The 144,179-nt window shown below is 42.8% G+C and overlaps 1 protein-coding gene and 2 pseudogenes across 9 annotated transcripts; all 3 read right to left on the bottom strand.

The window, feature by feature from the left end:
• LOC129658969 (zinc finger CCHC domain-containing protein 9-like) overlaps positions 1-1,714 on the bottom strand; it is a 3,230-nt pseudogene extending 1,516 nt beyond the window's left edge.
• A 3,454-nt stretch (positions 1,715-5,168) lies between these two features.
• LOC129622410 (60S ribosomal protein L21-like) lies at positions 5,169-49,472 on the bottom strand (annotated as a pseudogene).
• A 16,197-nt stretch (positions 49,473-65,669) lies between these two features.
• MAPK9 (mitogen-activated protein kinase 9) lies at positions 65,670-135,419 on the bottom strand. Of its 9 annotated transcripts, none has more exons than XM_055539085.1 (12): positions 135,180-135,417; positions 120,225-120,395; positions 107,263-107,392; positions 102,528-102,586; positions 99,476-99,614; positions 81,070-81,235; positions 79,552-79,623; positions 75,939-76,121; positions 74,404-74,528; positions 72,758-72,821; positions 71,460-71,531; positions 65,670-70,087 (listed from the first exon to the last, which is right to left on the bottom strand). In XM_055539085.1, exons 2-12 carry the CDS (start codon positions 120,344-120,346, stop codon positions 70,071-70,073), a joined length of 1,149 nt encoding a protein of 382 aa, XP_055395060.1. In that variant the 5' UTR covers positions 120,347-120,395; positions 135,180-135,417; the 3' UTR covers positions 65,670-70,070. The 9 variants fall into 9 exon arrangements, with proteins under 9 accessions (XP_055395060.1, XP_055395042.1, XP_055395049.1 ...); XM_055539067.1 differs by lacking the exon at positions 79,552-79,623 and adding an exon at positions 79,962-80,033 and having other exon boundaries at positions 65,688-70,082; positions 135,180-135,416; XM_055539063.1 differs by having other exon boundaries at positions 66,884-70,082; positions 135,180-135,414.
• Positions 135,420-144,179: the final 8,760 nt, after the last annotated feature.

The raw sequence follows: 144,179 nt of genomic DNA, 5'->3' as shown, positions 1-144,179 counted from the left end.
CTCTCTCCTGGGGCTCCCTTTTTTGGTCTTCAAGCCAGGAAGCTAGGGCTTTGCTTACCCAACTTTCCCAGATCTGCTATGCACTTCCCATGACTATGCCTGAATCTAGGGCTAAACCATGGGAGGACAAAAGAGAAAGAAAAGTGCCATGCTCATCCTGCCTTCAGTTGGGCAATAATGCATCTGTTCAGAGAGAAAGGCTCCCCTACCTCAGAGTTTTAGGTTCTTGCAGGGTCCATGAAACGCTGTTGTGGAATTGCTTGTGAGCTGGAGTATAAAAGAGCACAGGGAAGATGTTTTTAAATGTAGTTTCCTGCTCTCTCTAGGAGACCGCTCACTTGCTCCTTGAGCCAGAATCAGCAGATGTCTCCCGAAGTTCTCTGTGTCGCTGTTGATGTCCCTTTTAGTTTTCAGGCTGCCCTGAGTTTAGACAGGGAACACAAGTGGAGGAAAAATGGTAAGCTCACTGGCAATTAGGTGGTACTTCAAATTATGATTTTCTTCTCCAATCTGCCTGTTATTACTTAGTTTTCAAAGTAGCTACTCCCTGCATCCTGTTTGATTTTAAGCTGCAGTCAGTGGGAGAGACAGAATGGAGTATACTTCCATGATCCTACAACCTAAATGTTGGTGTTTATATTTTTGTAGTTTTATTCTTTTTAAAAATCAATAATGTTTGTTTTCATTACATTAACATTCCATGTTTTCATTACATGGAAACTTTCAAGTTGTGGGAAGTGATAATAGTGATTCTTATAGAAATGTAAAATTTCATTACAGAATATTTTCATTTTAATAAACGAGTTTTTATTAGAAAAATTGTAAGCAAGACTACTCCAGTAATGCCTGCCTGCTGTGCCCCACATATGTATCCACACTCTAACCACTGAGTCAAGTTTTCAATGTTTCTTCCATTTTAGAAGACCCTTCTGTTCGTTTTGAAGATCCAGCTGCAGTGTTGTCTCTTAGAAGAAGTTTTCAGAAATGCAGTAGACAGGGGGCTAGGTCCAATGCATTTGGAGGTGGCCACAAGAGGAGCTGAGTAAAGAAAGGGTCCTCTGAGCAGCTGGGGTTATAGAGACAGACTTGGGAAGGGCTGGTAGGCTGGGACAGGAGAAGCTGTTGGCAGGTGGGTATGTGGGCCCTGAGCCTGAGTTTCCCCCTAAACACAGTGCAGATGATAAGCCCACATAAGCATGGAGAGGTTGTGAGTGACCGTGCCCAGCGCAGCACTGGAACTTGATCAGAACCATCTCTGATTACACCCCATGGAATGGCTGGACCTCCTCTAAAGTCCTCATGGACTGTGAAGTCCCACCAACTGGGCTCCAAGCCCACCTTTCCAACCTCACCCCAAATCCTTTCCTTGCATACACTACACTTATTCCCTCAGGGCTCTGTGCTTCCCTCACTGGGAACACCCTTCCCCCAGGTCTTCACCTGGCTGCTTCCCTCTTATCCCCCATCAAAGCCTTCTCTGACCACAGGTTCACATGGTATTCACTGCCCAGTCATTCTCCACACTGGTTCTGTGCTTAGTCATTCACTCGTGTCCGACTCTTTGAGATCCCATGGACTGTAGCCCACCAGGCTCCTCTGTCTTTTGTATTTTTCAGGGAAGCATACTGGAGTTGGTTGCCATTTCCTCCTCATTTCATATTCCTGTGGCATGAAGTTGTATCTTATTTACTTGCTTGGCCCCTGTTCTCCCCATGTGACCATGAGTTCTTGAGGGTATGGCTTTGCCAGCCCTACTCAAGGCTGTACCACCAACATCTGGAACAGGGCTCACCTAGCACTTGCTGAAGGGCTAAAAAAAGGAATGAATGAATGAACAAACAACAGCCACGTGGAGGTGACTGGAGCAACAGCAGACAGAGGAGGGCAGAGAAAGTGCTCAGGGGTGCCTGGCCAGTGGCCAAGGCTACCAGTGGTGACCGTACTGCCCCGTGGGGCTGGCCTGCCAGGCGACAGCTGCCAGGGAGTAGAGTGGCTCGTTCTGTGAGGGGAAACAAGGGTCTTATTTACCACAGACAATGAATTTCAAGACTGTGTGAAAAACACATTTGTCACTGAGATGTGTGAATTGAGGACACAGGAATGAAAGCGCTAGCTGTTCTTCAGCTGAGTCTTCCCCCAACCCCCGCCAGCCAGCTGAGAGGCACAGCCCTGCCTGTCCTGGGCCCCGCCTGGGATCTGTGGGAGCAAGCGTCTGGGGAGGCTCCCCACCCTCCTGTGATCAACCAGAGCCAGCCGTCCCCAGGTTTTTCTCCCGCTGAGCCTCCTGATGGCTCTCCTGGCCCCAGGCCTCAGCTGAGCCACTGTCTGTGCTTCAGCCAAGGGCTGCACTGGCAGCCGCTCAGGTCCCTCTCTTGTTCCCCTCCTCATCAGGCCTGAGTCCCGAGTGTGGTGGGAGCTGTGGAAGCGGCCCTGAGGTGGCCCCCTGCTCTCGGCCCCTCCTCACCGCAGGTTGTGAGGTGTGTCTCTCTCTAGTGAGTGGGTGGGGTTGGGGCGACCCTTTTGTGGGCCCTGCCCAGTTAGAGCCTGGAGGGCAGGGGCTCTTGTAAGCACTATAGAGCCATTCCAAATCGGGGCCCTTGAGTCCCAGAGAATTGGTACTTAGTTGCTCAGCTGTGTCCAACTCTCTGTGACCCCAAGGACCGTAGCCCACCAGGCTCCTCTGTCCATGGGATTCTCCAGGCAAGAATACTAGAGTGGGTTGCCAGGCCCTTCTCCAGGGCATCTTCCCAACCCAGGGATGAAACCCAGGTCTCCCACATTGCAGGCAGATTTTTTTTACCATCTGAGCTATCAGCCCCAGAGAGTTGGAGACAGACCAAGTCGGAAGCCACGGCCCTGGTTCCAGGTTCAGGGGCCACATGGTGAGACCCAGGCCATGGCTCCCCATTCCAGGCATCCTGGGGCCCCCCTCCAGCCCAGGAGCGGGATCCCCACCGCCAGAACCTCCTTATGGAGGGAGGACCCCATTGGCAACAGAGGAGGAAACCACTCTCAGTTTAAGTTTGTGGCTTCCTCATCTTCCGGCCTGAGTCTCGAATGTGATGACAGAGCCTGGGACTTTCAGCTTCCACAGCTGAGCCCTGAAGGCAGGCCTCAGGTGAACCTGGAAGGTGTGAGCATTTATGGGGTCCCAGGCCTGGTGCCTGCTCACCTGGAGGCGGCAGGGCAGGAGGAGCCTCACGTGCAGACACTGTAGACTGGACGGAAGGGGACATCAACAAGGACCACGGTCCCCACCTCCTGTGGCCTTGGAACCCCACATAACCCTGGCGATGACAACACCCCAGAAAACCCTGAGCCAGCCTTCTGGGCTGACAGATTTGCTTTCATCAAAGCTGACAACATTGGGACTGCCTAGGCCAGTGCGCATGGCAACCACTGCCCTGCCTCCCTGCTGAGGGTCAGCCCCCACTGCCTGCATACCCTCAGGGATGCTGCCCATCTGTCTTTGAGGCAAAAATAGCTAATCGCATCTCCATGTTCTGCATGAGTCACCCACACCTCTTCACAAACGCCTCTCAGGCATTTTCAAAGACAGCAAACAGTTGGCAAAAATAAAAGCTTTATTTTTTACCCCTGTGGCTTCTGGGATTTGTTTCAGTATCTGGGGAGGCAAGCCTGGGAGGCTTGGTGATGAGCTCCGTGGGCTACACGGAGCAGGGAGGGGGTCTTCCTCACTGCCTGGTAGTGGAACAGCCTCCTCACCTGTATGAGCCTCAGTTCCCACATCTATAAAGTGGGCTCATAGTAGCCCCCCTTGGTGGATCTACTGGGGTCAGAAGTAGAGTCACTGCTCTGTTGGCATGGTGCTGCCCACTCTGTGATGAGAGGCACTCAGGCTCCTGGCCAGGAGGTTGCTTCTGTGCCTCCTTCAGGCAGGAAGGAGGCTGCCTAGCCTTCCACTGCCACTTGGGTTATCCGGCCTTTCTCTGAGCTCAGGCCTCTCTGAGCTAGCCAAGTGCACCTTAAGCTGTCTTGATCAGGGCCTAGGAATCACGAGGTGGTTGAGGAAGTGGGGGCATGGAGGTGTAGGGATCCCCAGCAGTTAGAACAGTCTGGGGTGTGCAAAACTCACAGGCACTGCTGCCCACTGACTCCCCTCAGACCCTCCCGTCAAGCTCAGCCAGGGACTTCCTGCTCCAGCCTGAAAGAACTGGGTCCACATTCTCCCTTCTCTAGAATCCCTACCAGGCTCCCCCCACCTCCCGGGAGCTGGAGCCCACCTGGATCTCCTCCCCACTTGTGTGGCCTCTTGCCCTATGGCCCTCCCACCTGCCCATCAACATTCTGTTTCCGCCTCTCTGGACCCTCCCTGCCTCCAGGCCTCTGTACTGCTGTACTCTCTTCCTGGATGGCAGAGGCCCAAGTTCAACCTGCTGTCCTCTCCTCCAGGGAGCCTGGCTCAATCCCCTCGGCCCTGCTAATGGCCACAGCTCCCTTTCTGGGATCCCATGCCATTCACACAGTCCTCTGGACAATTTGTCCCTGGGCAAGGCCTGTGGTCCCTGTGTGGCTCTCTCACCTACTCATTCATGGCCAGGGAGGGCGCAGTTCACTTCTGTCCCTCATACTGATCCAGGTGGGCAGTTGCCAAGTGCATCCACAATGGTCACTCCAGGTAAATCAAGAGGTTGACAAGCAGGGGTCCAGGTGTCCCGCCCCTGTAAATGGTGGATCTGCTGACCTTATTTACACAAGGGTTTTCATGAGAATCAGCATTTCTGCCTTTACTTAAGAGCTCAGAAGAGCCAGCCACATCAAGCCTCCATTCCTTCCTGGCACTTGTCCCTCTACCCAGGGAGGCCACCAGCTTGCTGTCCCCATCATCTGGCTGGCCTGATTAAGCCCTCTGTGGTCACTGGGGTTTGGGTGCCTCAGGGGACCCAGTGTTCTGAGAGACCAGAGACCAGACCCTCGCACTGAATGCACCTCCCTGGGGGTCACACAGACATCGCTCCCTAGGACATTTGCTCCTAGCTAGAGACGTCTGTCAGGGGTCTGGAAAGATAGATAGATAGATATAGTAGTTTATTAGCTTGAACAGTAAGCTATCTTACATCTTTTAGGAAGAAAAAACACTAAATTTAAAAACGCATCACCCACTGAATTTGGACACAATTACAATGTGTTAAGCATTTCCTTGGGGGAAGGGACACAACACCTCTACTCAGTTAAGAGAAACATTCATACTGTCTAGGTCTTTATTTTCACACCCACATGCCATGGATTCGTAGGAATCAGCCCCAGGAGTTCAGGCTCCTTCCCATTCGTCCTCAAGCAGTGTGCTTCTTTGGGTGGAGCAGGCCGGTGCTTCAGCTGAACCCAAGGCCCTTTTTCTTTGACTTCCTTCTTTTTCTGATCATTTTCCTTCACACATTTCAGGAAGCTATCTTGGCTGTTAGAGTCCTTAATATGCTCAATATGCACATTAATTCTCTTGGCAAGAATCTTGCCCTTAACTTGTTTGCTTACAATGATGCCAACAGCATGCTGGGTAACACTGCAGACTCGTCCACTTTTGCCATGGCAACATTTGTGGGGCATTCCTTCTTGAACAGTACCGATTGCCTTGATAGCCACAATATCAGCCTTCTGGTAGATGCACATGTATGTGCCCAAAGGAACAACCCCACGTTTTCTAAAAGGTCCAGAGGTCATTCAGCAGGTGTCCCTCCTCTTCCTCTTTGCGTTGCTCATTTTGGCAAATTACTGGAAGATGGTGGTTCCAGCCGAAAGGCAGGAAAGATCTTAATGGACAGAGAAATCATTTCATTTCCCCCTGAATTTGGAGATCTGAAGGAAGTAATTAAAGCCCATGGGATGGTCGCAGAGCACTGGGCACGTGAAAGCACTGCAGCCCGTCCCCCCACAGATGGAGGAGCACTGCAGCAGGAGGCCCAGGCGACAAGCAGGGCCTCAGCTGCAAACAGCGCCGGGAAGCAGGACGCTGCTTTCAATACCCCTCGTTCCTGCTATAGGAGGAAGTTCTCACAGCTGAACTTTAACAAATTCGTTGTTGTCTTTTCTGGGAAGATGAGGGAAGATGAAGTCATCCGTGTTATAATAAAACAAAGAAACATACTGTTTTTCTCTGGCTTCTCTCAGGAGTCGTGAGTAGACAGAGAAAAGGCTCTTGTCAGAGAAGCTGGGAGGATGTGTGAGTGTATCTGAGGCCCAAACCGGCGGCTCCACTGGGCATTCTGGGTCAGTCCTGGCCTGTGCCGCAGCCTCTGGACTTGTGGGGCCCTCATCCACGGCCAGCACCATGTAGCATGTGCACAAATGCGACTGTGAATCTTGTTCCCTCTAGGATTGCTGAAAAGCAGTTTGATTGTCACCTGCAGGGGGACATACGAAGGGGTCTTATGGTTGTCACAGAAGGGGAAACTGAGGCTCAGAGAGACGGCCTGACCTGTGTTAGGTCACCTAGTTTGACTGGGTGGGGGACAAGATAGCCCCCACCCCTTCCATGGATTCAAACTAATATTGGGCTTTTATTGACTTCTGAAATGGTCTGGGGTAGCCCATAGCCATGACGGATTCTGACTTGAGAGATTCTCCATGCAGAGACCCAGGCAGCTTGTGTAGGGAAAGGCCCAGGCCGGATGGGGGGGCTACTGAGATCACAGGCAGTAGAGGCTGGCCCAGTGCACATGGCCAGCGCTGGGCGTCCATGCAGAGCAGGGCCTCCCCAGCCACTGTCCTAAAAGACAGTCAGGGAGGCAGTGGTGTTAGAACTTGAGCCCTGTGTGAAGACACCACTTGGGTATGGCCACCTTTGCAAAAGCCAGTGAGACTCTGCCTCTAAAGCTGAAACCTCTCACACTGGGGGTTCAGTTCAGTTCAGTTCAGTTGCTCAGTTGTGTCCAACTCTTTGAGACCCCATGGACCACAGCACACCAGGCTTCCCTGTCCATCACCAATTCCCAGAGCTTGCTCAAACTCATGTCCATTGAGTTAGTGATGCCATCCAACCATCTCATCCTCTGTCATCCCCTTCTCCTCCTGCCTTCAATCTTTCCCAGCATCAGGGTCTTTTCAAATGAGTCAGTTCTTTGCATCATGTGGCCAAAGTATTGGAGCTTCAGCTTCAGCATCAGTCCTTACAATGAATATTCAGGACTGATTCCCTTTAGGATGGACTGGTTGGATCTCCTTGCAGTCCAAGGACTCTCAAGAGTCTTCTTCAACACCACACCCTGAGGGTAGGGTCATCCTGATCAGATGTGAGCACTGAACATCTGTCCCTGCCCTCAGCATCTGGGGAAGGCTGGTTGCCAATTGGAGCTGCATTCCTGGAAAATGCAGATGCCGAGGTCTCACGCCAGCTTGTGGACAGCCCAGGTGGTTCTGATGCCCAAGCAGCCAAATCCTCCACCTAGAGGAGTCCCAGAGGTGGGGACCCTCCAACTGTCACCCATCCAAGAGCCCTTGGGCAAGGCCCACCCACCTCAGAGCTTCCTAATAAAGTGGATACAGTGCACCACCTCACTTGTGGACAGGAAGACACTGGTGTGAATCAGCTGCCTCGTGCCAAACAAACTCACAGCCCAGATACGGTTACCTCCTCCCTCAAACCTCTGTGTCCAACCATGCTGCTGCTCGTATCCTCCCTGTTTCATCTGAGGTGACCCTGGTTGAGTGACTTGTGCACTGCAGTGTGGGGAGCTGGGGGAACCAGGCCAGGACATAGTGTGTGACCCAGAACCCAGCTCATGCCACCTCCTCCACTCTGGGCCCTGGGTCACATGTATCAGTGCAAGGAATCGCCAAGGAGGAGTGTGAAGAAGTGAGGGCAGCCACCAGGAGGAGAAGTCTTCACAGGGCTGGGGACACCTATATGCCAGGTACCAGAAGGGTGACAAGGGTGAGGCTCCCCTGTGCACACCTGTCCTCGGCACACCTGCTCTGTGCAGCCCCCTGCATCCCTCCAAGAACCAGGCTCAGGACCTTTAGGACATTAAACCCTTCACTCCAGTGTTTTTTAAATGACACATTCCAGGATCATTTTCATATTTCCAGGCCTGACGACTCTCTGCACAGCTATTCACTTAGTCATGTTCTTCATATCAATTCACATTTTAAAATTAGTATCATTCTTACTGATAGTGTCTATGAACTCATGGGTCTAATGTGCTAGCCATGTGCTTTTTAAAATGTGTTCAAATAAACATGCTGACACGTGTCAGTGACTGAAGAGTGAATAATGTTACGGCAGTCAGTGCTCAGCGTTGCTGGAGTGACTCAAGAGTGAATATATGTATTGCAGTTAGTCCTCGGCATTGCTGGCCCCTGAAGACAATGGCTGGCGCTGAGGTGGATTATAGGTCCTCCAGTCTCGGAGTCTCTTAGGTGAACCAAGCTGCTTCCTTGACATGCCCAAGACCTCAGCTGGCTACAACCTCCAGCAGCAGGTGGCCCCTGAGGCAGAGGCCACACAGGCCATGCCCTCGCCTAGGTACACGTTCCACGTGGGCTCCAGTCCACGGGGGGCTGTCCAGCCATGCTGAGTGCTACTTTCGTCTTGGCCCAGGTGGCTGGCTATCAGTCGTGTCATCTGGACAACAAAGTCCAGGCTTTGTGCAGGCTGCCAGGCCAGGCACCCCATGTCACACCTCCAAGACTCGCCAGGATAAGGCTGGGAGGAATCACTGCTTGTGCAGATGGGCCCTGCTGCTCAGGGGACAGGCACTTCTGGGACTAACACTTCAGAAAGACTCCGCCACAAAGACACTCCGAAAACATCAGTGCTTTGGCAATGGTAGCTGTCCAGGCCAGGCCCACCTGAGCACCCTCCTGGCCCTCTCTGGCCCTGGAGGTGGGGGCTATACAGAACGGGGGCTTCCAGGGATGACAACTTTGACAGCATGTGGGTGACTGAGATGTGGGGGTGAGACTCTCAGCGAGAGAAAGGAGTGGTTGGCAGAGGGGCAGGGAGGGGGATGCTAGCCTAAAGGCCACAGAACAATGGGAGTTTCCTTAGAGAAACAGTTTCTCTAAGGAAGCAGCCTGTTAACTGGCTCCATTTCTAGCCTCCTCTCAGTCCCAGCAGCCCCAGCAAGGGCCCTCAGGTGAGGATCTGTAAAGTCCCTCTGGCCAGGCCACAGTGGTTCCAGGACTAAGTTAGGCTAGGGCATGGAAAGTGAGACAAAGCACCTAGATTACTTCTTGTCCACACCAAGACCTGGCTCTGCTGCAGCGGCCCAAGGTCACGGGCCTCTGTGGCTTCTGCCTACTCAGCATCTATTCCTCCTTATAGCAACAGAGACCTTCTGTCCTTTCTTTCTTGCCTGTGGTATCAAGGGCATGTGGCCCCAGTGGCTACTTGGGGTAGGAACTAGCTTTCCCTACAGTGCTTTGGGATGGGTGTGTGATTTGGGCACAGCCACTCAGGGCATGCCACCCCCAGACTTAGGAATAGATCCATGAGTAGGCACTTCACTGGGGTGGGCCACCAGACAATTCTTGGGACAGGAATTTGAATTGCTGGAGCAGAGACTCTGCCTTCTGCTTGGGAAAAGGAAGGACAGGAGGTAAATGTAAGGTTGCCAAGGGCCTTCTTGTAAAAGAAGCCCAAGTGGAGAAAGTAGAGCGAACCAGCAGAGAGCCAGAGACCATGTCCCAGATCTAGCCATGTCTGATGTCCACCCCTAGACTTTTCTTTTTGGTTTTAAAAATATTTATTTATTTTTAATTGAAGGATAATTGCTTTACAATATTGTGTTGGTTTCTGCCAAGCATCAACATGAATTAGCCATAGGTACACCCCTAGACTCTTTATTTACAGATGCAAAGACATCCTCCTTTTGTGCTTCACCTGCGTCTGCTTGAGCTGAGATTCTTCACATGCAATGGAAAGAATCCTAAGAACCGAGGCTCTGGAGACAGACATGGTTTTGGAGTACACCATCAGCAGCAGGGGGTGAGCTACACCCCATCGGCTATGGGCTGTGGGAACACATAGGCTGGCCAGGGCAGACATGCATTTGGTCCTTAGCTGTGAGTCCCTGGGGAGGTCTCTTTCCCTCTCACATTCTCTTCTACAAAATGGATCTGAGGAGCCCAGCTCACAGGCTGATGTGCCAAGTCGACATCTGCTCTGAAACTCAATGGAAGGAAGGATCAGACATGAGACATCCTGGGAGTTGGGGAAGGGCTGTGTAGGGAGGCAGCAGGTGTCAAGGCCCAGAGAAGGGGACAAGCCAAGAAGAGCAAGGCCACTGTGGCGAGAGCAAGGTGAGGAGCACCCTCACTGTGGGGCATGAGATGAGCAAGAAATAGGTTTGGTCAAGTGTTGTGGGATGGCCCTGGTAGGTCTCTGCTGGGTGAAGAATGGAGAGAGGGAGAGTCATGACTGTAGGATGAGCTGGAATCAGGGGGTGGAGAGAGTGGCTGCATCCTGGGCAGATGGGGAAGGTGATGCCCACAGGCCATGCTGATGTGTGGACGGCAAGGGTATGGCTACTCAGGCTGGCATTTGGCCATCCGGGGGACTTGACTGACATGAGGGAAACCGCAGGAAGATGTGAGAGTGGGGGAAGTCCAGAGTACAGCAGTGGAGGAGACAAGGCTGATTATTGGGCCAGCCATATGGACGGAGGAGGAGAGCACGAGGGCACGGCAACCCTCTGTGTGACGCACCAAGGTTTGGAGGACAAGCTCCAGAGCAACAGATGGGTGGCATGAAGGCAGAAGCTGGCATGGATGTACACGTTTGACCAAAACAACTGCTCTGAGACCCTGTCCAGGGAGAGGGCAACCATTGACAGCACCTGCCAAGAACAAGGACATTCACCACATTGCGAAGCGTGCAGAGCCCATGGCCACAGGCACTGGCTAAGCAAAGGGTCGTCCCTCTCTTCAACAGAACGCCATGCAGTGGTAGGAGGAGCACAGGAGATGGTGAGCACATCTGTAGCTGAGGAGTGAGAAAAGCCAGTTATAATTCAGGCTATGCTTAGAATGAGTGAAGCTTTGCACAAGAAAAATATACCTCCACACACCCAGAGGGAAAAAAAGAAAGTGAAAGTCATTCAGTCGTGTCCAACTCTTTGCGACCCCATGGACTACACAGTCCATGGAATTCTCCAGGCCAGAATACTGGAGTAGGTAGCAGTTCCCTTCTCCAGGGGATCTTCCCAACCTAGGGATCAAACTCGGATCTCCTGTATCGCAGGTGGATTCTTTATCAACTCAGCCATCAGGGAAGCCCAGAGAAAAAGCCCACCACATTCAATGACCAGAGGGATCATCTTGTCCTTAATAGGCTAAGGAGTGGCTTTGGTTTTTCCTTTACTGCTTTCTGCATTTCTGATACTTTCTGCTTCAATGGCTTGTATTACTTTTACAAAGAAGCATCAAAGGGTTTTTTCATTTTGGGAAAAAAGAAAGGAAAGACAAACAGACAGCAGACAGGTGATGGAGGAGGAGCATGACACCAGCTGTGCCAGGAGGAGGCAGCTTACTGGAACCTACAGCTTTGCGGAAGGCGGCCAATTCCTCTCTCTCCAGGCCCTCATTGATCTGAGGACATCATAACACACAGAATGCGGCGCACATTTGAGTTGAATGACAAGCAGGGGTGACTGATTCCAAGTCATTTGTCAAAGCAGAAACCAATGTATGGGATGGCCCAGCCACTGTCTTCAGACACCCAACAACTGCTCCGTCAACTCTTTTCTGAAACCAGTGCTCCCACCACTGCTCTTTGAGAAGAGTTCCAAGACTCAGAATAGTTGGAATGCAAACTGCCATTTGGGGGTTCAGAGTGGCATGTGTACAACATTGTAGTTTGTGGAGTCCTTTCATCACCTCTGTGTCCGAGGTCCCGGTCTACACCCTGAGGGAGCTGAGCCCCCACCACACGTTGGCCACTAACAAGCAGCCCAGGACCCAGCTCCTGCCCAGGGGACCAGCAAGTCCACTCCTGCGAGCAGGGCCCCTGGGGCCCTCAACTTCTCTTCCAGTCTTAGTTACTGTTACTAGTCTGTGTTTTAAGTTTTTAATGAAGTATAGCATGTATCCTAAAATGCACACACATTTGAAGTGTGCAGCTAGGTGAGTCCTCCCAAAGTGAAGATACCTGTGCAATCGGCACCCAGGTGGAGAAAGAGCTTGTTTCCAGCTCCCCAAAGTCTGGCTTGGGCTCCTTTCCACTCATTAACCCTTAATTTCAACTGGAAAGAAGAATGAAGAGGGATCATGAGGTAGAAAACCATCACTGTTAAGACAAAGCCTGATATGTGCTGTGCCCAGAGGGATACTACTAAATGCAGAGAGAGGAGATGAGGAGGGTTCCCACGTGCCCTACCTGTGCAGCCATGATGGGCTGCATACCCAGCTTGGGGCTACTCTGCCCCTCATCACTGGTGGTCAAGAGGCCACGGTCTAGGGATGTGTCAAGCCTGTTCAGCCTCAATCCCACCCCAGACCTACATAAAATAAGCAAGAACATGAACTACATGGATAAATATAGACAGTTTTTCTTTTTATTTAAATATCTCTAAAATGTAATTGGCTGTGCAAAGCAAATATAATGTATGTGGGGTTTGTAAATATGGGGAAACACAATGTATGACAATAGTATTGTAATGTGTCCCCCAAAAGATATGTTGAATTTCTAGCCCCTAGTATCACTGAATGTAACATTGTCTGAAAATAGGGTCACTGTAGATTTAATTAGTTAAGATGAGGCCATTCTAGAGTAAGGTGGGCCACTAACCTAATATGACTTATGTCCTTAAAAGAAGATGGCCATCTGAAGACACAGACACACTTGAGAGGAAATCATGAGACAATGAAGCTGCAAGCCAAGGAACTGTCAAAGATGTCTGGCAAACCACCAGAAGCTAGGAAGAGGCAAGGAAGGATTTTTCTGTTGGTTGCAGAGAAAGCATGGTCCTGTTAATACCTTGATTTTGGACTCCTACCCTATGAGAGAATAAATTTCTGCTATTTTAAGCCAACCCAGCTTCTGGTACTTTGTTACACAACTCTAAGCAACAAATACAAGCACAAAGGTTGAGAGACAAGGGAAGATCCTGGCATCGCGTACTCACACTATGTGTGAAGTAGTATAGTATTACTTGAAGGTAGACAGTGCTAAGCTAAAGTTGTGGCAGGAAGAATTCTAAAATGGTCCCCCAGATTCCCAGCCTCTGGTGTACATGTCTTGTGTAATCCCCTCTCCTTGAGCATGGGTGAGACCCATGAATATCATCAATGGTACTCCTATGACCAGGTTAAGTTATATGGCAAAGGTGAAGGGAATTTTGCAAATTTAATCAAGTGCCTTAATCAGCTGGGTTCAGTTCAGTTCAGTTCAGTCACTCAGCCATGTCCAAGTCTTTGCGACCCCACAGACTGCAGCATGCCAGGCCTCCCTGTCCATCACCAACTCCTGGAGTTTACTCAGACTCATGTCCATTAAGTCGGTGATACCATCCAACCATCTCATCCTCTGTCATCCCTTTCTCCTCCCACCTTCAATCTTTCCCAGCATCAGAGTCATTTCCAATGAGTCAGCTCTTCGCATCAGGTGGCCAAAGTACTGGAGTTTCAGCTTCAGCATCAGTCCTTCCAATGAACACCCAGGACTGATCTCCTTTAGGATGGACTGGTTGGATCTCCTTGAAGTCCAAGGGACTCTCAAGAGTCTTCTCCAACACCACAGTTCAATAGCATCAGTTCAAAAGCATCAGATGCAAAAGCACCTTCAGTGCTCAGCTTTTTAGTCCAATTCTCACATTCATACATGACTACTGGAAAAACCATAGATTTGACTAGATGGACAAATGTTGGCAAAGTAATGTCTCTGCTTTTTAACATGCTGTCTAGGTTGGTCGTAACTTTTCTTCCAAGGAGTAAGCGTCTTTTAATTTCATGGCTGCAGTCACCATCTGCAATGATTCTGGAGCCCAAGAAAATAAAGTCTGTCATTATTTCCATTGTTTCTCCATCTATTTTCTATGAAGTGATGGGACCAGATGCCATGATCTTTGTTTTCTGAATGTTGAGCTTTAAGCCAACTTTTTCACTCTCCTCTTTCATCAAGAGGCTCTTAGTTCTTCACTTTCTGCCATAAAGGTGGTATCATCTGCATATCTGAAGTTATTGATATTTCCCCCGGCAATCTTAATTCCAGCTTGTGCTTCATCCAGCCTGGCATTTCTCATGATGTACTCTGCATATAAGGTAAATAATCAGGGTGACAATATAAGCCTGGACCTACTCCATTCCCAATTTGGAACCAGTCTGTTGTTCCATGTCCAGTTCTAACTGTTGCTTCTTGACCTGCACACAGATTTATCGGGAGGTAGATAAGGTGGTCTGGCATTCTCATCTCTTGAAGAATTTTCCAGTTTGTTGTGATCCACAGGGTCAAAAGATTTTACATAGTCAATAAAGCAGAATTAGATGCTTTTCTGGAACTCTTGCTTTTTCGATGATCCAGTGGATGTTGGCAATTTGATCCCTTGTTGCTCTGCCTTTTCCAAATCCAGCATGAACATCTGGAAGTTCATGGTTCACATATTGTTGAAGTCTGGCTTGGAGAATTTTGAGCATTACTCTGCTAGCGTGTGAGATGAGTGCAATTGTGTGGTAGTTTGAGCATTCTTTGGCATTGCCTTTCTTTGGGATTGAAATGAAAACTGACCTTTTCCAGTCCCGTGGCTACTGCTGAGTTGTCCAAATTTGCTGGCATATTGAGTGAAGCACTTTCACAGCATCATTCTTCAGGATTTGAAATAGCTCAACTGGAATTCCATCATCTCCACTAGCTTTGTTCGTAGTGATGCTTCCTAAGGCCCACTTGACTTTGCAATCCAGGACATCTGGCTCTAGGTGAGTGATCACACCATCTTGGTTATCTGGGTCATGAATATCTTTTTTTTATAGTTCTTCTATGTACTCTTGCCACCTCTTCCTAATATCTTCTGCTTCTGTTAGGTCCATACAATTTCTGTCCTTTGTTGTGCCCATCTTTGCATGAAATGCTCCCTTGGTATCTCTAATTTCCTTGAAGAGAACTCTAGTCTTTCCCATTCTATTTTCCTCTATTTCTTTGCATTGACCACTTTCTTATCTCTCCTTGCTATTCTTTTGAACTCTGCATTCAAATGGGTATATCTTTCCTTTTCTCCTTTGCCTTTAGCTTCTCTTCTTTTCTCAGCTATTTGTAAGGCCTCCTCGGACAACCATTTTGCCTTGTTGCATTTGTTTTTCTTGGGGATGGTCTTGATCACTGTCTCCTATACAATGTCATGAACCTCTGTCCATAGTTCTTCAGGCATTCTCCCTATCAGATCTAATCCCTTGAATCTATTTTTTACTTCCACTCCATAATCATAAGGGATTTGATTTAGGTCATAGCTGAATGGCTCAGTGGTTTTTCCCTACTTTCTTCAATTTCAGTCAATTTCCCTACTTTCTTCAATTCATTTTTCAAATTCAGTCTGAATTTAGCAATAAAGAGTTCATGATCTGAGCCACAGTCAGCTCCCAGCCTTGTTTTTGCTGACTGTATAGAACTTCTCCATCTTCAGCTGCAAAGAATATAATCAATCTGATTTTGGTATTGACCATCTGGTGATGTTTATGTGTAGAGTCTTCTCTTGTGTTGTTGGAAGAGGGTGTTTGTTATGACCAGTGGGTTCTCTTGGCAAAACTCTGTTAGCCTTTGGCCTGCTTCGTTTTGTACTCCAGGGCCAAATTTGCCTGTTACTCCCGGTATCTCTTGACTTCCTACTTTTGCATTCCAGTCCACTGTAATGAAAAAGACATCTTTTTGGGTGTTAGTTCTAGAAGGTCTTGTAGGTCTTCATAGAACTGTTCAACTTCAGCTTCTTCAGCATTACTGATTGGGGCATAGACTTGAATTACTGTGATACTGGGTTTGCCTTGGAAACGAACAGAGATCATTCTGTCACTTTTGAGATTGCATCCAAGTACTGCATTTTGGACTCTTTTGGTGACTATGATGGCTACTCCATTTCTTCTAAGGAATTCTTGTCCACAGTAGTAGATATAATGGTCATCTGAGTTAAATTCACTCATTCCAGTCCATTTTAGTTCGTTGATTTCCTAAATTGTCAACGTTCACTCTTGCCATCTCCTGCTTGACCACTTCCAATTTGCCTTGATTCATGGACCTAACATTTTATGTTCCCACACAATATTGCTCTTTACAGCACTGGACTTTTCTTCCATCACCAGTCACATCCACAGCTGGTGTTGTTTTTGCTTTGGCTCCATCTCTTCATTCTTTCTGGAGTTATTTCTCCACTGATCTCCTGTAGCATATTGGGGATCTACCAACCTGGGGAGTTCATGTTTCAGTGTCCTATCTTTCTGCCTTTTCATCCTGGGTGAGCATGACCTAATCAGACAAGCTCTTTAAAAAGAAGGTCTAGAGGTCTGAGAGTCCCACCACAACCTCTTCTTGATGTCCTTGAGAAAGTAAGCCACTTTGAGTACTACTGCTGCCAGGAAATGAAATCTGACACCATTTACATGCGCTTGGAAGGGGATCCTAAGCCTCAGATGAAATTCCAACCCCAGGTCTATGAGACTCTGAGGAGAGGACCCGGTTATGCTCTCCCTGGAACATGACTCATGGAAACTCTAAAATAACAAATGTATATTGCTTAATGTTTCCAAAATTGTTTTAATGCTTTAAGTGAAAGTGAAAGTGAAGTCACTCAGTCGTATCCGACTCTTTGTGACCCCATGGACGGTAACCTACCAGGCTCCGTGGTCCATGGGATTTTCCAGGCAAGAAGACTGGAGTGGGCTGCCATTTCCTTCTCCAAGGGATCTTCCCAACCCAGGGATCGAACCCGGGTCTCCTGCATTGCAGACAGATGCTTTACCTTCTGAGCCATGAGGGGTTTATGTTTCCAAAATTGTTTTAATGCTTTAGGCAACAATAAAAAAATTAATACAATGTATATTATTATACCTAAATGAAGGTCTAAAATAACAGGGATATATTAATAGCTAATATGTCAACAAAGCAGATGAAGTGGAATCACTAAAAAATACCCAATTAGCCCAAAATAAGTATAAAAAAGAAGATAAAATGATAAGAAACATATGAAATAAATGAAAATTAAATAGCAAGGTGATCAATTTCAATCTAATAATATTAACAACCACATTAAATATAAATGGTCTAAAGAACCCAATGAAAAGGCAGAGACTTTCAGATTGGATAAGAAAGCTAGAACCAACAAAGAACTCTCTTAAATAGTATACAGACACAAATAGTGGTAAGGTAAAAAGATGAAAAAAAGAAAGTTGGTATGTCTACATTGTTCGCAGAACTGATAAAGAGGGGCATTTCCAATGACAAAGGGGTCAATTTACTAAGAGGACATAATCATCCTACACATGTGCTATCTAAATATCAGAGTTTCAAAATATGTGAAGCAAGATAGAACTGTGAGAACAGGAAAATTTACAATTGTAGTTGAGATTTTAACATCCCTACTCAAGAATAGACAGAATAAGTATATAAAAAGTCAGGAAGAATATTGAACGCTTGAACAACATTACCAAGCAATAAACTGACTGATGTTTATAGAAAACTCTATACAAGAATAGCAGAATACACATTCACTTCAAACGTACATTCAACAAGACAGACTATATTCTAGGCCACAAAACAATTCTTACTAAATTTAAAGGGACTTAAGTTACAGAAAATGTGTTCTTTGACCACAAAGGAATTAGATATAATTAACAAAGGTATCTGGAAAATCCCCAAATATTTGAAAGCTAAATAATACACTTCTAAATAACATATGGATGAAAGAAAAAATAATAAAGGAATTAAAAAATATTCTGATCTTAATATAATGAAAACACAACATATCAGTACATGTGGGATGCAACTAAAGAGGTATTTAGAAGAAATCTTATAGTAGTAAATGCCAATATTAGAGAAAAGTAGATTTTAAATCATATACTCACATTGATGACCTCAGCTTTTATCGTAAGAAACAAGAAGAGCAAATGAAAACCAAAGTTAAGCAGAAAAAAGGAACTGATAATACTCAGAGCAAAAATCAATGAGGTATTTAACAGAAAAACAATAGAGCAAAACAATGAACCAAAAAGCTGGTTCTCTGACAAGATAAAAAAATGAATAAACTTCTATTTCGATTAATCAGGAAAAAAGAGAATACACATATTACCAATATCATAAATGAAGTGACATTAATACAAGTTCTAAAGATATGAAAAGGTTAATAAGGAAATATGGAAAACTTTCTGTCAATCAATTGACAATTTAGATAACACAGAAAATTTTTTCAATATATATAAACTACCAAATCTCATGAAAGACGAAATGGATTAAACAAATAGCCCAATATCAATCAAAGAAATTGAAACTGTTTTTAAAAGCCTTCTCATCAGGAATAAGATAAGGATGTCTACTTTCAACACTGTGATTCAGTATTGTACTGGAAGTTCTAGACAGAGTAATGAGGCACCAAAAAGAAATAAAAGGCATTAATTAAAAGGAAATCTCTATTCAGAGATGACATGACCCCATATATATATATACAAAATCCCAAAGAATGTACAAAAAACTACTAGAGATAATAAATTCAGTAAAGATGCAAAAATACAGGCTCAAGACACAATATACTGCTAACACTCTGAAAAATAACTTAAGAAAACAACATGATTTTTTTTTACTTTTATTCTTTTATTTTTAAAATTAAAATTTATTGGAATATAGTTGATTCACAATGTTTTGTTAGATTCAGATGTAGAGCAAAATGATTCATTATACATATATATATTCATTCCTTTTTAGGTTCTTTTTTCATACAGATTATCAGAGATTATTGAGTTGAGTTCCCTGTGCTATACAGTAGGTAAACAGTAGGTCCTTGTTGGTTATCTATCTTATATATAGTAGTACGTGTATTTTCATCCCAAGCTCCTGATTTAGCTCCCCCCAACAACATTTCCCCTTAAATATCCATAATTTAATTTCATTATCTGTAAGTCCATTTCTGTTTATAATGTGTTCATTTGTATCATTTCTTAAAATTAAATTCCAACTTCTGGTTCAAGATGACAGAGAAGAAGGACATGCATTCTTCTCCAGCAAGAGCATCAAAATTGCAACTAGCTGTTGAACAACCACCAAGAGAAGGCTACTGGAACCCACCAAAAGGAGATACCTCATGTCCAAAGACAAAGAAGCCCCAATGAGATGGTAGGAGGAGCACAAACATGATAAAATCGAATCCCATATCTGTCAGGTGGTGACCCACAAACTAGAGAACAATAACATCAAAGATGATCTCCCACTCTTGTGAAGGTTCTAAGCCCCATGTCAGGCTTCCCAGCCAGGGGATCTGACAAAGGGACTGAGAATCCCCAGGGAATCTGACTGTGAAGGCCAGCAGGCTTTGATTACAGGACTCCCACATGACTGGGAAACAGAGACCCCACTGTTCGAGGGCACAGACAAAATCGTGCGTACTCCAAGATCCAGGGGAAAGGAGCAGTGACCCCACGGGAGACTGAACCAGGCCGACCACTACTGTTGGAGGGTCTCCTATGGAGGTGGGGGTCAGCAGTGGCTCTTCGTGGGGACAAGGGCACTGGCGGCAGCAGTCCTGGAAGATGCCCTTGGTGTGAGTCCTCTTAGAGGTCACCATTAACCCTACCACAGAGCCCACAGACTCCAGGGCTGGGTCACCTCAGGCCAAACAACTAACAGGGAGGAGCACAACCCCACCCACCAGCAGATAACGGGATTAAAGTTTTTCTGGGCATGGCCCTACCCACCAGAGCAAGACCCAGTTTTTCCCACCACCAGTCCCTCCCATCAGGAAGGTTACACAAGCCTCTAAGCCTCCTCCACCAGAGGGCAGACAGAAGAAGCAAGAAGAACCACAGTCCCTCAGTGGTGAGAACAAAACCACATTACAGAAAGTTAACCAGGATGAAAAAGCAGAGGGTTTTGTCCCAGATGAAGGGGCAAGATAAAACCCTACAAAAACAACTAAATGAAGTGGAGATTAGGCAACCTTTCAGAAAAAGAATTCAGAAAAATAACAGTGGAGATGATTCAGGATCTCAGAAAAGGGATGGAGGCAAAGGTTGAGAAGATGCAAAAAATGTTCACCAAACACCAGAAGAACGAAAGAACAAGAGCAATGAAAAATACACTGCTGCTGCTGCCAAGTCGCTTCAGTCGTGTCCGACTCTGTGCGACCCCATGGACTGCAGCCTACCAGGCTTCTCCATCCATGGGATTCTCCAGGCAAGAACACTGGAGTGGGTTGCCATAAAATACACTAGAAGGAATCAATAGCAGAATAACCGAGGCAGAAGAACAGATAAGTGACCTGGAGGACAGAATGGTGGAAATCATTGCTGCAGAACAGAATATAGAAAAAAGAATGGAAAAAAATGCAAATAGCCTAAAAGACCTCTGGTACATTAATGGCACTAACATTTGCATTATAGGCATTCCAGTAGCAGAAGAGAGAGAAAGGAACCAAGAAAATATTTTAAGAGAAAAGAACTGAAAACTTCCCTAACATGGGAAAGGAAATAGTAAACCAATCCAGGATGTGCAGAGAGTCCCAGGCAGGATAAACCTAAGGAGGAACACAGAGAGACACATAGTAATCAAACTGATGAAAATTAAAGACAAGAATAAAATATTAAAAGCAACAAGGGAAAAATGACAAATAACATACAAGGAACACCCATCAGGTTATCAGCTGATTTCTCAACAGAAATTCTGAGCCAGAAGAGATGGCACCATATATTTAAAGTGATGATAGGGAGGAACCTACAACCAAGAAGAATACTCTACCCAGCAAGACTCTCGTTCAGATTGGATGGAGAAATCAAAAGCTTTCCAGAGAAGCAAAAGTTAAAGAGAATTTAGCACCACCAGACCAGTTCACTTCAGTTCAGTCGCTCAGTCGTGTCCAACTCTTTCTGACCCCATGGACTGCAGCACACCAGGCTTCCCTGTCCATCACCAACTCCCAGAGCTTGCTCAAACTCATGTCCACAGAGTAGGTGATGCCATCCAACCATCTCATCCTCTGTGGTCCCCTTTTCCTTCTACCTTCAATCTTTCCAGCATCAGGGTCTTTTCCAATGAGTCAGTTCTTCCCATCAGGTGGCCAAAGTATTAGAGCTTTAGCTTCAGCATCAGTCCTTCCAATGAATATTCAGGACTGAGTTCCTTTAGGATGGACTGCTTTGATCTCCTTGCAGTCCAAGGGACTCTTAAGAGTCTTCCCCAACACCACAGTTCAAAAGCTTCAATTCTTTGGCGCTCAGCTTTCTTTATGGTCCAACTCTCATATCCGTACATGACTACTGGAAAAACCGTAGTTTTGACTAGACGGACCTTTGTTGGCAAAGTAATGTCTCTTCTTTTTAATATGCTGACTAGGTTAGTCATAGCTTTTCTTCCAAGGAACAGGCATATTTTAATCTCACGGCTGCAGTCACCATCTGCAATGATTCTGGAGCCCAAGAAAATAAAGTCTGTCACTGTTTCCACTGTTTCCCCATCTATTTGCCATAAAGTGATGGTACTGGATGCCATGATCTTAGTTTTTTGAATGTTGAGCTTTAAGCCAACTTTTTCACTCTCCTCTTTCACTTTCATCAAGAGGCTCTTTAGTTCCTCTTTGCTTTCTTCCATAAGGGTGGTATCATCTGCATATCTGAGGTTATTGATATTTCTCCCAGCAATGGCTATCTGAGGAAGCCTTACAAATAGCTGTGAAAAGAAGGGAATCAAAAAGCAAAGGAGAAAAGGAAAGATATACCCATTTGAATGAGAGTTCCAAAGAATAGCAAGGAGAGATAAGAAAGCCTTCCTCGGTGATCAATGCAAAGAAATAGAGGAAAACAACAGAATGGGAAAGACTAAGATCTCTTGAAGAAGAGATAACAAGGGAACATTTCATGCAAAGACGGGCACAATAAAGGACAGAAATGGTATGGACCTAACAGAAGCAGAAGATATTAAGAAGAGATGGCAAGAATATACGGAAGAACTGTACAAAAAAGATCTTCATGACCCAGATAATCACGATGGTATGATCACTCACCTAGAGCCAGACATCTTGGAATGTGAAGTCACATGGGCCTTAGGAAGGATCACTACGAAAAAAGCGAAACGAGGTGATGGAATTCCAGTTGAGCTATTTCAAATCCTGAAAGATGACTCTGTGAAAATGCTGCACTCAATATGCCAGCAAATTTGGAAAATTCAGCAGTGGCCACAAGACTGGAAAAGGTCAGTTTTCATTCCAATCCCAAAGAAAAGCAATGCCAAAAAATGCTCAAACTACTGCACAATTGCACTCATCTCACATGATAGAAAAGTAATGCTCAAAATTCTCCAAGCCAGGCTTCAGCAATACGTGAACCATGAACTTCCAGATGTTCAAGCTGGTTTTAGAAAAGGCAGAGGAACCAGATATGAAAGTGCCAACATCCACTGGATCATCGAAAAAGCCAGAGAGTTCCAGAAAAACATCTATTTCTGCTTTATTGACTATGCCAAAGCCTTTGACTCTGTGGATCACAATAAACTGTGGAAAATTCTGAAAGAGATGGGAATACAAGACCACCTGACCTGCCTCTTGAGAAACCTGTATGCAGGTTAGGAAGCAACAGTTAGAACTGGACATGGAACAACAGACTGGTTCCAAATAGGAAAAGGAGTACGTCAAAGCTGTATATCGTCACCCTGCTTATTTACCTTATATGCAGAGTACATCATGAGAAATGCTGGGCTGGATGAAGCACAAGCTGGAATCAAGATTGCCAGGAGAAATATCAATAACCTCAGATATGCAGATGACACCACCCTTATGGCAGAAAGTGAAGAGGAACTAAAAAGCCTCTTGATGAAAGTGAAAGAGGAGAGTGAAAAAGTTGGCTTAAAGCTCAACATTCAGAAAACAAAGATCATGGCATCTGGTCCCATCACTTTATGGCAAATAGATGGGGAAAAAGTGGAAACACTGGCTGCTTTATTTTTCTGGGCTCCAGTATCATTGCAGATGGTGACTGCAGCCATGAAATTAAAAGACGCTTACTCCTTGGAAGGAAAGTTATGACCAACCTAGATAGCATATTCAAAAGCAGAGACATTACTTTGCCAACAAAGGTCCGTCTTGTCAAGGCTATGGTTTTTCCTGTGGTCATGTATGGATGTGAGAGTTGGACTATAAAGAAAGCTGAGGGCCGAAGAATTGATGCTTTTGAACTGTGGTGTTGGAGAAGACTCTTGAGAGTCCCTTGGACTGCAAGGAGATCCAACCAGTCCATCCTAAAGATCAGTCCTGAGTGTTCATTGGAAGGACTGATCCTAAAGCTGAAACTCCAATACTTTGGCCACCTGATGCGAAGATCTGACTCATTTGAAAAGACCCTGATCCTGGGAGGGTTTGGCGGTAGAGGAGAAGGGGATGACAGAGGACAAGATGGCTGGATGGCATCACCGACTCAATGGACATGGTTTTGGGTAAACTCTGGGAGTTGGTGATGGACAGGGAGGCCTGGCGTGCTGTGGTTCATCAGGTCGCGAAGAGTCGGACATGACTGAGCGACGAGCTGAAGTGAACTGAATCTTGATTCCAGCTTGTGCTTCATCCAGCCTGGCAATTTCCATGATATATTACTCTGCATAGAATTTAAATAAGCAGGGTGACAATATACAGTTTTGAAGCACTCTTTTCCCAAAACCACCTTTATACTATATATTAAAGAAACTCCTCTTGGCAGGAAACACAAGAAAAGGAAAAGAACTTCACAAAATAAACCCAAAACAACTAAGAAAATGATAATAGGACCATACATATTGCTAATTATTTTAGATGTAAATGGATTAAGTGCATCAGCCAAAAGACACAAACTGGCTGTGTGGATGAAAACACCATGCATGTATGCACTTCCACCTACCATATCACTGTAGTAACCTCCATGCTGCTGCTGCTGCTAAGTCGCATCAGTCATGTCCGACTCTGTGCGACCCCATAGACGGCAGCCCACCAGGTTCCCCCGTCCCTGGGATTCTCCTGGCAAGAACACTGGAGTGGGTTGCCATTTCTTTCTCCAATGCATGAAAGTGAAAAGTGAAAGTGAAGTTGCTCAGTCGTGTCCGACTCTTAGCGACCCAATGGACTGCAGCCTACCAGGCTCCTCCATCCATGGGATTTTCCAGGCAAGAGTACTGGAGTGGGGTGCCATTGCCTTCTCTGCTTAATCTCCGTAATTGCAATTATTTCATACTGTTAGATTAACCATGTTTCCATTATGGCTTGCAGTTGTAATCATCTTTTTTTTTTGGTCTGGGTATTGGTTGTGAAAACTGATAAACATCTTTTATTATGTGAATATATAACTATTATTTGCTTAATACCATTGTATCGTGATTTATCAACAGAAAACAACAGAATTCTATATCATTAAAACTACCATTTAATAGAAAAACCTGTAATCACTTTTTAAAATCCAGATGCATAACAGAATTATTTTGGAATTTTTTGAAAAATACAATTGCCCAAGTACTATTATTTTTCTCCAAATCTCCAGATGTGTTTCTAATGACCAGTCATGTTAAAAACAACTGGACTATATGAGGATGTCTTACTTTTATCTAGTTTGTTTCTCCTTTTCTACTTCCTTTTTAAAAAAAATTTTAATTGGAGGCTAATTACTTAATAATATTGTGGTGGTTTTTGCCATACATTGACATGAATCAGCCGTGGGTGTACACGTGTTTCCTATCCTGACCCCCTCTCCCACCTCCCTCCCCATCCCATCCCTCAGGGTCATCCCTCTGCACCAGCCCTGAGCACCCTGTCTCTTGCATCGATCCTGGACTGGTGATCTATTTCACATATCATAATATACATGTTTCAATACTATTCACTCAAATCATCCCACCCTTGCCTTCTCCAACAGAGTCCAAAAGTCTGTTCTTTACATCTATGGCTCTTTTGCTGTCTTGCATATAGGGTCATCATCACCATCTTTCTAAATTCCATATATATGCATTAATATACTGTATTGGTGTTTTTCTTTCTGACTTACTTCACTCTTTATAATAGGCTCCAGTTTCATCCACCTCATCTAGAACTGATTCAAATGCATTCTTCTTAATAGATGAGTAATATTCCATTGTGTATATGTACCACAGCTTTCTTATTCATTCATCAGCCAATGGACATCTAGGTTGCTTCAATGTCCTGGTTATTATAAACAGTGCTGCGATGAACATTGGGGTACACATGTCTCTTTCAATTCTGGTTTCCTCAGTGTGTATGCCCAGCAGTGGGATTGCTGGGTCATAAGGCAGTTCTATTTCCAGTTTTTTAAGGAATCTCCACACTGTTCTCCACAGTGGCTGTTACTAGTTTGCATTCCCACCAACAGTGTAAGAGGGTTCCCTTTTCTCCACACCCTCTCTAGAAGTTATTGTTTGTAGACTTTTGGATAGCAGCCATTCTGACTGGCATGAGATGTTACCTCATTGTGGTTTTGATTTGCATTTCTCTGATAATGAGTGATGTTGAGCATCCTTCCCTGTGTTTGTTAGCCATCTGTAAGTCTTCTTTGGAGAAATGTCTGTTTAGTTCTTTGGCCCATTTTTTGATTGGGTCATTTATTTTTCTGGAATTGAGCTGCAGGAGTTGCTTGTATATTTTTGAGATTAATTCTTTGTCAGTTGTTTCATTTGCTATTATTTTCTCCCATTCTGAAGGCTGTCTTTTCACCACGCTTATAGTTTCCTTCATTGTGCAAAAGCCTTTAAGTTTAATTAGGTCCCATTTGTTTTTCTACTTCTTATTCAGTCCTCCCATTTCATTTAGTTTATGTTTTCCTAGTTTCTCCATTTTTTCTTTTTTTTTTTTTTGATGTTCTTTCTCAAGCTTTTATCAAGTGTAGTAGAAAAGCTTTTGTATACATGTTTATATACATAATATGTATAACATATATTTTAGAAAACTTATGAATTTTTGCTTAACTAAAAAAATTATGACATTTTTATTCCACTTGTTTGACTTAGTATGAATAGAATGCTAGATTTCTAATTTTAAAAAATAGATATGCAACAAGCAACAAAGGTTTACTGTATAGCACAGGGCCAATAGTCAATATCTTGTAATAATCTATTGTTCAGTCACTCAGTTGTGTCCAACTCTTTGTGACCCCATGACTGCAGCACACCAGGCTTCCCTGTTTTTCACCTAATGGAAAATAATTTCAAAAATAACATGTGTATATGTATAACTTAATCACACACACATAAAAGAATTCTACTTTTTGAAATTTAGTAATGTTTATCTTCTTGCCAATTTTTCTAAGTATCCTATAGACATCTAATAATAATGTATGAAATAAAAAATTTTAACTAAATTTGTATAGGATATGCATAATATAAATTAAATATAAATCTATTATAATTAAACTATTAATGACATCATTTAAGATGGTTCTATCCTTATTTTTTCTGCACTTGATAAAATATTCTCACTATGATTATCAATTTTTTCCTTTTTGTTATATTTCTTCTGATTTTTGCTTTATGTATCTTTGTTTCTTTGTTGTTAAGGTATCTAATGGATTATGATATCTATCTTCTTTGAAACTGTAACTTTTAATGTGAAAATATTCACCTTTGTTTCATTTAAAATAAATAAATTAAAAAAACAAAAACAAACAAAAAAACCCAACTGGACTGCATAATGATCTTTACTTTTATCTAGTTTGTTTTACTTTCTATTTCATATTCAGTGCTCCTATTTCGCTTAGTTTGTGTTTTCCATTTCTTCGTCTCTCTTTTTTGATGTTCTTTCTCAAGGCTTTATCAAGCACAGTAGAAAAACTTTTCTTTATATAGTATGTATAATCTAATATATATATTTTAGAAAACTTTTGAGTTTTTGCCTAGCTAGAAATTTATGACATTTTGATTCCACTTATTTGACTTAGTATGAACAGAGTGCTATAGTTCTAATTAAAAGAATAGACATGCAACAAGCAACAAAGTTTTACTGTATAACACAGGGAGCTATAGTCAATATCTAGTAAAAACCTGTAGTTGAAAGTAATCTGAAAAAACAAGCAATAAAGGTTTACTGTATAGCACAGGGAACTACAGTCAATATCTTGTAAAAATCTATAGTGGAAAATACTCTGAAAAATAACATATGTGTATATGTATAACTCAATCACCTTGCTGTGTACCTGAAACATTGGAAGTCAACTGTACTTCAACAAAATCTACTATTAAGAAAAACCTAAAATTAGATTCCAAATATGAGTGATATCATATGATATTTGTCTTTTTCTGTCTTACTTCACTTACTGATAACCTCTTGGTCCATGCATACTGCTACAAATGGAATTATTTCATCCTTTTTATGGCTGGGTAATAATTCCATTGTATATATGTACCACATCTTCTTTATCCACTCCTCTGTTGATGGATATTTAGGTTTCTTCCTTATCTGGCTATTGTACAGTGCTGCAGTGAACACTAGGGTGCATGCATTTTTTCAGATTATGGTTTTCTCTGGATATGTGCCCAGGAGTGGGACTGCTATATCATATGGTAGCTTTATTTTTAGCTTTTTAAGGAACCTCCACACTGTTCTCCATAGTGGTTGTACCAATTTGCATTCCCACCAACAGTGCAGCATGGTTCCCTTTTCTCCACACCCCCTCCAGCATTTACTGTTTGTAATTTTTTTTGATGATGGTCATTCTGACCAGTTTACAAGATGATACCTAACTGTAGTTTTGATGTGAATTTCTCTAATAATTAATGATGTTGAGCATCTTTTCATTTGCTCTTTGGCTATCTGTATGACATCATTGGAGAAATGTCTATTTAGATCTTCCGCCCATTTCTGATTGGGTTTTTTGTGTTATGACATGGAGCTGCATGGATTGTTTGTGTATTTTGGAGATTAATCCCTTGTTGGTTGCTTCATTTGAAAATATTTTGTCACATATTTTCATTTTATTTATGGTTTTCTTTGCTGTGTAGGAGCTTTTAAGTTTAATTAGGTTCCATTTGTTTATTTTTATTTTCATTACTTTAGGAATTGGAGCCAAAAAAATCTTGGTGTGATTTATGTCAGAGAGTGCTCTGCCTATGTTTTCCTCTAAGAGCTTTATAGTATCTGGCCTTACGAGGCTTACCAAAATGTCATTTAATCCATCTTGAGCTAATTTTTGTGTATGGTGTTAGAGACTGTTCTAATTTCATTCATTTACATGTAGCTGTCCAGTTTTCCCCACCAGCACATGAAACGGTGCTTAACATCGTTAGTCATTAGGGAAATACAAATCAAAACCACAATGAGATACCACTTCACATCCACAAAGATGGCCATAATCCACAACATGGAAAGTAAGTGTCAGTAAGGATGTGAAGAAACTGGAAACTTGTTCATCGCTACTGGGGTTGTGAAATGGTCAGCTGCTACGGAAAACAGTTTTGTGCTTCCTCAGTAAGTTAACCACAGAACTACTATATGAACCAACAGTTCTACTCCTAGTTATACACCTAGAAGGACTGAAAACAGGTATTCAAACAAATACTTGAATTCATGTACTTGAAAAACAAGTACATGAATGATCAAAAGGTGTTAACAACCTAAAAATCCATAAACAAACTAAAGATGAATGGATAAATAATTGCAGTACATACATACAATGGAATATTATTAATCCATAAAAGCAGTGAAGTACTGATATATGCTACAATATGGATGAGCCTCAGAAAGTTTAGAAACCAGATACAAAAGGTCACATACTGTAGGATTCTTCTTTCATTTATATGAAATATCCAGAATAGGTACACCTACAGAGCTAGACACAGATTAGTGCTGCTAGGGGCTAGTGGATGGCAGAGTTGGGAGCAACTGCTTAAGGGGTTGGGGTTATATTTTGGGGTGATAAAAATGTTTTGTAACTAGACAGAGGTTGTGGTTACCCAACCTTTGTAATTTACCATATTAGCAGACTAGAAAAGAAAAACTATATGATCATCTCAAGGATGCCAAAAAATATTTGATAAAATTCAAAAGCCATTCCTGATTAAAAAAAAAAAAAATAAACAAAACCAAAAAATGCTCAGCCATCTAGGAAGAGAAAGGAAGTTTCCCAACCTGATAGAGGGCATCTATGAGAATCTTACAGCTCATATCATATCAAATGGTGAAAAACTGAATGTGTTTCTTTTAAGATTGGGAAAGGCAAGAATGTCCACTCTTATTAATTCTATTCAACATTGTACTAGAAGTTTCACTAGTGCAATGGGGTAAGATGAAATAAAAGGCAACTATAAAGTTTCTAGAATAAAATATGGGAGAAAAATCTTTGTAACCTTGGGTTAGATAAAAATTTCTTAAATAGCAAAATGTAACTGAAAAGAAAAAATTGATAAAGTGGACCTCATCAAAATTAAAAACTTCTGTTCCTCAAGAGACACTTTGAAAAGAACAAATGACAGTCATGTAGTAAGGGGAAAATTTATAAATCACTTACTGATAAATAACTTGTATCCAGAATATATGAGGAACTCTTAAAAAGTAATAAGAAAACAAACTTGAGTTTTAAATGTGCAAAATATTTGAACAGACATTTTATCAAAGAAGACAAGACACACAGATGGCAAACAGGAATAAGAAAAGATGTCCAAATAATCAGCCATTAGGGAATGAAAACTGAAACTACAATCAGATGGCAATCTACATCTATTAGAACAGATAAATAAAAAAAACCTGACATACCAAATGTAACAAGGATGTCAAGTGAGTTGAACTTCCATTAACTGAGTGGGAATCCTGGGGGCCATCTTACAATGTGGTCTACCACACAAACGAGTTGTGCATTATCAACAGGAATTCTGCTCACCAGTGACAAGGAAACAAACTATTGATACACACAGCAACATGGATATACTTTAAAATACTTATGCAGAGTGAAAGTAGCTAGCTGGGTATTTTGATTGTAGTGATGGTTTTATGCGTGTTTACATGTGTCATGGCTATTATGTCAGTTACGTTGTTGCTATTGTTCAGTCACTAAGTCATGTCCAACTCTTTGCGACCCCATGGTCTGTAGCATGCCAGGCTCCTCTGTCCTCCACTACCTCTCGGAGTTTGCTCAAATTCATGTTCACTGAGTCAGTGATGCTATCTAACCATCTCATCCTCTGCTGCCCTCTTCTTCTTTTGCTTTCAGTCTTTCCCAGTATCTGGATCTTTTCCAATGTGTTGGTTTTTTGCATCAGGTGGCCAAAGCATCAGTCTTTCCAATGAATATTCAGGGCTGATTTCCTTTAGGACTGACTAGTTTGACCTCTTTGCTGTCCAAGAGACTCTCAAGAGTCTTCTCTAGCACCACAGGTCGAAAGAATAAATTCTCTGGCGCTCAGCCTTCTTTATGGACCAACTCTCACATCCATACATCACTACTGGAAAAACCACAGCTTTGACTATATGGACCTTTGTCAGTAAAGTGATATCTCTGCTTTTTTTTTTTAAATAAGCTGTCTATGTTTGTCATAGCTTTCCTTCCAAGAAGCAGGTGCCTTTTAATTTCATGGCTGCAGTCACTGTCCGCAGTGATTTTTGAGCCCAAGAAAATAAAATCTTGTTCCCTTCCTATTTGCCATGAAGTGATGTGGCCAGATGCCATGATCTTAATTTTTTAAAATTTGAGTTTCAAGCCAGTTTTTTCACTCTTCTTTCACCGTCATCAAGAGGCTCTTTAGTTTGTCTTCACTTTCTGCCATTAGAGTGACATCATGTGCATATCTGAGGTTGTTGCTATTTCTGCCAGCAATCTTGACTCCAGCTTGTGAGTCTTCCAATCAGCATTTCGCATGATGAATCCTGCATGCAGGTTAAACAAGCAGAGCAATAGTATACAGCCTTGTCGTACTCCTTCCCCAATTCTAAACCAGTCAGTTGTTCCATGTTCCATTCCAACGATTGTTTCTTGATTCACAAACAGGTTTCTCAGGAGACATGTAAAGGTCAGTTATACAGATGTTTAAAAAAAGAAGCTTATAAAATCTGATATTTGATACAGTTATTGGAAAACATTTATTAATAAGTTTTCAACTTATATAATAAGTTTTCAACTGCAATTTTTATGAAATTCAAATACATATTAGTTACCTGTCATGACACAATATTCAAACTGAGACATGCTGTAAGCACACACGCATGCCTGATTTTAAAGCTCATGTGAAAAAGGAATGTAAAATATGCCATTGGCAATTTTATATTGATTACATATTAGGATGATAATATCTTGGATATGTTTGGCTAAATAAAGTCTATTACTGATCTTAAATTCACCATTTTTAATGTGGCTACAAGAAAATTTCAAATTATTCACAGAGCTCCATGGTATTTCTATTGGACAGTGCTGCTTTAGCTCAAACTGCTCAGTTAGGCAAGTATGGCGGGTAGAAAAAAACAAGTTCATTGACAACAGAAAGAGACAAGCAGCCAATTTCAGAACATGGGACACTTTACAGAACAAATGTCTCTTGTTTCTCTAAAATATCAAAGGAGTAAAGACCAAAAAAATTCCTTAAAAAAACAAAAGACAGGGGAGGGAGATTATTTATAGAATGAAATAGAGAATAATAAAATAAAAGAGAGTTAAGAGTTACAACCCCCTTCACAGATCACTGCCTTGTGGTGGCAAAGGAATTTGTATAACTCGATGAAGCTATGAGCCATGCCATGGAGGGCAACCCAAGATGGACAAGTCATAGTGGAGAGTTCTGACAAAATGTGATCCACTGAAAGAGGGAATGGTAAACCACCCCAGTATACTTGCCATGAGAACCTCCTGAACTGTATAAAACAACAAAAAGATATGACACTGAAAGGTGAACCCCCCAGGTCTGAAGGTGTCCAATATGCTACTGGGCAAGAGCTGAGAACTACTCATAGTCCCAGAAAGAATGAAGCGTCTGGATCAAAGCGTAAATGATGCTCAGTTGTGGATGTGTTTGGTGATGAAAGTAAAATCTAATGCTGCAAAAAAAGCACTGCATAGGGACCTAGAATGTTAGGTCTATGAATCAAGGTAAATTGGACATGGTAAAGGAGGAGATGGTTAAGAATAAACATTGACATCTTAGGAATCAGTGAACCAAAATGGACAGGAATGGGCAAATTTAATTCAGATGACCATTATATCCACTACTGTGGGCAAGAATCCCATAGAAGAAATGGAGTAGCCCTCATAATCAACAAGAGTCCAAAATGCAGTACTTGGGTGCAACGTCAAAAATGACAGAATGATCTCGGTTTGTTTCCAAGGCAAGCCTTTCAACATCACAGTAATCCAAGTCTACACCCCTACCACCGATGCCAAAGAAACTGAAGTTGATCAGTTCTATGAAAAACTAGAAGACCACCTAGAACTCACACCAAAAAGAGATGTTCTATTCATCACTGGGGACTGGAATGCAAAAGTAGGAAGTCAAGAGATACTTGGAATAACAGGCAAGTTTGGCCTTGGAGAACAAAATGAAGCAGGGCAAAGGCTAACTGAATTCTGCCAAGAGAATGCACTGGTCATAGTAAATACCCTTTTTAAACAACACAAGTGATGATTTTACACATGGACATCTCCAAATGGCCAATTACTGAAATCAAATTGATTATATTCTTTGTAGCTGAAGATGGAGAAGCTGTATACATTCAGCAAAAACAAGAATCTGGAATGAATGTGGCTCAGATCATTAGCTTCTCACAGCAAAATTCAGGCTTAAACGAAAGAAAGCAGGGAAAACCACTAGGCCAGCCAGATATGACTTAACTCAAATCCCCTATGAATATGCAGTGGAGGTAACGAATAGATTCAAGGGATTAGAACTTGTAAACAGTGTGCCTGAAGAACTATGGATGGAGGTCCCTAATATTGTACAGGAAGCAGTGAACAAAACTATCCCAAAGAAAAAGAAAAGCAAAAAGGCAAAGTGGTTATCTGAGGAGGCCTTAAAAATAGCTAAAGAAAGAAGAGAACCAACAAGCAAGGGAGAAAGATTTCCAAACAACAGCATGGAGAGACAAGAAGGCTTCTTCAATGAATAGTGTATAAAACTGGAAGAAAAAACAGAAGGGGAAAGACTACAGATCTCTTCAGGAAAACTGGAGATATCAAGAGAATATTTTGCCCAAAGATGGACAAAATAAAGGACAGAAATGGTAGAGACCTAGTAGATGCTGAAGAGATCAAGAAGAGATGGAAAGAATGCGCAGAAGAACTGTACAAAAAAGATCTAAATGAACCAGATAACTACAATGGTGTGGTCAGTTACCTAAAGCCAGACATTCTGAAGAGTGAAGTCAAGTAGGCCTTAGGAAGCGCTGCTGTTAATAAAACTAGTGGATGAGACAGAATTCCAGTAGAACTATTCAAAATCCTAAAGAATGATGCCATCAAGGTGTTGCATTCACTATGTCAGCAAATCTGGAAGACCCAGCAGTGCCCACAGGACTGGAAAAGGTCAATTCTCAAGAAGAATAGTGCTAAAGAATTTGCTAACCATCGAACATGCACTCATCTCCCATACTAGTAAAGTGAAGTGAAGTGAAGTTGCTCAGTCGTGTCCGACTCTTTGCGACCTCATGGACTGTAGCCTATCAGGCTCCGCCGTCCAAGGGATTTTCCAGGCAAGAGTGCCATTTCCTTCTCCAGGGGATCTTCCCGACCCAGGAATGGAACCCGGGTCTCCCGCATTGCAGGCAGACGCTTCACCGTCTGAGCCACCAGGGAAGCCCCCATACTAGTAAGGTCATGCTTAAAATCTTGCATGCTAGGCTTCAGCATTATGTGAACCAAGAACTTCCAGATGTCCAAGCTGGGTTTAGAAAAGGAAGAGGAACCAGAGATCAAATTGCAAACATTTGCTGGATCATGGAGAAAGCTAGGGAATGCAGAAAAACATCTACCTCTGTTTCATCAACTATGTAAAAGCCTTTGTGTGGATCATAATAGGCTGTGGAAAGCTCTTAAAGAGATGGGAATACTACATCATCTTACCTGTTTCCTGAGAAACCTGTATGCAGGTCAAGAAGCAACCGTTAGAACCCTGTATGGAACAACTGACTGGTTCAGGATTGAGAAAGAAGTAGGACTGGTCTATTTGCTATCAACCTGTTAGTTTAATCTATACACCAAGCACATCATGAGAAATGCTGAGCTGGATGAGTTACAAGTGGGAATTAAGACAGGTGGGAGAAACATCAACAACCTCAGATATGAGGATGATACCAGTCTAATGGCAGAAAGTAAAGAGGAACTAAAGAGCCTTTTGATGAGGGTAAAGGAGCAGAGTGAAAGAGCTGGCTTAAAAAGAAAAGATCATGGCATCTGGCCCCATGACTTTGTGGCAAGTAGAAGGGGAAAAGGTGGAAGCAGTGATATATTTCCTTTTCTTGGGCTCTAAAATCACTGCAGATAGTGACTGCAGCCATGAAATCAGATGTCTGCTTCTTGGCAGGAAAGCTATAACAAAACTAGACAGTGTGTTGAAAAGCAGAGACATTACTCTGCTGACAAAGGTCTGTATAGTCAAGGCTATGATCTTCCCAGTGGTCATGTATGGTTGTGAGAGCTGGGCCATAAAGAAGGCGAAGCGTTGAAGAATTGATGCCTTGGAACTGTGGTGCTGGACAAGACTCCTGAGAGTTCCTTGGACAGCAAGATCAAGCCAGTCAATCTTAAGGGAAATTATCCCTGAATACTCTTTGGAAGAACCGATGCTGAAGCTGAAACTCCAGTATTTTGGTTATCTAATGAGAACAGCTGACTCATTAAGTCCCTGATGTTGGGAAAGATTGAGGGCAGAAGGAGAAGAGGGTATCAGATGATGAGACAGCTGGATGGCATCACCGATGCAATGGACATGAACTTGGCAAACTCTGGGAGATGGTGAGGGACACAGAGGCCTGACATGCTGCAGTCCATGGGGTCCCAAACAGTCAGACACAAGTGGATGACTGAACAACAACAAAGAGCTATAAAAATCAACGCAATGTGTGAAACTTGCTAGGATTCTGATTTGAACAAATCAACTATAAAAAATTTTTTGAAGTAATTAGGTATCTGATTATGGGCTGGCTATTAGACAATAATCAGAAATTGTTATTAATTTCATTACGTGTACCAATGGCATGCTGCTTATATATAAAATCCCTATCAGATGCATATCATAGTCATGACAGAGGAACTGATAGGGTGTCTTGCATTTGCTCTAAATACCTAATAGGATGGAAGTACAGATAAAGGAAGATGGGCTGTGAGCTAACAGTGTAGGAGCTGGGGGAGGAATACATGCAATTCATGTTCATCCTATTCTTTACATGTTTTGAGAATTTCCATAAGAAAAACATTTTACTACAGAGCTACAGTAATCAAAACAGTATGTTTGTTACTGGCACAAAAAATATATATAGATCAGTGGAACACGAAAGAAAGCCTAGAGATAAACCCACCCACCTATGGTCCCCTAATCTATGACAAAGGAGGCAAGAACATCAATGGACAAAAGACAGTTTCTTTAATAAGTGGTGCTGGGAGATCTGGATAGTTACATATAAAAGAATAAAATTAGAACAGTTTTCCACATCATACACAAAAATAGACTCAAAATGGATTAAAGACCTAAATGTAAGGCCAGACACTTGTAAAATTCTAAGAGGAAAACATAGGCAGAACATTGTTCGGCATGAACTGCAGCAAGATTTTTTTGGATCCATCTCCTAGAGTAATGAAAATAAAACAAAAATAAACAAATAGGATCTAATTAAAATGAAAATCTTTTGCACAGCGAAGGAAACCATAAACAAAATGAAAAGAATGGGAGAAAATATTTGCAAACGAAGCAACCCACAAGGGATCAATATCCAACACACAGCTCATGCAGCTCAATATCAAAAAGACAAACAACCCAGTCAAAAAACAAGTAGAAGATCTAAATAGTCATTTCTCCAAAGACAACATACAGATGGCCAACAAACACATGAAAAGATGCTCAGAATCATTAGAGAAATGCAAATCAAAACTATAATGAGGTGTCATCTCATTGTAGACTGGTCACAATGACCGCCATCAAGAAAATCTACAAACAATAATTGCTAGAGATGTTGCAGGAAGGGGGACCCCTTCCAGGGCCCGAAACTGGGCTCTTGTCTAACACTCAGAAATGAATTGTCCAAGGAGACATATGTGCTGACAAAGCAAGAGATTTTATTGGGAAAGGGCACCCGGGTGGAGAGCAGTAGGGTAAGGGAACCCAGGAGAACTGCTCTGCGGCGTGGCTCACAGTCTCGGGTTTTATGGTGATGGGATTAGTTTCCGAGTGGTCTTTGGCCAATCATTATAATTCAGAGTCTTTCCTGGTGGCGCACGCATCGCTCAGCCAAGATGGATGCTAGCGAGAGGGATTCTGGGAGGTGGATGGACACGTAGTGTCTCCTTTCGACCTTTCCCGAACTCTTCCGGTTGGTGGTGGCTTATTAGTTCCCTATTCCTTATCAGGATCTCCTGTCATAAAACAACTCAGGCAAATGGTTACTATGGTGCCTGGCCAGGGTGGGCGGTTTCAATCAGTGTGCTTCCCCTAACAGAGAGGGTGAGAGAAAAGGGAATCCTCCTACACTGTTGGTGGGAATGTAAATTGGTGCAGACACTATGGAGAGCAATATGGAGGTTCCTTTAAAAAGATAAAAATAGAGCTACCATATTGCTGGATCACAGAAATCTCACTCCTGGGTATATATCCAGAGAAAACCATACTTTGAAAAGATACATACATGCCAGTGATCACTGGAGAATTATAGTCAGGCCATGGAAGCAACCTAAGTGTCCACCAATGGAGAAATGGATAAAGAACATGTGGTATATAATGGAGTATTACTCAGTCATAAAAAGAATGAAATGATGTCATGTGCAGCAACAGGGATGGTTCTAGAGATTGTCATACTGAGTGAAGTAAGTCAGACAGAGAAAGACAATATCCCTTACATATGGAATCTAAAAAAAAGGTACAAATGAACTTCTCTACAAAACAGAGAGTTACAGATGTAGAAAGCAAACTTATGGTTAGCAGGAGGATAAGGGGAGTAGGGATAAACTAGGAGACTGGAACTGACATATGCACACTACTATACATAAGATTGGAGAAGGCAATGGCACCCCACCCCAGTACTCTTGCCTGGAAAATCTCATGGACAGAGGAGCCTGGTAGGCTGCAATCCATGGGGTCGCTAAGAGTCGGACACGACTGAGTGACTTCACTTTCACTTTCCACTTTCATGCATTGGAGGAGGAAATGGCAACCCACTGCAGTGTTCTTGCCTGGAGAATCCCATGGACAGAGGAGCCTGGTGGGCTGCCGTCTATGGGGTCGCACAGAGTTGGACACGACTGAAGCGACTTAGCAGCAGCATACATAAGACAGATAGCTAATAAGGATCTACTGTATAGCACAGGGAACACTGTGCAACACTCTGTAATGGCCTATATAGAAAAAGAATCTAAAAAAGTAAATATATGTGTGTGTATTTATATACATACGTAACTGGATTTTATATACATATGATTTACGTTGCTGAACACCTGAAACTAACACAGCACTGTGAACCAATTATACTCCAATAAAATTTTTTTAATGAAAGGAAAATCTGTGACTTTCTCCCTGAAAGTCCCAGGAGGCCTGGGTGCCTTGTGACCTTGGGCTGCCCTCCCTGTCTGAGCCAAGGATAAAAATGGCCACAGGTAGAAATGAGGGGCTTCCTCATCATTCAGTGAGGGCAATACCACTGATCACATTTATCATATGCAATGTGCATCTGTCAATGAATCTGCTCATGAAATTCGTTACATACAGTGTGATAATCTAATTTGTTCCTTCTTCTTGCACTCAGTATTTGCAAAATATAAGCACATTTTCTCTAGCAAACATTTCCGAATTGCAACATGAAGACACTTAAAGTCCCTTTCATCATCCAAAGTGCTAATAGAATTTGGCTGCATTTATGCAGAAACATCTGTTTTCAAACCACAGGCCACTGGGGCCTGCAATTCATATTAGGGGAGCAGCTATCACACACACTGTCATTTCAGCATCCTTAACCCTTTCCACAATTCCTCTTGCACATGTTCACACAAACAGTCAAGTGTGCAATATTTTATTCTTAAGGGGTTTGTCAAGACAACTGGTTGTCAGAACTCCTGAGCTGGGGAGACATTTCCGTTAAAAGTGAAGGAACTGGAAACTTCAACCATTTTCATGGAAAAATGTTACAAATGGATTGCACCTCCCGACCAGGGCCCTGGATTGTGGATAACCTTCTCCGAGGATCAGAGCCAGGTACATACCCCAGGCCGCCTGCCCAGGTGGTGTCTAGGTGTGTGAGTTGTAGGGTGACTTGCCCTGGCCCTCAGAGACTGGGGTCCTCCCTGCTGACTCCTCTGACCGGTTCTCCAGTGTTCTCAGTCTGCTCAGATTCACAGGGAAATTGGGCAATGGCTGGTTAGAAGGCCAGGCGCCCTCCTGAGCTGTGCTCCCAGCCTTGTGCAGCATGGCAGTGACAAGGGTGACTCCGTGCCTGTCCTCAAGCTGCTCGCAGCCAAGATGCAGAGAGCCGGCACTGAGCTCCCAGGGTCTCCAGTGCCAGGGGCCTTGACTCTCTCTTTCTTCCCCTCCTGCCCGACCACCCACATTCTGCCTGACTCCTGTCTGACCCTCCAGAGGAGTGGAGGGATAGCCTCTCCTGGGAGCCCCTCTCGGGTTGAGCCTGACTATGGTCCTCACCCATGCATGATCTTGAGGACACTGCTGCCCTGCATCAGGGTCTGCTGCAGACAGGTACCCTGGTGATCACCGGGTCTGATTAACTTAGTGGTCCCCAAAGTGGGAATTGTGTCCTCACAGAGTGAGATGTCCCCAGAGTACAGACCAACATGAAAAGCTTGGGATGAAAATATGAGAATTCCACTTAACATTTTAGCATTCATTTAAAGTGACATTGGTACAGAACTTATAACATATAAGTTAGGAAGCATGATAATAAATTAGATGCTTGGAGGCCCTCCACCAAGTTGGGTGGTAGAATATTATCAACCTTTACCTCACCTGGGCCTTCTTCCCAATCCACCTAACTTTCATCATTTCTACTATTTGGAATTTTTAAAAAAATATCAAGCTCATACAACTTCACAGCAAAAACCAATCATTTTAAAAAAACAAACGATCTGACTTAAAAATTGGCATGTATACCTATGGCTGATTAATGCTGATGTATGGCAGAAACCAACACTACATTGTAAAGCAATTATCTTCCAATCATAAATAAATAAATTTTTTAAAAAGTAAAAAAAATGGGCTGAGTATCTGAATATATATTTTTCTAAAGAAGACATACAGATGGTCAAAAGTTACATGAAAAGATGCAGAACATTGCTAAATATCAGGGAAATGCAAATCAAATTCACAATAAGATATCACCTCACAACTGTTAGAGTGGCTATATATATATATATATGAAGAACAAGAAATAACAAGTGTTGGTGAGGTGGAGAAAATGGAACGCTTGTGCACTACTGGTGGGAATGTGAATCGGTAGAGTCACTTTAAAAAACAGCATGGGGTTTCCTTTTAAAAAAAAAAAAAAAGAAGCTTCCAGTTCAAGATGGCAGAGTAGAAGGACATGTGCTCATTTCCTCCTGCAAGAGAACCAAAATTGCAACTAGCATTGACAGGAGAACGATGGAACCCACCAAAAAAGACATCTCACGTCCAAAGAAAAAGAAGCTGCAACAAGATGGTAGGAGGGGCACGAACATGATAAAATCAAATCCCATATCTGTCAGGTGGTGACCCACAAACTGGAGAACAATAACATCAAAGACGATCTCCCACTCTTGTGAAGGTTCTAAGCCCCATGTCAGGCGTCCCAGCCTGGGGAGCTGACAAAGGGACTGAGAATCCCCAGGGAATCTGACTGTGAAGGCCAGCAGGCTTTGATTACAGGACTCCCACAGGACCGGGAAACAGAGGCTCCGCTGTTGGAGGGCACAAACAAAATCGTGCGTACTCCAAGATCCAGGGGAAAGGAGCAGTGACCCCACGGGAGACTGAACCAGGCCGACCACTGCTGTTGGAGGGTCTCCTATGGAGGTGGGGGTCAGCAGTGGCTCATCGTGGGGACAAGTCCTGGAAGATGCCCTTGGTGTGAGTCCTCTTAGAGGTCACCATTAACCCTACTACAGAGCCCACAGACTCCAGGGCTGGGTCACCTCAGGCCAAACAACTAACAGGGAGGGAGCACAACCCCACCCATCAGTGGATAATGGGATTAAAGTTTTTCTGGGCATGGCCCTACCCACCAGACCAAGACCCAGTCTTTCCCACCACCAGTCCCTCCCATCAGGAAGGTTACACAAGCCACTTAGCCTCCTCCACCAGAGGGCAGACAGAAGAAGCAAGAAGAACCACAATCCCTCAGTGGTGAGAACAAAACCACATTACAGACAGTTAACCAGGATGAAAAAGCAGAGGGTTTTGTCCTAGATGAAGGGGCAAGATAAAACCCTACAAAAACAACTAAATAAAGTGGAGATTAGGCAACCTTCCAGAAAAAGAATTCAGAAAAATGACAGTGAAGATGATCCAGGATCTCAGAAAAAGAATGGAGGCAAAGGTTGAGAAGATGCAAAAAATGTTTACCAAACACCAGAAGAACGAAAGAACAAGCAGAAATGAAAAACAAACAAACAAACAAACAAACCACTAGAAGGAATCAATAGCAGAATAACTGAGGCAGAAGAACAGATAAGTGACCTGGAGGACAGAATGGTGGAAATCATTGCTGCAGAACAGAATATAGAAAAAAGAATGGGGGGGGGGGGTTCGGGGAGGGAAATGAAGACAGCCTAAGAAACCTCTGGGACAAGATTAAGGGCACCAACATTTGCATTATAGGCATCCCTGAAGGAGAAGATGGAGAGAAAGGACCTGAGAAAATATCTGAAGAGAGAAGAGCTGAAAACTTCCCTAACATGGGAAAGGAAATAGTCAACCAAGTCCAGGAAGCGCAGAGAGTCCCAGGCAGGATAAACCCTAGGAGGAACACAGAGAGACACATAGTAATCAAACTGATGAAAATTAAAGACAAGGATAAAATATTAAAAGCAACAAGGGAAAAATGACAAATAACATACAAGGAACACCCATCAAGTTATCAGCTGACTTCTCAACAGAAATTCTATGAGCCAGAAGGGAATGGCACCATATATTTAAAGTGATGATAGGGAGGAACCTACAACCAAGAATACTCTACCCAGCAATACTCTCGTTCAGATTTGATGGAGAAATCAAAAGCTTTCCAGAGAAGCAAAAGTTGAAGAGAATTTAGCACCACCAAACCAGTTCAGTTCAGTTCAGTTGCTCAGTCGTGTCCAACTCTTTCTGACCCCATGGACTGCAGCACACCAGGCTTCCCTGTCCATCACCAACTCCTGGAGCTTGCTCAAACTCATGTCCACAGAGTAGGTGATGCCATCCAACCATTTCATCCTCTGTTGTCCCCTTTTCCTCCTACCTTCAATCTTTCCAGCATCAGGGTCTTTTCCAATGAGTCAGTTCTTTCCATCAGGTGGCCAAAGTATTAGAGCTTTAGCTTCAGCATCAGTCCTTCCAATGAATATTCAGGACTGAGTTCCTTTAGGATGGACTGCTTTGATCTCCTTGCAGTCCAAGAGACTCTCAAGAGTCTTCTCCAACACCACAGTTCAAAAGCACCAGTTCTTTGGCATTCAGTTTTCTTTATGGTCCAACTCTCATATCTGTACATGACTACTGGAAAAACCGTAGTTTTGGCTAGATGGACCTTTGTTGACAAAGTAATGTCTCTTCTTTTTAATATGCTGTCTAGGTTGTCATAGCTTTTCTTCCAAGTAGCAAGCATATTTTAATTTCATGGCTGCAGTCACCATCTGCAATGATCTGGAGCCCAGGGAAATAAAGTCTGTCACTGTTTCCACTGTTTCCCCATCTATTTGCCATGAAGTGATGGGTATGGATGCCATGATCTTAGTTTTTTGAATGTTGAGATTTAAGCCAACTTTTTCACTTTCCTCTTTCACTTTCATCAAGAGTCTCTTTAGTTCCTCTTTGCTTTCTGCCATAAGGGTGGTGTCATCTGCATATCTGAGGTTATTGATTTTTTCCCAGCAATGGCTGTCTGAGGAGGCCTTACAAATAGCTGTGAAAAGAACAGAAGCGAAAAGCAAAGGAGAAAAGGAAAGATATAAGCATCTGAATGCAGAGTTCCAAAGAATAGCAAGAAGAGATAAGAAAGCCTTCCTCAGTGATCAATGCAAAGAAATAGAGGAAAACAACAGAATGGGAAAGACTAGAGATCTCTTCAAGAAAATTAGAGATACCAAGGGAACACTTCATGCAAAGATGGTTATCAGCTGATGTCTCAACAGAAACTTTACAAGCCAGAAAGGAATGTTACCATATATTTAAGGTGATGAAAGAGAAGAACCTACAACCAGGAATACTCTACCCAGCAAGACTCTCATTCAGATTTGATGGAGAAATCAAAAGCTTTCCAGACAAGCAAAAGTTTAAGAGAATTCAGCACCACCAAACCAGCTTTACAATAAAGGCTAAAGGAACTTCTCCAGTCAGGAAACAAAAGAGAAGGAAAAGACCTACACAAAATAAACCTCAAACAATTAAGAAAATGTTAATAGGATTATACATATTGATAACTACCTTAACTGTAAATGGATCAAGCGCACCAACCAAAAGACATAAGACTGGCACTTCCACTTACCACATCACTCTATTCAATCCCTGAAATTCTTTGCAATCATTTCAAATTATTAGGTTAGTCACACTTCCATTACAGTTTGCAATTGTAATTATCTTTTATTTTTTGTCTGGATATTGATTGTGAAAACTGATAAACATCTTTTACTAATGTGATTATGTAATCAAGATTGCCAGGAGAAATATCAATAACCTCAGATATGCAGATGACACCATCCTTATGGCAGAAAGCAAAGAGGAAGAGCCTTTTGATGAAAGTGAAAGAGGAGAGTGAAAAGGCTGGCTTAAAACTTAACATTCAAAAAACTAAGATCATGGCATTTGGTCCCATCACTTCAGAGCAAATAGATGGGGAAACAATGGAAACAGTGACAGACTTTTTTTTTTTGAGCTCCAAAATCACTGCAGATGGTGACTGCAGCCATGAAATTAAAAGACGCTTGCTCCTTGGAAGTAAAGCTAAGACCAACCTAGATAGCATATTAAAAAGCAGAGACATCAATCACTTTGCTGAAAAACGTCTGTATAGTCAAAGCTATGGTTTTTCCAGTAGTCATGTATGGATGTGAAAGTTGGACTATAAAGAAAGCTGAGTGCCGAAGAATTGATGCTTTTGAACTGTGGTGTTGGAGAAGATGCTTGAGAGTGCCTTGGACTGCAAGGAGATCAAACCAGTCAATCTTAAAGGAAATTAGTCCTGAATATTCATTGGAAGGACTGATGCTGAAGCTGAAGCTTCAATACTTTGGCCACCTGATGGGAAGAACTGATTCACTGGAAAAGACCCTGATGCTGGGAAAGACTGAGGCAGGAGAAAGGGATGACAGAGGATGAGCTGGTTGGATGGCATCACCGACTCCATGGACATGAGTTTGAGCAAGCTCCAGGCGTTGGTGATGGACAGGGAAGCCTGGTGTGCCGTAGCTCATGGGGTTGCAAAGAGTCGGACACGACTGAGCAACTGAACTGAACTGACTGAAGTATTATTTGCTTAATATAATTGTATCATGATTAATCAACAGAAAATAACAGAATTCTGTATCATCAAAGCTACCTGTAATCCTTTTTTAAAATCCAGATGCATAATAGAGTTATCTTAGAACTTTTTGAAAAAATACAAATGCCCAGGTACCTCCAAATATGTTTCTAATGAGCAGCCATATTTAAAAACAACAGATTATATGAGGATCTTTTACTGTTATCTAGTTTGTTTCTGCTTTTCTATTTTCTATTCAGTGCTCCCATTTCATTTAGTTTATGTTTTCCAATTTCTCCATGTCTTCTTTTTTGTTGTTGTTCTTTCTCGAGCCTTTATCTAGTAGAAAAGGTTTTTCACACACACACACACACACACACACACACACATTATACATATAGTATGTATAATATATATATTATAGAAAATTTATGAATTTTTGCATAGCTGAAAAATCCATGATATTTTTATTCCACTTTTTGACTTAGTATGTGTAAGATGTGTAGAATGCTACATTTCTAATATATATTTGTGCAAAACTTTGATATAATTCCATGCTTTTTAGCATCTAGTATTAGTGCTAAAAGTCTAGGCAATTTATCTTAGTGATTAAAAACATTTGTGAATGAGGCTTGAAACTTCTAAACCAATTGAGAGAATATAAAGAAATACTAAGTTATAAAGAAAAACAACAACAACAGGAATTAGCAAGAGATACCAAAAGTTCAGATTTTGTTCAAATTTCACAAAGTTTCATGCCACTGTCCATTATTCATTTTCATATTTTATTCAAGACTCCACTTTGTATTTAAATGCATTAAGTAGTTTCAGCTGTGTGAAATAAATTATGGTAAACTCTTTTCTCATTATTATTCTATTACAAATATTGTCTAATTTTTCTTGTTATGGCTTCTTAGAAACACCCATCATTTAATTTCCAAACACATGGGATTTTGTTTAAAGTATCTTTAGTATTAATTTTTCATTTCAATGCTTTATTCTCTGCAAACACCCTCTGTGTTTTTTTAGTCTAACTTATTGAGGCTTGTGATGGCTAACTTGAAGATCTCTCTTGGTAAACGTCACACTGCACTTAAAAATATGTGGGTTATTTTCAAATATCTTCAATATTGATTTCTAACATAATTCCATAGTCATAAGAGAACAGACTCTGCATGATTTCAATATCTTTAGATCATGTAATTTTTGCACCTTGTTTTATGTCCCTGAATATATTTTAGTGTTTCCTAATTTACCATCTATGGGAACTTGAATAGAATTTGTATCATACTGTTGTGTGAGAATTGTATAAATCTTAATTATGTTGAAAAAAGAAATAAACAAAAAGATATAAGCCATGAAAAAAAAGATATGATGGGGAAAAAAGTTTTCCCCATCATAATAGGAACAAACAATAGGATGTTCAAACAATAGGAACAAACAAATAGGAGGTAAAATATTCATGAATAAACTTGACAAGGACCATGAAGAAAACTTCAAAATGCTCCTGAAAGTGGTCTTGAACAAATAAAAAGTAAGGAATCTTGAATACAAATGAAGACATTCCTTGTTTTTGGACAAGATGACTCAACTTCATAAAAACATCTATTATCCTGAAATTATACATAAAGTTAACATGATCCTAACAAAAGATATCAGCAACATATTAGAATAGCTAGGAAAACCCTGAAATAAAAGCAGTGGAAGGAAGATTAGCCCTACCAGATATCAAAACATAATAATGGGAATTGAGTTCAATCTCTTTCCTCTATTGCAACAGTTGTAGATACAGTTTTCCTTGCTGTTCACACAGACACACACAGTGTAACTCCTACACGTGACACCAGCACACAAAGGGATAAAGCTGTGTGACAGACTAGAAACAGGTCCAACAGCATTTGGATATTTAGTATATGACACAAATGCATTTCAGATCACAAGAGAAAAGATGGCCTTTAAAAAAAAATGTTGGGATAGATACTTGGAAAAAGATTATTGGATCTGTAAACTAAGCACAAAACCAAAAGACTATTAGGAAGCAGAGGTGAATTCCATTACAGTTGGGTTGAGAAACGCCCTTCTAACTACGATTCAAAGTCTAGATGAAATAAATGAAAAGAATGACTAAATTAATGGTCTCAAAACAGAAGCTTCTAGTGGTAAAACTCACTATGAATGAGTAAAAAGAAACCTGGGAGAAATAGTCGCAATTTAACAAAGATAAAGCACTAATATCTCTAATATGTATTTTAGACAAAATTTTAAATCCAAAGAAAAGAACACCCTCAAATCCAAAAGGAAATGGACAAAATATATAGACAGGCAATTTACAGAAAGAAGATGATCAAATGACTCATAAACAAATGAAAAGCTAATTTCACTCAAAATAATTGAAATGTAAATTAAAATGTATTGAAACACTATTTACTGGCTCTCAGGTCCATGCAGGTGTGGGGGAAACAGACACTGTCACACCTGCTGGTAGGAGTGTAGAATTTGGGGAGAGGGAAATCAAGAATAGTTAACAAAATAAATACTTATTTACTCTGCCCTCTTGGAATGAATAATATGCCTCCACAAATACAAGCAACCTATGTGCAAGGTTATCTATTATTCCATTATTTTTAATAGCAAAGGCTTGTTAAAAAAAAACCCAAATGTCAATGCACAAGATAGTTGAATAAGTATGGAACAGCCTCAGAATGGAGTACAATGTGGAGTACAAAGGAATGAGGAGCATCTCTATGAACCAGTAAAAAGACATTTCTAACTGAAAAAAGGAAGGCACAAAAAAGATGTATATATACTAACTTTTGTAATAATTTATAAGTGGCTTGCTTAACAAAAGAGACCCAGGAAGAATAAATCTGAAATTATTTCAAATACCATAGTATGGGAACAAGAAGAAAGAGGCAGGAATGGGATTGAGACTTCAAATACAGCTTTTTTTTTCCCCTTAGTTTTGACCTTTGGACCATGTAAAACAAATGTTCAAAAATTAAATTATATCATAAAGGGGAAAAAAATGAATTGTGTGCAAACAGAAACAGATGAAACTAATGGTATATCAAATTGATAACATATTTACATAGTGCTGACTTGACAGCCAAAGAAATCCTGAACGTGACCTGGTAGGTTATGGTTGCTTTGGATGTAGTGATTCTGAAAGTATTTTGGGTGTATTCTAGGGTTAAGCAAATTATTACTGAGAAATGGAATATTGCCTGCCATGTCAGTAAACAAAGGATGTCACGGTCATCAGCAATTGCAGCCAGCATGGATGGTGAGCTGGCGAGCCCTGAGGGAACTCAGGAAAGAACAATACCTGCCCTCTAGCAGCCATCAGACTGCAGCCACTCCCCATGGTGAGCCCGGAGGAAACTCAGGATTTGAAAACACAGGATACTAGCTGAGGAGCATGAAGGAATGATTTCAGTAAGCCCAGACTCTTGCATCTTCCCATACATAGAAAAGTGCTAGGTTCCTTAACATGAGATATCTGGTTTTCTTTAATTTACGGTAATCTTTTGACTTTAGACTACTTGCCCTCTGTTGCAAAACTTCTATATAACCTGGCTCCCCCTCTCGCCTCCTTGGAGCAGTTCTCTCAGGGTTACTTGAGATGCTGCCTCCTGGGCTTAAGTCCTAAAAATTTCCATTGAATAAAATATAACTCAACTTTTATATTGATATTTTGGGGGAACCAGGTTCTTACTGTAGGAGAAAGGAGATGCAACTATTAACTTTCAGTTTTAAAAAAGCAGTTCTTGGTTCAGTCCACTGAGAAGGTCTAGGGTCAATGACGCCATGGTAGCAATGAGCATTTCTATCTAATGCTCAGATACTGGTTTCTAACCCCTACCACAACCCCACTAAAAGACACCAAGGCTTCTTGAGAAATGGCTGACTCTAGGCCTGGGTCAAAGTACAAGTCAGAGCTGGATTAGTTCAAAGACTTATGGGAACATATGAAAGAATGCAGAGATCAACCTGAACACCCAGCATCTCATCTTTACACATTCGGGGCAGGCACTCCTTCCCCTGCCAGGCACAGGGAGGTCTGAGATGGGCACCCGGAAGGATGCAGGAAGAGGGGTAGGGCTTCAGACCAAACTGGTTCTCTTGTCCACAACAGCTAACAACCCCACCACCTGCAAAAGACCCTGCCCTTCTTGAGCCCTTGGCTCTGCCAGGATGGCAGACAAGCTTCTCCTCACCCCCTCCTCAGTCTCCACCCTAATTACTCTGGTTTTATTTTTTTTCCCCTACCACTTATCTCCTGCCATTACCTTGGCTTTTCTTTAGATGACTTTTTCAGCTCCCCTCTCCCACATCTGCTTGTAAGCCCTCCTCAGGGCCAGCAGCAGACAGCACACAGGAGGTTAAGGAATGCAATGCTGTAGGCAAGTGAGGCCACAAACCCTGGCCTCTCCTGGTTACTTGGCACAGTGACTGGAGTACGGCTTTTGGAACCAGTCCTACCATGGTTGAAACTCCAACTTTGCCACTTGATGGTCCTGAGACCTTGAACAAATCCTGTGACTGCTTTAAGCCTCAGTAACTTCAACTAAGACGGAAACACAGCACCTGCCCTGCAAACAAATCTTCCCAGGACACTGCTCTGACTCCTGAGACTCAGCAGAACACCTGCCTCAGAGAGCCAGGAGACAGGGACAAGGGGTGAGCCCCTCCATACCCCAAGCTGGCTTGTCTGTCTTTTTAACATTGCTCCCCACGCTGAGCCTGGGGCAGGGGCAGGAGCCTCCCTGGCCTCTTCCCCTCCAGGCCTCCCAATCCCCTCCTGGACGCAGAGGTGAGCGGACTCCAGGTTTCCTGGCCCCGCCCACCGTCACTAATGAGGAACACACCCAGAACCCGGCGCTGACCCCATTGCCCCTGCAGGCTCTCTCGCATCGATCCTTTCCTCAATCCTATCCCAGCTTTAGAGCTGACAACATCCTCTTCTCCCACACACAAGGCCCTCTGCCATCTTCACAAGCAGTCGGCAGGTCAGCCTTCCTGTTCCCATTTCACAGTCCGGGAAACTGAGGCCTCGTGTTGGGTAGGCTTTGGGCCCAGGCTGGCTTTTCCTGCCACTCGAGCAGCTGAGGAAGCTTGCTCCTCGCGCCAAGGCGAGTGGAGGTGCTCCCGCGGCAGAGTGAGTCACGAGCCCCGGCGGCCGGGGGTGCGCGCTCCGCCGGTCTCCTCCTGGCGCCCTCCCCGCGCACGCACCCGCGCCCCGCAGCCCCTCCGCCTCCCACCGTCCCTGCCGGAGGGGCGCACACTTTGGCGAGCCGGGGCTCCCCGGCCCCGCCAGCCGGCCGGCCACGCGCACTGTCACCCCCGCGCGCCTGTGGTCAGCCCGCGAGTCCGCGCGCGGAGGCCCGGACACCTGCCGGCCCGCGGGCTCGCAGCCGCGCCTCTCAGCGTCGAGACCCGCCGCCGCCGCAGCTCCTCCCCGCGCCCCGCCCGCAGCGCCGCGCCCCGACTCACCGGCTCCCGGCGCGCCCCGTGTCGGAGCTCGGCCCATGGGCAGAGCCCGCCGCTCCCGCTGAGCCGGGGCGCCGCGGACCCTGCCGGCCGCCCGCCGCTCGCCGCGCGCGGCCCGGGGCGCAGCTCGCCTCACTCCGGCGGCCGCCCTAGAGGCGCGGCGCGGCGCCCCCTCGCGGCCGCACGGGGAAGGCTGGGCGCGCAGAGCTCCGGGTGGGGCTGCGGAGGACCCTGCCGCGGGGCTCCCTTTCCCGCTCCCTTCTGAGGCCACCCATCCCCAAGGCGTCCCCGCTCACCCCGCCTCTGCTCTGCTGCGGGCCTCAGGATCAAGGCCATAAGTCCAGCCCTGCATTCAGGACCCTCCGCTGTGGCTCGCCTTCCACCCCCTGGAGGTGGGACCCACTACAAGCATCAGATGGCACGCTCACGTCATGGCTCCTGCTGGACTCTGCAGCTGAACTGGCCCCTCCCCACTACCGACTCTCTCACCTGGAAAACCCCTGGCAGCCTAAAATCCCATGCACCTCTTTTACTGGCCGCTCCTCTGGATTCTCCTCCTGTGATGGCCGCTGATCTGTGGTGTGTCTATGCTCCCTGTCTGGTGGGCACAGGGTGGGCATCAAAGGATGGGAAGACTGCTCATCACCCACCAAGCGTCTTCTATTGGGGAGGTGGTCCTAGGAACTGGCCCACTGGGAGGGTGGCTCACCACTCTGAAGACACTGAGCTGCTAGGAGGATAACCTGTTGCTATTTCACTTTTAAAATGGGGGGAGGGAGCCTGAACGAGATTGGGTGACCTTCCTCAGCTGGCTCCAGCTGGACATTAAAAGTGTCCTGGTTTGTCCCAGTGTAAAAGTCAGGATATCTGTCCTTTGCTTCAGTCAGGACCTACTTAAGGAGATGTGGCAGGTTACCCAACCCAATCAGCTTTAGCAAAAATAATTTATTGGCTTCAGTTCAGTTCAGTTCAGTTCAGTCGCTCAATCGTGTTTGACTCTTTGTGACCCCATGAACTGCAGCGCGCCAGGCCTCCCTGGCCATCACCAACTCCTGGAATTTACCCAAACCCATATCCACTGAGTTGGTGATGCCATCCAACCATCTCATCCTCTGTCGTCCCCTTCTCCTCCTGCCCTCAATCTTTCCCAGCATCAGGGTCTTTTCAAATGAGTCAGCTCTTCACATCAGGTGGCCTAAGTATTAGAATTTCAGCTTCAACATCAGTCCTTCCAATGAACACCCAGGACTGATCTCCTTTAAGATGGACTGGTTGGATCTCCTTGCAGTCCAAGGGACTCTCAAGAGTCTTCTCAAACACCACAGGTCAAAAGCATTGAATCTTCAGTGCTCAGCTTTTTTTATAGTCCAACTGTCACATCCATACGTGACCACTGGAAAAACCATAGCCTTGACTAGATGAACCTTTGTTGGCAAAGTAATGTCTCTGCTTTTGAATATGCTATCTAGGTTGGTCATAACTTTCCTTCCAAGGAGTAAGCGTCTTTTAATTTCATGGCTGCAGTCACCATCTGCAGTGATTTTGGAGCCCAGAAAAATGAAGTCTGACACTGTTTCCACTGTTTCCCCATCTGTTTGCCATGAAGTGATGGGACCGGATGCCATGATTAGTTTTCTGAATGTTGAGCTTTAAGCCAACTTTGTCACTCTCCTCTTTCACTTTGATCAAGAGGCTTTTTAGTTCTTCTTCACTTTCTGCCATAAAGGTGGTGTCATCTGCATATCTGAGGTTATTGATATTTCTCCCGGCAATCTTGATTCCAGCTTGTGCTTCCTCCAGCCCAGCATTTCTCATGATGTACTCTGCATATAAGTTAAATAAGCAGGGTGACAATATACAGCCTTGACGTACTCTTTTTCCTATTTGGAACCAGTCTGTTGTTCCATGTCCAGTTCTAACTGTTGCTTCCTGACCTGCATACAGATTTCTCAAGAGGCAGGTCAGGTGGTCTGGTATTCCCATCTCTTTCAGAATTTTCCACAGTTTATTGTGATCCACACAGTCAAAGGCTTTGGCATAGTCAATAAAGCAGAAATAGATGTTTTTCTGGAACTCTCTTGCTTTTCCCATGATCCAGCGGATGTTGGCAATTTGATCTCTGGTTCCTCTGCCTTTTCTAAAACAAGCTTGAACATCTGGAAGTTCACGGTTCACATATTGCTGAAGCCTGGCTTGGAGAATTTTGAGCATTACTTTACTAGCATATGAGATGAGTGCAATTGTGCAGTAGTTTGAACATTTTTGGCATTGCCTTTCTTTGGGATTGGAATGAAAACTGACCTTTTCCAGTCCTGGGGCCACTGCTGAATTTTCCAAATTTGCTGGCATATTGAGTGCAGCACTTTTACAGCATCATCTTTCAGGATTTGAAATAGTTCAACTGGAATTCCATCACCTCCACTAGCTTTGTTCATAGTGATGCTTTCTAAGGCCCACTTGACTTCACATTCCAGGATGTCTGGCTCTAGGTGAGTGATCACACCATCATGATTATCTTGGTCGTGAAGCTCTTTTTTGTACAGTTCTTCTGTGTATTCTTGCCACCTCTTCTTAATATCTTCTGCTTCTGTTAGGTCCATACCATTTCTGTCCTTTATCGAGCCCATCTTTGCATGAAATGTTCCTTTGGTATCTCTAATTTTCTTGAAGAGATCTCTAGTCTTTCCCATTCTGTTGTTTTCCTCTATTTCTTTGCATTGGTCGCTGAGGAAGGCTTTCTTATCTCTTCTTGCTATTCTTTGGAACTCTGCATTCAGATGCTTATATTATTCCTTTTCTCCTTTGCTTTTCGCTTCTCTTCTTTTCACAGCTATTTGTAAGGCCTCCCCAGACAGCCATTTTGCTTTTTTGCATTTCTTTTCCGTGGCAATGGTCTTGATCCCTGTATCCTGTCACGAACCTCCATCCATAGGTCTTCAGGCACTCTATCAGATCTAGTACCTTAAATCTATTTCTCACTTCCACTGTTTAATCATAAGGGATTTGATTTAGGTCATACCTGAATGGTCTAGTAGTTTTCCCTACTTTCTTCAATTTAAGTCTGAATTTGGCAATAGGGAGTTCATGATCTGAGCCACAGTCAGCTCCTGGTCTTGTTTTTGTTGACTGTATGGAGCTTTTCCATCTTTGGCTGCAAAGAATATAATCAATCTGATTTTGGTGTTGACCATCTGGTGATGTCCATGTGTAGAGTCTTCTCTTGTGTTGTTGGAAGAGGGTGTTTGCTATGACCAGTGCATTTTCTTGGCAAAACTCTATTAGTCTTTGCCCTGCTTCATTCCGTATTCCAAGGCCAAATTTGCCTGTTACTCCAGGTGTTTCTTGACTTCCTACTTTTGCATTCCAGTCACCTCTAATGAAAAGGACATCTTTTTTGGGTGTTAGTTCTAAAAGGTCTTGTAGGTCTTCATAGAACCGTTCAACTTCAGCTTCTTCAGAGTTACTGGTTGGGGCATAGGCTTGGATTACTGTGATATTGAATGGTTTGCCTTGGAAACGAACAGAGATCATTCTGTCGTTTTGGAGATTGCATCCGAGTACTGCATTTCGGACTCTTTTGTTGACCAGACACTTAAACGCGATGAATAGGAATCCACCTTTCCCTTCTCCTAGACCTGCTATGTCTGGATTGACATTGTCAGAAAGAGCACAGCTGCCTGATATTCCCAGGAAACAGCAGAACTGCCACACAGACCCTGAAGAGGTCGGCTCTGGCCATTTCCAAAGTCCTGAAGAATGAGGATTACAGGCCTAGGTGTTGCCTCCCTGGAACCAAAGGTGAAGTAGCCCTTGTGCTCAGCCTGAAGATGGAGTAGGGAACTACTCTAGCATGCGCCAAAGGCTATTTGTAGAAGACCAAACAAATAAAAACAACAATGCTCGTATCTCGTACCGTTGGCAAAACTGAGGCCTGGAGACAGAAGGCATCTGTCTGGGGCACATAGATGTATTAGGGCAGGTGAGTTGGATGGGGCTGGGCAGGGAGCAGCAGAGCTTTATGACAAGGCTAGGGCCAGAGGTTGGTCCCAGTGAGGGTCATGCCTGAGACCAGTGTCAACAACCTGGCCTCGGTCAAGAGGACGGAGAAACAGGAAGGTTGGGGGAGATTCCCAGCATATAGATTCACCTTGGGGCTTAGGTACTAAGACCAGTCCTGAGGCTGGTGAACCTTCTCGGATTCTCACCGCATGCCTGGAGCCCTCAGGTCAGGCCCTGCATGCCTGCTGGAGGCATGCTGGGGTTCTAGGAGAGAGGGCTGCATGAGAAAACTCGGAAGAGCGAGCCCACTCACCTGTGACTTGCTGGGGCCTGAGCAGCACTTCAGGGCCCCCTCACAGAGTGCTGCTCAAAGGAGAAGGGCAGGTCTCTCCCCACCCCACCCCTCTCTGTGAGCAAAGGCTTGGGGACCACTGAGGAGCTGTTGTCACACTGGGTGCAGTGGCGGGGCTGCTTGAAGTCAGGGCAGTGCTTGGTGGAGGAACTGGAACCCCAGGGTGGACTTGCCTGTGGCCACCCCGCATGTCTCAAGTGGCTGAGTGAGCAGGGCTATTCCTGTGACAGGGAAGAAGGCTGTACCTCCTGATGCCTCCTGCAGCCTCTCTCGCTGTCCCTGAGGTCAGGGCTGTGTTGAGGGTACAGCACGCAGTCCTTGAACTCAGCCTTGAGGCCAGCAGGGAGTTCTGCTCCAAGTTGTCCCCAGCTTGCGGACACTGGCTGCAGGAGCCATGTCTGGACCCTGGGAGAAGACTGGGCCACCCCAGGCTCCATGTTTCCCCAGCGCCTCCCTAGCCCGCCTCATCCATCAAGTCCCTTTGGCCTGCCCTACTCCAGCCCTATCTTCTTGCTCCAGTCCTTGCCCAGGGACTAGCCCCAGACAGTCTGGTGCTGGGACAGAGGGTGAGTGACCCGGGGAGCTCTCAGCTCAGTCTCCTCTGCCTGAGCCCTGCCCTGAGACACACCTCCGGTGGATATTTCCTGAGGGGCTGTGTGCGCCGCGCGCTGTGCTGGATGCTGGGATCCTGCAGGGAGCAGGACATGTGGTTCTTGCCACCTCAGAGCCCACTGTTCAGAGAGAGGAGACTGAAGACAAATTTTACACACAAAAGGATAATAAAAATGAACCTTTCAGAGAATGCTAAGTGCCATGAAGTCACCAAGACAAGGTGAGGTGGTGGAGAGTGTCTGGGCCTACTTTAGATGGGAGGGCTCAGGAAAGGCCTCTCTGCCCACAGAGGGTCTGCGCTGAGACCTGTAGGAGGAGCCAGCCCTACACGGTCTGTGGGAAGATGGTCCTTGCTAGAGAGGGTAGCAGGAGCAGTGACCCTGTGGCCAGCATGCGTCCTGCTTCTGTGACAAAGAAAGGAGGCGGGTGTGCCTGGAGGAGAGGGTGGGGAGGGTGCAGAGGCCCCGGTGGAAGCAGTCGGGGCCAGGCTGGGCCTCCTGGCGGGCAAGGAGCTGGGACTCTGTTCTCCAGGTGTGGCCCAGGGTAGGCTCCACCCCAACCCCATTGGTAGCCCCTCCAGCAGGAGGCGTGTTGGCTGTGACATCCATGAGGCCCTTTCCCGGCACCCCCGGCGCCTGCTTTGGCCGTCCATGGTCCAGACGGCATCTCCCACACACATCTGACCCTGGGGCCACCTGAGTGTGTCCTACCCACCCAGCACTGGGCTGGCAGGGCTGGAGTCCTCATCCTCTGAGGAGGCCACCCCTGGAGCTGCTGCGCTGACCTGCACAGGATGGAGGAGACGGCAGGCAGGAGGCATCTGAGAAGCACACGCCCTGGTCCGGGGCAGGGGCTGGGGGCGTGGATGATGGTAACATGCGGAGAAGGTGGGAGAAGTGAGAGGCAGTTGGGTGTGGCCAGGGTGGATGGGGGACTTGCTGAGATTGTGCGGCCAGAGAGGTACTGGGGAGCCAGCTGGAGGCAGTGGGACTTGTGGGTGCAGAGTCTGGTGTGGGCCTTCATGAGGTGGAGGAAGGTGAGCCTGTGGTCCTCGCTGCCACAGACACGCAGTGGCTGCAGCCTGCGAGGGCCCTGCAGCATGTCGGCCCCAGTGCTTGGTCCACCTGCGGCAGGCGACTCAGGAACCAGATCACGCCACGCGGGCTGCCAAGTACTGTCCCCTGTAAAAGCAGAGAACACTGAGGACAACTGTAGCCTCTGGCAAGTGCATTTTATTAGTGAAACTCCTAACTCACCCATTCTTGGATCTGATGAAAACTCATCCTTTCTCGCTGCCACCGAGGTCAGATTGCTGTATCCTGTATCAGTGCTGTAGCCTGTGCTGAGGGTGCTGTGGTCACCGCCTCCTGGCAGCTTCTTGAGCTGAGTGGGGTCTGGTGAACATGCTCCACAGTTACGATGGGAGCCCCAGGTGAGGCTGACGCAGCAGAAGACGGGTCACACTTCGAGAAACGCTGATTACAAGGGGTACAGGGTGAACCCGCCCATCTGTGATGGGCAAAATAATGGCCCCCAGAGATGCCCAAGGCCTAAACCCCAGAACCAGTGAATATGTGACCTTCCATGGTAAAAGGAACTTCGCAGGTGTGACTTTGAGGTGAGGATTACCTCAACCCAGGATTGCCCTGGATTATCAAGGTGAGCCCCAAATAATCAGTGGGTGCTCAAAAGCAGAAGAGGGAGACACAAGAAGAGTCAGGGAAAGAGATGTGAGTATGGAAGCAGGGTCAGAGAAATGCTAGCAACTCTGCTAGTTCTGAGTGTGGAGCAAAGAGCCATGAGCCAAGGAATGTGGGAGGCCTCTGGTGGTTGTGAAAGGCAAGAAACGAATTCTCCCCTAGAGCCTGTAGGAGGAACCAACCTTGCTGACACCTGTCTTAAGCTCAGTGAGACACAAGGGAGACTTCTGACCTACAGAACTATACACGAATACACTTGCATGTGGCTCAGTGGTAAAGAATCTGCCTGCAATGTGGGAGACATGGGTTCGATCCCTGGGTTGGGAAGATCCCCTGGAGAAGGGATAGGCTACCCACTCCAGTATTCTTGGGCTTCCCGTGTGGCTCAGCTGGTAAAGAATCCGCTTGCAATGCGGGAGACATGGGTTCAACCCCTGGGTTGGGAAGGTCCCCTGGAGAAGGGAAAGGCTGTCCACTCCAGTATTCTGGCCTGGAGAATTCCATGGGCTGTATAGTCCATGGGGTCACAAAGAATTGGACACGACCGATCAATTTTCACTTGTTTTGAACCAGTAAGTTTGTGGTAATTTGCAATAGTGGTAATGGGAAACTCAGACACTGTTCCACAAAAGAGGCTCAGAGCAGGCAGGCAACGTATGGAGGTGGCACTGCAAACTGGGGGCCCAAACCCCGCATGCTTCCCATTAACTGCCCTAGAGGCACAGTAGGAGGCAGGGAGGTCAGGACCAAGCTGCTGCCCTCAGAAGGGCCCACACCGGGCAGAGTGGATGTGTATTGGGCCTTCCTTGGGAGCTCATTTACAGCACAGATGACCAAGCCTTTGGACTCAGAGGGTCTGTGTGGGGACCCGGGAATCTGCATCACAGCATCAAAATTATTTTGTCATTATTGTTCATTTGTTCAGTCGTGTCCAACTCTGTGACCCAGTGGACTGTAGCACACCAGGCTTCCCTGTCCTTCGCCATCTCCTGGAGTTTGCTCAAACTCATGTCCATTCAATCAGTGATGCCGTCCAATCATCTCATCCTTGGTCTGTCACCATCTTCTGCTTTCAGTCTTTCCCAGCGTTAGGGTCTTTTTTAATGAGTCAGCTCTTCACATCACGTGGCCAAAGTATTGGAGCATCAGTCCTTCCAATGAATATTCAGAGTTGATCTCCTTTAGGATGGACTGGTTGGATCTTCTTGCAGTCCAAGGGACTCTCAAGAGTCTTCTCCAGCACCACAGTTCAAAAGCATCAATTCTTTGGTACTCAGCTTTCTTTATGGTCCAACTCTCTCATACATACATGACTACTGGAAAAACCATAGCTTTGACTATACAGACCTTTGTCTGCAAAGTGATGTCTCTGCTTTTTAATATGTAGTCTAGGTTTGTCATAGCTTTTCCTCCAAGAAGCAATCATCTTTTCATTTCATGTCTGTAGTCACTGTCCACAGTGATTTTGGAGCTCAAGAAAATAAAAATCTGTCACTGTTTCCATTTTTTCCCGCATCTATTTGCCATGAGGTGATGGGACTGGATACCATGATCTTAGTTTTTTGAATGTTGAGTTTTAAGCCAGCTTTTTCACTCTCCTCTTTCACCTTCAACAAGAGGCTCTTTAGTTCCTCTTCACTTTCTGCCCGAGGGGTGGTATCATCTGCATATCTGAGGTTATTGATATTTCTCCTGGCAATCTTGATTCCATCTTGAGCTTCATCCATCCTGGCATTTCGCATGATGTACTCTGCATATAATTAAATAAGCAGCATGACAGTATACCGCCTTGACATACTCCTTTCCCAATTTGGAACCAGTCCGTTGTTCCATGTCTGCTTCTAATTGCTGCTTCTTGACCTGCATACAAATTCCTCAGGAGACAGGTAAAATGGTCTGGTATTCCCATCTCTTTAAGAATTTTCCAGTTTGTTGTAATCCACACAAAGGCTTTAGCAGTCAAGGAAGCAGAAGTAGATTTTTTTTCAGGAATTCTCTTGCTTTTTCTATGATCAAATGGATGTGGTCAAAATGGTTTACTGACCTTCAATTGTTCAGAATCTACCAGCAGAATAAAAACACAGAAGCTGGTTTTAGGACAGCCAAATATCCTAAATGTGATGCTGGCAACCTTGATCATGTAAAAGTGTGTCTGAGCAATGTGGCAGTGGGAACCCAGGTTTAAGACCCATCTGGTCAACTGGGACCTCTGGAGGCTGCCACAGAGGCAGTGACATGCAGCTGCAGCTGCAGCGTAGCAGGCTCAGTCCAAGGAGAGGTAAAGGCTGGGTGGTGGCTGGACGAGAGTGGAAGCCAGGAGCATCATGGCCACTGCTGAGCCATCTGCTGGAGATGGAGCCAGCAGGACTGGAGACTCCTCTACCCAGGCAACTTCTTGTCCTCAGTCATCAGCTCAGCTGGAGTAACCATTTGTGTCTTATTAATGGGACACAGAAGCCTCTCAGCAGGTATCTGTTGAAAAATGAAGGCATTGCAGGGGAAGAGGGGACAGAGGCGGTCCTGGAAGTGGGGGCTCCGGGGAAGCATCTTGGCCCAGATGAGGAGTCCCGACATAGTTGTGCAGAAGGATGCATTTTGATTTTGTGCAGAGTTGGCAGTGAGTCCTTGGGGAGCGGGACTTTTTGCCTCCAGCTAGCTGCTGGTCTGTTCTTAGACCAGGGGATTGGGAAGAGACTTGGCCAGGTTGCCTGCCTGTGCTCAGCCACAAGCCCCACATCCTCCCATTGTCACCATCCTGACCGCCCCAGGGTCTTGGGTCTGATGGTCCGAGGCGGTCCCTCACGGCTATTATACCTTGTACTTCTTTGTTAGCTCAACCATGCACATTTGACCATTTGATGTCTCCTACTCTTCCCAGACGGAGAAGGCAATGGCACCCCAGTACTCTTGCCTGGAAAATCCCATGGACAGAGGAGCCTGGTGGGCTGTAGTCCATGGGGTTGCTAAGAGTCGGACTCGACTGAGTGACTTCACTTTCACTTTTCACTTTCATGCATTGAAGAAGGAAATGGCAACCCACTCCAGTGTTCTTGCCTGGAGAATCCCAGGGACAGGGGATCCTGGTGGGCTGCCATCTATGGGGTCGCACAGAGTCAGACACGACTGAAGCGACTTAGCAGCAGCAGCAGCAGCGCTTCGCAGAATAAGCCTTGCCACTCCCCAAACGAAGTTCTTTTCTATTCAGTTTTCTGAGAGTTGAAAAACTAAACAAAAATACGTTATTTATTGAAACAATTGTGTTGAGTCACCCTTGAATTTGGAAATAAACACCACAATCTTAGATTCAGCCAGGATCCATGAAAAAATAGCATAATCTTGATCTCTCTTTATCCAATTTTGGAATTAAGATTAATCCAGCCTAAATTGAGTTGGGTGGCTTTGAAAAGCTAGATAAGATTGTGTGTTTCTTGAAAATTTAGTGAAAACTGATCTGTAAGATTGATTTTTCCTGGAGAGTATTTGGGGATGGGAGGGGAACTCTTTGACTACCATTTCACTTCCTCTGATGGCCACTGATCCAGTCAGCTTGTTGGGAGGCTGTGCAGTGCAGTGGCCAAGAGTGTGGCGCTTGCACCAGCTGTTCTGGCCTCAGACCCCATTTCTATATACTCTGGCTGTGGGAATTTATGATTTCTTCCTGCCTCCATTTCCCAGACTTTAAGATGGAGATGATACCAACCTCATAGAACTGTTGAGAAGATTAAATAAGTTCATATGTATGGTGTGCTTAGTATCATCATTCTTGAGACAATTTTTGAGCTTAATTTCCACAGAATATTTGTCTACTTCTTGATGATCATCACATTTGTTAGAATACTATAGATTTAAAAAAAATGTCTATCATAACTTCTTTTCGACTTTGTCTGTTACTTGCATATTCTTTATTTCTTGACCATATTGCCTAGCTTATTAATCTTTCAGTTTTGCTGATTTTTTTTCTCTCATTTTTATTTTCTAGTTTCTTGTCCCTGCCTTTATTATTCTTCCTCTTCTCTGCCTTTGAGCTTGCTCTGTTGGTCTTCTGTCAATCTCTTGAAAACTGAACTCATTTAAAGAAAAAAAAACTGTCCTTTTTTGATAAGAGTATTTAAGCCTTAGCTGGATCAAATTTGGTATGTGGTGCAATTCTGAGGTCATGCACTTTTAGGAATTTCATAATTTTCCTTATGATTTTCTCTTTCACCTGGATTGCTCTGTGTATTGTTGTTTCCAGATGTGGGAGATCTTTTCAAATTTATTGCATTATCATAGAAAAACAGTTGTGTATTTTTAACTTCAGAATTTATTGATCATCCTCTGTGACCTGGTGTATAGTCAGTTTCCTTTAAATTCTCTGTGTGATCAAAAGGAATTTGCCTATTGGGTATAATATTCTTTATTATGAGTCCAAATTAAATAACTGGCATTTCAGTCTTTTACTGAAGAGGAAAGCATTTACTGAGAGGAAAGCATTCAGATTTCCACTACCTTTTAAATTTACTTATACCCTTGGTACTCTCAATTATCACACACAAACACACACACGCTGATTCTTTAGTAGGTTCTCTTAAGTCATGTGGACACATTTACCCACATGAATGATGCCTATTATAAACACTACTAACATATCCACGCAATATTTATTTACATGTTTATGTATACTTGTAACGCTATACAAGTATACCATAATGTATACCTGTCTTTGTCTGTAAAGTACATACATAAACCTCATTATTCATGAGTTTACAAACATTAAAAAATCAGGCTGAATGTAAAAACAATTGGTGAAAGGAAATCAGTGACTATGTATCAGCATAAATGTGTGCATATAGGAACATATGTGTCTATATAAGCGGATGTGCATGCATGCATGTGTAATAACTAACTGCATGTATGCAGACAAAGAAGGCTCAAGCACATGTGGTAAAATGTTGACCTTTGGGGAGCTGGGGTAGGGAAAGATATACAAGAACCTTTGGGGCTATTTTTGCAACTTTTCTGTCAGTTCGAAATTATTTCAAAATAAAAAGTTAAAAACTTAATGCAATCAGTCAAAAAGACTGGACAGAATCAGCTTCCCTGGCCCCAGTATAGCAATTTAAGTCTCAAAAAGAATGACTGGAAATACTCAAAGATAGAAATATGAACCCTCTTGTGATCCCATCTGAGGTGGCAATTGAACCCACACCCTACTCCGAGCACAGGCTGCTGAAGGGAAGAACCAGGTGTGGACCCTGCCTTCTGGCCAGAGCTGATGCCAGGAAGCTCTCCCTGATAACAGAGTGGTGGTGAAAGATATCAACGGGATGAACGAATTGTGAAATTCCTGCTCACAGCAAGGATTATCACCTGAGGTTCATAACTGCACCAGGTACATGGTGGATGGGCCCCCTGCCAAAGCAAGCACATGTGGACGACTTTCTAGTTATGAGACAAAACATGAGTGTGACAGAGGACTGGATTGGCACTATCTGAACCCAGAGGTCAATTTAGCATCATCGACAGTGGGTCAAGAAGATACTAAACACCTTCTGCTGGGAGTTCATATAAAGTAGCAGACGGGCCATAACGTTTCTGGCACCTGGGACAGGTTTTGTGGGAGACAATTTTTCCACGGACCAGGGAGGGGGATGGTTTCAGAATGATTCAACCACATTACACTTATTGTGCACTTTATTATTATTACACTGTCATAATGCAGTAATGAGAGCGATGGGAAGCGGCTGTAAACAGATGAAGCTTCACTCACTCGCCTGCCACACTCACCTCTGGTTCCCCAGTCAATGGTCTAGTTGGGGACCCCTGAACCTTTATATGGGGGAAGGCAATGGCACCCCACTCCCGTACTCTTGCCTGGAGAATTCCATGGACAGAGGAGCCTGGTAGGCTACAGTCCATGGGTTCGTGAAGAGTTGGACATGACTGAGCGACTTCACTTTCACTCTTTACTTCCATGCATTGGAGGAGGAAATGGCAGCCCACTCCAGTGTTCTCGCCTGGAGAATCCCAGGGACGGGGGAGCCTGGTGGGCTGCTGTCTATGTGGTCGCACAGAGTCGGACACGACTAAAGCGACTCAGCAGCAGCAGCAGACCCTTTATATAAATATAAAGGACACAATATCACTTAAATTTTATTTAAATAACCAAAGATGTCAGTGAGTCTATCAAACCTTTGGATATGCTCTCTAGATCCAAGAAATATCAGAGACAGAGGGCATGGTCGATGCAACCCCGTGGAAGCAGCCACACAGAGCTAGGAGTTACGCACACTGCAGGCTGACCTGCCTGACAAGGTTAGGTTGGTGTCATGGAGGGTTAGGACAATCTTAAGAACACGACAACCAGAAACCAGACACCAGGAATGCAAGGGCTTCAACTGGATCCTGGCAGGACACACTAGTAAAGGACTCTGGGGACACTGGGGAAATCCCAAGGCCCTGGCTATTAAAACTGATGGAAGCTTACTGATATGGACCGCTGGAGGCCATTCACTGAAAAATGAAGGTTATAAATGGCAGGCACAGCATGACTGGGCTTCCAGGTGGCGCTAGCAGTAAAGAACTTGCCTGCCAGTGCTAATGCAGAAGACGCAGGAGACTCAGGCTTGATCCCTTGGTGGGGAAGATCCCCTGGAGAAGGCAATGGCAACCCACTCTAGCTTTCTTGCCTGGAAAATCCCATGGATAGAGAAGCCTGGCGGGCTATAATCCATGGGTTCGCAAAGAGTCAGACATGACTGAAATGACTTAACATGCGCACACAGTATGACCTCATTTGGGCAAAAAGCAAAACAAAAAATCATCTAGATAAGTATGTGTCCATAGAAAACGATCTGCAAGTACAGTTAAGTATAAAGAGTGGTCATCTCCAGATGGGGTAATATGTTTAATTTCTCATTCTTGATTATGTTTTCATGTGTGTGTGTGTGTGTATCTTTTTTATTAAAAAAGGAAGTAGATGAGAGAAGAGAGAAGGGAGAGAAAATGAAACTGCTTTTCAATTTCTCTTGTGAAGGAGAGCAACTCAAGGGTGATGCTGGGTTCAGCAGCTTTTTCTTTTTCATGCGGGTGACATAAAGATGACAGGTGATGGGGAAGAGGAGGGGGTGGTGATGACACAGGACAGAGGTGATTGTGGCAGCGGAGTTCCTGAAAGGGGCAGGGGTCAGCTCTCATGGGCGCAGGGACAGTCAAGGTGAGGAGGGTGGGTAAGGGGAGAGGAGGCAGGCCTCCACTTGCTGCACTCTATCGCTGTGACGTGTGGTGAGGGAGCTCTCTGAGAAAACCTGAGACCAAGCACACACAACCGAGGGTTCTGGTCAAATAGTTGTTTTTTAATAGCATCTTTAGAATGATAATTTGCTGCTTAAAACACCCAAGTCATCAACTTTACAACAGAGAGCTGGACAAACTTAACTATCAGTGAAATTCTACATGGCAGCTCTAGCCTAGATTAAAATCAAATAAAAACAAAGTAGCGTGACTGCCATTAGATGAGAAATGGCAAGGTATGCTCAAGGTGATAAACTTCTAAAGTCAGGCCCAGCTTGAGCAGGCTGTGCTGGATGGACACAATTCTCTAACAGCCACTGGAGGGCAGCTCGGCCTCTTGTGGAATCACAATTGTGTACTCTTCAAAACACATCACTTTATTCTCACGGAAACAAAATAAGGCCAACACAAGTTTCTGCCCTGCTCCCTGCCCACGCACCGACCTGTGAACACTGAGAGAGCACTTGGTCACACTTCTTAGTGGCCACAAGATATCAAAGGTGTAAAAACGAAGGGGAAGCTGGCACTTACTACCTGATCCTCCCAAGAGAAAATAAAAGCATAAACTCTGAAAACCAGTGCAATTGCCAAATTAACTTCTTTTCTTGAAGCAAGCAGATTAGAGGCAGCTGCTGAAGTGTTTTCATTATTTCCGCACGGTGTCCATCAAGATGCTTCCCCCTGACCTTGTGGCAAGATAACACTCCACAAGAGCTGAATGACAAGTCACTGGGCTGAGAACTCTAGGGAGGAGGCTGGCAAAGTGCTGGCCACGCGGCTCTGGGCACTGTGACTGCTAGGTCTGCCTCAAGGCTCGGTCCTGCCACTCAAGGCAGTCAGTCACCTTGTGGATAAATTGTCAGAAGGCCTGTTCATGCTCATAAAACTGATGGATGTCGCAAACTGGCGGACAGAATGCTTACGAGGAGTGACAGCATCAGGATTAACCGCAGCATCACACAACCCAGTCATTTTGCTAGACTGCAGGCCCCTAGTGGAACATGGCTTCTCAAGCTCAGGCCACCTGAGACTCTGTTCATGAGTGTGGCCTCACTTGGAGGGTGCGTGCTCAGGCTGTGCAGAAATATTACATTCACATATGCGTCCATAATTTTAGGGTGCCCTGAGGTGATGAGGCTCTGGGGGCTTTTTCATATGAAAGAGGGTTGTGAGAACTTTGAGTTTAAGCTAGAGAAGGGAAGACTTGGAGCGTATCTTTTCAACTAATGTATTAAAGCAGGTCTCATAAAAATGGGTCGGACTCACTCTATTTCACCCAAAGGAAAGACCTTGGACCAATGGGTGGAAGTTTTGAGAACCAAGTTTTCTGTTCAATTAGAGAAAGAACTTATTTTAAAATTTGTTTATTTCCTTTTGGCCCCGCAGGGTCTTCCTCGCTATACACTGGCTTATAGTAGGGGACCAGGGCTACTCCCTCGCTGCGGTGGACGGGCGTCCTCTCACTGCAGGGGCTTCTCGTCATGGCGCGTGGGCTCTAGGGGCACAGGCTCTGTAGTTGTGGCTCGCGGGCTCCAGGGCGTGGGCTCGGGAGGCACACAGGCTCAGCTGCCCCGCAGCACGTGGGATCTTCCTGGATCAGGGGTCGAAACCATGTCCCCTTTACTGGCAGAATTCTTAACCACTGGAACACCAGGGAGTCCCAGGAAAGAACTTTCTAACAGTCAAAACCATTTAAAAAAAAAATGCAGTGGGAGGAGCATTCTCTTCATTAAAACCATCTGAGCAGAGGCTGGATAACTTCTTGAATGGCAATGTGAACTACAGAACCTCTTGTCCATTCCTATTCTCGATGAAATCTAAGTGCATAGACAAAATAGAGCCAAGACTGTATGTCAAAGCTCAGCACAGAACTACTTCTTTAAAATGAAGAGATGAATTTAATCATATCTACGTTTCTATGAATTTTGTATTATAAACCTACAGTTCCTATGTTGCAGCTAAGTTCCATGTGGAAGGAATGCTGGAAACAACCTATTTTACTGAATTGAGTCTCCATGCTCTTTTGGACACAGAACAAGAATGCCGACTTATGCTGGGGCTGAGAGTAAAAATGTCCCTATCTATACCCAAGATCTGTCTGCAAAAGTGTCAGAACCATTTAGAACAGAGAAGATCACGAGAACCCTCCTGCAGGCTCTGCTTCCCTCTAAGATCACAAAGCATCTAGAAACTGCTTCTACAAAGGGGCTCTTAACATGGAAACCACCAGGGTTCAGGATTCCTCAGAAAGTTTGGCAACGTCTTGTGCTCGTGGCCTTTTTCTAAGCGGGGGCGGGGCTCACAGTTTTCATTAGACTCTCAAGTGTGTTCATGACTGTAAGAACAGTAAGACCCGCATGAGTGCGACAGCATTCTGAGGGCAGCCCTGTGGTGCCCTTCTGACGTGGCTGCAGCCTCCTCAACTGTTGTGCAGGGGTTCAGAAAATTGATTCTGAATTTCCTTTCCAATGCTAAAGACCCACAGCACAGAAATGGCAGAGCAAACAGCCTTGTTCACAAGGACTCCCTGGGCCCTGAGGAAACAGTGAGTGACAAGTGCCCAGTGGCTGCTGTGATAGGCATATCCCTCTTAAGTCATGGTCACATTTGGCTTCAAAGAGATGTTACTGGCCACTTTGTTACTGTTATTATTGATTTGGTTACCAACTTTCCTGATGAAAGACCAACAACATCAAATAACTGCCTTACTGCCAAAGGTAAGCTTACCACTTAAATACAAAATACAATCTTCAGGAAAGTATACAGTAAGTTATTTTGAAATACTGATTCTGGGAAAGATTGAAGGTGGGAGGAGAAGGGGACAGCAGAGGATGAGACGGTTGGATGGCATCACTGACTTGATGGACATGAGTTTAAGAAAATTGCGGGAGATGGTGAAGGACAGGGAAGCCCGGAATGCTGCAGTCCATGGGGTCACCAAGAGTTGGACGCAACTTAGTGACTGAACACCACCACACCTCCTCCCATTAAAAAAATCCCACAAAAACCTGTATGTGCCATTTAAGTCAATAAATGTAGAGTATTTCAGTACTATCTACATTGAAAGTGGGAAGAGGGAGAGAGAGAAATGGAGCCCAGATCATTATCAAGAGACATGTTTTCCTGTTCCATATGACTGTATAGTCACAAAGAGCCAGACACGACGGAAGGACTTTCACTCTCCTTTCCTAGAGATCTTTAAAAGTAAGACTGGTACTGACCCATCTGGAATGATTCTAGTCCCGGCAAGAAGCCAGTGAGCCACTGCGCGCCCTTCCATTCCTGCGGCTTTAAGTAGTAAACATCCTAAAGTACCTCAGAACCAGAAGCAGAATCCATGCAGAAAACCACAAGCACACAGGCAGCACTAAGGATTTTAAGTGATACAAGGAAAGACTGATCGGTGGATTCTTCTGGCCACTCTTGTGAGAAAACAATTATTCCAAATATTCAGTCTTGCACTGTGTGGTTTTGAAAATTTAGCTTCAGGAAGTTGCAGAATATTTTCAGTAAGGGATCTAACAGAATCCCTTTTGCTTTTCAATTTAAAAACATCTATTAATATTGACTGAGATGACAACACTCCAATATCTGCTTGTGTTCACGTTAAATCTGTAATCAGAGATGGTGATGTAGAAATACACAGTCAAATGTCATTTAAAAACACACAAAAATTGGACATGTTATATACTTCTCTTTTAAAATGTATTTGTATTATTTTCACCAATCAAAACACACGTAATATATTTTATTATAAAACATTAGGCAATGTTACTTTTGAGATATGCAATCTGAAAGGTCACACCTGTGTTTACTACCAGTATGAAACACCAGAGGAGTTACATTAGAAATCAACCGTATGAACTCATCATATATCATTACCATGACTTTACACAGCATCAAATCTGGATTCAGTCTGCCATTCAGTGTTTCAACTTTGGACTCTGGGTGTCAGTAAGGGGCCCTACCAAGCATTTTCTCCTTTCAGGACTGCAGCTCTGAGTTTCATGGTGCACAGATAAGCACAGAGCCTTGATTCTGTCTCCTGTTTCCACAGTGGATCAACACTGAGCAGGATGCTTCTAGAATGCTCTCCTACTCTGACAGACTCTGTCTGCTCTCTGGAACCTGCACTTGAAGTCAAGATCTGACAGGGAAGGCAGTCATTTCCTTTTTAACAAAAAACTAAGTCAACAAACAAAATGAACCTAGTTCAAATTCCAGGCTAATAATAAATTACCTGGTTTATAAAAATATGTGTCCAAAATAGTTACTTCCAGGGTTGTGTACAATATAAATTACAAAAATAAAATAGAAAAGATGAAAAATTGAGCACATTTTTCAGTTCTTTATCCAACACCAGAATTTATCCATGGAGAGCAGTGTGGAACCATCTGCATTGCACCAGGTCCCTGGCACGTCCCAGCTCAGGAGGGAGGGCCCTGAACTGGGGTGAGGTACTTCTATGGAGCTCTGCGGTCCGCAGCACCATGGCCTGCCGGGGTGCACTCGTCACTCGCTGGTGGAAGGTGGTCTTGGCAGGAAACCCGTCCACACCATCACGGACTTCCTCCGTGAACACAGGAGGAGTCAGTGAGCAGAAAGCCACTCTGTATGGCACCTAGCTCCATTTATAAACGGCACCTGGTGAGTGTACAATCACCCGGTGGGACTTCCACGTGCCCTCGCGTTCCTGTGCTGCATGTACATAAGCTGAGGACAGATCATGTATTTTTAAAACTCTCCCCTTTCCTTTTCTTTTCAAAGATAGATTTAGTAAAGTCTTTTTAAAGAATGTGTATTAGGTCATTTTAAGATGTTTATATATGTACAGCAGTAACTTTCTTCACTATACCATCAGGCCTCTGAAGCCAAAATAATCCTCAGCTATGTAACAGGTGTTTCTGCCCCAATCCAAGTTAGTATTCCATCTTACAGCTGAACATGTCTAAACATCACAATAGAAAACTATTTATTACTTCAATATTAATTTTGTTCATCAAGGGTTCCAGTTTCCAGTGACAAGACCAATAAGATACAAATGGTATAGAGAGAATCATATATTTTAGATATATTTATAATAAACTTTCTTAACAAAGTTCCTCCTCAGAACACATTCCATAGAATGTGACAATGTTGACTCAATAGCTTCCAAAATAACTGAACAAAAGATATGAATCTGCAATAGAATAAGCTCCAGGGGAAAGCATTACAAGCACAGGTAGCCATATGTGACCATCATAACTCCATTTCTGCAATGACACTTCAATACTCAGTATTTTACTGAATCTTGAATAATTTCCATATTAGTCTGAAAGTATCAATTTCAGGTGAGCAGCTTAAAATCAGGAAATATTTACTAGTTAATAATTGCCCTTTAGGACAGCTCCTCCCTATCTCTCAGAAGGTCTTCCCTTAGGAACAGGAAACGCCTCCACAAAGTGGAAAACCACCACAAACAGCCATTGTGAACCAGCTTGCTTCCTAAAATAGACCAAAGTGGGTTTAGGTGGTTTCTTTCATAAAAGAAAGAAAGTCGAGGAAGAATGCTGTGTTGGAAGAGGGAAACTCTGCCTTGTGAAATCATGTATCTTACCCTAGAGGAGGTAAGAAAGGACCCAGTCCAGGCGCAAGCAAAACAAGCACTCAGCAAGTGACTGCCATCATCTTTAGTGATCACTTCGTAAAATTCTACTCTAACAGCAGGTGATGGGGTCAAGAATCTATCTGCCATCATATGATTGACATGGGTGTTAGGTGGCTAATAAAGAAGATGAAGTTCTAGGTAGCACTTCAAATTAATAAGTCCAGAAGACCAAGAAAAAAGAGATGGGGTAGTAGGATTTTAAACATATATATGTTTTAAGCAGCATAAAACAAAACTTAAAATGCTATCGTGCAGTAAAACTGAATGTACAGTCATCCAGACTAACACAGTTTAGAGAAAACAAAGTATCCTGGTCTTAGCAGTGATAATTCTCAGCCTAAAACATGACAAATTAAAGAAAAGTTACATTTTTTTCATTATATAGATTTAATTATATTCCTTCTGAAATATGAAAGAAAGTTAATTCATACCCTAAAAGAAGGTAAGATATTATAATATGATGGTGGCCAATTAATACACATAAATCTATTTTTTTCTGGACAAACACAAAATTATTTAAGAGGATTAAGAGACAATTCTAGAAGCAGCACTACCTTGAAGATTATTTGGCTTTATAAATACTGATTTCCAAAGTGCTAGAGGGCAAATCCAAGCAAGCATCTGTGTCATGCATATAAATCCCAACAGTTACTGAGGATGAGAAATGATCACTATTACCGCACAACTTAAAAAAAAATTCATATATTCTAATTGCTCACCTGAAATGACCTTGAACAAAATTTCTAAATGTGTGGTTTGTATTTTTTTTTTTTTCTTTAATCTGCTTCATTTTATAATCTAAGCAAGGCAAGCCTAGTACAACTGAGTAGGGGCAAGGCATCATGTTTCTTACATGCAGAACATGGAGTTTTTCTATTTGGTTCCATCAACTCCCAAGTATTTCACGCCCATGGAAGTGAGAGTTCCTTCACTGATGACAAGCTTGCTATTTCTAACTTATCATCGACAGCCTTCCAGGGGTCCTGTCGAGGCATCCAGACTGCTGTCTGTGTCCGAGGCCAGCGTCTGCTCCGTGGACATGGATGAAATGTCATTGATGGACGACGACTGAGAAGGAGTGGTGTTGCTGCTTACTGCTGCATCTGTGCTAAGAAAACCAAATATAATAAAATCTGAGGCACGACACTGCTGCAGATCCAGGCAGTGAGACTTCAGGCCACTTCTCAGCTCTGTCCTTTTGCAGTTTCCTATACTATTAGTATAAACAAGAAGTTAGTTGACTGTACATTTTGAACTTTTTGTGGAGTCTTTCTTTAGGCTCAAAATCCCAAATATTCCTTTGTCTTTCACTGCAATATTCTCTTTCTTCCTGGTGGCTAAACTTCACACATGTATAGTCATGTTAACTACTTTAAAAATACCTTCTGGTTTTAAAAAGATATTAAAAGAAAATTGTTGAATTTATCCTAAAACTATCAGGATCACAAAAGGCTCAAGTCCAAGTAGGATTCAAGTGTCATCAGACATTTCAATTATAATCATAAACACTTAATCCAAGGGAAAAAACATCAACCTTTGAAGAGTTCTTTTGCAATAAAAAATACCTTCTAAAAGGAGGAATGATACAAACAAGAAAAAAATAGGAACAAAATTTAGTGGACTCTTGTTCATTTTATTTTTGCCTTCTAAATCCCCAAAACTGATATTTTAAGGCAAATGAAACTAATCTGTTTTCCACTATCTATATTTTAGCCTGGTTTGAACAAAAACAAAACATCCAGGGTCTCAGAGGTCAGTCTTAAATTTGTGGTTAACTATAAGCATCTAAATTTTTATTGAAGTTATATAATCTCCAGACACTTGACACATGTCATGCTGAATATAAAATTCAAGAATAAGAAACAGCCCCATATGTATTTACATGTGTGTGTGGCGTGCATGTGCTTTCCAGTGGGAGTGGAGTGAATACAAATGTGAAATAAATGTAAGTAAAGAGTTTTGTTTAAGGTAGAACCTTATAGATGGTATTATAAGTTAATACCATATATATTACGCCTCTAATAGTCATACAGCTTCCTAATTGTTAGTCAGACTGCTACCACTAAGATCAAGCAGAAAGATAGGAGAATTATATGAACAATTTTCTCAAAAGAAAACCAAATTCCACTTTATCTAGACTCATATTAATTTTCTTTTTTAATTGGTTGGGGGCAATATAAAGAAGGTCATGCACGTTGAAAGCTTTAAATTCAATTCCCCTATCTATAAATGAAAATGACAGTGGCTGTTACAAGGATGAACCAAGAAATGTTCACAAAACAGTTAGTTTGCTGCCTGGCATCAATAAAATGTTAGCTGCCACAACCAGAGCAGACCAAAAAGAGAAAAGTATTTCACACAAGGAGTTTTCAAATCCAATGCTGGTCAAGGTGGCACTTAAAACATGCTGTTGCCATTTACAAAAAATGAATAGAGAAAGAAAAGTATTATGCAATCCAACTATTAAAGCAATCACTAACCTGAGGGTTGATCTTTTACAACACCATTCTTGCTTCTTTCTTCCCAATCCATCACTTCTTTGTAAATTAGCTCTTCAAACAGAAATGCAAGTTAGAATGCTTCATCAGTTTCTCTGCATCTCTAAACCCTGCTTCCAAATAAATTGGAACCACTCCAAGGACACTGTGATGTGCTATTTTTAACTGTGATAGACAAGTAATAGTTTACCTAGACCAAAATATAATTTGATTCCTTGTATCTTTTCAACCAACCAATTATGAAGGCCATAAAAGTAGGGTAGCTCTGGATCCACTAGTGGGTTTTACAAAGTTGAGGGTAGGGAGAGAGTGAAAGAGAGACATGAGGAATGGGGAAGAGAAGGAGGAAAGTACTAGCAAAGTGACTCTAACAGAACAGTTTAACTACTGGATATTATCACATCTTTTTGCACAGTTTTTCCTCCACCATTGTGGTTCTTCAAATGTAAACTCCTCCAGATTGGCCAGAAATTGGTCTAGTTACCTAAGTTTTTTCTTGGTTTCAATCTCAGTTTTCCTCAATGTTCATTTGTCAGAAGAACTACCTATTAGGTAAGATACTAGCAGCATCCTACAAGTTTGGTATTCGTGAAATAAAATCAGCACAGTGCAGGCACCGAGCGAGGCTGTGGCTGTGTGCACTGCGAGTCACTTGTTCCCTGCAGCCCAGGGAGCGGCTCTTGGGCAGGACACGCTGCCATGTTTGACTTGCGCTGACCACAGTTCTCAACTATTATTGATTCTGCTTTTTAATGAAATATTTTTAGTTTAACCTCTTTATTACTGGTTTAGTTTCTTGTGGGTTGTCTGGTTCGAGTGGTGGTAATAACTATTTGCATATTTTTGATCTGCAATTTCCCCCCAACTCTTATTTTAAAACGCATAACTACAAGGCTTACCAATACAGCAGAAGTTCCCTTGACCCCAGTGGGGTCTCTCATATCTGCTTTACAGGGGCCTGTGAATTGGGGTTACTCAAAAGTTTGCAACACGTTATCAAGTTAAGTGTAATACACTTACTGAATTTAGTTTACAAATCAAGATTTGATAATGTGAGATGTGTGAAAAGCCTTTGTTTTTGTCTTCTGAAGCAAATATGCAATTCATACACGTTCCTCTCTAATTTTGTTATCTTCAAGTTCTTCATTTACTGGGAAGTGGGAAGAGAGAGGATAGAGCTGAAGGGTCTCCACCCCTCCCTTAGAAAGGCTACTGTCAAAAAGTGTTAAGTTGCCCCATTTCAAGAAATGTGTAACAATCAAAATAAATTCCATCTTTACCTTTCCATTCTTCAATTGCATGTTCTCTCTCTTCCAACTGGGCATCATAAATTTGGGGTGGTGGCTAAAAATTAAATTTTACAGGTAAAGTTAATAGTTGAAAAAATAATAAGGCATGAAGAAAATGAATCACTTGTAAGACTTCTAAAATACTTATAAAAATAATAAAATAAAATATTTATAATATTGATATAGTTTCATTCAATATGTGGCTTAAAGATTTCTAAGTATATTTACATTGGTTTCAAAATCAAAATAATTACAGAATAATTAACCAAAAAATAGACCTATTATAGTCCTGCTAATAATTACACTCTAAGGACATCTGCCCAAATGTAATTATAAAATTAGCAATCACAGGCTGCTTCCTACAGATCCATTCTGGACAAGGTACTGTGCTAGGAAATACAGAAGCTGCAAAATATATCTCAAGTTTTTATTTCTTCCTATTAGAACTCCCAAATTTAGTCCCCAAATCATAAGTGGACTGCTTCAAAAAATGGTGGTTAAATGCACAGGACAAAACCTAATAATGAGCATGTGAACGTGAACGTGAACGTCACTCAGTCGTGTCCGACTCTTTGTGACCCCATGGACTGTATGGTCCCTGGAATTCTCCAGGCCAGAATACTGGAGTGGGTAGCCTTTCCCTTCTCCAGGGGATCTTCCCAACCCAGGGATCGAACCCAGGTCTCCTGTACTGCAGGCGGATTCTTTACCAGATGAGCTATGAGGGAAGCCCAATAATGAGCATGCCACCATGTAATTATTTCACTTCCAACTAAAGACCATCCATACCAGGGATGCTACAGAAAAATGCACATGAGCACCACACTCAGAAGTGGAACTCCTCTAACAGGTACCTCTGGGGAAGGATGTCCAGACCTGTGATTTTCAGCAAGTTTCTGAGCCTGACTGGATACCTAAACAAGATAATAAAAGCAAAACCCAGGTATGGTACCAGGTACACAAATGGATGCCTAAAAAAGGTGATATTGTGATCACACATCAGCATTGACATAAATGAAGACAATTATATCACCACAGCATAAGCATGTTCATTCCTGAGGTACTTGGAGTTCAGCCCCAGTAAGGAGTCCTAAAAGGGGTTTGACCCCGGCTATAGCTGAGCACTGAAGAATTGATGCTTTTGAACTGTGGTGTTGGAGAAGACTTGAGAGTCCCTTGGACTGCAAGGAGATTCAACCAGTCCATTCTGATGGAGATCAGCCCTGGGATTTCTTTGGAAGGAATGATGCTAAAGCTGAAACTCCAGTACTTTGGCCACCTCATGCGAAGAGCTGACTCATTGGAAAAGACTCTGATGCTGGGAGGGATTGGGGGCAGGAGGAGAAGGGGACGACAGAGGATGAGATGGCTGGATGGCATCACTGACTCGATAGACATGAGTCTGAGTGAACTCCGGGAGTTGGTGATGGACAGGGAGGCCTGGTGTGCTGTGATTCATGGAGTTGCAAAGAATTGGACACAACTGAGTGACTGAACTGAACTGATATGGCCTCAAAGTAATCAGGAATCCTTTTAACCATAAATCTTTGTGTAGCCATTTCAGACAGATAGACAGAAGATCCAGGGAAATGTATGCCCTGCCTTTACACACAAGTCTTTTCAAAATAGATGCTTACCGCTTCTGCTTCAGCGGGGTCATACCAAACAGTGATATAAGGGTGACGCAAAGCTTCATCTACAGAGATTCGCTTGTCGGGATCTATCACTAACATTTTTGATAATAAGTCTCTGGCTTGACTTGCTAGGGTAAAAACAAATATTAGATTAATAAAGAAACAATTTTAACTGGAGAATCACACAATAAAGAACTAAATGTGACAGCACAGACAGAACAAAAATATACTAACTCTGAGAAACTGGTGATAAATTCAGGATTATTAGTCTCTTTCTTTAAAGGTAAATCAAGCAGCCATTTCCTACAAACCAGGCTTTCAAAGGTGCTTTTGGCCTGAGTATGGGAGGGGAGAAGGACAGGGCATAAGACTGACAAGCCATGGGCAGGGAGGGTACAGGAGCTAGGCCAAGTGTGGCACTGCAGAGAGGGCAGGCATGAAGCACGGGCAAGCCTTTTCTCTTGATGAACAGACTAAGCCACACAATGACTTCATATTTGCATCATATAGAACAGTTCACAGATATCTGCTTTGCCTGCGCTGTGCTTAGTCTCTCAGTCGTGTTTGACTCTTTGCAACCCCATGGACTGTAGCCCACCAGGCTCCTCGGTTCTTGGGATTTTTCAGGCAAGAACACTGGAGTGGATAGCCATTCCCTTCTCCAGATGATCTTTCCAATCCAGTGATCAAGCCCAGGTATCTTGCACTGCAGGTGGATTCTTTACTGACTGAGCCACCAGGGAAGCCCTCTGTTTTGCCTACCTGTATACAATGTACACTTAGGAAAAAAAAATCTAGAGATTAGTAGCTAGAAAAAAATTTAACAAGTTCAATAACTTGGTTAAATACAAGGCTCACCTAGGTTTCAGCAATTAAAATTCACAGGTGGGACCTCCCTGGTGCTCCAGTTGCTGAGACACTGCACTCCTGTGCAGGGGCCCAGGTTCAACCCCTGGTCAGGGAACTAGACCCCACATGCTCCACCTGAGAGCTTGCACGTGCAACCCAAGACCCCAGACGCCACAGCAAAGACCCAAGACAGCCAAATGAATACCAAAACCAAACAAAGTTCACATGTGTAGGCAAAGGAGAGATGGAACTCTTCTGAATGAGGCACAGTTTGTCTTGATGCAAAGAAAATCAAATCTATTCTTTTCCCTTAAACACATTAAAATGTGATGGGCACAGGATAAGGGGAGAAGGCCTTTTAAAATTTCTGCCTCTTCAAATGGGTGACAATCTTTATTCAAGTATTCTTTATACTTGGTAACAGTTTAAATTCCATTTGCTGTAACTAATATAAGAATCTTTCAGACTATGTAAATATTTTGACCAGAGGCTTCAGTTTTGTCCCCTTTATTGAGGACAAAACTTCAAGGTCATTAAGCTTTCTTTCTGAAATGCCTTCATTCTAGCCTATAAATGACTTTGAGGGTTTTCAACTATTTCATCTTTCAGTTTTCACAGATTTTAGAATGCAAACATAAAAAAGCTTCACCAGATTATGAAAACAAGTATATGAAAAAAGGATATCTTACTTTTAATTTTGTCTCGTTCAGATTCTGATGGGAATATCCAATCTGGAAAGAGTTCTTCAAATTTGACTCCAGGATACTTTGGTCTGTTTTCTACATAATTCCTCACAGTTGGCTGAAGTTTCTTCATGAAATCTGCAGATGGTGTTCCTAGCTGCTCAATAACTTTATTCCACTGATCAATATCTAAGGAGTCTCTTGAGGAAAATACAACTGAAATGCCTTATATTCATATTACATAAGTTGCATCATTCAAAGAGAAACTTAAATTATACTTATCAATGAATAATTAATCAGGCCAGCTCACTGGGTCAGCAGAAGCATTCTGAAATAATATTCAAATAAGGTTTGGGTTCCTAGTTAAGACTATTAAAAAAAAAAAACAAATAAGCTCTGCACCATATAAACTCTGGTCACAGTTTATTACATCAACACAATGAAGTCTTTATGGCTTCCTATTCTAGATCAAAATAAAGTTATCTTGAAGCTGAAGAATACCTATGACTGAAAGGCTTAAACATGAAAGTAGGTAATAATTATGTAGGCAAATTGAAATCAGTTCTCATAATAACGAGCTTCCCTGATAGCTCAGTTGGTAAAGAATCTGCCTGCAATGCAGGAGACCCTGGTTTGATTCCTGGGTCGGGATGATCCGCTGGAGAAGGGATAGGCTACCCACTTCAGTATTCTTGGGCTTCCTGTGTGGCTCAGCTGGTAAAGAATCTGCCTGCAATGCGGGAGACCTGGGTTTGATCCCTGGGCTGGGAAGATTCTCTGGAGAAGGGAAAGGTTACCCACTGCAGTATTCTGGCCTGGAGAATTCCATGGACTCTACAGTCCATGGGTTCGCAAAGAGTTGGACACGACTGAGCGACTTTCACACCTCCACTTCTCTTAATAAAGCTATGTTAGATATAAAGCTCCCTGAAATAGAAAGACCTAACTGACTGCTTAATTTACGGCTGGGAACCACCTTGTAGGCTTGGCAGGATGGGGTGCACGAGGCAGGGAGCAGGAGCTGGGGCTCTGGACTTTCTAAGCCCGCATCATGTCATCTCCCACTGTGGCTGGGCTTACACTGAGCAGCGACAGCTTTGAGAGGTCACTAAAGTTTTACTTGGCACTGACTCTGGCTATCATTGCAATATAAATGAGTGTGTTTTATTTCCTTTCCAAGTACATGACCTAGGTTGCAGACTCCATTGTGTGTTAGTCACTCACTAGGTGTCAGGCAGTCAATCTCCCTTAGGTTTCATCTTCCTATTTGTAAAATGCAGACAAGGCCAGCTTTGTCTCTTTTTCTGGGAGCTTGAGATAACTGGCAAGATGAATGTGGAAAGTGATTCTAAAACCATAAACATTATATAAGAGAACACAAAACAGAGGAATCAAATAAATAAACAGAATCTTTAAAAAGTTATTAATTGAGGTATGTCTTAGAAAAATAAAATGACATTACTGTGAAAGAACCTAGGGAACAAACACATGTTCTTCAAAGAACAAAGGAGGAGGCCCTCTCATCTCCTGTGATGTCTTTCTTCTTCTTGGTATACCATCACCATTTTGCTCTCCACTGGAGCTTTCCATCACCAGTCAAACATAATTTTTTCCCTCTCATCTTAAAACAAGTCACTTTCCTTTGAACTTCCGTAGCTTAGCTACCATTCCCATTTGCAGCAATAGAGTTGTTTATATCTTTAATTCCCAACCTGTCATGCTCTCTTAACCATTCTCTTCACCCATCATTTCATGAAAACTGTGTCCGTCACAGTTGCAGATGGGCGCTCCTCAGCTCTCAGTCCTCAGCTTTGTGACAGTGTCCACGTGCCCCCTCAGTAATCTGCTTCTGGCCTCCAGAGCCCCGTGCTTTCTGAGGGGTACCTGGCAGAAGCCTTCTCTTTCTTATAAGCCACGAGGACTTCTTTTCTACCTTCGCTTATGAACCTAAAACAAATCTCTGACAACTGCAGTCTGGTTTCCAGAATCTCTTTCTATCTAATGTTTGAAAAAAGAGCAAAATTGTCTTTGGAAAATGATGCTAATCTCTGTGTGTGTTCTAAGGATGACATTAGATGACCTTATACATAAAATTATTATTACAGATACTGTAAGATGTTAATATGTAAACTAAGAATTTTAACATTATTTAATAATGCACCAGAAAGTACCCACACTTTTCATATCTGTACTATCTGAAGATATCACAGTTAATTAAGAAAAGAAAGACGCAAAATAAATTAAAAATTGAGACAAACTGAATGTTAAGTAGACACTTCCAATTATGTATCGTTAGGGAATTCCCTGACAGTCCAGTGATTAGGACTCGGTACTTTCACTGCTGAGGGCGTGGTTTCAATCCCTGACTGGGGAACCAAGATCCTACAAGCCTCGTAGCTTGGCATAATAAATAAATGTATCTTTAGAATACATCAACTTTTCCTTTTTATATTGAATTTATTTGCAAATTAAATATCTCCTATTTACAGTTTGAAACAACTGAATCTAAGGTAAGGCTATGAAAAATTGCTAGAAAATGTATTAGAACAAAATAAAATGCTATGTTTAACTTCACATAAAATCTGTGATGTGAAAACTATTAAGGAAGGTAAATAAAATGATAGGGATAAAATTTTTTCATTTCAAGTTTGTGTTGTGAAGATTTATATTATAAGAAAATCACCCTCATAAAATCATAAAAATGAAAATTAATAAAATATATATAAAACATTGACTATACAACTTAATTTCTCTTAAAGATAACCATCAATCTGCCAGCAGAGACTACTTAAAGCTTTCATAACAAAAAAATAAAATCAAAAGACTAATGAAAATTTTAGGTGGTGAGAACACAAATGAAAAAGGGTATATGTGAAGAACTAAGTTAGAGTAAAAAATATTGAAGATGGAAGAACATGAGGAATATGAGAAAAGAAAGCTATTGAAACTATTATTTATCTATTCTTCCTTATGCTACATATCATAATATGATTTGCTGACCACAGTATAAGTTAACCTTTTGCATTTTATATTTATTTAGACTTCCCCACTGGGGAAGTCACAAAATAACCATCTAAGTGGATCTTCTAAAATTTTCCACAAAATGTCAGAAGAGTAACAAACAAAAAATTTAGCAAATATTGTTCCTCACAAACTTTTCCCTTTACGTCTTATGTAGCATGCTTCAGTTCTTACTTTGGAGGAAAATATTCTATTGCATCCTGGTAACTGATGAAATAGTATATTAAACAAATTACATAAGAATATTGGCCTATTAAATTTAGACAACTCCCTAAATAGTTAAATTAATTAACTAAATAGTATTTTCATTTAAACACCAGAATACATTTGTCAAAGAGTAAATGCATTTCTTATAAGTTATTTTTAACAAAATTAAGAATATAAATTGGTTTAACTTAATTCTATGTGTTAATAAAATTGTTAAGTCAAGTAAAAGAGAAAACATAAAATTGAGCCATTTGATCTGTGACACTAATTTAACAAATATAATCAAGACCTCCTTAGAATACAGTCTAGAATTACGACATTTTCCTTTTGAGCTCCTGCTGCCTTTGGTATTTATGGAAAACATGGCCGGGAAGGTCCCCGGGAAGGATACGATCAGTGCCTTGGAATATCACACAACCTTTCACCAGCTCTCCCATGATGCAACCCACTGACCAGATATCAACTGAAAATAAAGTGAAATGACAAAATTATGAAGTGCCATGAACAAAACAAAGGTGAGGAAAAGATTTCTAACAGTGCACTAAACACATAAATATGGAAAATAAACGGCCAGTTAAGGGTGAACTGTTTTAGACAGTATGAAAGATTGCTGACCTCTATTTTGGCTTTCAGTTTGCAGCAATCTTGGCTTTCAGTGCCAAATAGTCCAATACCTTACAGCTTCAAAGACAAAGTCCCAGAAATTAGGAGTGCCTGTCCCCAGAAAGCTGTTTCCAGGCACGAGCCCACCCCGGCTCCCGGCCTTGTGGTCAGCACCAGGTATCTCCCTGTGAAGGATACAGTCTCTTCCTGGGAACAGGACTTTATGGAGGACCATTTCTGCCATGATGCACCCGACAGACCAGATGTCCACTACCAAATACCAGGTGATTAAAACCAGCCAGAGACCGCCCCCACGCATGTCTTTTCTCAAATCCCCTCCCAAACAAAGACAGACCCAGCTTGTTAGTAGTACTCATGTAAAATATGAACACCATGCCTCCAGAATGATCCATTTCTAAACTGTCAAGGCAGTGTGGCCCCACAGGGCCAGGCTTGTTTGGGTTCCAGGCGAGGGCCAGGGGCGCCTCAGCTTCTGGCTGTCCCCCCTCCTCTGCAGGGCCCAGCTGAATCAAGGCCTCAGAAGCCGAGACAGAGAGCTCTTCAGTGCCCCTGCTGGTGCAGGTGGGGTTAGAGACGCTAACAGGGGACCGAATTTCCTTCCATGGCCATAGAGGACTGGAAGGCCACAGACTTGTGTCTCTCTGAATGGGAGCACAAGTTCTAAAACATCTGGATAAACTTGAAGCTCAGTTCATTTCAGATGACTTAGGCAAACTTTCAGACTCCTTTTTTTTTTTTTTTTTAATAAGTAAGTGTGATTTAGTTCTTTTTGACAAATTTTTCAAAAGCTAAGTTTCAAAGAGCTCTGATATTGCTAGAATAAGTTTTGCTGTTAAAAAAAAACACCAATTTTATACACAAAAAGCACATGCTGTATTATTCCATTTATATCTAGTTCAAAAATAAGAAAAATCAATCTATGGTGCTGGAAATCAGGATAATGGCTTCCCTTGGGAGTTGAGACCCAGAGGGGTCCTGGGGAGGCCTCAGTTATGCTGCTGGTTACATGGGTGTGCTCCAACTGAGCTGCACACCTGGGATTCACATTTTTTTTTTGTAAGCATATTATACTTTGACAAATGTTCAAAATATTCATTTCAAAAGTGAATAATTTTAACCAATGGAAATATAAAATTATTTCTCATCTGTGAACTATGATAATCTATGCATAACACAGTCTCCATATTATATTTCATACAGTTCACAGGAAAGAGAAGAAAGCTCGTGATGACTAACAGCACTAATTTTAAACATTGCGGCTTCTTCCAGTCCTGTCTGTACTCACCGTTCTCTTTGTAGCCCATGCCCAGGATGACTTCGGGTGCCCGGTAATACCGCGTGACCACATAGGGAGTCATCATAAAGTTGGTGCACGCTGTGCGAGCCAGGCCAAAGTCGAGGATCTTCAGGGTGCAGTCTGACTTGACTACAATGTTACTAGGCTTCAGATCCTAGGACAGAGAAGGTTAAAATTAATACAGTGAACCAAAGCATGCTAAGTAAACAATCTCACGTTGGTTAAGGATTTGTGAGGTCAGTGATCGCTGAAGTATGTGTGAGTGCTGGGAGAAGGAAGAAAGTTAGAATTGAACCCTGGGATTTTAGAATCATGTTGGAAAACCTAACTCTCAAATGGAAACCAACACAGAGCAGTCTAGAGAGGCCGGACGCGTGCCCTCATCCTCTGTGTGGAAGCCTTTGTGACACTGCTCTGCTTAAATCCTTGAGAGTCTCTACAACATCCTCCCCTCCCTCCTGCCACGCCCAGTCATCCTTCAGTTCCCAACATTCCGGTTCTTCCCTGCTATCCAACAGAAACACAATTCAAGCCCCATGTGTAACTTACATTTTCTAGCAGCCACCTTAAAAAAAGTGACTAGAAAAGGGAAGATTTAATTTTAATGATATTTTCTTTAATCCAATACAGTGTATTTCCATAGTATTCATTTCTAAAATGTAACCAACATATAAACATTATAGAAGTATTTTACATTTTTTGGTACTATCTTTGAAATCCAGTATTTATTTATAATTATAGCCACATTCTGAGTACTTAATAGCTTCATATGGCCAGTGGCTATGATGCTGGACAGCACAGGGCTAGAATTCTCGGGCCCTGGAATCTCCCAAAGGCTTCTTCTTGCTTTGGAAGAAGAATCCCACGACTACCAACACGAACTTCCCATCCCCTGGGACCTGCCATTCCCCGGCACACATACTACTCTTAAAGTCCCTTCTTCACCCCTCCCAGTGAGGGCTCTGTGAGAGGAGGCCTCAAGGTCTCTCTGTGCTCCCAGCATATGGAGTCTGGCACAGCAGATTCTCAGAAAATGTTTGCAGGTGAATGTACACATCACACTCCACCACACTCTCAACACAACTCATCACAACTTCTGCAGCTTTTTCCTTCGTTACTCTAGGGCCTTTCTTTATGGTGATCCCCTACATCCTAGACCCTTCCTCAGGCTACAGGAATTTGATTCTTGCCTGGAACTTCGGCCTGAAAACTCATCCTAGAAACTATGACTTCTAAACAATCTATTATTTTGACAAGTGCCTTCCAATGTGTAGCTACAATGTCAAATTGCCAAGTCACATCACACAGTAAATGATGTTTTAGGACCAGCACCTGGCTGAAACTTTCCAATTGATGCATCACCAACGGGCATAGGTGTGCCTTGAGTGACAGCTGCCAAAGGTTACTGGGATAAGTAGAACAACATTTAAGTTTATATCAATCAAAACTATGTTTCATTACTGCTAAGGGCTTTCTTTCTGAAAATTCGGAATTCAGTAAAATATAACATAACTATGCATTGCTTAAAAACATAATGAAAACTCCTACCAAGCCCATGCAGATGCACTGGTCCCTGGCTGGTCCCAGAGCACTTCCTCCATGCACGTCCCAACATGAAGTGCTGAGGGGAGCATGGCCAACCCCACCCACAGCTGCGAGGCTGCACAAAAGAAAGCATGGGAAGAATAGGCACCACACTCAAACCAGTGACCTTTTCCTGTGAGGAGGCAGTAATGCAGCTAAGGTAAAACAAACCAATTTGTTCCTAGGTTCTGTTTTTAGAACTAAAGAATATGGGAAGAACGGGTATTTCAGGATACAAATTGTGCTTAGTCGCTCAGTTGTGTTCAACTCTTTGCAACCCCATGGACTGTAGCCTGTCAGCCTCCTCTTTCCAAGGAGATTCTCCTTTTTATACACCATGGACCGTATAAAAAGGCAAAGAGATATGACACCGGAAGATGAGCCCCCAGATCTGAAGGTGTCCAGTATGCTTCTGGGGAAGAGCAAAGGGCAATTAATAATAGCTTTAGAAAGAATGAAGTGGCTAGGCCAAGTGGAAACGACACTCAGTTGTGAATATGCTTGGTGGTGAAAGTAATGTCTGATGTTGTAAAGAACAATACTGTATAGGAAGCCGGAATGTTAGGTCCATGAATCAAGATAAATTGGAGATGGTCAAGCAGGAAATGACAAGATTGAACACTGACATCTTAGTAATCAGTGAACTAAAACAGACAGGAAACAGTTCAGATCAGTTGCACGGTTGTGTCCGATTCTTTGCGACCTCATGGACTGTAGCATGCCAGGCTTCCCTGTCCATCATCAACTCTCGGAGCTTACTCAAACTCATTCCATAGAATCGGTGACACCATCCAACCATCTCATCCTCTGTTGTCCCCTTCTCCTCCTGCCTTCAATCCTTCCCAGCATCAGGGTCTTTTCCAATGAGTCAGTTCTTCGCATCAGGTGGTCAAAGTACTGGAGCTCCAGCTTCAGCATCAGCCCTTCCAATGAATATTCAGGACTGATTTCCTTTAGGATTGACTGGATGGATCTCCTTGCAGTCCAAGGGACTCTCAAGAGTCTTCTCCAACACCACAGTTCAAAAGCATCAATTCTTTGGCACTCAGCTTTCTTTATAGTCCAGCTCTCACATTCATACATGACTACTGGAAAAACCATAGCTTTGATTATATGGACCTTTGTTAGCAAAGTAATATCTCTGCTTGTTAATATGCTGTCTAGGTTGGGCATAACTTTTCTTCCAAGGAGCAAGTATCTTTTAATTTCATGGCTGCAGTAACCATCTGCAATAATTTTGGAGCCCAAGAAAATAGTCTGTCACTGTTTCCATTGTTTCCCCATCTATTTGCCATGAAGTGATGGGACTGGATGCCATGATCTTAGTTTTCTGAACGTTAAGCTTTAAACCAACTTTTTTACTCTCCTCTTCTACTTTCATCAAGAGGCTCTTTAGTGCTTCTTCGCTTTCTGCCATAAGCCTGGTGTCATCTGGATATCTGAGGTTATTGATATTTCTCCCAGCAATCTTGATTCCAGCTTGTGCTTCATCCAGCCCAGCATTTCTCATGATGTACTCTGAATATAAGTTAAATAAGCAGGGTGACAATATACAGCCTTGACATACTCCTTTTCCTAGTTGGAACCAGTCTGTTTTTCCATGTCCAGTTCTAACTGTTGCTTCTTGACCTGCATACAGATTTCTCAGAAGGCAGGTCAGGTGGTCTGGTATTCCCATCTCTTGAAGAAGTTTCCACAGTTTGTTGTGATCCACACAGTCAAAGGCTTTGGTGTAGTCAATAAAGAAGATGTTTTTCTGGAACTCTCTTTGCTTTTTTGATGTGATCCAATGGATGTTGTCAATTTCTGTTTCCTCTGCCTTTTGTAAATCTGGTTTGAACATCTGGAAGTTCATAATTCACATACTGTTGAAATCTGGCTTGGAGAATTTTCAGCATTACTTTGCTAGTGTGTGAGATGAGTGCAATTGTGCAGTAGTTTGAGCATTCTTTCACATTGGCTTTCTTTGGGACTGAAATGAAGGACCTTTTTCAGTCCTGTGGTCACTGCTGAGTTTTGAAAACAGGCTGCCATAATGAGTGCAGCACTTTCACAGCATCATCTTTTAGGATTTGAAATAGCTCAAATGGAATTCCATCACCTCCACTAGCTTTGTTCGTAGTGATGCTTCCTAAGGCCCACTTGACTTTGCATTCCAGGATGTCTCGCTCTAGGTGAGTGATCAAACCATCGTGGTTATCTGGGTCATGAAGATGTTTTTTGTATAGTTCTTCTGTGTATTCTTGCCACCTCTTCTTAATATCTTCTGCTTCTGTTAGGTTCATACCATTTCTGTACTTTATTGTGCCCATCTTTGCATGAAATGTTTCCTTGGTATCTCTGATTTTCATGAAGAAATCTCTAGTCTTTCGCATTCTATTGGTTTCCTCTATTTCTTTGCATTGATCACTGAGAAAGGCTCTCTTATCTCTCCTTGCTCTTCTTTGGAACTGTGCATTCAAATGGGTATATCTTTCCTTTTCTCATTTGCCTTTTGCTTCTCTTCTTTTCTCAGCTACTTGTAAGGTCTCCTCAGACAATCATTTTGCCTTTTTGTATTCTTTCTCTTGGGGATGATCTTGATCACTGCCTCCTGTACAATGTCACAAACCTCTGTCCATAGTTCATCAGGCACTCTATCAGATCTAATCCCTTGAATCTATTTGTCACTTCCGCTGTATAATCCTTAGGGATTTTATTTAGGTCATACCTGAATGGTGTAGTGGTTTTCTCTACTTTCTTCAGTCTGAATTTAGCAATAAGGAGTTCATGATCTGAGCCACAGTCAGCTCCCAATCTTGTTTTTGCTGAATGTATAGAGCTTCTCCATCTTCAGCTGCAAAGAATATAATCAATCTGATTTCGGTATTGACCATCTGGTGATGTCCATGTGTAGAGTCTTCTCTTGTGTTGTTGGAAAAGGCTGTTTGCTATGACCAGTGTGTTCTCTTGGCAAAACTCTGTTTGCCTTTGACCTGCTTCATTTTGTACTCCAAGGCCCAATTTGCCTGTTACTCCAGGTATCTCTTAACTTCCTACTTTTGCATGTAAAAGTAGGAAGTCAGACATGAATGGGTGAATTTAATTCAGATGACCATTCTATCTACTACTGCGGGCGAGAATACCTTAGAGGAAATGGAATAGCCCTCATATTCAACAAAAAAGTCGAAAATGTAGTACTTGGGTGCAGTCTCAAAAATGACTGAATGGGTTCCAAGGCAACCCATTCAGCATCACAGTAATCCAACTCTATGTCCCAACCAGTAATGCTGAAGAAGGTGAGGCTGAACGGTTCTATGAAGACCTATAAGACCTCTAGAACTAACACCCAAAAGAGATGTTCTTTTCAGCACAGAGGATTGGAATGCAAAAGTAGGAAGTCAAGAGGTACCCGGAATAACAGGCAAGTTTGGCCTTGGAGTACAAAATGAAGCAGGGCAAAGGCTAACAGAATTTGGTCATAAGAATGTGCTCATCATAGCAAACACCCTTTCTCAAAAACCCACAAAAGACTACTCTACATATGGACATTGCCAGATGGTCAATATCAAAATTTGATTATGTTCTTAGAAGCCAAAGATGGAGAAGCTCTATACAGTCAGTAAAAACAAGACTTGGAGCTGATTGTGGCTCAGATCATGAGCTCCTAATTGCAAAATTCAGGCTTAAATTGAAGTAGGGAAAACTACTAGGTCATTCAGGTATGACCTAAATCAAACCCCTTATGATTATACAGGCGACGTGATGAATAGATTCAAGGGATTAGATCTGGTAGACAGAGTGCTGAAGAACTATGGATGGAGGTTTATAACATTGTATAGGAGACAGTGACCAAAACCATCCTAAAGAAAAAGAAATGTGAGAAGGCAAAGTTGTTGTCTGAGGATGCCTTACAAATAACGGAGGAAAGAAGAAAAGCAAAAAAAGGCAAGGGAGAAAGGGTAAGATAGACCCAACTGATGCAGAGTTCCAAAGAATGGCAAGGAGAGATAAGAAGGCCTTCTTAAATGAGCAACGCAAAGAAATAGAGGAAAACAATAGAACGGGAAAGGCTAGAAATCTCTTCAAGAAAACTGGAGATATCAAGGGAACATCTTTTGCAAGGATGGGGATGATAAAGGACAGAAGGTCCTTACCATTAAGGACCTAACAGAACCAGAAGAGATTAGGAAGAGGTGGCAAGAATACACAGGAGATCTATACAAAAAACATCTTAATGACCAGGATAACCATGATAGTGTGGTTACTCACCTAGAGCCAGACACCCTGGAGTGTGAAGTCAAGTGGGCCTTAGGAAGCATCACACTCTGATGCTGTCACAGAGCTGCACTCAATATGGCAGCAAATTTGGAAAACTCAGCAGTGGCCACAATACTGGAAGAATTCAGTTTTCATTCCAATCCCCAAGAAAGGCAACACCAAAGAATGTTCCAACTACCATACAATTGCACACATTTCACATCCTAGCAAGGTTATGCTCAAAATCCTTCAAGCTAGGCTTCAGCAGTATGTGAAATGAGAACTTCCAGATGTACAAGCTGGGTTTCAAAGACGCAGAGGAACCAGAGACCAAGTTGCCAACATTCAATGGATCATGGAGAAAGCAAGGGAGTTCCAAAAAAACAATCTACTTCTGCTTCTTGGGTTATGCTAAAACCTTTGTGTGATCACAACAAACTGTGGAAAATTCTCAGAGATGGGGATACCAGACCACCTTACCTGTCTCCTGAGAAATCTGTATGTAGGCCAAGAAGCAACAATCAGAACCTTACATGGAGTAACTGACTGGTTCCAAATTTGTTAAGGAGTACAACAAGGCTGTCTACTGTCACCGTGCTTATAATATGCAGAGTACATCATGGAAATGCCAGGCTGGAAGAATCACAAGCTGGAATCAAGATTGCCAGGAGAAATATCAAGAACTTCAGATATGCACATGATATCACTCTGATGGGGAAAGTGAAGAGGAATTAAAGAGCCTCTTGATGAGGGTGAAAAAGCTTGCTTGAAACTGAACATAAAAGAACTAAGATTATGGTGTCCGGTCCCATCATTTCATGGCAAACAGAAGGGGGAAAAGTAGAAGCAGTGACAGAATTTCTTTTCTTGGGCTCTAGAATCACTGCAGACAGTGATTGCAGCCATGAAATTAGAAGGTGCTTACTCCCTGAAAGGAAAGCTGTGACAAACCCAGACAGCATATTAAAAAGGAGAGACATCACTTTGCCAGCAAAGGTCCACATAATCAAAGCTATGGGTTTTCCAGTAGTCATGTATGGATGTGAGAGTTGGACTATAAGGACAGCTGAGCGCCAAAGAATTGATGCTTTCTAATTGTAGTGCTGAAGAAGACTCTTTAGAGTCCGTCAGACTGCAAGGAGATGAGACAGTCAATCCTAATGGAAATCAATTCTGAATATTCATTGGAAGGACTGATTTTGATGGTGAAGCTCTAATACTCTGGACACCTGATGCAAAGAGCTGACTCATTGGGAAAGATCCTGATGCTGGGAAAGCCTGAAAGCAAAAGAAGGGGGTGGTACAGGAAGAGATGGTTAGATAGCACCACTGATTCAATGCACATGAATTTGAGCAAACTCGAGGAGATAGTGGAGGACAGAGGAACCTGGCGTGCTATAGTCCACGGGCTTGCAAAGAGCTAGACATGACTTAGCAATATGACTTAACAACATACTTGACCACCAAGCAGTCCCTGAAATCCAGCCTGGCCTTGAGCTAACACAGCCACACTAACAAGGATGATCAGAGTAGTGTCATCCAGCCTGATGAACTGCTGTGTGGTTAGAAAACATGCCCATGCCAGCCACGTCTACCTGTCAGAAGAGTGTCCTCTTGCACTGATTTAGTTGGACTGACTGCCATCCAAGTAAAGACGGACTTTACTGCCATCTACTGGACAACTATGATAGTCAAATGCAAACCTGTGGAATCAAGCTGTGGAAAGGTGTGGATTTTATCCTGGCTGGAATGGTAGAGGTGGCCGAGTTGGGAGGCAAGGGAAGGTACCTAAAGAGGTCCTGGGGCTTCTGAGGGTTCCCCCCACACACGGCCTCATCAGTCTCCACACACAACCAGAAGCAGCTTTCCACAAAGGAAGTGGATTTGTAGTTTGAAGATGGCAGAGTAAAGACAATTCTGCCCCTTCAAATCCTGAAAACCATCCCAAAGAAGGAAAACAAGAAATACACAGTAAAATACAAATGAGACCTAAATCTGGGGGCTTGACGCACAGAGTATGGGGATGGCACCCCTGCAGCAGCCAACAAGGGTATACGAAACACCTGTAACCAGACAAGGGCAGGAGCAGAGGAATTGAGGCCGAGGGTGTTGTCATCCCTCATCAGCTCTCCATCTAGAACCCGCTGACTGAAGAAGTTTAACAACTGTCCACCGACTTGACTTCCTCACATGTACCTATGACCGCTTACTCGGATGACTGTATCTGGGGACAGGAGCTGAAGAAGACATTTGGAGAAGTATTAGACGTAAGTTCTAAGTGGACACTGAAAGTCAAAGACTCAAAACAACATCATGCCTCCCCCAGCTGGTGGTAGGGGGTGGTCATGGAGGCCAGCTAATAAATGGAGACTGGTCCAGATCTCTTCCAACTATATTATGACACTGGCCTGGGGCAAAACTGTGAAAGAAGACTGGTGTCCGTCTCACATGGTTTCTGATCCTCTGATCTAATCAGTATGGGAAAATGTATTTGCCCAATCAATGACTATATGACACACCTAAGGCCTTATTAATCTGCTCTGGCAACAACACCGTGTCCAGTACAGCAGCTACAATCAGGACCCCTGGTCAGCTAAGTCTCGGTGGTCGACATTCTCTAGCATCCATCTAGTTTCTTCAAGGGCTGGACTAGTGAATTAAACTGAGCTAGGAGGGACCACCACCCTGACATTTTTAGGTTCTAATGGTGGCAGTAATCTCCTCCATTCTCCCCCATCTCCCAGAGTTCAATACCGTTTTTGATGTACTATCTTGGGGATGGCAGTTTTACGTTTCCACTTGGCCTTGCCAATCAAGATAACTCAACTCCAGACCAAAGAACAAATGCAGGGGTCAATCTGTCAGGAGTATCAACTGTCAAGTGTATCAGTTCCAATCACATACTTGAGGACTGGGAAGATGACTGCTGCATGGACCACAGGGTCCGTTTTGGACCACCCGACTCGTACACTTCAGGAATGAACAGTGCAGAGAATGAGGACCTGCTGTGGCTCCGAGATCAACCACCTGGTGAAAGGGATGAAAGGGACTATGGTTTGTCTCTTCCCCTCAGGAAGGGAGGCTCACGAGGAGCCTGCTCTTGACCTGTGTGCAGAAGCAGAGCTGAGAAGGACAGGGGTGGACAGTGGTAGCCATGAAAATGCCTGTCTCTCTCCCGTGGGAGTGCAACTGACAGACACCCCCTGATGTGCCCTAAGCCTCCCCTCCGCTCACGACAAGGCCATAAGTCCCACAGCGGCTCTTGGCCAGCAACTGCATATGGAGAAGGAGGTCCTTTCCTATGAGATACTGGATTCCTCTAACAGACAGCTTCCAACCCTTCTTCACACCCTCTCTATGCCAAGGGGTCAGACTGTGCTGTCCCCTGCCAGCTTTCCCACCTCCTCTGACTCCCTCCTTCTGTTCTTCCTCAGAGGCCTTCTCCCTGCATCTCCTGCATGTCTAATGCCATCATGGCACACTAATGCCTTCAGTGAAAAACCTCATATGCTCTATGGGGATGGAAGTCAGCACACAGGAATAAACAACTTGGCCAAGTGGAGTAATCCCAACCTCAGTGAGTGGCCCACAGTGAGATAATGTGGACCACAACTCTGGAAAGGGCTGCGGAATTGAATGACAAGTACTGCAGAAGGCAGGACGGGGTAGGGAGCAGGGTGCTGAGGGATTTTCAGGGGATGGGGGTGGGGGGGAAGGTTCGCAGAAAGGTAAAGGCAGACCTCTCAGATCCCCACAGAAGATCTTGGTTCTTTCTTCACTTCCCATCAGTCAGTTCAGTTGCTCAGTTGTGTCCAACTGCAGCACGCCAGGCCTCCCTGTCCATCACCAACTCCCAGAGCTTCCTCAAACTCACGTCCGTCGAGTCGGTGATGCTATCCAACTATCTCATCCTCTGTCATCCCCTTCTCCTCCTGCCTTCAGTCTTTCCCAGCATCAGGGTCTTTCCCAATGATTCAGCTCTTCACATCAGGTGCCAAAGTACTGAAGCTTCAGCTTCAGTATCAATCCTTCCAATCAATATTCAGGGTTGATTTCTTTTAGGATTGACTGGTTTGACCTCCTTGCAGTCCAAGGGACTCTCAAGAGTCTTCTCCAACACCAACACCACAGTTCAAAAGCATCAATTCTTCGGCGCTCAGCTTTCTTTATGGTCCAACTCTCACATTCATATATGACTACTGGAAAAACCATAGTTTTGACTATATAGACATACATATTGAAAATTACCTTAAATGTGAATGGATTAAATGAACCAACCAAAACACACAGACCAGCTGGGTAGATGAAAACATGTGCGTGTATGCACTTTCACTTACCACATTACTTTACTTAACCCCTCCAAATTGTATGTAATTATCTTACATTGTTTAGGTTAATCATGTCTCTATTGTGGCTTGCAATTGTAATTATCTTTTTTCTGGTCTGGATATTGATTGTGAAAACTGATAAACATCTTTTATTATTGTGATTATGTAACTATTGTATCATGATTGATCAACAGAAAATAACACAATTCTGTAACAGTAAAACTATCATTTAATAGAAAAAAAAATGCAAAGAAATTCTAGCCTTGTAGAGATGACAGTGCCTTCATGCAAGAAGAAAATGCAATTTCCCACAGCCAAGACATGGAAGCAACCCAAGTAAGTGCCTAATAATATGACTGAATAAGAAGATGTGTTGTATGATTGTATGTGTGTGTGTGTGTGTGTGTATATATATATATATAGGCCTCTGTGATGGCTCAGCAGGTAAATAATCTGCCTGCAATACAGGAGATGTGGGTTCAATCCCTTGGTTGGGAAGATCCCCTGGATGAGAAAAATGGCAAACCACTCCAGTATTTGTGCCTGAAAAATCCCATGGACAGAGGAGCCTGGTGGCTACAGTCCAAAGGGTCGCAAAGAGGTGGACATGACTGATTGACTAAGCATATATATATATAATGGAATATTACTCAGTCATAAAAATGAATGAAATATTGCCATTTGCAGCAATGTAAATGGACCTAGAGCATATTATGTTTAGTGAAATAAGTCAGAGAAAGACAAATACTATATGATATCAATCACTTGGAATCTAAAAAATGATACACATAAATGTATATACAAAATAGAAACAGACTCACAGATATAGAAAACAAATTTGTGGTTAACAAAAGGGAGAGGGAAGTGGGGAGGGACAATTTAGGGGTCTGAGATTAACAGATAAAACTAGCATATATAAGGAAGATATATAAAGGAAGCAACAAGGATATACTGTACAGCTCAAGGAATTATACCATTATCTTATAACAACCTATGATAGAATATAATCTCCAAAAATACTAAATCACTAGGCTGTACACCTGAAACTAACACAATATTGTAAATCAATCATATTCCAATTAAAAAAAAAAGAACAAAATGCTATAAAAAGGAACTTTTAAAGATAAGAAAGAGCTCCAACTAACTGGTACTTCAGAGAAAGACAGAATAAAGAACACATTTCTATTCTGAAAGAAATAATACAAAGTTCCCAGAACTCTATGGCATGTCCTTCCAGACTGAAGTGCCCACCACAATTAATGAAAAAAATTTCCATATGATGGCATATCACTATAACATTTCAGAATACAAGAAATAAAGAAACTTTAAAAGATGTTTTCAGAGATAAAAACAAAACCCAAACCAGGGCATCTGCAAAGGATCTGTAATAAGAATAGCATCAGAAAGTTCAAAAGCCATACAACACTACACCACAATGGTACAGTACTTATACCTCAGGGGCAACTGATTTATAACCAAGAATTTTATATCCAACCAAATCATTAATCATGCGATAGGGCAGAAGAAGAGTTTCAGATATCTGAGACTTAAAAACTTTACTTTCCAGGCACTACTTTTGGGGAAGCTATTGGAGGATAGGTCCCACCAAAACAAAGGAGAGATGGGGGGGTCAGGAAGCAGAGAGAGGTGAAGGAAATCCTCAGGAAAATGCTGGGGCAAGGCCAGGATAAGGCCTTGGCATCAGGTATGGGCGTGGCCAGTCCAGATGTGAGGAGGGCTGAGGTTCCACAAGACGATCAAACCAATGAAACAGTTAAGTCATCTTCAGCAAGAGAACACTTAGACACCTGGCAGAAAGCGTAGGGTTTAATTAGCAGTAAAGACACGGAAAACTGCTTCCTCTTTCAAACAAACAACAAAGACCACAACTCTAACATGTGAAAGACAAGTGTTGTTAACTCTAGGGACAAAAAGTTGAAAGGAAAAGAAATATAATCATGGTATAAATGTAAGCTTAACTGAGAAAAGTGTTTATAGGTCCTGATGATGTAAAATTGACATCTAATCTAAACTAATTATACTGTAACTAACTGAGAGGACAGGGGAGTGAAAGAGAGCTAAATCAGTACCTTATGTCCCAAACTGAAGAGAGATCAACAAATAGAGATCTAATCCTATTGTTTCAAGATATAAACACCAAAATAACAGCTACAAGAACTGAATGAATGCTTCTGGAGAGAGAGAAAGAGGAGGGAGGAGGTGGGGGTTCCTTTTTAATAAGTTATCCTTGATAAAAATAAAAAAACAGACTGACCAACTCATTCAGCAAGTTGCAGAACAATCATGTACAATATGATCCTATTTTTAAAAAATATAAGTTATAAAGGACATAAGTATAAGCAGATACACTGGTATTACATAAGTAAGAAGATGTATCAATGTAAAGGTAGGAAGAAAAAACCCAAATGCCATCAATGGCCTCCTCCAGGTGACAATGGAGGGCTGGGGGACTTTTCTTTCCCTTTGTTTTTAATTATACAACACAAAAGTGGTAGGATTATGGCTGTTTTATTTTTCAAGTAATTAAATTCTATGTTTATTATGAAATTATCTTAGCAAGCAAAACTGAACGTGTGTATCTATGCCTATGGCATCAGTTCAGTTCAGTTCAGTCGCTCAATTGTGTCCAACTCTTTGCAACCCCGTGGACTGCAGCATGCTAGGCCACCCTATGCAGCACGCCAGGGCACCCTGTCCATCACCAACTCCGGGAGCTTACTCAAATTCATGTCCATTGGTTGGATGGTGATGCCATCCAACCATCTCATCCTCTGTCGTTCCCTTCTCCTCCTGCCTTCAATCTTTCCCAGCATCCGGGTCTTCTCAAGTGAGTCAGCTCTCGCATCAGGTGGCCAAAGTATTGGAGTTTCAGCTTCACTGAAGTATCAGTGCTTCCAATCAATATTCAGGGTTGATTTCCTTTAGGATTGACTGGTTTGATCTCCTTGCAGTCCAAGAGACTCTCAAGAGTCTTCTCCAACACCACAGTTCAAAAGCATCAATTTTTTGGCGCTCAGCTTTCTTTATAATCCAACTCTCACATGCATGCATGACTACTGGAAAAACCATAACCTTGACTAGACAGACCTTTGTTGGCAAAGTAATGTCTCTGCTTTTTAATATGCTGTCTAGGTTGGGCATAACTTTTGTTTCAAAGAGTAAGCGTCTTTTAATTTCATGGCTGCAGTCACCATCTGCAGTGATTCTGGAGCCCAAGAAAATAAAGTCTGCTACTGTTTCCACTGTTTCTCCATATATTTGCCACGAAGTGATGGGACTAGATGCCATGATCTTTGTTTTCTGAATGTTGAGCTTAAGCCAACTTTTATACTCTCCTCTTTCTCTTTCATCAAGAGGCTTTTTAGTTCCTCTTCACTTTCTGCCATAAGGGTGGTGTCATCTGCATATCTGAGGTTATTGATATTTCTCCCGGCAATCTTGATTCCAGCTTGTGCTTCCTCCAGCCCAGCATTTCTCATGATGTACTCTGCATATAAGTTAAATAAGCAGGGTGACAATATATAGCCTTGACGTCCTCCTTTTCCTATTTGGAACCAGTCTGTTGTTCCATGTCCAGTTCTAACTGTTGCTTCCTGACCTGCATACAGATTTCTCAAGAGGCAGGTCAGGTGGTCTGGTATTCCCATCTCTTTCAGAATTTTCCAGTTTATTGTGATCCACACAGTCAAAGGCTTTGGTATAGTCAATAAAGCAGAAATAGATGTTTTTCTGGAACTCTCTTGCTTTTTTGATGACCCAGTGGATGTTGGCAATTTGATCTCTGGTTCCTTTGCCTTTTCTAAAACCAGCTTGAACATCTGGAAGTTCACGGTTCATGTACTGTTGAAGTCTGGCTTGGAGAATTTTGAGCATTAGTTTACTATCATGTGAGATGAGCGCAATTGTGCGGTAGTTTGAGCATTCTTTGGCATTGGCTTTCTTTGAGACTGTAATGAAAACCAACCTTTTCCAGTCCTGTGGCCACTGCTGAATTTTCCAAATTTGCTGGCATATTGAGTGCAGCACTTTCACAGCATCATCTTTTAGGATTTGAAATAGCTCTACTGGAATTCCATCAACTCTACTAGCTTTGTTCATAGTGATGCTTCCTAAGGCCCACTTGACTTCACATTCCAGGATGTCTGGCTCTAGGTGAGTGATCAAACCATCGTGATTATCTGGGTCATGAAGATCTTTTTTGTACAGTTCTTCTGTGTATTTTTGCCACCTCTTCTTAATATCTTCTTCTGTTAGGTCCATATCATTTCTGTCCTTTATTGAGCCCATCTTTGCATGAAATGTTCCCTTGGTATCTCTAATTTTCTTGAAGAGATCTCTAGTCTTTCCCATTATATTGGTTTCCTCTATTTCTTTACATTGATCACTGAGGAAGGCTTTCTTATCTCTCCTTGCTATTCTTTGGAATTCTGTATTCAGATGCTTATATCTTTCCTTTTCTCCTTTGCTTTTTGCTCCTCTTCTTTTCACAGCTATTTGTAAGGCCTCCTCAGACAGCCATTTTGCTTTTTTGCATTTCTTTTTCTTGGGGATGGTCTTGCTCCCTGTCTCCTGTTAAATGTCATGAACCTCCATCCATAGTTCATCAGGCACTCTATCAGATCTAGTCCCTTAAATCTATTTCTCACTTTCACTGTATAATCGTTAGGGATTTGATTTAGGTCATACCTGGATGGTTTAGTGACTTTCCTTACTTTCTTCAATTTCAGTCTGAATTTGGCAATAAGGAGTTCATGATCTGAGCCACAATCAGCTCCCCGTCTTGTTTTTGCTGGCTGTACAGAGCTTCTTCATCTTTGGCTGCAGAGAATATAATCAATTTGAGTTCAGTGTTGACCATCTGGTGATGTCCATGTGTAGAGTCTTCTTTTGTGTTGTTGGAAGAGGGTGTTTGCTATGACCAGCGCATTCTCTTGACAAAACTCTGTTAGCCTTTGCCTTGCTTTGTTTTGCACTCCAGGGCCAAATTTGCCTGTTACTCCAGGTGTTTCTTGACTTCCTCCTTTTGCATTCCAGTCCCCTATAATGAGAAGGACATCTTTTTTGGATGTCATTTCTAGAAGGTCTTGTAGGTCTTCATAGAACCATTCAACTTCAGCTTCTTCAGCATTACTGGTCGGGGTTATAGACTTGGATTACCGTGACACTGAATGGTTTGCCTTGGAAATGAACAGATCATTCTGTTGTTTTTGAGACTGCATCTAAGTACTGAATTTCGGACTCTTTTGTTGGCTATGATGGCTACTCCATTTCTTCTAAGGGATTCTTGCCCACAGTAGTAGATATAATGGTCATCTGAGTTAATTTCACCCATTCCAGTCCATTTTAATTCGCTGATTCCTAAAATGTCGATGTTCACTCTTGCCATCTCCTGTGTGACCACTTCCAGTTTGCCTTGATTCATGGACCTAATATTCCAGGTTCCTACGCAATATTGCTCTTTACAGTATCGGACCTTGCTTCTATCACCAGTCACACCCACAACCGGGTGTTGTTTTTGCTTTGGCTCCATCTCTTCATTCTTTGTGGAGTTATTTCTCCACTTAACTCTGGTAGCATATTGGGCACCTACTGACCTGGGGCAGAGAAGGAAATGGCAACCCACTCCAGTACTCTTGCCTGGAGAATTCCATGGATGCAGGAGCCTGGTGGGCTGCAGTCCATGGGGTCACAAAGAGTCGGACACGACTGAGTGACTTCACTTTCTTTCTATAGTTCCTTTTGGAGAAGAAAATGGCAACCCACTCCAGTGTTCTTGCCTGGAGAATCCCATGGATGGAGAGGCCTGGTGGGCTGCAGTCTATGGGGTTGCAAAGAGTCGGACACGACTAAGGAACTAACACACACACACGCACAGCGACCTGTGGAGTTCATCTTTCAGTGTCCTATCTGTTTGCCTTTTCATACTGTTCATGGGGTTCTCAAGGCAAGAATACTGAAGTGGTTTGCCATTCCCTTCTCCAGTGGACCACGTTTTGTCTATATGCTGCTGCTGTTGCTAAGTTGCTTCAGTCGTGCGACCCCATAGACGGCAGCCTTCCAGGCTCTTCTGTCCATGGGATTCTCCAGGGAAAAATACTGGAGTGAGTTGCCATTTCTTTCTCCAATGCATGCATGCATGCTAAGTCGCTTCAGTCGTGTCCAACTCTGTGTGACCCAGTGGACGGCAGCCCACCAGGCCCCTCTGTCCGCGGGATTCTTCAGGCAAGAATACTGGAGTGGGTTGCCACTGGAGTGGGTTCTCCATCTATGGTATTGTATACAGAGAAAAAGGACAGGAAAAGTTCACAGGAAACCATTAACACACTAAAGGGTAACTGTGGCTGCTCACCTCTCGAGACCTGGAGGAGGGGCGGGTGTGCAAACAGGGGCCTTATTCACCTTCCCCACAATGTGCACGTGGTGCTTTCAAGCAAACACAAAGTCTGCAGTCCTACTGATGTGTGAGCAGGATGGCATACAACAAGGGGAGGGAGAGCCAGTGGGGAGATAAATAGGATGGAGATGTGGTTGGCGAAATCATGCTGGGCAAACCAAAAACTTCCTTGACCCTGTGCGACTTTCTGGTCTGCAGGTGTGGGCCTACACTGCAAGGACCAAACATCACCCAACACAGGCACGTGTATGCTACAGCTCTTACGAGGCACCCCTGAAACGAGAGGACACTGCTTCCCCATGTATGTCTGGGCCCAAGGGGGGAGACACAAGCAAGACAAACCGTTTGCTTGTGCAAAATTAATAAAGCTTAACAATAATGAAGCCTAATTATCTGAGAACTTATTCTCAGGCAAGACTTTAATACAATATGTATTTAAGAGAAATTAAGAGTGCCTTAATTTGTATAAAGGTCTGTGAATGTTTCAGGAAAAGAAATAGAATGGTATGCTAGGAAATCTTCATTTTTAATTAAAATGACTAGTGTCACTATTTTTAAAGCAAATTCATCAACTGAATTTATATTATTTTAACTGACCACATGGCAGCAGCAAAGGCTGAAGACTGGCCAGGAATCTTTGCGGCAGGCCCCCAGTAGTCAGTGGGAGGGCCAGGGCTGGTCTCAGGTGGCAGACCTCACTCAGGCCTCAGGCCTCATGCTCACAAGGGGCAAGGGTTTGGCCCTCTGTGAACTGTGGGCTCTGCTACTGTGTTAGGCCTCTGTTCAGTGGCTGTGATGGAACCACTCAACAGATTCAAAAGAATTACTACTACTATACCATCAAAAATCTCTCTGTTCTTTTTTGTATGAAAAGGTTTCATTGTTCTTATATCACTTCTTCCCCCCACAGACTTTAGTTGACAGAAAATACAACTTTTTGTTGCTATTGAAACATAGTATCAAAAGACAGTCAACAAAATCAATATAGTAATTATTTAAGGAATGCTAAGAATGCTTTCAATAAAACTATTATTATCTCTGCCTCTAGCCTCACTCAACACTTCAGTTGCTAAAAAAAAAACAAGAAACAACAAAGAAACAAACAAAAACTTTATCATGATCTGTTTACACAGCGGTACAGATCAAAAAATAACAAAAGCTTAGAGAACATCTCTCTGGTTTTTAAATATGTACTCCCTGACAGGCAACACCACCATTCAAATTCCAGCCTTGGCCTAGCCAAGAGGTTTGCCTGGAGCCTTTCCAAGAGTTCCTACTGGTATGGTTGGGATGCTGGAGTGGTAGAATTTTACAATGTAAGAAATGAATACTTGGGCGATAACTCATATAAAACTTCTAGAGCAACTGTATCATATACTACTCGGCCTTTAACTTTCCCCCACCCCAAATTCAAATTCTTTGCACTAAAAATAAGATCTCAAGTATGACAAAACTATTAACACCAGGGATATCTGGGTAAATAGTATTTGGAAGTTCTTTGTCCTATTCTTGCAATTTTTCTCTAAGTTTTAAATTATTTCCAAATAAAAACTTAAAAAAAAAAAAAAGAAGCATTTTCTGTATATGAGTCTGGGAAGCTGGCTCATATCTGCACCCAGGGTGGCTCAGATGGGCCCAGGCAAACCAGGCATTCTACAAATGTCTTCTAATCTCAACAATCTTTGAGAAAGTAACATGATCCCAAAGTTTATTTGGATTTTCAACATTGACAAATTTTTTAAAAATATGGTTTTTTTGTATCTGAAGATTACAATAACAAAATGATTTTGATTAAAAGGAAAAAAAACAATACAGTATCACTACTTACTCTATGAATTATACCAGCTGAATGTAGATGTTTAATACCACAGAGCATCTGGTAAAGAAGGTAGGACATTCTTTCATGGTCCAGCTCCATGTGAATAACCTGACATAAGTTAGCATCCATTAATTCCATAACCAAATACCTGAGGAAATAAATGATCAGCCATGTACACATGAAAATTATCCAAATTCCTTCATGGTATTAAATCAGAATTTTTATAAAAAAGTAATTAACTTCATACCTAGTCACTGTACTGGCTAAAGTAAAAAGATAACTTGCTTTTATTAGGTATCTTGATTTATAAAGCCATCTTGAAAAGAAGCAATTTTAATAACATAGTAAATAGAATCTCAAACATGCAAAGACTCCTATATTTAAAATTTTTTGCTACTGGGTCATTCTTACCAATATAGAAACCATGCCGTTACTGCTTGCATCTTAAGAAAACTTTTGAACTTACCTCCCCTACCAGCTATGATTCTGTATTTTTGCTCTTCCTGCAAGCCAAACTCCCCAAAGAGGTATCTACTCTCATCATCTTCAATTTTTTCTCCCATTTTTCCTTAATCTCACTTTCATTAGGCTTTTGCCCCCACCACTTTGCTGAAACTGTCCTCAAGGTTCTTGACACCTTCCATGTTGCTAAACCCAGTGGCTAGTCCTACAATCCCGGCTGACCGTGACTTTCTCTTACCACTGGCTTCTTACTGTTGGAGTGCCAGCACCTGTTCCTGGCCTTCTTCTCTCTACTGTACTCATAGTCATGACGATCTTCTCTGGTTTCTGATCTCAAGGCTTTAAATACCATCTATAGACTGTCAACTCTCAAATTAATACATTCAACCCAGACATCCCACCTGAACTCCAGGCTCATTTATCTAACTGACTGCTTCACAGATCAGTTTGGGTGCCCAATAGACTCCCTGTCTGAAACTGAGCTCCTGATTCTATGCCACCCCCAAATCTGTTCTTCCTGTAGCTTTCCTCATCTCAGCTGAGAGAACTTTTATCCTTCTGGTGAGCACCTGAGCCAAAATTCCAAATGTTCTCAGCAACTCCTTCTCTCAAACCACACAAAGCCTCTCTCAAAGCCTCTCTAAGAGCAAACACTGGGGTTCTATCTTCAAAACAGTGTCGACATCCAATCTCATGCCTTTACCATCACTATCACGCCTTTGGTCTAAATGTAGCCACAATAATCTCTCACCTGAACTACTGCAATAGCCTCCTGACTGGTCTTCTGTGTTCCACCCCATACAGTGGATTCTCAGTCCAGAAACCAAGTATTGTTTTAAAATGTAAGTTAGATAAACTCAGTCTTCTACTGAAAGTCTTACTTGTAAAGGGAAGTCCTTACAACGGCCGAGAGGCCCAGCAGTGTTGGCCCTGCCACTTCTTTGAGCCGATCTCTCCTACTTTTCTCTGCTTCCTTCGATCCAGCCAAACGGGCTCTTGCTCTTCAAGAGCACACACCAGGCACACTCCCATGTCTGCTCTTTTACACTGCTTGTTCCTTCTATCTTTTAAAAATATAATTGTATTTATTTTAATTTTGGCTGTGCTGGGTCTTCACTGATGCACAGGTTTTCCCCAGTTGCGGCAAGCAGTGGGTACTCTCTTGCTGTAGCGCGTGGGCTTTTCATTGCAGTGGCTTCTCCTTTTGTGGAACACGGCTTCTATGACTTGTGGGCTTCAGTAGCTGCAGCACGTGGGCTCAGTAGCTGTGGCTTCCAAGTGTTAGAGAGCTGGCTCAGTAGTCGTGGCACACGGGCCTAGCTGCTCCTTGGCATTGGGGGATCTTCCTGGATCAGGGATTGAACCCCTGCTTCCTGCACTGGCAGGTAGATTCTTTAGCACTGAGCCACCAGGGAAGCCCATTCTTTCTATCTTGATACTACCTTCCTCAAAATATCTGTAGGACTAACCCCCTCATTTCCTTCAAGGCTTCTTCAAACGTCACCAATCCCATGAGGTCCTTCCCTAACTATCCTACTTAACTGCAGCCTGACTCCTAACCCCCAGCACTTCTGATCCCTCTCAGTTTCATTTCTTCCACATTTGCCACATTCTAATGAATGACATAATTTCCCTATTTGTTATGTTGATTATCTTCCCTGGTTTTCCTTCAAGCTCTAGGAAGAAATATGATCATCCGCAATTCTTAAATAATGAAAGGAATTTTTGCCTGTTTTGGTCACTAAGTATGTCAAGTTCAAGAGAGTGCTTAGCACACAGATGGCAATCAAATTTTCCTTTTGGCTGTGCAACTGAAAGCATGGCGTCCTACCCACTGGACTGTCAGGGAATTTCTAGCAGTCAAATATTTGTTGAATGAATAAACCAATAAATTTCAGATAAAGTTGTGCATTATATCTCAATAATAAATTAATATTTCATTTCATTGTTAGTAAAACAATTCTATTTCAGATTTTGGAAAACATACAATATTTAGTCACTTACCCATTTCATATAACAACCATAAACCCCTAAACCCTACAATCCTGGATTTTAGGGGACTAGAGAAAAACATTTTATATTTCAGTAAAGCAAATCAGCAGCATTAATGGCACTGTCTTCTCCAAGGAATCCACTTTCAGTCATCCTTTATCTGTTGTAAAAATGATAACCGTCTAGGGATAAGCACATGCGTGCTAAGCTGCTTCAGTAATGTCTGACTCTTTGCAACCCTGTGGACTGTAGCCTGCCAGGCTCCTCTGCCCAAGGGATTCTCCAAGCAAGAATACTGGACTGGGTTGCCATGCCCTTCTCGAGGGCGTCTTCCCCACTCAGGGATCGAACCAGGATCTCTTACGTCTCCTACATTGGTAGGCGGGTTCTTTACCACTAGAGCCACCTGAGAAGTCCATAGGCACAAGTAGTTGAATATTATTATTTTTTTTGCTTACTGTTTCTATTTCATAGTGAAAAGTGGCTAAGATATCATTTTAAAATGTATTATATTGTCTGCATTTCCTAAGTTAAAAAAAGTAGTCATGTTCTCTTAAATTCTCAGTCTTTCATGCACAGTGTATTACTGAATAAAAATTATACTTACACATCTTGAAATTCTTCTAGAGTTTTTTGTGGTGTAAACACATTTAACAAACTAATTATCTGAAAAGAGAAAATTAAACCTCAGTATGTCAAAAAACTCTACTTGACTATAAACATTAAGTTTAACATTAAAATGTATAAAAAACTAGGAAAAAAATCACAGCAGAGCTTTGTAATTTTATTATTGTTACTGCTTTTACCAGAATATTCTATTATACAGCATTTCAAAAGTTAAATGATTAGGATTCTCACCTTGGAAATAAGATGCACTTTTAATCAAATCACTTTTATGTGTCCCTGGTAACTTATTATTACAGAATTTTGACACATAATGCTTTCCAGCTTTGAACATAAAATAGTATCAATTATAAGTAGAAAAACACTAAATAAAGCAATATGTTAACTCTGAAAACTTAAATACAATGTGCAAATTTCAAGAAAGTTTTGAAATATGAGGGCTAAGCTTATATTTCGGTACAATAAAGATGAAATGCCTCACAGTATTATGTATTTACCTAAAGAGGGTTCAAAAACTGACCCCATCGCAGGCTTTGGTCCTGGTACTCCAATGTTAAACAATGAATTCTGCTACTTGAGCATTAAAAACACATCCTCAGTCATTTCAAATGACTGAGGGAAAGCTGAATTATTCAGTATAAAAGACTGAAGATTGGAGTGGCTGGATAGCCAAGGGGGAAAAAAGAAAACTGAATTCATACTTTAACCTTTATACCAAGAAAAATGGAACAAAAACTTAAATCTAAGGCATCAAACCATGAAACATTAAAATATGGATAAACATTCATACAACTCTGGTGTAGAAAAGTCTGTTCTAAGAATGACACGAAATCTACAAGACTTGATTACATTCAACGACAAAAATCTATGGCAAAAACAACCTGCTGCTGCTGCTGCTAAGTCACTTCAGTCGTGTCCGACTCTGTGCGATCCCAGAGATGGCAGTCCACCAGGCTCCGCCGTCTCTGGGATTCTCCAGGCAAGAACACTGAAGTGGGTTGCCATTTCCTACTCCAGTGCATGGAAGTGAAAAGTGAAAGTGAAGTTGCTCAGTCGTGTCCGACTCTTCACAATCCCATGGACTGCAGCCTACTAGGCTCCTCCATCCATGGGATTTTCCAAGCAAGAGTACTGGAGTGGGTTGCCATTGCCTTCTCTGAAAAACAACCCAAATTAGGTCAAACGGAAAAGATATGAGGATTGATAGCTTTAATATACAAAGATCTTCTCTAAATGCATAAGAGAAGTGTGCTCAGTCACTCAGTCATGTCTGATTCTTTGCGACCCCATGGACTGTAGCCCACCAGGCTCCTCTGTCCATGGGATTTCCCAGGCAAGAATACTGTTAATGGGTTGCCATTTCCTACTTAGGGGGATCTTCCCAACCCAGGGATTGAACTTGTGTCTCTTGCATCTCCTGCATTGGCAAGGGATATGTTTATAAATATTTTAATGTTTCATGGTTTCATGCCTTAGATTTAAGTTTTTGTTTCATTTTAAGTTTATCTTGGTGAGTTTATCTGGGTGTAAAGACTGACATATGAATCCAGTTTTTTTTCCCCCCCTTGAGTCTCTTGCATCTCCTGCATTGAAAGAAACCAACAGTCCTAGAGAAAAATGGACAAAGGCCATGGAAAACAAACTCTAAAGAAATAAAAATAAAAGGCTGGTAGAGATATGGAAAGAAAATCAACCTCACAAATAAAAATAAGGTATCATTTGTCATCTATCAGTTTGGTAAGGTGAAACAAAAAAAATCAACAATATGTAGTTCTGGAGTATTCTGAAATAAAAGCCATACTCAGACACTCAATGAAAGTGTAAAACTGATAGTCTTCCTTGAGGTCAATTTGTCAGTATATATTAAAATCAGAAATGTGCATACTTTTTGACCCAGAATCTTGGCCAAAGAATTCACCTGTATAAGGATGTTCACTGCAGCACTGCTTATAGTAGTAAAAAATTAGACACAATCTAAATATTTATGCTTTTTTATGTTTTAATTTTTAATTTTTAAAATATAAATTTATTTTAATTGATAATAAGCAATTGGTTAAATGAATTACTGTGCATTTGTATTATGTAGCTATTTAAAAATGGTTTATATCTATGTTCATTAATGTACATGAGATCTAGCAACATTCCACCATATTTTTTTTAAGAAATTTTTTTTTACTTTTGTTTTTATGATATACCCAAATGAATACAGAATTCCAGAGAATAGTAAGGAGAGATAAGAACGCCTTCTTAAGTGAACAATGCAAAGAAATAGAGGAAAACAATAGAATGGGAAAGACTAGAGGTCTCTTTAAGAAAACTGGAGATATCGAGGGAACATTTCATGCAAGGATGGGCATGATAAAGGACAGAAATGGTGAGGATCTAACAGAAACAGAAGAGATGGCAAGAATACACAGAACCAGACACCGGACATCCTGGAGTGTAAAGTCAAGTGGGCCTTAGGAAGCTACTACAACCAAAGCTAGTGGAAGTGACAGAATTCCAGCTGAGTTATTTCAAATCCTAAAAGATGATGCTGTTAAAGAGCTGCACTCATTATGGCAGCAAATTTGGAAAACTTAGCAATGACCACAGGACTCTAAAAGGTCAGTTTTCATTCCAATCCCAAAGAAGGACAATGCCAAAGAATGTTCAAACTACTGTACAATTATGCTCATTTCACATGCTAGCAAGGTTATGTTCAAAATCCTTCAAGCTAGGCTTCAGCAGTACATGAACTGAGAACTTCCAGATGTACAAGCTGGGTTTCAAAGAGGAACCAGAGATCAAATTGCCATGATTGATGGATAATGGAGAAAGCAAAGGAGTTCCAGAAAAACATCTACTTCTTCATTGACTACGTGAAAGCCTTTCACTGTGTGGATCACAAAAACTGTGGAAAATTCTTAAAGAGATGGGAATACCAGACCACCTTGCCTGTCTCCTGAGAAACCTGTATGCAGGTCAAGAAGCAACAGAACTGGACATGGAACAACAGACTGGTTCCAAATTGAGAAAGGAGTATAACAAGGATGTATATTGTCACCCTGCTTATTTAGCTTATATGCAGAGAACACCATGTGAAATGCTGAGCTGGATGAATCATAAGCTAGAATAAAGATTGCTGGGAGAAATATCAAGAACTTCAGATATGCCATGATATCATTCTAATAGCAGAAAGTAAAGAGGAACTAAAGAACCTTTTGATGAGGGTCAAAGAGAAGAGTGAAAAAGCTGGCTTGCAACTCAACATTAAAAAAAAACAAACCCTAAGATCATGGTATCTGGTTCCATCACTTCATGGCAAATAGATGGGGAAAAAATGGAATCAGTGACAGATTTTCTTTTCTTGGGCTCCAAAATCACCACAGACGGTGACTGCAGCCATGAAATTAAAAGATGCTTCTACCTGGAAGGAAAGCTGTGACAAACCTAGACACAAAAACCTGCATATTAAAAAGCAGAGACATCACTTTGCTAGCAAAGGTCCATAAAGTCAAAGCTATGGTTTTTCCAGTAGTTATGTACAGATGTGAGAATTAGACTATAAAGAAGGCTTATCACCAAAGAACTGATGCTTTCAAATTGCTGTGCTGGAGAAGATTCTTGAGAGCCCCTTGGACTTCAAGGAGATGAGACAGTCAATCCTAACGGAAATCAACTCGGAATATTTCTTGGAAGTACTGATGCTGAAACTCCAATACTTTGGCCACCTGATGCAAAGAGCCGACTTATTGGAAAAGACCTGATGCCGGGAAAGACTGAAGGCAAAATGAGAAGCAGAGGAAGAGATGGACAGACAGCACCACTGACTCAATGGACATGAATCTGAGCAAATTTTGGGAGATAGTGGAGGACAGGGGAGCTTGGAGTGCTGCAGTCCATGAGGTCGCAAAGAGTTGGACATGACTTAGCAACTGAACAACAAATAAAACATGCATTGGAGAAATTAAAAACAAATTCAAATCACAGACTCAAAAGATTAAAATTACCTTAGTTTTTTGTCCCTACACCAGAATAATCCAGCTGAAATGTCACAACAAAAGGAGCCATATGGAGCTGAGTGTAATCTTAAGATACTTATCCCCTCAACTTTGCAACAAAGAGAATTCAGATGGGAGGGGGTCTCCAAAGCCCCTTCTAGGCTTACCATCTTATAATCTTATAACATGGCAAGGCTATCAAAATCATGTTCCACATAATATTCAGGGATCAGCTAAAGAACATGAAACGTGACTAAGTACCTCATTTTCTAGAGATACATTTTTTTTCCTTACAATGTACAAGGCTTTGATTTCTGTGCCAAGTAGAACTACCTTGAATAAAGCATCATCTAATAACAATTATTTCCATAAATAGGAATATGTAAAAGCTACTTATAGAACAGTGTTTTTCTAAAAAGTATTTAACTATTTTTCAATTTGTCAGGTCAATACTCTTGCCATTTTATCACACTGAAATAGTGAAAACCAAATGGTAACAAGAACATTCCCATTCCTAATGAGTGACCTAAATTCCTATGGACCACGATACCTTTTGTTGACTCAATATCCCCAATGTTGATTAACAATTTTATCAATAAAATATAAACATTTAAATAGTACTTTTATCACTAGCTTACTCTAGGTCTAAACTCATTGTATCTTCAAAGACCCGGAAGATTATCACATGTTATTGACAACATTAAAGTATATAGTGGAAACACAGACATTACTTACATTTTTATGATTGACACATTTTAAGAGGACAAGTTCACGATATGCTCTCTTTGCATGAGTCTGATTCTGAAAAGGACGGCTTAGTTTCTTGACTGCAACATTTATCCCAAGAACTGTATCAAAAGCAGCACTATAATTAAGAAATATAATAAGCAACCCATTAGGATAATTCTGGAAAATACAGCAATGCAGAATGTACATTCAATATGTTATCTAACTGAGTAACAAATAAGGAAACATCTGCTTGCTTTCATTCGGGGTACTTCTGCACATGAAGAGCAAAGGGAGCTGGCTAACAGTGCAGGATGAACTGACTCCTTTCAGTGGCACCGACCTGGCAGCTGCAGCTAGGATGGGATTCAGCAATTCTTTGCACACTGACATCTCATTATGTTAGTTGAGATTACTATCTTCAGAACCAGGTAATTTACTATAGAGCACATACGTCTGGTCAGGAAACAAAATCTTCAGTTTAAATATGTCAATAAGTTGAAAAAACTCACTGGTATCACAAAATAAAACATAAGTATATTTTGGAATATCACAGTGGAGAAAATGGTTTGAGCTCCTGAGAAGAATGTAATATTATAAATCTAAGTTTTGATTGATTGTGTTTTTTCCTAGATGAAAGAATCTAAAAAGAAAGCAGAAGCCAAAATCTCAACTCATGGTAAATCCCCAAGATACAAAATCCCTAACATAAGCAATTGCTATATATACAAAATTCTACTAGAAATACCTCTTCATATTATTAATACTATGGTAAGAAATAAAATCTTCTAGGGGATCAGTTTCTAGCATCTCAAGCTCCCAGCTGAAATTTACTATCCATTTTCCTAGAAAAAATACACAGGAAAAATTGAATACTTTGTGTACTAGTTTCAAGCTCGCACTAGCATCAGTTGCTGTTACTGTTACCTTCTGGCTCTTCACTGGCGGTTCAAAGCTGCTAAAGACCATCTGAGAACCTGAGCACCATTTAAAACACTGTTTCTATTTATTCTATTCGGTTTACCACACTGTTTACACTTATTCACTTCTGTGAATAATCTGTTTGCCAAGAAACTCAAACTTAATTCAATTTTAACTTTTTAAAACGGAAAGCTGTCAAGTTACTTTGAAATTGTTTTTTCTTTAACTCAGTTCACATTATGTGTACAGGTATACACAGATGTAAAATCACATGCCCATATGCAAATATAATATTCATATGAATTACAAAATGTTAAAATTAAATCTGTGAAACAAATCATTAATATATATGTGTGATTTGTACACTTATACGTGTGTGTGTGTATACATAAAATTGTTTTAGTTGCTGAGTTGTGTCCAACTCTTTGTGACCCCATGGACTGTAGCCCACCAGGCTCCTCTGTCCATGGGATTTCCCAGGCAAGAAAACCGGAGTGGGTTGCCATTTCCTTCTCTAGGGGATCTTCTTGACCCAGGGAGTGAACCCAAGTCTTCTGTATTGCAGGCAGATTCTTTACCAGTGAGCCACCTGGGAAGCACATATATATCTCAGTCTTAAGAATTTAAAAACAGACACATCTTTTTTTGGACAAAGAAGTTTGTGTCCAATGAGACAAATGAACCGATTCTGAATTACCTGAGCAGACACACGTTCCCCACTCCTAGCTTCAACTCCAGGAGGAGCGATCTTCAATTATTCCTGGCGTTACTTCTTATAGTCATGTCTCAACTCCAAAAATATACTTTTATCACTCTTTCCTCATTTATCAACTTTAGAAGTTATCTATTTACTCCCCATTATGAAAACTGAGGATTTAGTCACTTATCTGAAACCCCCAAGGATGCCTCATAGCTTTTTGCTCTCATGTTATTTTTAATTTTTTCCTTGGTCACCATTGTAACTTTAAATAACATGCCTAAGCTTGTTTCATCAACTTTTAAAGGAATTTCTTGCTGCCCAGTATGTAAAATGAGAATATTACACTTCATCTTCTTTTACTTCCAGCTCTCTTTCCCTCCAAATTTGTCTTAAATGGTCAAGTTTGATAACACATCTTTCAGTCTCTATAATTAGGTCTTCTGTGTTTCTTCTGTAGGATGTGTCTAAAAGTTGAAAAATCAAGATATGAAGTGTATGTATGTACGCACATGTAAACATTACTACTTGCAGAGTAAGGATTACATTTCATTTCCAGAGATCACATGATTTTCTGTCACTCATAAAAGAACAAGACTGTTTCCAATATTAAGGTTAAATGGATTCTCTTCCTACATTCTACCAGTTCTCAAACCTCATGTTACTTTAAATTTATTTCCTTCTTAAATCATGACTTTTTCTAGCTTTTCTACTACAAGTTTCTAATCAACTTTTTTTTTTTCTTATTAAGAGAAGACAAATATATCTTGCCAGAGCCTGTAACTAGTACTTCCTACCTTCTCAAATTATCTATTGTTTGGAACCTATTTCATTTGGAGGGGAAGACATTTTTCTTGAAGTTTCAACGCCTGATGTGCAGCTATCAGCCTGGGATTTCTTTTCACTGGCCTCCACTGTTACTTGTTATACATTCTCGTAGTCTCTTTCTGGTTGGAATATATCCTAAGGGAATTTCTTCAGGAAAAAAGTGCATGGAAGATAAATTATCTTACTCTTCCTTTATCCTTGATTGATAGTTTATCTTCTAAGTTTTAAATCAATTTTCTCTCAGGATTGCCAAAGTTGAGTGCTGTTGGTTATGCACAGAAGGCTTGTGCCTGTCTGGTATTCATTCTTTTGCTTCCTTTTTTGTTCCTTATCTCAATGATTTATCACAGAGAATCATGCTTTGTCAACACCCCCAAAATCCCCTAGTCACGTCTCCTACTAATCACTATTCCCACTGCCCTCCAAAGACGGTAACTACTTCTGCCTTTTATGAGAATCACTTCCTTGCTTTTACCTGCTAAACATGCATCTTTAAGACCCTGCATCATTTATTTTTGCCTGGTTTTTGAAACTGTGTCTGACTTCCTTCACTCAACATGGTGTTTGTGAGATACATCCATTGTTGTATGAAGCTACAGCTCATTCTGTGTCATTGCTCCAACATTCCTTCATTATGATTATATGACATAATTTTTATAGATATATTGGTTGTTTTCAGTTTACAAAGCAATTACAAAAAACAAAGAATGGTCATAAACATTCTTGTACATGGTTCTGGGTACCCTATGCATGGATTTTTAACAAGTAGATAGCTAAGAGTGGGGCTGCATGTTTTATTTTAGTAGATAAAGCAACAGTTAGAACTGGACATGGAACAACAGACTGGTTCCAAATAGGAAAAGGAGTACGTCAAGGCTGTATATTGTCACCCTGCTTATTTAACTGATATGCAGAGTACATCATGAGAAACGCTGGGCTGGAAGCACAAGCTGGAATCAAGATTGCTGGGAGAAATATCAATAACCTCAGATATGCAGATGACACCACCCTTATGGCAGAAAGTGAAGAGGAACTAAAAAGCCTCTTGATGAAAGGGAAAGTGGAGAGTGAAAAAGTTGGCTTAAAGCTCAACATTCAGAAAACGAAGATCACGGCATCTGGTCCCATCACTTCATGGGAAATAGATGGGGAAACAATGGAAACAGTGTCAGACTTTATTTTTTTGGGCTCCAAAATCACTGCAGATGGTAACTGCAGCCATGAAATTAAAAGGCGCTTATTCCTTGGAAGGAAAGTTATGACCAACCCAGATAACAAATTTAAAAGCAGAGACATTACTTTGCCAACAAAGGTCCCTCTAGTCAAGGCTATGGTTTTTCCAGTGGTCATGTATGGATGTGAGAGTTGGACTATGAAGAAAGCTGAGCGCCGAAGTGAGGTGTTGGAGAAGACTCTTGAGAGTCCCTTGGACTGCAAGGAGATCCAACCAGTCCATTCTAAAGGAGATCAGTCCTGGATGTTCTTTGGAAGGAATGATGCTAAAGCTGAAACTCCAGTACTTTGGCCACCTCATGCGAACAGTTGACTCACTGGAAAAGACTCTGATGCTGGGAGGGATTGGGGGCAGGAAGAGAAGGGGACGATAGAGGATGAGATGGCTGGATGGCATCACTGACTCGATGGATGTGAATTTGAGTGAACTCCGGGAGTTGGTAATGGACAGGGAGGCCTGGCGTGCTGCAATTCATGGGGTCGCAAAGAGTCGGACACAACTGAGCAACTGAACTGAATGCCAAATTGTTTTCCGAAGTGGTTTGTTCTGCCTATTTCTAGGGATTTGGTTTTCTTGTGGTATATTCACCCTGTGTCCCATAAGGGGACTAAATATTATTTCAACAAAAGGGAGATCACAAGGGAAGGGGTTTGTGAGGGGGCACTAATCCAATTACAAGAGCCTTTAGAAGCAAAGTTTGTTCTGGCTGGTTGGGAAGAGGGGAAAGTCAGAGAGATCTGAATCCAGAGAAGGACGAGACATGACATTATGGCCGTCAAGATGGACGTGGGGGTTCCGTCTTGAGAAGGAATGGGAGCAGAGTGCTCCCTGGCTGACAGACAATAAGGGAATAGAGACCTCTGACCTACAGCTGCAAGGAACTAGGTTCTGCCAAGAACCCTGAATGCACTTGAAAACAGATTCTTCCCCAGAGCCTCCAGAGAAGAGCCTGGTCCAATAACACCTTGATTTCAGCCTTGTGAAATGCCATGCAGAGAACCCATGGAAGCCCACCCAGATTTCTAACCTACACAGAACTATGAAATTACAAATGGTTGTTGCTTTGTTTTACATCCCTAAGTTTATGGCAATTTGTCATGTGGCAATAGAAAACAAATACATCTTCTCTTCTGCATGTTTCTACCATTCTGCCTCCCCAGCCTTCATTCTGGATACTTTTCTCCTTAACTATCTTTCAGGTCACAATTCTCTCCTCAGTTATACTTATTAATAATATGCTTTTAAACCCACCCATTAACTTCATAATTCAATTACTATATCTTAAGAGTTCTATAATTTCTATTTAGTTTTTTCAAGTTTTCATGTTCCACCCCAAATTTTTCATACTGTCTTTTATCAACATAACATCACAGCTCTTTGGAAGTTTGGATCCAATAAGGCCAATAACTCCTATGGATCTATTTCTTTTCTCTGTTGTTTGTGTTGGATTTTGTGAATGTCATCTAATCTCCTTCTGTGACTAGTTATTTCTGACTATGTGCTGGACCTTGAACTTGCAAAACTGTCTGCTATTTAGAAATAATTTGATAACCAGTATGATGCTGTCTTCCTCCAGGTAGAATTTAGATTTATTTCTGCTGGACCTTGAAGCACTAGCAATTTGGGCTCACCTCACCTTGAGTTCAGCAAATGAGACGATATGAAGCTAAGCGGCTGTGCCTGCAAGAGCCTGTTACTTTCTGGTTTGTTCTTATTTCTAGCATGCAGCCCTTTATTGGACCCAATTCAAAGCAAAGGAAGTTCACTAAGCCCCTTTAGAGGGCCCTGGACTCCAATCCCTATCTCCTATAGCCCCACAAGACACTCCAAAGGACTCTCAAATCTCTCAGCTGCCCATACCAGAATTTTCAAATGCCCTCAAGGGAAAGACCACCCCAAATCCTGGGCTCCTCTGACTAGGCTTCTCCTTTCCCAGATCCTAGCCCAATAACTTTTCATTTACTTACTCACTATCTAGGGGCAAATGCTGAGCATGGGGATGGGGTGGGAAGGCTGGGAGACAACTAGCAAAACTGTTTTGGAGACACATGTTTAATTAACATCCCTATTTCCTGCCACCCATTTCATCTTTGTTTTCTGTATCTGGCATCTCTAGACCCATAACCTCTCTTGAGTTCTACTATAGATAGGTTCTCTTCTTTGTGGCAAATGTCTCATCTACTTATTCTCATTTCCTCTGCAGAAACTTGTTAAATGTGCTTTTATATCCACTGATTACTGCCCTCCTGGTCTCTTTGTTTAGGTGTTTGGTCCACCAATTTAAATAAGAAGCTCCAAAACATTTATTTTAGGGATATAACTATTAAGGTCCATAAAGACACAATGATTTGCCCAAGGTAACTAAGAACTACTGCTATGAGGATTTGAGCTGGACTTAGAACTCGATTCTCCTGAATCACAGCGTTCCTATGCCTTATATCATATATCTACTTTATCACAAAAATATTGTTGTGGGCATTACGTTCATTTATATATACTAACAGAAAATAATACAGTATAAGAACAGGCCAACATTCATGCTTATACAGAACTAGAGGAAGCAAAAAGGAATAAGCTACACCAACCATTTCAAGTCAAGCTTGTAACTGTCACTTCTAAGCACTCTCAGATCTAATAGTATACACTTTTTTAAAAAAGAAAGTTAAACACTTCATAAAAGATGCTTAACATCATTAATTAATAGAGAAATGCAAACCAAAATTACAATGAGGTACCACCTCACACCAGTCAGAATGGTCATCATTAAAAAGTCTATAAATAATAAATGCTGGAGAAGGTGTAGAGAAAAGAGAACGCTTCTATACTGTTGGTGGGAATATAAATTGGTGCAGTCACTATGGAAAACAGTATGGAGGTTCCTTAAAAAGCTAAAAGTAGAGCTACCACATGATCCAGCAATCCCACTCCTGGGCGTACATCCAGACAAAACTATAATTCAAAAAGACATATGTAACTCCTATGTTCACAGCAGCATTATTCACAACCTGAGTGTCCATCAACAGATGAATGGATAAAGAAGATGTGGTACATATATACAATGGAACACTGCTGCTGCTACTGCTAAGTCACTTCAGTCCTGTCTGACTCTGTGCGACCCCATAGATGGCAGCCCACCAGGCATCCCCGTCCCTGGGATTCTCCAGGCAAAAGAACACTGGAGTGGGTTGCCATTTCCTTCTCCAATGCATGAAAGTGAAAAGTGAAAGTGAAGTCATTCAGTCGTATCCAACTCTTCGCGACCCCATGGACTGTAGCCTACCAGGCTCCTCCGTCCATGGGATTTTCCAGGGAAGAGTACAATGGAACACTATTCCACCATAAAAAAAGAATGAAATGACGCCATTTGCAGCAACAAGGATGGAACTAGAGATTAACATACTATGTGAAGTAAGTCAAAAGGAGAAAGACAAATACCATGTGATATCATTTATATGTGGAAACTAAAATATGACACAAACGAACATTTATGAAACAGAAACAGACTCACAAACACAGAGAACAGGCTTGTGGCTGCCAAGAGGGAGAGGGGCTGGGGAGGGATGGAGCGTGGGGTTAGCAGATGCAAACTGTTACATACAGAATGGATAAACAACAAAGTCCTACTCTACACATAGGGGATTGTATTCAATATTCCATGATAAACCATAATGGAGAAGAATAGTTTAAAAAGGAATGCATTTATACGTACAACTGAACCACGTTGCTGTCCAGCAAACATTAACAACACTGTAAACCAACCATACTTCAATTAAAATTTTTTTTAAAAAGCAAAAAAAAAAAAAAAAAAAAAAAAAATGAGGTTAAACACTTCATAGAATTGTTTTGTAAAACAAATACTCCCTAGTGCTTTGATTAACAGCTTGAGATTTTAGACGGAGAGAAAAAAAATGGAATTTATATGAAAGAAATGTGCACACATTTTTCCTATAGAGCTTGTAACTATTTAATTCTACTAATAACTTAATTTTATAAATACTGCAAATGATAAACATTTTAAAACTTACTTCCTAATTATTTTACTAACAGTTTTAATGAACAACAGAAACATAGAATCAGATAAATCAGACAGTTGTTTTTATAATTCAAAATTAGGAGTCAAAATATTTTACTTGGATCCCAGCTCCTCCATTTAATCTTCTATCAGTACCTGCACTTTAATTTACCTGTCCCTATGTCTTTATAAAGCTCTAGTTTAGATGATTAACAAGTTTTTATAAACCATGCATTATTGCTACTATGATATTTTATTTCTCAAAAATGTAAGAACACAGATATATTCGTTTCATGTTGTTGCTATAACAAATTACCACAGATTGACTAGTTTAAAACACTAATTGATTATCTTACAGTCCTGGAGCATGCAGGTGCACACGTGTGCACATGTGCATTAGTCCAGCATTTGGTTTAACCAGAAAGAAGGCTCTATTCCAGGCACGAACTGAGACTATCTGGAGTTTCAGAGCTAAGTCTTAAAAGACTGGTCTGGATAGATCAGCAGGGTTGCAGAGAATTCTCCAGCCAGGAGATGCAGTGGGGACAGAAGTGATGGGCATGGGAAAGAGCCTGTTAGGTTTGCAGAGAAGGGACCACTGGAGAGAAGAGGCTACCTGCAAGTCAGGGCTTGATGCTGGGCATACTCAGGCCCTTCCAACAGTGACAAGGAAGAAAGGAGTCTGACTGGAACCATTCATAGTTTCTTGCTTCATCTAAACAGTAGAACAAGGTAAAATACCCTTTCCTTATGCCTTGTACAAAAAGAACACTTTTCTTTTGAGGAGTTTTTAAAGTATAATGCCAGTCTTCAAGATGCTGTGCAAAACGGCCAGAAAAAAAATCCTCCAAAGACAGATGGGGGAGTATCTCTCTTGCGGTCTGGAACTAGGACTGCAAGCAGCGTCAGTGCTGCCGTTCAGGGGAGCCGAGAAGCCTCAAGCCTAGAAGGAAGGTGAGGAGCAGTCACCCACCTTCCCGGCTGACAGAAGCTAGCACAGGCTCTGGTAGAAAGGAGCGGTAAAGTAATAATGGAAACCAGGTCTCCAACCATCTAGGCCCAGCTCTCGTGACAGCGCCTCATCTAAAAGCCAGAAGAAAACATCCCAAAAGCCTAAGAATAATTTTCATAATTGCACAAACATTTCTAAAAGAAAGTACCAATAATCTGAATCAAATTAACTAACCCCTTTTTCATGAATCAGCAACGTTAACCCAACTAAAAGGTTTTGATCTGGTAACGAATAACTGGCTTGGATTACAAACTTAAGTGAATAATTACATCAAAGATTATAAAATAAACTGTTAGCTATGCTGGGGCTTATTTAGAGCTACCTTAATCAGTTCAAAATAATGACTTTTTTCTTGAGGAGAAATGGGAAAAACTCATTTTTTGATCTTTCCTTAAAATAAAAATTCAGGCTATGGAAATGGAATTTGCAAGACATGAGATTCAGGATGGTGCTAAAATTTTAGCATCTACATGTATGTGAGGTGACAGGTGCTCTTACAAATGTTAATAAAATTGTCAAAAAATTATTTAAAATTTTATTATTATTTAAATTCTTTTAAAATTATTTAAAAGAAAATACTAAAAGTTAAATGTACTTTCACTTAACTCTTGGTATTTTCTTTTAAATAATTTTAAAAGAATTTAAATAAGTTACAAAAAATGATGACATATTTTACTGTATAATATAAATGAAAATATTATAATATTTAACATATTAAATATTATAATATTTTAATACTAGAGTATCCATTTGGAAAATCCCATGGATGGAGGAGCCTGGTAGGCTGCAGTCTATGGGGTCGCTAGGAGTCAGACACGACTGAGCAACTTCACTTTCACTTTTCACTTTCATGCATTGGAAAAGGAAATGGCAACCCGCTCTAGTGTTCTTGCCTGGAGAATCCCAGGGACGGGGGAGCCAGGTGGGCTGCCGTCTATGGGGTCGCACAGAGTCGGCCACGATTGAAGTGACTTAGCATAGCATAGCATCCATTAAATGACAAATATCCTTAATTTAAGGCATCCTTCAGCTTACATTTTTTTTCCAAAAAAATCACATAAACATAAAATAAGCCATTTCAAAGTGAACAATTCAGTAACATTTAGTACATTCAGTGTTGTGCAATCACCACCTTTAAATAAACCCCAAATTTTTCATCACCCCAAAAGGTAACTCCATACCCATTATGAAGTTGCTCCCCATTCCTCTCCCTCTTGTCCTAGTTAACCACCAAGCTGCATGATTGCATTCTCTATGGATGTACCTACTTTGGACTCATATAATAAAACTACCTTTCATGTCTGGCTTCTTTCACTTAACATGTTTTTGCAGATCATCTGTGTCACAGCATACATCAGTGCTTCATTTCTTTTTATAAATAATATTCCATGTATGTATAGAACACAGTTTGTGTATCCATTCATTTACTGATCTACAGTTGGCCTGTTTTGACCTTTCAGTTAACTGTGAACAGTACTGTTATGAACATTTATATACAGTCTTTTTTGAACATCTGTTTTTAATTCTTTTGGGAATATATCTAGGAATATTTACTAGGTCATATAATAATTCTATGTTTAACACCTGAGTGTTCATTGGAAGGACTGATGTTGAAGCTGAAACTCCAATACTTTGGCCACCTGATGCAAAGAGCTGACTCATTTGAAAAGACCCTGATGCTGGCAAAGATTGAAGGCAGGAGGAGAAGGGGCTGACAGAGGATGAGATGGTTGGATGGCATCACCGACTCAACAGACGTGAGTTTGGGTAAACTCTGGGAGTTGGTGATGGACAGGGAGGGCTGGCATGCTGTGGTCCATGGGGTCACAAAGAGTCAGACACGACTGAGTGACTGAACTGAATTGAACTCGTTGAGGAGCAGCCAAACTGGTTTTCACAAACTGCCATACCATTTTACATTTTCACCAGCAATGTACAAGGGTTCTAATTGCTTTACATCCTTGTCAAAAATTGTTTATTTTCCATTTTGTTGATTATGGCCACCTAGTGGGTATGAAGTTGTACCTCATTGTGGTTTTGATTTGCATCTCCCAAATGACTAACAATGAACCTCTTTTCATGTTTATTGGCCATAAATCTTTACGGAAATGTCTATTCAAGTCCTTTGTCCGTTCTTTTTTTAAAATTGTCTTGTCTGTTACTGAGTCGTAGAAGATCTTTATAAGTATTAGACTATGGTCAAATATTTTCCCATTTGTGGGTTGTTTTTTCACTCTCTTATTGGTGTTCTTTGATGCACAAAACATTTTTTTTTATAAAGTCCAATTTTTTTCTTTTTTTGCTCATGCTTTTGGTGTCGTTTCTAAGAATTCAAGGTCATGAAGCTTTCCCCTCTTGTTTTCTTCTAAGAGTTTCATGGTTTTAACTCTTATATATAGGTCATTGATGCATTTTGAGCTAACTTTCCACATGATGTGAAATAGTCCAACTTCATTCTTTTGCATGTGGGTATCCAGTTGTCCCAGCACCATTTGTTGAAGAGAGTGTTCTTTCCCCTTTAAATAATCTTGGCACCCTTTTTGAAAATCAGATGGCTACAGATGATTTTCTGGACTCTTAGTTTTTAAAATGTTTTCAAAATTCAGAACTTTCCATATTATAATTCTACCAATGCTTTTATGAGAGGAGGTTTAGCTTATAATGGTGTATTTAGGAGCTTTCATTTCAAAACTAGAATTTTCAAATGAAAAATATATACCCATAATGAGTAATTTCATTATTAAACATTTCTTTAAAAAAACAAAGATGAGTAGTATATGCAAACTGGAAATCAAAACTAATCCCTGAGAAACAGTATTTTATAAAGTAGCATGTAAGTTCGCCATCATTTACCATGCTGTAATGAAGTCATTAATTTTAACTGCCTAACCCTTATAAAGACCTCCATTTTATAATTATGAACTTCTAATCAACCTCTAAATGTGGTTATTATATTAAATGTCCTTTTTATCTGTCTTGCTTAATTTCCTACATCAAATTACCACTCAGTTCCAAATAAGAGATATATTATAAATCAAAAGAATTTTTTACATCTAGAATTTCTTATTGACATCAAAGTATCCTAATATGAGCCATGCATTCACTTTAAAAATTCTCTTGGTGCATTGGGTTTTTAAGTACCAATACAGCATGTTATCAATTGAAAGTTAACATCACCACTATTTTAGATGCAAGCCAGCATTCCTTCCCAACAGCCCCGTCTCCCTCATTAGTTTTTCTAGAAATCTGTGGACTACCATCTCCTCAGCTCCCAGGACCTCTACCTACCTAGGGTGAAGAAAACAACTACCTTCCCTGATTATATGTCTCTACAACAGAGGATCAGTTACAACCACAGATGCAGATTCTCTAAACTCAGTACCTCTAATAAAAATATAAACTCCCCAACCAGAACATTCAAGAGTTCTCTTTTATCTTGCATTCCCTTTACCTACCAGCTGTAATCATTAGGTATTTAGCTTTACCACAGTTCCTCTTAGATGTAAAGGCGATCTTGTTTTTACTGACCAAAAGAAGACGAAAAGATTTTGCCCAGAGAACTAAGGGATAAAAAGTTCGGGAGGTGCTGGTAACTGTAGTCTAGAAAATGTGAAAACTTTACCTTTAGCTGGCCAGTGATGTCGCGGCAGCTGACTGTCTTACCAAGCAAGAGACTAAGGTTCAGGGTCAGACCAACGGTTCTGACGGCTGGGCTGGACTCATAGTTGAAGTGAGACACCAAGGAAGAGACGGCCAGCCCAGCCCCTCATACGGCATCCCTTCCTGGTTAATCCATGGGGTGATAATGACACTGACTGGCCTCATCCTGCCAATGAAGGGCAAGGCACTGCAATCATGGCGCCTAGAAATGAACAGGAGTGATTGGGAATAAAAGGGGGAGGGGGGAAGGGTGGCCAGGATGAAGAAATGAATAAAACTCCAAATTTCGGTTACAACTCACTGTCATACCTATTATTCTAATATCATTATGACAGGGGGAATGGAGAAGGGGAAAAAAAGAAAAAAGAAACAAAAGAGAAAAATTTCTACCTATTTAAATTTATGCAGCATTTTTAAGAATTTGAGTTTGTATCCTATAATCCGACTACATGTAACTAAAGCAAGAAGTTGATTCAATTTAGCTTATAAACCTATAGCAAAGAGTATTTTTTATCATCAGTGTTTTCTAAATTCTGACAACTTAGAACTATTAAGTTTTTATGACAACAAAAACTCAATCTACACTACTGAAACAGACCATACTTACCAAACAATTCCTTGGGCTCCAGAGCCAATTGGCTTCAACTGCTGGTATCGCTTTAGGACTGTGAAAGTTGAGTCTGCCACTTGTACACTGTAAAACTGACTATCACATTTACTGTCACTCATGATGTAGTGTCATATAATATTCCAAAGAACTGGTACAGTCGTCAGATTCCTTGAAAAAAAAAAAAAACCAGAATGAACATGCACTCTTACTGAAATTATACATGCATAGCTCACTTAATAGTGTTTTAAATTTTTGGTATATAAGACATTATGGTTATAAGCTGATAAACTCAGACCAAGTTCTGAACTTAAGCCACAAACAAAAAATGCAAAGACATCTATCTTAATGTACAAGACTATTATGAAGGGAAGAAACTTTGAGATCCTGCATGATCAGATCTTAAGGGACTGGATTAGGAAACCACCATCTTTGGAGAAAAGAATTTGCAGATTTTTACTAGTCATGACAAGACCACGTCACTATGTAATTCTCATCAGTTTCCTGTGGGGCCAGATTATGCTGAACTGTCTCAACCAGACATGCAGGTGTTCCGGAGATGTTGCAAAATGAATATGTCTATGTCCACGCAGAAAAACAAATGAACCAGGCTTCTGCTCTGTTCACAAATTCAGGCTAAAGGGATGAACCAGAAAGCAAATCTGATGTCAAAGTGATTATAAAACTGCTAAGTTAAAGGACAACAGGGTGTTGGAGGGCTGGTGGCATCTGTGAGCGCCATGCATACTGGTGAGTGCGTTCCTAACTTTTGAGCTGGTTCTGGAGCTAGCTTATATTCCCGGCAGCCCACGTCACTAGTGGGCTTCAATACAGACAGAGAATTCTGTCATAACCTACAGTCCATACATGGACACTATGATGTTAATCACGAGGTATGAGTATAAACTGGCAGCTCCAGAGCAGCCTTTTTGTGGTTTAGAGAGTAAGCTAAGATTTCTACGCTGCAGGAGCCTATGTGATTTTATACAGAAAACAAAACAAACAGAAATGAATTGGCAGGAAGTTACCTTTACTTAGTTTCCTGGCTCTTGTCTGATAATGTTTATTCAAAAGTTAGCAAGTTATTTATACTGGTCATTATTTAAAAATTTAAAAGCCAACAATAAAATCATTTAGGTTAAGTATTCCACACTATTTAAAAACACAGAATTTAAATTTTATTCTACAGCTGCCCCAGCTTCTTGTCTGTTTGTTCTACCATCTAACATTTAATGTCTACTCATGGAATTTTTGGTACTGGTGATAAATATTTCAACACAATGATGTCTAGGACTTCCATTAAAAATGGAAATAAATTTATCAATAACAAGTCTGAACAAAGAATTAAATCAAATTTATAATTTTTTTTTTTTTTAACCATTCTCAGGCAGTGGCTGAGGCACAGCTATTAGCACCAGCGGCCACTTTGACCAAGAGCCATTGCACACTGGTTGAGGACTGCCTCTGGGAGGCCAGCACTGCACCAGATAAACTAACACACTGCTCACAATGACCCACAGGGATCGCTAGCCCCGTGTTGCACTGGAGTGACCCAAAGCTTAGTGAGCTGGCTAAGCCATGCAGCTGTGACAAGCTGGTCCTAAGCTCTAAGAGGGTAGAGGCAGGTCCATCTTGATCACTGTGGCACCTTGTATTTCCAGGACAGGAGGACAGGGAGGGCCTGGACCCTGGGACAGAGTTAGCATTCAATATACTTTTGCTGATCTGACCCTATAACACTGTAGCTCATGATTCCCTCATGATGCTACTCCATTTTACTGACATCTGAAGGAGTATCCTTTTCTTAATGTAGCTTTAGTTTTTAAGAGGTTGAGACAATTCATTTCAACATTTTGGGGTGCCTTTGAACAAGAAAGTGATAAATAATACAGCAGACATGGCAAAATCAACCAGGAATTGGTCTTGAAGCATCATCTAATTCACTCTTTGGGGAAGAAATGTGAGGAATGAGTCTGTTATCTTTATTGTAATCCAAGTTACAAAGAGGTAAGGGCCAAAAGCAAAATGTAAATAAATCTGAAAGGCAAAAGAGGTTCAACCCACAGCAGGTGCAGAAGACAAGAAGAGCTTCATGGAGGAGGGGGCATTTGCCTTGAACAATCTTGCCAGAGATAGAGCAGAAGCACAGAGCTCAAACTGTCTGTGCTCAGACATGGTGAATTGCTCAGCTTGACCAGTGGAGTACAAATGCAAAGGATCAGAGACAGACTCAGCAAAAAGCAAGGAGCCAATACAATCTGCTGTTTCTTTGCCATATAGTAATGTACCAGCCATGATGGTCATTCACAAAGCATTTGGGTACCACTGTGGACCATGTCCCTTGCCAGAACAGCCAGCCTGCCTGCCTTTTGGGTTTCGAGTTTACAGAGAGTGCACACTGTGGGTACACTCAGAAGAGAGTGAATGCAAGGAGAGCCCCAAAGCCAGAAGGACGGAGGTTTAGGGTGCAGGGAAGAGAAGGAGCATGTGATGAGAGCTGGAGGTGCCTTCTAAGCATGACAAGCCATTTGAGATTTGGTTTTGCTGGGTCGTGGGGAAAAAACTGGAGACAGAAAACAAGGCCAGATCACCACAAGCCCTGGAAGCCACTGGGACCCACCTGGGTCTGGACGTGCGCCTAAGGGCTGTGGAGGCATCAAAGCACGAGAGGCACAGGCTCTCAGACTTGCTTCTAAGAGAGGTCATTCGGGAAGCTGAGAAAGGGAGTGACTAGAGTGAGTAGGGCTCAAAACGGGCAGACCTGACAAAAATGGCAGGATCATGGTAGCTGGGGAAACGAAGGAAATGCGTGGCTTAGAGGACGAGTGTGTGTAACTTGTTGCCCTGCAGGAGACGGGGAGAAATAAAGGTGAAACAGAGGAAGGTAGGCAGGAGATAACTGCACAGTTGGAGAGTTTGACTTTGGACAAGTCTGAAGAGGCCAAGGGACAGTATGAGAGGACCAGGCTGCTGACCTACTCCAGGATCCACTCCTCCCTTCATTTGCTGGACAAACAGCTGTCCAGCCAGAGATGACATCTGGCCAGTTTCCTGGCAGCCAGGTGTGGCCAGAGGACCAACTTTTACCTGATAAGATATGAGCAGAACTGATGGATGTTACTTCTAGATCATTTTTTAAACAGAAAGTTGCTTGCCTTCCCATCTATCTTTCTCCCTTGCTGTTGGCTGGGTGATCAGTAGTTGTACTCCCAGAGATGGAAGTTACATGGTGAAGATACTAGAATCACCCACCAGCCAGAGTCCTGAACGACCATGTGGGACAGAGCTGGGCCATTCTGGTCCACCTGTCCACACTGAGATTGGCATAAATTAATCTAGGTCATGTTGAATAATTCTGGAACTCTCTCTGCTACAGCTGCTGTAACCCATACTCTGACCGGTACAGTATTAGATTAGCTTTTGTGAATTTGGGGAGTATATTACATCATTGTGTTACTTACTTAGTTGTGTTCAACTCTGCGACCCCATGGACTGTAGCCCACAGGCTCCTCTATCCATGGAATTCTCCATTCAGGAATACTGGAGTGGAAAGTCATCCCCTTTTCCAGGGAATCTTCCCAATCCAGGGATAAAACACTGGTCTCCTGCATTGCAGGCAAATTCTTTACCATCTGAGCCACCAGGGAAGCCCCCTATATTACATCATTAGGTCAATAATTAATACAATTTCATCTCAAGATTTTAAATAATTTTTAAATTAAAATAAGTTGGCCTTATCAGGCAGGAAAAAAAAGTCACTTAACAAAGAATCTGTTAGAGCCACCTCCTCTGCCAAGCCTGGGCTTCATGAGAGCAAGAGAAAGAACCCCAAGCCAAAAGAAGAAAGCATGTAAATTAACTATTAATGAAATCAACTCCTGAGATGTATTTCAACAAAATGGACCTCGTGATCCTGGTGGCTCAGCAGTAAAGGATCCACCGGCCAATGCAGGAGACGCAGGTTCAATCCCTGGGTTGGGAAGATCCCCTGGAGAAGGAAATAGCAACCCACTCCAGTATTCTTGCCTAGAAAATCCCATGGACAGAGGAGCCTGGCATACTACAGCCCAAGGGGTCACAGAGTCAGACAATACTCAGCTACTAAAAAACAACAACAAACAAAAGAAATAGCCGTAAACAAAATGGACATCAACCAAATGAGAAGTGTAAGAATTCTTCAGGCAACCACATTACCAACACACGGAAGGTGGAGTCCCTGACTTAACTCCCATCACTCAGGCGCTGGTTCCTCACCTCGGCTCCCAGCAGTGGGACCCACTGCCCGTCACACCGCCCTGTCACTCAGCTTCTGCAGGTCCGCCTCCGCCTCCCTCTGCCAGGCGAGGAGCTCCTCAAAGGAGGAAGGGCCTGTCTTCCCTCTCATACGACATTACTAAATAAATGCCAACCAATGATCCACTGAGAAAGCTCCTAGGAGGATACACTCTGCGCTTACAGACCCGAGTGTGGTGAGTGGATGCCTCAAGGTTAGGAAGTGGCATGGCCTTTGCTAAAGGCAACTGCCTCAGGTCTACACCCTCCCCACTTACCATGCTGCTTGTCAAATGAATTGCTCTAACTGAAAACCTCTATTTCTTCAGCACTGGAGACTCCTGTAGTATCCCCTCCAGGATACTGGAATAAAATCTACCCACTCTATGAATAAACATTGGGCAGGAGGAACATTCCTATCTGTTTAGAGCCTGTTTAGAGCATTTAAAGAAATGCTTAAAAATTTTTTTCTCTACCTCTAGAATGCTCAAACTACCACACAACTGCACTCATCTCACACGCTAGTAAAGTAATGCTCAAAATTCTCTAAGCCAGGCTTCAGCAATATGTGAACCGTGAACTTAATGATGTTCAAGCTGGTTTCAGAAAAGGTAGAGGAACCAGAGATCAAATTGCCAACATCCACTGAATCATGGAAAAAGCAAGAGAGTTCCAGAAAAACATCTATTTCTGCTTTATTGACTATGCCAAAGCCTTTGACTGTGTGGATCACAATAAACTGTGGAAAATTCTGAAAGAGATGGGAATACCAGACCACCTGACCTGCCTCTTGAGAAATCTGTATGCAGGTCAGGAAGCAACATTAGAACTGGACATGGAACAACAGACTGGTTCCAAATAGGAAAAGGAGTTCGTCAAGGCTGTATATTGTCACCCTGTTTATTTAACTTATATGCAGAGTACATCATGAGAAACGCTGGACTGGAAGAAACACAAACTGGAATCAAGATTGCCGGGAGAAATATCAATAACCTCAGATATACAGATGACACCACCCTTATGGCAGAAAGTGAAGAGGAACTCAAAAGCCTCTTGATGAAAGTGAAAGTGGAGAGTGAAAAAGTTGGCTTAAAGCTCAACATTCAGAAAACGAAGATCATGGCATCCAGTCCCACCACTTCATGGGAAATAGATGGAGAAACAGTGGAAACAGTGTCAGACTGTATTTTTCTGGGCTCCAAAATCACTGCAGATGGTGATTGCAGCCATGAAATTAAAAGACACTTACTCCTTGGAAGGAAAGTTATGACCAACCTAGATAGCATATTCAAAAGCAGAGACATTACTTTGCCAACAAAGGTTCGTCTAGTCAAGGCTATAGTTTTTCCTGTGGTCATGTATGGATGTGAGAGTTGGACTGTGAAGAAAGCTGAGCGCCAAAGAACTGATGCTTTTGAACTGTGGTGTTGGAGAAGACTCTTGAGAGTCCCTTGGACTGCAAGGAGATCCAACCAGTCCATTATGAAGATCAGCCCTGGGATTTCTTTGGAAGGAATGATGCTACAGCTGAAACTCCAGTACTTTGGCCACCTCATGGGAAGAGTTGACTCATTGGAAAAGACTCTGATGCTGGGAGGGATTGCGGGAAGGAGGAGAAGGGGACGACAGAGGATGAGATGGCTGGATGGCATCACTGACTCGATGGACGTGAGTCTGAGTGAACTCCGGGAGTTGGTGACGGACAGGGAGGCCTGGGGTGCTGCGATTCATGGGGTCGCAAAGAGTCGGACACGACTGAGCGACTGATCTGATCTGATCTGAGTATTCTAAATATAAACAACCCAGGTACTGTAAATACAGTATTAAATCTGATTAACTTTTCTAAATAAAAAAATTAGCTCTAACTATAGCTTTCTGGGGCTTCCCAGATGGCACTAGTGGTAAAGACCCTGTCTGCCAATGCAGGGGACGGAAGAGGCATGGATTTGATCCCTGGGTTGGAAGATCCCCTGGAGGAGGGCACGGCAACCCACTCCAGTATTCTTGCCTGGAGAATCCCACGGACAGAAGTGCCTGGCGGGCTACAGTCCATGGGGTCACAAAGAGCCGGACATGACTGAAGTCACTTAGCACAGCACAGCACAGCTTTCCATCACAGCTTTACAGTTGTAACATTTCAAAATGGGAAACAACAGTGGAGAGCATGCAGTGTGAGACCTGGGGAGATGTCAGCTACTATTTACTGACTTCTCCCAACAAACGTTTCCTGACAGCCTCCTGTGTACCACACACGAGGGATGTGTGTGTGTTTGTGTGTCTGTGTGCCAGTCGTTCAGTCATGTCTGACTCTTTGCCACCCCGTAGACTGTAGCCCACCAGGCTCCTCTGTCCATGGAATTCTCCATCCAAGAATACTGGAGTGGGTTGTCATTCCTTTCTGCAGGGGATTTTCCTGTCCCAGGGATCGAACCCAGGTCTCCAGCATTGCAGGCAGATTCTTTACTCTCTGAGCCACCAAGGAAACCATGGAGTACTAATCAGACAATCCTTTCCCTCCAAACCACCAACACATCATTATCATACCACACAGGAAGTGTCCTTGGGGGTATGCGCTGTCTGCACGGCAGAAGTCCAGCAGAGTGGTGGGCAGAGGGAGAGAACAAGTGGAATGTGTGAGTGAGAGGCAGATGTAGAGGAAGGCTTCCTGGAGGAGGCAAGACCTGCATGCAAGTAACAGCCCAGTTGTGACAAAGCAGGTACTTTCACATATACTGGTGAGTATAAATTAGTATGAATTACACAAATTCGTAAAACACTATTTGGAAGTAAAATAGGTAATATCTAAGGAAAAATCTGCATGACTCCTGACCTGGCACCTACAATTCTATACAAAGGCACCTGACAAATACACATGTACAAGGATGTAAAGACAACTGTGCAAGGAAGGATGTTTGCAGCACTGCTTGTAACAGGCAAAAAACTAGAAAGAATCTAAAAGGTACCCTTGGAATGACTGAATGAATCATGGCATAAAAGCATCATAAAGCCATTAAAAACAATGCAGGGACTTTAGGCATTGATATGGAAAGATGTTTAAGATATGTCAGGAAATAAAACAAGCCAAAGAAGAGTACATGCAGTAAATACCAATGTACAGAAAACTACACAAACACAGACAATACGCCAGCAAGTGCAGAGAAACAGTGGAAAACCAGACTTTCACTCCTGACATTACAACTTTTTTTTTCTTTTACCTATGCACATATTTCACATTTTAAAAACACTTTTAAATAAAAAGCTGAAGAATGGTCACTCTGACCCCTTTACAGAGAATGGATTTGAGGCAGATGAGACTGGAGACAGGAAGGCAAGTGGGCCAGGCTCAGTACACAGTTATATGCGCTCTCCTAACAGCTTGTGAGATCCAGGTACTATCCTCACCCTGCAAATGAGGAAACAACTTGGAGACAGGAAGTAACTTGCCCAGATTCTCAGCTGGAGAGTAGCATAGCCTGGATTTGAATTGAGGTGTATTTGACTACAATATCCATGTTCCTCCCAATATATTACTGGAATAGCTTTAATTTTATTTAGAAAGTAAAGTGATTGTCGAAGGGCTAGTTAGGACCAGGACAAAATAACACAGACCTTCACATCTTATCTTGTTGGCTTCAACCCACCTAGACACTTTTCTTCTGATGATGAGGATAATGCAGTGATCCACAGAATCCAACCTTTAATCACACTAATGCTTCAGAATACCCAGGGCATTCAATATTTAAATAAACTGACTGCTGTGATTAAAAGCAGATTGTCACAATCACCTTCTTTGTTTCAATGCTTGCTGCTAAAAGTTTTAATCAAATTGTTCTTTTTCCCTACTTTATTCTTATTAAAAATAGTATTCGTGTGTGTGTGTGTGTGTGTGTGTGTGTGTCTGTGTGTGTTAGTCATTCAGTCGTGTCTGACTCTTTGAGACCCTAAAGACTGTAGCCCACCAGGCTCCTCTGTCCATGGAATTCTCCAGGCAAGAATACTGGAGTGGGTATCTATTCTCTTCTCCAGGGATCTTAGCACAACTTTCATCTTCTCTGAATAACCAAAAACCTCACAGCATCTCAGGGCCACTCTTTTGAATATCATTTCTTAACTTATGGCATATACTATGACACAGAATAAAAACTAATAGTTGGTTGTCATGTCACTCACAGTTGGATCCTAAGGATCTAGCAAGAATGCCTCCCACTGGCCCCTTGCAGTCATCAGTCTCCCCACCTCCAGCCCTGATACTCAATGTTGTGAGTAAAGGCCTCATTGTGCCCGAGACACACCAACAGCCCAAGTGCTCTCCCAGCCTCCATTCCTGATACCTCCAATCCACGGTACACACACCACATTAGAAAGATCTGTGCACATGAAAACCTTTACACGAATGCTCAAGCAGCTATATCTGTAATAGTTCAAAACTGGAAGAAATCCAGATGTCTTTCAGTGGGTGAATGGTTAAACAAAGTGCCGTACATCCATCCATACAACGGACTACCACCCGGCACTAAAAATGATTGAATTACTGATGTTCAACAACAACTGGGGTAGGTCATAGGGCATTATGAAATTTCAGTGATAAAAGCCAATTTCAAAAGGTCCATAATCCATGTATACAACATCCCTAAAATGAAAAATTACAGAGATATAGAACAGATTAGTGGTCACGAGGGGTTATGGATGGTGGGGGGGAAGGGGGGCAGTGTGGTTATAAAGGGATAGTACAAGGGAGACCTTTGGGATGATGAAATAGTTCTGTATCTTGATGATGACGATGGTGGTTATATGAACCTCCATATGTGATAAAATGACACAGAACCACACGAACACTGGACCGACTCTAACGCCTGGCTCTGCTATTGCACTACAGCTATATAAACACACAGCCATCGGGGGCAAGCGGGTGAGGGGGCACAGGGCCTCTCTGTGCTATTTCTGCAACCTCTTAGGATTTGTAGTTATTTCAAAATAGGAATTAAAGAGATTTGTTGAAAAGGATTTGTGAGTATACTACTCTTATGTTTGAGTTCCTTCAATAGTGACCGATTCCTGAGAACAGCAGAGGCGTTCTATAGGGCCTCTGGCTCACTCTCAAGCATTATCAAGCCCCCCGGGGAGCAGCAGACTCCAGCTCTTGCACACCTTCAGGTCTGTCTGCCTGAGTTGTCCTATCTGCCTGAAATGACTTCCCTTCCCTTTCTGTGTTCCTGGCCAACCTTCATCCTCCCAAGTCCAGGGCAAGCACCTGCTTTTCTGCAAGTCTTCCTCAGTAGGGCTTCCTTTCCAACCGTGCCAGGCACTCCCCCTTTTTTGAGCACCACAATCTGTATTCGTTTGCCTTGCAAGTCTATCTCCACTATTACTCTGTGAGCGCCTCTATTTCTCAGTCATCTACTAATTACACAGTGGGTGCCAGTAAATACTTGTTAAAGGAAAACTAAATGGGATGCTAAGTGCAAGGCAGCTCTGAAGTCAGAGGGCAGTGGGTCTGCCATTTATCTGGGTGAGTGAACTTGGGCAAGCACTTATACTCATCTGTAGAAGAGGGATAACTGCAGAATCAACCTCAGCGGACAGCTAGCACAGTGCTCAGCACAGGCCAGAGTATTCACCTTAGCCGACCTTAGAACAGATCTTACCACACCCATTCTGCTTGTTCCAAATATCTGCATTCTGAAAACGTGAACTCAACCCTGGTGAGTGCAAAGGCTGATGACACGGTTAATGCTGGTGAGCACCTCCATGAAAGACACGACAGGAGGCAACGCACAGAATTTACTTTTCGCTCTAGGCTGTGGCAGGTAGATGGTGTGTCATGAAAGTTTTAGAAGTCATCCACTTTACAACATATAATAGTAGCTATGTTTCTGAGAGTTAAGAGTTAGAAAAACAGATTTGATTCCAGAATCACAGCTAGGGGATTCACTACCTGGTTTGCATCCTTAAGCCTAGATATTCTGAAATCAAACTAGTAGCAGCATCAATTTAGATACACAATATTCAAACAGTGTAACAAATTAAATTATTTACAATTCTGTAGAAATATATGTGTATGTATAAATATATATATTTTAAGGAAAAGGAGTTGTTTTAAAGGCGATCATTATTATTCTTTCTCTCAGAATCATTGTAGGGAGTAGAGCTATGCTTTTTAAAAAACTTGTTCTAAATAAAAATATGTTTTTAAACCAAATCCCCAGGTTTTTCCTATGCTGGCTATGGAAAGACAGACTAATAGGTGGTTTTCACACTGTTCATTCTCCTAATGCCAAATAATTCAGGTATGGAAATACTTTAAATAACAACCTCAAAACAGGCCAGAATTTATTTAACATAAAGAGAGTTAACATTAACACCTCGCTTTTGAAAAAGTGAAAGTGTTAGTTGCTCAGTTGTTTCCAGGTTCCTGTGTCCTTGGGATTTTCCAGGCAGGAATACTGGAGTGGGTTGCCATTCCCTTCTCCGGGGGTTCTTCCTGACCCAGGGATTGAACCGGGATCTCCTGCACTGCAGGCAGATTCTTTACCGTCTGAGCCACAAGGGAGGTGAAAAAAACCCACCTCATTTGTAATTCATATAGCCTTAGAATCTATTTTTATTATTCCTGAAATGTTTTAGAGTATGTAGTCTTTGCTTAAGAAAGGTTCTTAAGTAAAATTAGCTGGGAGAAAGAGGGAGTAGAATATTTTATAAAATCCAAAAACAAAAAAATGAACCAAGAAACCGAATGAAATTAAAGAAAATCAAATTTGCTAAATTCCACTTTCAAATGTCTAGTAAATTTCCTTAGCTATAAGGAATTCCTATGCTAAAATTGAGACTACTATTGCTGATTATTTTTATATTGATTAATTTACACCCCAACATTTTCCAAAGAGGATTTGAGGCACCAGTTAAAAATATTTTAACTGGCAATCCAAAGGCCAATTTAAAATCTGAAAAGACCCACAGTACTTTATAAAAAATGAATTCTTGCTGTGCAAAAGATACACAAACTTGTCCCCCCAGTATGGCCTTTTAATGAATCAAAGGGTCCAGGCACTGAGTATCAACAGTAGCTAACATCATAGTGTGAGCCAATCAAGACTACTTGCCTCTAGAGGAAGCGCACACCCCACCTAAGAAGGCTCCCTGAATCCAACCAAACCTTGTCTAAATCCAACTACAAATTTTCAAGAAACACAGAGAAACACAAGAAATGACATTGCAGAGGTACAATCAGTAAAATCCCAATAACAAAAATACTATCGCTTCAACAAATAAATTACAAGGAAAAGAAAAACAGAAATAAAGAGGGATCTACAGATTCAAAGACATTATCAACCAATCACAATATATGGTCCTTATCTGGATCTGTATTCCAAGGAAGAAACTATTAAAGAAACTATAAAATTTATGAGACAACTGGAAATTTGAGTGTTGGCTGGCTATTTGATATTACAGAATGACTAATTACTGCTTTTCCAAGTTTGAAAGAATTCTTATTTTTAAAATTTTTCAGACGTACACTGAAAAATTTATGGGTGAAATGACATAATCGTTAGGATTTGCTTGAAAATAATAGCACAGTGTGTGTTGGGGGGTGTGTGAGAGCTGCAGGCATGAGGTCAGGGGTGAACCAGGTTGGCCAGCGGTTAGTGATTGCTGGCAGGGGATACTACTCTGTTTACTTTCCCACATGTTTGAGATCTCTCATAATAAAACAGTTACAACGAAGACTGTTGTTGAAACCAGGTCATACAATCACAGAAGGGCAAATACAAATTTAACAATTCTTAAGGAAAATTATGTAAAAATGTCACCTTCTTAACCAAGTATAACTAGATCAGAGACAGCTGTGCATACACGTGTGTTAGTCACTTCAGGCATGTCCGACTCTTTGCGACCCTATGGACTGAAGCCTGCCAGGCTCCTCTGTCCATGGGATTCTTCAGGCAAGAATACTGGAGTGGGCTGCCATGCCCTCCTACTGCCAAATCAACAATGTTAAGGAAAAAATGTGGTTTTGTTTTACCTCATATATCATGAAATAAATTGGTTTACTCACTATTAATTGCGTCATCTGGCACTTTTCTCTATCCAGAAAATTAAGGTATTTTATTTTAAATAGACAAATTGAGGTGTACCCTCTAACATTTATTTAGGAAGGCCAAATAAACACATTTTAATCTGTCAACAAATTATTTAAAGTGGCGTCCTGAAAAGATAAGTTCTCAGGAGTGGATTCTCGTCAAGAAACTCAGGAAAATTCCTCTTCAGAGATGACTATGCCAAAATAGGATTGTTTTTAACCCTGTAGGATTCTTTTGAAGGGGAAAAAAAGGGTTAAATGAAGGGAAACGATATCTAGATTGGATTTTATTCTTCCAGAACAAATTAAGAGCCAAAGAGACTACTCAGAGCTAAGGGACTCAGGAAAGAATGCTGATCTGCGGGAGACCTGGGTTCAAATTTCACTTTCCAGCTGCTTGCTACAAAACAGACTGTCGAAACTCTGGGAGGCTGTTTCCTCCTGTGTAGAAAGTGGAGGCCAGCAGGCTTCCTAGCTGCTATCACAGGGCTCCAGTGACAAAAGAGAGTTCCTGGACAAATAGGGACTAGCTCCCCTAGTTGTGTGCTACCTTTCTAGCTCACTGCAACTCTTCCCTCCTAAACAACCTGCCTTGAAGTCCGGAGTCGACAATCCTGAAATAAAACTGAATGAGGTCTGCATTTTGCTTGGCTCACAGCACTGAAAACATTTTAAAATAAGCTACTGCCAACAATTAAAAATGAAGAGAGTACAGATACAAATCTCAAGTTCTGACTTCTTTCTAAAAATTGCTGGGTAAGTGGCATCTGGTTCTCCAGGGTCTCCACTACTCCAATCTCTCACACCCGGCCCCACAGGCTGATTTTTGACCCCAATATTGGGCTGAATATTGGAGAAGGGGATGACAGAGGATGAGATGGTTGGATGGCATCACCGACTTAATGAACATGAGTTTAAGCAAGCCCTGGGAGTTGGTGATGGACAAGGAAGCCTGGCGTGCTGCAGTCCATGGGGTCCCAAAGAGTCGCACGTGATTGAGCGACTGAACTAAACTGATTGGGCTGAAGTTCCTCCTTCACCCTGCCCTTGCCCACTTCTTGTCTTCCCCTGGACCTGACAAGTTTCTCATCACCATTCAAGTCAACTCCAGCACCAGCCAAGCACCACCTCCTCCTCCAAGTTTCCACAGCACAGCCCCTCCTCTACAGCAAGCTGTCCGAGCACTGTCTGCATGTCTCCTTTCTCTACTGGTCTCTTGGGCTCTCTGGAGGAAGGGACCCTGTTGCTACTGACTTTGTGTCCCCAGGGCCGAGCAGAAAGCCGACCTAGATAATGTAGAATTCAATGTGTCCTGAATGCGAGGAAGGAAGTTAGAGCTAAAACATTATAAAAATGTCAGATTTTATATTACAGCTTGTTCTGATAGTTACCAAATAAAGGGGTCAAGGACATGAAAATGTTTCACAAAACTAAAGCAACCTACCATCTGCATGTAAGTTTCACAAGTTAGTCAGAAGTCACTAAACAAACAGAGAAAGCAGAGGCAACAGGCTGGCAGGGTCATTCATTCATTCATTTACTCACTTAACTGATCTTACTGAATACTTACTGTGTGCTTTCTAAGCACTGGGGATAAAGCAGTGGACAAATCAGACAACTACCTGTTTTCATAAAGCTATAATCATAATGGGAGAGACAGAAAATAAACAGGCAAATCAATAGAATAGTTTCAAACCATATACTGGGAAGAAAATTAATGTAATGAGACAGAATGACTCAAGGAGGAGAAAGGGTGGTCAAGGAAAGCATTCTGTAAATTGAAACATGTGAGGAGAAGGACCAGAAGGAGTCAGCTGTGCAAAGATCACGGAGGCAACTCCAATCACTGGATACAAGTGCAAAGGTCCTGAGGTAAACAGAGCTGAGGGTTCAAGGCCAGTAAGATGGGTAGGTTAGGAGACCAGTGCTCCGGGTTGGGGTACTTGTGGGGAATGAGCTGGTCAGGGCCCGCTCGGGCACTGCTGGGCACCGAGTATGCAATGACAAGGCACTTGGGGAGCACGAGGATGGGGGACTCTGGGCGGACTCTGCTACACTCAAACCAGCAAGGAGCAGTATCCCGCCCAATTTTCCACAAGTGTGCACCGGGCGGGCTCCTGCCCAGGGCCTTTCACACACATTCATGGAGCTTGACAACAACCCTGTCCAAAAGGGTAGACATTTCCCCCACTTTGCCTAGGGGAAAACAGAGGAACAGCAAGGATCAGTGCCTTCGCCAAGGTCGCAGGAATCAGATCCCAGGCTCTGAGCATCCGGGAGGAGGTATGCAGCTGGGTGCCAAACAATCGGGGCGGGGGAGGGGGCGCCCACAGACCCTACAGCAGGTCTGCCGGGGCCAGAGCGGGGAGCGAGCCCGCAGCTCTGGGGCGCGGACAGCCGGGCGTAAGGGGGTGAGTGCGGCAGCCTGGAGAAAGAGGGGACGCGGCCGGGGTCTCCAGCACCCCGCAGACCCCACAGAACCCGGTCTTCCCGCTCCGCACCCCCCTGTCCTCGCGGAGCCTGGCCTCGCGGCCTTCCCGCCGCCCCTCCCCGGCGAGGCTCGGTCCCAGAGTCCCCGCTGGGCCTAACCCGCCCGCCGGGCTCACCTCGCCTCCCCGCCGCCGCGCCAGAGGGAGGGCAGGCGGGCGGACTGGCGGCGCAGCGCGCTAGCTGCTCGCGGCTCCGCTGCTCCGGGCTCGGCCGGCCGCCCCGCCCCGCTCTCCTCCGCTCCGCCCCGCCGCCGCCGTCGCCGCCGCCGCAGAAGGGTGTGAGGGGCGCCGGGGCGCTTAAGACCCTTCCGGTCTGGATTGCTTCTCCTCCGCTGCAGCCGCCGCCGCGGCGCCCGGCCTGACCGACCCACGCGCCGGCCAATCAGCGCGCCGAGAGCTGGGCGGGCGCGGCCAATCGCGCGCGCGCGGGGCTGGGGCTACTGCCGGGCGGCTCCGGAGGGGAGGCGGGCCGAGCCCGGCGCTGGTTGACCAGTTCTTCTGGGAGCGGTGCTCGGCGGCCGTGCTGCCGATCGCTTCGCGTCCTCTTGACGCAGGCCCGGCTCGGTGCTCTGACTGAGCTTTACCGGCGCCCGCGGTGCGGCGGCCGAACACCGCGCTGGGAGGCGATGGAGAGGGCTACTGACGGGACCGAAAGCCGGGCCGCTGGGCTTGCAGGTGCAGACTGACAGCGGCGAGTCGGCCTGCAGGAAGGCCGAGAAGGTCCATGAGGGGAGGGCCAGGGCAAGGGGAAGCCGGGGCCTTGGCGTCCAGGACTGGGAGGCGGAGGCGGCGAGGACGTGGAGACGAGAGGAATGGACCTTGGATTCCTTTGCTCACTGTGAAGGAGTTTGAGGGTTGCTGCCAGAAGCCGAGGAGGGGCATGGGAGGAGATGGCCATGTGTAGGCCCCTGGCCCCGGCAGGTCAGTGACAGAGGGGAGAAGACTGGCTGGTGAGCCAGGAGCAGAGTTCAAGCCTCTGGAATAAAAATTGCCACCATCAAGGATTATGGAAAACTCAGGAGGTCTGGCTGTCAGAGCTGTGGTTTTACAAAGGAGCATTCATTCCTGGGTCTTCTCAGAGGAGAATGGCAGAGTCAAATGGAGGGAAGGGAGTGCAATGCTGAGGGCCCGTAGGACCTGTGATTTGTTGGCAGTGACCTTCTTCAGAGGCGTCTCCCTGAGCTAGCCTCTGGATCTTGTTCCAGCAGGTCTGAAGATGTGAAATGATGGGAGAGTTGTTGTCAGATCCGTGTTTCTATTAGCAAAGCTAGAAGTGAGGCACGAAGGTTGGACCCATTGGGGAAAATCTCAGAGGTCAGTGGATGGGGTGAGGGGACTTTGGGGATGGGGGAACTTGTGAACTGTAAAGGAGAACAGTTCTCATAGGGTGGCCAGGGCAAGGGCCAAACTGGAGGGAAGGAGCAGGACTCTGCAAATGGGGAAGCTAAGGGGCACGGAGCAGAGTGGCAGAATTTGGGGACGCTGGCAAGCCTGTGACCCAGGGCCAGGCTGGGGGTACCAGGACCTCAGAAGAGGAGTAGTGTAGAGGAAGGGATTCAGGTACAGAGTTCCCCTTAGGCCACCCTGATCTTGGCTACCAGAGCGAGTTTTCTAAAACTAAGTATGGCTCATCCCTGTTTGAAGTTGTAGTTCCTGAGTGTTGCCTACACTGATAAGGGCCTACCTGATAGGCTCCTGCCCACACCCAACCATACTGCTACCTGCTCCGGATGCACAACAGAAAATAGGAAGCAAAAATTGCCACCATCAAGGATTATGGGAAACTAATGAGGTCTAAGGCAATGGCACCCCACTCCAGTACTCTTGCCTGGAAAATCCCATGGACGGAGGAGCCTGGTAGGCTGCAATCCATGGGGTCGCGAAGAGTCGGAGAAGACTGAGCGACTTCACTTTCACTTTTCACTTTCATGCATTGGAGAAGGAAATGGCAACCCACTCCAGTGTTCTTCCCTGGAGAATCCCAGGGACGGGGGAGCCTGGTGGGCTGCCGTCTATGGGGTCGCACAGAGTCGGACACTACTGAAGTGACTTAGCAGTAGCAGCAATGAGGTCTGGCTGTCAGAACTGTTGGTTTACAAAGAAGCATTCCTAGGTGCCTCTCAGATTAGGAAGGAGCACTCATTCTCAGATACACTGCAGTCCTGACTTTGCAGCAATCACCCCTTGCAGAGTGAGTTCCAAAAATCATTGTACACATATTCACTCCATCAGAGGAGAGCATTTCATGTAGAGCTTTCTGAAATGATCCTGCTTTCCGGCTTATGGCGTACAGTGAACATTTATGGACACAGTTGAAGTGACAGGATAGGGGTCAGGGAGCTGGTCTGTACTTGGAAGAGTGTACAGAATTCCAGTGGGGGCTAACAAGTGAGAAGATCCTGCCACAAGTGTGTTGAGAACTGTAGGGATCGGGGAGAGGGGAACATATGGGCATGACTGACAGCTGATCTAGCCTGCCAGGTGGGGAAGAGCAGTTGAGGAAGGCCTCCTGGACAAGAGGAAGCTCCAGCTGAGGATAGAAAGCCAGCAGGAATGTGCTGGGCCAGTGCTTCAGACAGACAGAGCGTTCAGACCCAGCGGTTCTGAAGTGAATACCTGCACACTGTGTTCAGGGAACCACACATCACCTATTCTTGTTGGAGATGGAGAAGGGATACTGGAAAGTTATGAGGGCTTTGAGGTGGGTGGACTAGCACAGGTGACTGGAGGCCCATAGGCTGGCTTCAGCTCCCAGAATGCCTTGTTTAACCCTGAGAGTTTTTCTATATTTCTATGTTTTTTAGTTGCCAACATTTAAAAATTGGGAGCTTTCACCTTGAAAACTCTCGGATTGTTGGTTTCACTGTCTGCCTGATAGTTAAAGCTCTGGCAACGTGAGGTTCATATTCCCATAGTTTCAGCTGGAACTGAGTGGCAGCTGTCCCACTAGGTGAGACCCCCTAGTTCACCACAGTCTTAACTCCCTATTACCCACAGCTGCCTGCAACTTCACTCACCCCTTACCTACTGGGCCTTGGGGCATCACAGGGTGGAGACCTGGCTATAGAGGTAATGGGCAGCTCTTGTGGAGTATTAAGAAGGGAAGTGAGCAATGTGATGGGATGTTTGTTTTGGAAAGATCATTAAGGCACATGAAGTTTCAGGGATGAGGGACTTAAGATCACAGGACCAATTAAAGAGCTATTGCTACAGCCCTTGTAAGAGAAGATGACAGCTGGCCTGGGGCCAAGGCAGCAGGTGTCAAGAGGAAGGAACTGATTTTAAAACTGTTTCAAAACTTTAAGAAAATGCAAATTGATTTACAACCCACTATCAGTACACACCCCGCTACACACCCCAATAGGATGGCTGTATTAGAAAAGACAATAGCGAGTGTTGGCAATGATGTGGAACTCTCATACACTGCTGGTGGAAAAGCAAACTGGTTTATCCACTTTGGAAAACAGTTTGATACTTTCTGATAACATTAAACATACACCTGTCATATTGCCCAGCAGTGTCATCACTGGATATATACCCAAGAGAAATAAAAGCATGTTCACATAAAGAATATTCATAGCAGCTTTATTCAAAACAGTCAAAAACTGGGAACAACCCATGTGTGCATAATTCAGTGAATGGAAAGGAACTGTGGTATACCTGTGCAGTAGAATATTGCCCGACAGCTGGCCTGATGGCAAGTGCACAACAAGGAAAAGTACTAAAAACAGAAAGGGAAAGAAACCAAACATAAGACCACATGATTCCATATATATGACCTTCTGGGAAAAGCAAAGTCATATTAGTGGTTGCCAGAGGTCAAGGTAGAGGGCAGGGGGAGATAATTACCAGGAGCCACAAGTGAATTTTTTGGGATGATCAGTTCAGCTCAGTTCAGTTGCTCAGCTGTGTCCAACTCTTTGCAACCCCATGGACTGCAGCACACCAGGCTTCCCTGTCCATCACCAACTCCCAGAGCCTGCTCAAACTCATGTCCATCGAGACAGTGATGCCATCCAACCATCTCATCCTCTGTCATCTCCTTCTCCTCCTGCCCTCAATCTTTCCCAGCATCAGGATCTTTTCCAGTGAGTCAGTTCTTCGCATCAGGTGGCCAAAGTATTGGAGCTTCAGCCTCAGCATCAGTCCTTCCAATGAATATTCAGGACTGATTTCCTTTAGGATGGACTGGTTTGATCTCCTTGCAATCCACGGGACTCTCAAGAGTCTTCTTCAACACCAAGTTCAAAAGCATCAATTCTCCCACAGTCAGCTTTCTTTTGGGGTATTTCTGTTGGGTATACTCTATTTGTATCTTAATTATGGTGGCCCTCATATGACTATGACATGGGTTCAATCCCTAGTCGAGAAGATCCCCTGGAGAAGGGCATGGCAACCCACTCAGTAGTCTTGCCTGGAGAAGACCACGGACAGAGGAGCCTCATGGGCTACAGTCCACGGGGTTGCACAGAGTCGGACATGACTGAAGCGACTTAGCACACAGGCATATGACTGTATATGTATCAAAACTCAGAACTGTGCACCTCAGAAAAGATGACTTAATGTGTGTAAATTATACAAAGCAAACTTAATGTAAAGAAAAAAAACTTTAAGAGGTGGAATTGTTGGGTCTTGGAGATAGGCCATAGGGGTGAGAGAGGAGGAGTAGTCAGAGCGGGAAACCTGGCTTGGTTTTTGACTGGGGACTTCTGCCCTTGGCCTGCTCATGAGGAGGCCCTTTAGAATCTGTTTCTGGCTGCCCTTCCCTGCCCTGGATGCTACAGACACTGCCCACTTCCCCGTCCCATATGGGCCTCTTCGCCTGGGTTCCGGTCAGGCTCTCCACTTCAGTTATGGTCCTTTGGGCAATGGATTAGCTTATCTGAACCTTGGTTCCATGTGGAGTGGGCTTTCAGCCTCCCCCCACATGGCCTACTCTCCCTCAACTCCCCTAAGCCCTCCTCTGTCTTCTCCCCAGCCCTTACCAGGACCAGAGATGTGTCAGAGGGTTCAAATCAGTACTGTCTCAGTTGTGTTATAGAAAGCCATACTGCATTTAAACCAATGGGGACAATGTGGGGAGCTTCCTGCACCATAGCACCTGAGGGATTGCAGGGGTAAAGCTGGTCTCAGTACTACAGGCTTGAGAGCTAGGGTGAGGCCTTGGCAGCCAGAGGAAGTCTTTCTGTCCCATCGCATTCCTGTGTCAGCTTCCTTCTTCCCATGTCACCTTCTGCTCTCTCTGTCTCAAATCAAGTTTGAAAACCCCCCATAGGAGGACTGTGATAGCTTGCCCTTCAGGGCTCTCACCCCCATGCTGGTCAGTCAGTCTCATATGAGGACATGGAAAGAGAAAGGGTAGAAAACAGTTGGGAAAGGCAGAAGTCTGGATTTTACTCTCCAGTGATAAGAAACAGAGTGTCTGAGCTGGGGGCATAGCTGAAAGTATGGGAGCTGTATGAGAATGGGGAACCCATGGCCCCATGACTGAATGCAGTGATCCTCAGCCCTCCTCTTCCAGGTGTTTCCCAGAGTACCAGTTGCTGGACCCTTGCTCAAAGGCAAGGGACTAGAAAACTTTTCTGCAAGTCTGACCAACCCTGAAGCCTAAAGGAAAGGCCTGACCCTCCATCTGCCCACAAGTCCCCTACCACATTGACCAGCAGTGAATCTCGGCATCAAAATAAGTGCCACTGTGTGCCTAGGACTGTTCAGCCTACCTTGAATCTGACTGAACAGTCCAAGGTCACATGGCAAAGAAAACTTAGACAAATCAAACAGAAAAACAGGCTATGTAGAGAAGGAAATTCTAACAGAAAAAAAAAAAATCTTTGCAGGCTTCAGAGGATATGAAAAAATATTGCATCCTTGAAACAAGCTGCTAAGTCACTTCAGTTATGTCTGACTCTGTGCGACCCCAAAGACAGCAGCCCACCAGGCTCCCCCGTCCCCGGGATTCTCCAGGCAAGAACACTGGAGTGGGTTGCCATTTCCTTCTCCAATGCATGAAAGTGAAAAGTGAAAGTGAAGTCACTCAGTCATGTTGGACTCTTAGCAACCCCATGGATTGCAGCCTACCAGGCTTCTCCGCCCATGGGATTCTCCAGGCAAGAGTACTGGAGTGGGGTGCCATTGCCTTCTCTGTGCCTTGAAACAAGAACCACCATTAAAAAAAATTCAGCACACAAACTATGTCTTGTGCTCTCAGCTGAGATGCCTTAGAAGTGATGACATCCTAGGAGTAGCACACCCAGAGCCTGGGTTTCTAATGCCATTCTCAAATAAAGGAAACCAGGGGTCCTTAGAGCAATAGCTGATTCTAGGGCAGGGGCTGGGAATATCCAAGATGAGCCTAGAGCAGGCTGTAGGCAAGAAGGGAAGTGCTTCCGAAGCACATCCACAAACAAGGGGGCGTGCCATAGGAGCCAGCTGAAGGAGCTCCCAGTAGCCATCGCTGGAAAATTTGAACAACAAAATAAAAGTAACCTAGTTCTAGGTTGTGACTCAAAGTATAAAAATAAATATCCGTGAGTTTCATAGTAATAGAAATAGATGATTTAACAACAAAAAAGTGGGGAAGAACAGACAAATCTGTACTGAAATCCAAATAATATGGATACATCCCTCCTATGGAAGTGAAACCTACTTCCCTTACTCTTTAAGTGTGGGGTAGGCATTGTGGCTTCCTTCTAACGAGTTCAGTATGGAAAGTGGATTCCCCAGAAAGCCCTGGGGAATAGAGAATCTGACAAACATTGCCTCAGTCAGGTGACCATGTTTAACATAACACTGATAAGACATGTTGATAGTATGTACCCTTGATATGAAATGATGAGAATGGCATTTTACTTCTGAGGTCTTCCTCTCCAAAACACAGAGCACCAGTCTAACCATGAGGATAGCATCAGACAAATCCAAGTTTAAGACAGTCTACAAAATACCCACCAATAGTCCTCAAAACTGTCAAAGTAATCACAAACAAGGGAAGTCTGAGAAACTCAGCCAAAAGGAGACACGTGATGTCCCTGAATAGGAAAAGGGAATTAGAGACAAATTATGGACATATGAATAAATTATGGGCTTTAGTTAAACATATCAGAACTAAAAAAAGAGCTCTTGGAAATTAAATCATTTGGAAGAAATGAAAAATCTTGGTAATAGGTTGGGAGAGAAAACTGAAGAAACCTCCCAATTAGTAGCACAAAAAGAGAAGATGAATAATAGAAAGGATAAGAAATTATAGGTCATTCTAGTAGCTTGACCTCTGTAGTCAAAGGCTCTACCCCTGAGATATATGCTCCAGCAGCTTCACCTCTGAATAACAGAAAGGCCAGAGAAGCAAAATTAAGTCTACAAAAAAGTAACTCAAGAAAACATCCAGACCTGACAGTTATAAGTAATCAGACTGAAATCAACACTAAATGAAAAGAGATCCAAGGCACCTTGTTGTGATATCTGAGAACATAGAGAACAAAAAGAAGGAAATAAGGAGGTCACTGACAAAGGCATACCAGAGTGACTTTGCACTCCTCAGGTGCAGTACTGAGAACACGATAAGGGATCACTGCCTTTATGATTCTGAAAGAAACATTTTTATCTGACATAGAATTCTATAATTAGCTAAACCTTCAATCAAGTATGAGTAATAAAGTCATTTCTAGACATGCTAGGCCTCAAAACATTTACCTCCCAGCATCTTTACTCAAGAAGGATGTGCTCCACCAGAACAAAGAAGGAAATTCAAAAGAAGAGTATAAGAGACAGGAAGCAAGAGAGATGAGTGATGAGGCGGGACTTCCTGGAGGAAGGTGAAAGGTGACCCCAGAGTGACAGGTCTGCCGCTGATGGGGAGGCAGCTGAACCACATGGACTGTCATCAGCAAGACCCCCCTTTCCATCAGGTCACCTTCTTTACTTGAGGACAGAATGCTCAGGAGAACTGGCCCAGATTCTCATCAGTACTTGACTTGACCATGTGTAATGAGGGTCTCTCCTCCTAGGCTCTGCTGAGGACACATATCACTCACAGAGGTTTTCTGCTTTTCCCCGAGAGCAGGAAGTAGACCACAGCAGGCTCAGAAATAGAAGACAGAGCAGCCCACTCTCACTGACCAGGCTTCTGCTGTATGTCCAGCACCTGGTTGACACCTCAGTCTTGCGAGGCACCCGACTGTGGAGAGCCCTGTTTCTCAAACTCACTCATGGTTTTGCTTGCAAATTCCCCCAGAAGGGGCCTTGTCACCTCCCGGAGAAATGGAAGTCAGACCATGACCCCAGCCTGCTCTGCTCACCTCCTATGGGAGCCTCTGCCCAGTGTGGGCAGTGCTGCTTTCTCTCTGCATGGCTGGTGTGTGCTTGTCCTCTGATTTCAAGGCTAGGTTGTAGTTTTGTTTGAGTGTTATTGTGTGAATGTGATAAACAGAACTATAAAGAAAAGCAAGGGATCGATTAGTATGGAAGTGAGGGTGGTCATCACCTCAGGAGTGAAGGATGAAATACATTTTTCTGGTTGTTATTCAGATAAAGATGTTCTGGCTAGTTTGTAGTCTCTTAACCTCAAAAGTTGTACTGGTCATTGTTTGGTCAGGAGGACAGAAACCAGAGCAGACATTTCCAGCAGAACTTACACCCTTATTTATTTGTAAGAAGGGCAGAAGGAAGGTGTGAGAATGCCATCAGGGCCCCTGGGTTCCTGCCAGTTCTCAGAAGTGGGATCCTGGGGGAGCCCCAGGAAGCCTCTGTTGGTGGCCAGCACAGCAAGCACTGCCACAGTGGGTGTACTGGTGCTAAGGGCCACAATAGGACCCCCCCATCTACTTCTGCCAGAGCAGAAATAAGTGATATGAATTTCTCAATGGATAATACAATTTCTAAACTTTCAAATCTCCCAGGAGTGCTTCTCACTGGTGGAATTCAGCTGGAAATGTAGTTCCCAGGTTTCCAACCCCTGTTATTCAGGAGAGAACCTAGAAGGGGAAGGAAAAGTCACTGGATAGCCCACAGGTAATCCAGAACTAAGGTCTGCTGGTGCTCTAGAGCCCCACATGTCAGTTAGTGGCCGTGAAGACACCATTCGCGCTGTCTGGGATAGCACTTTCATAGGGAGCCAAGCTCCAA

The sequence above is a fragment of the Bubalus kerabau genome, chromosome 1, assembly GCF_029407905.1.
Source record: "Bubalus kerabau isolate K-KA32 ecotype Philippines breed swamp buffalo chromosome 1, PCC_UOA_SB_1v2, whole genome shotgun sequence".
Taxonomy (NCBI): Eukaryota; Metazoa; Chordata; class Mammalia; order Artiodactyla; family Bovidae; genus Bubalus; species Bubalus kerabau.
Note: the sequence above shows the minus strand (reverse complement) of the source record. Positions and strands in the feature narration are given on the sequence as shown.

What these genes read in the sequence shown, in the direction of transcription:
- MAPK9 (XM_055539067.1), bottom strand. Translation starts at nt 120,346, where the DNA reads ATGAGTGACAGTAAATGTGATAGTCAGTTTTACAGTGTACAAGTGGCA. An exon ending in AATGTGTCAATCATAAAAAT is followed by an intron (nt 102,587 to 107,262) that starts GTAAGTAATGTC and finishes TTCTCTTTTCAG; the next exon opens with ATAATTAGTTTGTTAAATGT. An exon ending in CAGCTGGTATAATTCATAGA is followed by an intron (nt 81,236 to 99,475) that starts GTAAGTAGTGAT and finishes TCTCTGTCCTAG; the next exon opens with GATCTGAAGCCTAGTAACAT.